This window comes from Pezoporus occidentalis, unplaced genomic scaffold (genome assembly GCF_034315485.1).
Source record: "Pezoporus occidentalis ecotype Australia unplaced genomic scaffold, CSIRO_AGI_Poc_V1 ctg112, whole genome shotgun sequence".
In the NCBI taxonomy this organism is placed as follows: domain Eukaryota; kingdom Metazoa; phylum Chordata; class Aves; order Psittaciformes; family Psittacidae; genus Pezoporus; species Pezoporus occidentalis.
Genome location: NW_026912907.1, coordinates 452,077 through 596,255, shown reverse-complemented (window position 1 = coordinate 596,255; position 144,179 = coordinate 452,077). Strand labels below are relative to the sequence as shown.

At 39.7% G+C, this 144,179-nt stretch overlaps 2 protein-coding genes and 1 long non-coding RNA gene across 6 annotated transcripts; 2 read left to right on the top strand and 1 right to left on the bottom strand.

Annotated features, from left to right (window-relative positions):
• Nucleotides 1-2,766: 2,766 nt before the first annotated feature.
• LOC134171398 (uncharacterized) lies at nucleotides 2,767-6,761 on the top strand. Its single transcript, XR_009967618.1, has 3 exons — nucleotides 2,767-2,986; nucleotides 4,444-4,558; nucleotides 6,608-6,761. It is a non-coding gene; the product is annotated as an uncharacterized LOC134171398 (long non-coding RNA).
• Nucleotides 6,762-28,468: 21,707 nt separating this feature from the next.
• PLEKHG7 (pleckstrin homology and RhoGEF domain containing G7) lies at nucleotides 28,469-59,041 on the top strand. Its single transcript, XM_062633883.1, is given in 17 exon segments — nucleotides 28,469-29,173; nucleotides 30,138-30,304; nucleotides 34,816-34,943; nucleotides 36,203-36,237; nucleotides 38,137-38,232; nucleotides 38,919-39,068; nucleotides 41,034-41,129; nucleotides 43,234-43,329; nucleotides 44,437-44,550; nucleotides 46,036-46,073; nucleotides 46,075-46,208; nucleotides 48,096-48,211; nucleotides 48,983-49,073; nucleotides 51,316-51,395; nucleotides 52,684-52,843; nucleotides 55,602-55,699; nucleotides 58,465-59,041. Coding segments are annotated over 17 exon segments (2,415 nt in total). The 3' UTR covers nucleotides 58,576-59,041.
• Nucleotides 59,042-66,840: 7,799 nt separating this feature from the next.
• EEA1 (early endosome antigen 1) lies at nucleotides 66,841-135,915 on the bottom strand. Of its 4 annotated transcripts, XM_062633500.1 has the most exons (30): nucleotides 135,742-135,915; nucleotides 127,352-127,444; nucleotides 124,351-124,473; nucleotides 115,671-115,798; nucleotides 110,991-111,045; nucleotides 110,797-110,862; nucleotides 109,930-109,969; nucleotides 108,990-109,097; nucleotides 108,782-108,903; nucleotides 107,031-107,186; nucleotides 101,757-101,873; nucleotides 96,639-96,977; nucleotides 92,585-92,734; nucleotides 91,466-91,585; nucleotides 91,032-91,235; nucleotides 90,214-90,414; nucleotides 88,683-88,796; nucleotides 86,862-87,017; nucleotides 84,711-84,850; nucleotides 83,773-84,103; nucleotides 82,219-82,320; nucleotides 81,655-81,849; nucleotides 80,060-80,242; nucleotides 73,971-74,156; nucleotides 73,404-73,535; nucleotides 71,348-71,533; nucleotides 70,805-71,043; nucleotides 69,332-69,452; nucleotides 68,891-68,989; nucleotides 66,841-67,754 (listed from the first exon to the last, which is right to left on the bottom strand). In XM_062633500.1, exons 1-30 carry the CDS (start codon nucleotides 135,763-135,765, stop codon nucleotides 67,632-67,634), a joined length of 4,353 nt encoding a protein of 1,450 aa, XP_062489484.1. In that variant the 5' UTR covers nucleotides 135,766-135,915; the 3' UTR covers nucleotides 66,841-67,631. The 4 variants fall into 4 exon arrangements, with proteins under 4 accessions (XP_062489484.1, XP_062489493.1, XP_062489506.1 ...); XM_062633509.1 differs by lacking the exon at nucleotides 124,351-124,473; XM_062633522.1 differs by lacking the exons at nucleotides 110,991-111,045; nucleotides 124,351-124,473; nucleotides 127,352-127,444; nucleotides 135,742-135,915 and having other exon boundaries at nucleotides 110,724-110,862; nucleotides 115,671-115,800.
• Between the last annotated feature and the right edge of the window lie 8,264 nt (nucleotides 135,916-144,179).

The window sequence follows — 144,179 nt, the reverse complement described above, 5'->3', positions numbered from 1 at the left end:
GTCACTGGAAAGTGAGTGAAGAAGCTGTCTGGCTAGGGTTTAAACCACAACAAGTGGGTGGAAGCTAAAGTTAGAAAATGGCTGTCACTCCTTCCCTCTACCAGAGCATCCCACAGGCATCAGTGTGTGGACTGTGTTTGCAGGAGTCCCCACTGTACCATACCCAGAATACCACAGGGTGGCTGAAAATGGGGCAGAGGAACGTCAACAGCATCTGGTTCATACAGAACCACGAATGGCCCCTAAAGCCTGGATGATCCCAGCTTTGGAGTGCCACTTGAGGACCCCATGCACATCCCCAAGGAGCCATGGCATGAATGTTCTCACACATTTTCATTCCATACTTGACAGAAATGGGCTAGTTCTTTACTTCACAATACATGATTGTTCCTGTCATCCTGATCCACTGGTCTTATAACTGCCATTCTCATCCCTCCGCTTGTCATTCCTCTGTAGTGTTTCCCTGATTCGTGACTCTGGGAAAGAGGCTGGTAGCATTTCACAGGAGATGGACAAGGAATCACAGTGGTAAAACACAAGTCTTCCCTCCACTGGTGAGAGGAAGACAGGATAAAAGAAGATTTGGGATTGTTTCCTTGTTTTTGTAAAGGGATTCTTATAGCATGGCAAGTCAGGGACACCTGTGATAGGTTGACTATCGGCTAGTGACTGTAGTGGCAAGAAAGGGAAGAAGATGAGGATTTAAGGAAGAGAAAAGTTATCTGAAAGACAGGGAAATTAGAAAGGAGAGCGATAAAAGAAGAGCTGTGAATTTCAAGAGGAAGAAGAGGCATGGTTGATGAAAGCTATAACACCTCCTGGAGGCACCTTCACAAGGTATGGTAGATGAAGGGAGACCAATGAGTATTTTCTACCTTATAGTTTAGTAACGCTTTCAACAGTGTCTCCCATAAGATCCTCCTAGAGAAGCTGATGTAGTACAGGCTGGATGAGCAGATGTTTAGGTGGATTAAAAACTGGCCGAATGGCCTGGCCCAGGGGATGGTTGTCAGTGGTAAGAAGTCTAGTTGAGACCGGAAACTAGCAGTATTCCTCAGAAGTCAGTACTGGATCAAGTCATCTCTTCGTTTCAAAGACACTTTTTACCTCAGCAACATAAATTCCTAATTCACTACAATACACCACAACACCAAGCTTTACTACTGATCACCTTGTTAATATGTAAGATGAATGGAATCGAAAAAATATTTTGTAAATTCTGCTAAAAGTCTCCCAAAGTTTCCCAAAGAAGGTAAGAAATTTGACAAGTTTTCATAAAAACAGGCATCAGTCTAGCTGATCTCTCTGTACCATATTCCATTAATAAAATGCATTAAAATGTGCTTTCCTACTCAGCTCAACAGTGTTATCATTGTGGTTTAATGCATTTATACAGCAGCAAGACAGAAATTTGCATTTTATTTCCATTTTAACATGAAAGCCTGAATCAAGGACTGTACTGCTCCCACCGTCTTGTTGCATATTGCTTTCTAGTCTTATCAGAAAACAAGAGACACTTGAGCAGGTATTATGAAGTGCCTCCTGTAAGAGGGAGCATTTTAAAAACTCTCATTCATGTGGTTCTCCCATGAAAAGAGCTTGAGCTGACCCTCAACATTCTTGTAGAAAGGAAAAGATGTTCTTGCTCTCAGAGGCTTTAAGATATCCCTGTATATGGGATCATCTTTGCTTCTTACATTTGTACATCATCTAGCATAACATCAGCACATTTTGAGACAAAGAACTTCAGTAGTGATATAACGTAATCATATTTTGGAGTTAGCAAGGTAGCACTGCCAGAGGGCATTTGGGCATTAGTTTTCCTGCCTTGAGTCTACAGGGAATTTGAGCTGTAAGGGTTTCTGCTGACTGGATCATAATTTATTTTCTTCTTAAAAGAAAAAAAGGAAGCATCCTATCAGTAGAATCTCTGCTTTGTAATTCCAGCCATAAGAGATTCCTTGTGCCTTATTCAGAGAAGTAACCTGGTTAACACAAAGTATGAGACTGCCCTTTTCCTCCCAGATCTTTTTTTAAGCTAGAGTTTGATACAGGAAATGTTTCTGTCACACTAACACTTCTCAGATAAGGAATTTGGGGTTTTTTTCCTTTCCTCTTTCAAGGGTTTGTATCAGCACAATGCTGTGCAGACACAGTGACCGTTACCCCAGCACCTGCAAGGGCCAGTATCCAACTTGACCAGTAACCAGGCCAGAAAAGCTGATGTGCTGGATTTGGCTTGGGTGGAGTTGATTTTCTTTACAGCATCTACTATGGGCTCTGTTTTGGACCTGTGCTGACAACAATGTTGATAATACAGAGGTGTCTTAGCTATTGCTCAGCGGTGCTCACACAGAGTCAAGGCCTTTTCTTCCTCTCACACCACCTCAGAGAGTAGGCTGGGAGGGCACAAGGAGTTGGGAAGGGACACAGGTGGAACAGCTGACTCCCAGCTGACCAAAGGGATATTCCAGGCCATATGGACTCATGCTCAGCATATAAAGCTGGTGGGAGAAGAAGGAAGTTGGGGGGTGATGTTTGAAATGATCCCAAGTTTGAAGTGATCCCAAGTAGCCATTGTGAATGATGGAGCCCTGCTTTCGGAGATGGCTGAACACCTCCCTGCCAGTAGGCAGTGGTGAGTGATGGCCTTGTTTCTCTTTGCTTGTGTGCACAGCTCTTGCTTTACCTATTAAACTGCCTTCATCTCAACCCACAAGTTTTCCCACCTTTACACTTCTGACTCTCCCCCCCCATCCCACTGTGGGGAATAGAGCAAGCACCTGTGTGGGGCTTAGCTGCTGACTGAAGTCAAACCACAACAGCTGACCAGGTTGTTTGACATCCATGGAGCTAAACAAAAACCCCTTTACCTATTCTGTCAATTCAGATGTACAACAAGATACTACAACAGTTATTTTCTAGAGAGTGGATCTCCACTGCAGATTTGGAACCCACAGTTTACTGTTCATGTCCTCAGTACAAGGTATGTAAAGTATTAGAAGTTAGAGATCCAGAAGATTCCCTTTCTGTGTAGGCTAGGTAACTGGAAATTATGTCCCTCTGAAATCACATCTATTACTTTGAAACTTGCACTTTAAATCTGGCATACATTTTCTCTGTTTGTTTTTAATGTATCAAATGTGATAAATCAGTATTTTTAACTCAATGCCTAGTAGTATCATTCGCCCAGGGAAGGCTTTTAACATTCTTTCCAGCCAAGAATAAGGTGAATTTTTGAACCAGGGTTTCAAACCATTCAGAGTACTGACAACAAAGCTGCACATTCTTATTGGTTGGTGAAGCCTACTACAGACAATTTTTGTTGCAGTGACCCACCTAGAGTAATCACAAGGATTTAGTGTTTCTGTGGTCTCTCTAGAGCCAATAATAACTGCAAAATTCTATGTGCTGCCACTACTGAAGTCTCAATAATATAAAAAAATCTTTGAAGTTTGGAAGCTTCTGCTTTGGCCAGCTTTAAATTATTTTGTGTTTTCTTCTTCATTTGTTTGTTTGGGGGTTTTTATTACAACAAACAAGCCATAATTAAAGGTAGAGTTCTGGGGCGCTGCTGCTAGGGGAGACAAGAACTCCATCCTGCTATGTTTGCTGGCATGGACATAACATCCATGTGTACCTGGAAAATTAACAGGTTGAGTGGATTGGATTTTATAGGAGGCCTTACTTCTGTCTCTGTTACTTTCAACTTGTGAGCATGGCCTTTATGTAAAGCCAACAAAAACTCTTTAACAATAGTGTAATGCAAAAGAGCAAAATTCATGACTTCTGCCTACTAAAAATGTACAACTGAAAAATTGTATAGAGTCATTGGCACACAGACAGGAAACAAATTAATGGCAGCCATTAATTCCTGGTGAAAGAACCAAACATGGAAAAATGCTTACCTGAACATGTAGTGAGCTGCTTAATGACCTACATCATAGACTGATTTGTTTTGTAGAAAAGAAATTTTAGCCCCAGATTTGGGCGTCTCATATAAAATACTGAGCTCCATAGAAAATATCGAGTGTGAACTCAGTCAAACCGAGAAATAATTTTCCTGCCCTGCCACAAATAAACTTTTCTCCTTATATACCTGATTCTCTATTAAATAGTTGAAGATAGAAAAAGCTACGAAAATATCATCTCTTTAGCTTAGTCCCAACCCAGATTTCTTCTGCCCTCTGTGTCATGCAAACTTGATCATTACATGAAATCAAATGCAAAGTTTCACTTACTTGGTCTCAGGCAAACATATCAAACTTTTTTTCCTCAGAGCTCATTAACACTTTCTTGCTTTTCAATGCGAAGATACTGACGGATGAAGTATACCTATGATCCAGACTAAAACCAGAATTTGCTTTGGCATCTGGGAAAACGCCCCAGCCATCTGTCTGGAATTTTTCACATTTTCTCTTCTCTCTCCTTTTCTGCTGTAAGAAATCTCACTTTTAGGAATCACATTATAGAGAAGCAACAGGTTTAGGTGTTCCAGCCCTACAGCAGCTTTGGAGCCTGGTTCTTCCCTCACAGAGACATCGCTCTGGCCTTGCAGGTAGGTATTTATATCTGTTAGTAAGACAAAGCATACCAGCACCTCTAACAACAGCATTTCTTACAGTTACTTTAAACCTTCTCATTTGCTGTCCTTCACATCTTACGCCTGTTCCAAACCCCTATTGGAAATACCTGAATCTCTACTTTTGTGTATGGCGATTACTGGCTTCTAAGCTAGAGGTGTCAGTGCCAGTCCAGGAGCCAAGCAAGGGACTGAAATAGTGGGAGTGTCACCATTGCATAAGCAAACTCTGAGAGCCTGTGGTTCTGAACTGGGTGTTTGCTAGACAGTGCTACCAACACATTTGCACAAGTTTATGTAGGTAGAAATAAAAACAAACATTTCATGGGATAAGACATATGATCTAACCCTAAAATAGTTTATTCTTAAAAACAAAGAGACAGTAAATTAATTCTCTTACTTTGTGGCCAGAGTCAGGATGTCTATCAATGAAAAAATAGAAATGGCATTCAGAGCCAATCTAACATTTTGCTGCTATGAAATCATAAAAAATATACTTCATGTACTTGGCTGCTCTCAAAATATATGGGATGAACACTACAGAGAAGATGAGGAGCCTTTCCTTCAAGGATGAGAAATGAGTTTGTGAATGACTGATGATCTAAGAGGAACACACAGTTCATAGTATGCTAACTTTTTACAATTTACTTGCATTTGCAAAGTCCTTTTTGTTATCATAGAAAGACAAATCCCAGGATCTTCATTGTTCCAAAGTCTGTCTTTTTCCAGTTGCTTGTGCTTTATTTGGCCTCATGACCTACTGTAAGGAGAGAAACTCATCACAATCTCTCCAACTTCCATGTAAGATGCAATCTTTAATGCTATTCTATGCATGAAGACATGGAGAACTTGTGAGTAAAGCTTGAATGTGTAACACCTAGGTCCTTTTTGTTTTCCAGAATTATAAAATAAAGTAATGACTATTTGCCAAAAATCTCAGCCATCCCACTATTAAGCTTCTTGCTGTCCATAATCCTGACTTCTGAGAAAGAAGTCCTGCCTCAGAACACAGGAGGTGAATGTCATGGTAAATGTAACAGGCATACTCTAGTCCAGACTTTGTGCCACACAGTAAGTTGCTTAATTGGATTCTCAAAAAAAAGAAAGGGGTTTACTTTTTATATGGTCCCAGAAATTACTAGTATTTCAGGCAGAAATCCTTTCAGACTGGCACAACTCTTAATGATAGATGTTTGAGTCTGAACTCAGCTGAAACCAGTGGTTAATGCTGTAACAGCATTACCAGGAGTGGGAAAAGAGTTAGAGATCGCGTGTTTGCATGAAAAATACACGACTGAATGTATTAATTAGAAGCAGAAACAAGAAAGAATTCAGAATGAACAGAATGGCCTTATTTATGGAGACAACTTAACTTGCTTTCAAATTCCTTGAAGTACCTTTAACCCTGCTTCTCAGCAGAGACCACTTTTTTTCTCATGTACATACAAAAGATGGTTCATGCCAGAAAACCGTCCACTGTGTGGTAAAGCTTAAAGAATGAAAACCTGTATGCTGTGTATGTGAACACAGCAAGCAACTTTATGAGCAGCATGGCAAGTCCGTTCAGAGAGAGCCTGTCCTGACATCTCATCTATGCTTTCTTGTAAAAAGCCTTCAAGAAAAGGAACAATTCCGAGTACTACCCACACCCACAAACAGATGTAGAAGTGGAAAGCTATTGCAGCAATTAGCTATGATAAACTCTCCAGAGATATTTTGTAACCCACAATTTGCCAGGATAATCCCAGCCACGTAGTTTGTCTCCCATGAAAACACTTTGACCTCAGATTTCTTTCTTGGAGTACACAGCAGATTTTTCCCAGGTCCCTCCCTTGGGCATTCAGCGGAACAAGGCTCTGTTTACTAGTGTTTCAGCCACTCCAAGTATAATATGAGAGTGCTAGAAATGTAATGTTATTTCAGGTTTACAAACTTAAATTAATGGTACAATTGCTGGCATGTGATTAAAATAATGTAAAAACTTCCAAGGAATGTTACCAGATACTGAAACTCAATTTCTTGGAGATTTTCAGGAAAGGTTCCTTCATAGAAAAGTCTCCATTTTAAGTTTACAATAGTCACATTTTGAACAGTCTCAGATTTGTTGGAGTTCCATCCAAGGCAACTCTCAGGTATATATCAGAGCAGAAGCCCTGATTCTCTGTAAATAAACATCATATAGTAGCATGCATTATAGCATGTTACCTTTAGTCCTATAAATAGAAGACATGGAACTTGCTAGTTCAGCAACTCATATTCTGATAATAACACTTCAACAGTTTTCTGATTTTATGATGCCTTCAAAATTATGAAATTGATGCAAAATACTTTTTGCTAAGAGTTCTTGGGCAATAGCTGAACCCTGAAAAGTTTCCCAGAAATCTCCTTCTGACCCTCGATTTATTGTTATCTCAAAACATAGTCTCATACATAGTCAATCAAGCTGATGAGTTTTACGCTACGTCATTTTCTTACTCCAAGCCCTGTGTTCATGAATGAATCACACATTAGCACAAATCTTGGTTTTAAGGACATGGAACTGTTGGAACAAGTCCGGAGGAGGGCCACGAGGATGATCAGGGGGCTGGAGCACCTTCTGTGTGAAGATAGGCTGAGAAAGTTGGGGCTGTTCAGCCTGGAGAAGAGAAGGAGACCTCATAGCAGCCTTCCAGTATCTGAAGGGGGCCTATAGGGATGCTGGGGAGGGACTCTTCATTAGGGACTGTAGTGATAGGACAAGGGGTAATGGGTTAAAACTTAAACAGGGGAAGTTTAGATTAGATGTAACAAAGAAGTTCTTTATTGTAAGGGTGGTGAGGCACTGGAATAGGTTGCCCAGGGAAGTTGTGAATGCTCCGTCCCTGGCAGTGTTCAAGGCCAGGATGGACAGAGCCTTAGGTGACATGGTTTAGTGTGAGGTGTCCCTGCCCATGGCAGGGAGGTTGGAACTAGAGGATCTTAAGGTCCTTTCCAACCCTAACTATTCTATGATTCTATAAAGGTGTTCTGTAGGGCCTATTCTACATGACGAAAGCCATTAGTATAAAATCAAGATCACAGAGTTGGGAATTTTCTTCCTGCAACTGTATTATTTTGCATAGTCCCAAAGCCCATAATTCATGCCAGGGCAAAACTATAAGGGGTGAGCAAAGGAAGAACTAGGTCTACATTATTGTCTTAACAGTATTTCAACACCATAAAACTACTATATTTTTGATAGATACTAAGTGATGCTTATTCCAAGTTGTGTATATGATTCACATGCACAGGAGTTCACAGTATCAACAGCAGTATTGGATTTTAGAAGTTATAAGTAAATCATTCTGATGGAAAACAAAATAACATGATGTCTGACAAACAAGTCCTGGAAAATAAACTACGTGTGTATAACTTGTGAAACAAGGAGGCAACAATCATCTTGTCTGAAACATCTATAATCTTTGTTTAGTGCTTTGTTTGTGTACAGAGGCTACAGACAAACCAAGCGGCCCCTGGGAGGTTAAGGTCATCCTGCTGAAACTCCCTTTCAGGTGAACAGCTAGCCAAAAATGTGATGCATAAGTTCTTCATAGTAATCATGGAAGCTGGGAGTAAGACGGACCTAAATCACCATAAATTGTCCCGCAAGGATAAATTTTAATCATACTGTCATGTTCAGTAACCCAGCCATGCTTTGAATCTGCTTTGGGCCTGATGGAATATGAATATGAATAATAGAACAACAGCAGCTACATTTGCAAGTTGCTGGTCTGCACACAGGATTGTTACCATATGATTTATATCTGCCCAAAGCAAAAAAAAACCAAACCTCTCAACATGGTCAGTGGAATACTCTGGCACATCTCTCTTCATTCCTTACTCCCACTGTATTTCGAAAGGAATTTATCACTGCAGCTACTATTCAATGCGGTGACACTGGAGTGTTTTCTGGACAACAAAGAACTGAAGTAGAAAGCTTTGCCCTTTCCAAAATTCAGAATCTCAGCTAATATTAGGTATATTGTTATATTAAAACTTGAAAACCTGGTAAATCTCCACCTTTGCACTGAGTAGCTTTTATTTAATGTGTAAATCCTAAGGAAACATAACAACACAAGATAAAACCAGAGAGAGATGGAGCATTTGTGATAACTGTCCACAGTGTTATACAGCATGGCTTACTATAATGTAAAAAATCATTTGGGATCTTATCTGGAGTATTTTCTTCATCTGTGCATCTTTCTAAACTGTTCTTCTTACAAACTCCTTTGCTTTCAAGGCTTATTCATCAGGAGAGCTTTTGTTATCTGAAGGCTAAGTAGACAGGAGGGAAAACAAGCCACCCAAGCTATTGTATGTCACCAGACAATGTCTTACTGCCACCTTGTGTTGAGCAAAAAATATGAAAAGCTCGTGTTTCACAGGCATTTAAACCAAATGAATAAAAAGCTGTTCAGAAAATAAACAAGGAAATCTTTTAGGAAGGTGTGTGTGAATACACGAATACATATATGAGATTACAATAATGGTTTAAGAGTTTATAAAAAGAGGAAAGTCTTTTATTTTCATTTCAAATTTGTCTTCACAAGCAAGTGGTAAATGTCCACTAACGGTTAACAGCCTTTTTGCTTTTAAAGCTGCAAAAAGGGCAATTTTTTTTTCTAGGGAAAATTAATGAATATTTATGATTTAATTCCTTGTGCAGGGTTGTTTTTTCTCTCCCCTTTTTTTTTTATATAGTTACATCATGAATAATGAGATTTCTTGAGAAGCTAGAGAGATTTTTTATCTTATTCTTGGGCTTTTTCTCAAACATTACAAACAACACTTTCTACACATACTTTGATACATCCAAATGATGAAAAATTCCTACAGTGTTTTTTCTTCTTAGCAGTTCAGAATAAATCCGCATGCTGCAGACAACTTTCCCACCTACCAAATAAATCATATTCAATGGCAGGATTGGTCCTTGCAGTATAACAACTTACAAAATCATTACTTAAAGAAAATCTGTCCTCCGGTAGTTCCATGGATTAGTTTTCCTTGTGAAGCAACCACTGCACAGCAACACATACACACACGCATGCACAAACTAAGCCAAGAGGAGGCAAACTCTTCTGCAGCATTTGACCTTGCAGACTGATGATTAAAAGAACACAATTAATCAAGTATGTATTAAAGGTGTTAGCATTACTACAGGTTTACTCTTTATATGGTTCCCTCTATGGTTTATTAAACACCATCCTTTATGCTCTAAATCTGTTGTTTTCAACTTGTAGTTTGCAAACCCTTCAAAGTCCTATGGACTATGTCTAATGTGTCTGCAAAACCAAACTTTTAAAGAAAACTCATTTTTAAAAGAGCACGGGTCTTTTCTAGCTAAGTATAAACACAAAGTTTTCTAAGGCTTTAGTTTTCCATTGGTCAAAACTTAAAAATCCACAAACTGAAAGATGTAGGAAAGCGCTGAATTAAAGCTCAGACTTGATCTCAAAACTTTTGGAGATATTCAGAATCACATTTTCTTTAGGACACCACATACTCCTATCTTCAAACCTGTGGAAACCAGTGAACTGTTACTATCAACTTAACTGCTTAGTAGGATTCCAAGCACCAGTTATAAACTTCTCGAGGCCTTTTAAGGTTGTCATGCTACCACGGCCATGGATTTCTTTAGTATGCTAGATAGCATCATTGGACAAGTCTACAGTAAATGAGGAAGTATCTCGGGGTAGTAATATTGATTAGTGAGAAGTGGTCCCACTAATTCCATCATCATCAAAGAGTCCATGTGAGCATTACGGACTGGTACTGGACTACAGGTATATAAGTTTCACCTTCAGACCCAGTATAAAAGAATAGAAGTTCTATGGCTTTGTGCAGCATGATAAATAGATGAAATAGTTACTTAATTTTGCATGGATGATAAAGACTCTTTTCAGATATGTATGACCCTCGCTAATCCCAAGTCATAAAATGAGCTTGGTTAATGCATTTTAAAGCACAATGCTGTGTCTTGAGGGTTCACTGACTTCAGTTACTGCAGTCTGTGCTCAGGGAATTATTTGCAGGGCTGGTGAAAGTACTTATACAGCAATAAAAGAATAATAAAAACCCACCAATAATTATTCAATATGTATAATATGAATTACCACTTAAGTTTTGATGTCTGTGACTAAAACAAGTCTTCCCACTCCCATATTAAACCCTTGCTCATTATAAGAGACCTTTATCTGCTGCTATCATTCCTAACTAGGAAAATCTATGCTTTAGGCAGTCACGGGAACATATTAACAAAGTTTAGTGAGTTGCAAAAGATGTTATGGCACAGGTTGAGAGGCCCAAAACAGGGGATTGCTTCATATCCAAGTAAACAACCCAAGTCACACTAACTGTGACTGCTGGAAAGACAAGATTAAAAAAAAAGGAAAAAGAAAGAAAAGATAGCTCAAAGACAGGAATAGAGATAAAAGCATCCGAAAAGGGGCAAAGCACATTGTTTGTGCCCTAAATCCTCTTTCATGTTAAGAACTTTTCTAAAAGAGTAATTTTCAAACCCTAGGACTCATAGTCTTGAGTGATCTCTTACAGTACCCATGTTGGGCTCCCACTAGCATCCACAGCAATGCTTCTGCTGCCCCAAAGCTTCCCTTCTTCCTAGCCATCTCCGTTTCCTCAAGAATCCTTCAAGCTTTGGCAAGAGAGTCGTATCATCCTGTCTCAGTTCTGCTGGTCGAACAGGTGTTAGAAGGCAGCCCTCCTCTTACTACTGCTGTATTTGTCCTTGCCTTATTCCATTCCATTACACTCCATTCCATTTCTTCCTTTTTTTCCTCTGCTTTTTACCTTCCCCTTTTGTTACAGAAAGAAGCAAGATATACCCCTTTTCCAGTCCCAGAAGTGCTCAAGGTCACTTAAGTCAGAGACCTCTTATGGCTATAAGCAAAAGAGATGCCAGTAAATGAGAGTTTCTCAGACTTTGCTACCCAAGACAGCTTTCATTCTGTCACTCATAGTCTTAGTTAATCATAGGGCTGCTAAATATGTAATATAGTAACATGCTTTTATGAGTCTCGCCCAGTCTACATAACCTACCTAAAGTATACCTTTAGAGAAGTGCCTCGTGGTCTTGTTCTAGATCCTGCAAAATCACACTTGTGGTTAGTATGTCTGCCTCTAACCACAAGGATCTTTGAGGCCAAACACCAGGAAGTAACTAGAGATTCATGCATTTAAATGTCTTCAGAGTAAAGGAGAAGTAATTGAGCCAGTCTCTTCTGTTGCGGTATTGTCAAATTACCAGGCTCAACCAGATGCCATGTATTCCTCTGGCAGGATGGGGGTGTAAGTAAAACTAAAAAATGGTTGCTTAAGCTTGGAGATGTCCATTTCTTCCATACTGCAGGGAGAAAAGTCACCCATATATACAGGTTAAATGCTCATAGGTATCAAAGCTGCACAGTATGGATTTGGATTATAAATCCACAGGAAATCTAGATGCTGGTGTTTAATCCCAGCAAACCCTTGACTGTGTCATAGCTTTGAAGCATTCAATTGGAAAAGCCTGTCTGGAAGCCCCAGTACAAGAACGATGTCTTTTATGGTCAGATTTGAATCAGATTTGCCTGATGGTAGCCATTGGTGACCTTTAGCAGACTAGTATTTTCTCCTACTTCTGTCTGTAGAACCAGAAGCTTAGAAGTCATTCATTTCATTATGAGAATGAAGCTCAAATGCTTTTTCTTACAAGAATTTGAAGGATTTCTGTGTTAAATTCTTAATTCCTTGCTCAGAGTTTGTGACTGAAATAGCTCTATATTGTTCTAACTTGCCTGTGATAAAGAAAATATGAGAGAAAACGTACACCCACGCAGCAGCTCATTGTGCTGTGTAGATTTACCCACACCACCATGGACAATGACTGCTCAGCTGCCAGTAATTAACAATAAACAAACATCAACAAATAAAAATATTTGACAAATTTAATTACCGTTGGGGAAGGGGGAGTTGTTTTTTGTCTCAACATAAGAACAAGCAAGAACTTCTTCAGGAAGGACAGTCAGTATTTCAAGCAGAGGAGCTATGCAAGTAAATCATTGATGGAAACAGAGCCCTGCATCTGGGACAGAGGATAAAAGGGAGCTAAGCAGCCAGCAGGATGCAAAATGACAGCTGTTTAAACCACATTTCTAACTGCTGTGTCCAATGGTTTGGTATCTCTGAGGAACAAGCAGGCAGCCACGGGGGAGGTGGGACACAGAAAAACAGAAAAGATCGGCATATTATTATTTCTATTGTGACCAGACTGTCTGTTCCTGTCCAACTTCTATAATAGCTAATTAACAACTGCCAGAGTTCACCCCATCCAAACATCTGGTTATCCAAGGCCTGCTTTCCCCTCTAAAGCTTTAATGAATTTTAGCATGTTTGACAGAGCATTTCCCTTTGGCTTACTGAGATAAAACAAGATATAAACAGACCCCTTGGGCCTGGTACATCCTCTGCTCAGTAGTGTTCTCAAAATGCTTATTCCCCTATCTTCTCAGGATTTATTTGTCTCTAGATCTCCTAGCTTTTGACTTGCTGAAAAAAAAGAAAGCCCTGTGTCTTGTGGGAAGGATCATTCCCCTGCTCCTAAAATATGCCAGGAGCAAGAACAAAGCTGCTGAAGAAGATACTTCTTACCACAAAATGCTGTGAAGAGGTTTTGCAGCGATAGAGCACCCCAGCTCTGGTATTTCCTGTGCAAGATGCCTCCATCCATGACAGAGCATACCTCTCCTCTGCAGCAGCCACTCTGTGAACACTTCTAGTCCTCAACTATATTCTTATACTGCTTGCATGAACCAGACCTCCGAAGTTGTCTCTAGTGAGAGTCTTACTAACCATGACCCACCCTCTCTAAAACACATGAATGCCAGCTAAGTATGTCTGTCCGGCAGAAGGAGGTTGGGAATCCAGCTGACAGCTCAAGAAAATGAGATCAAAACCAGTCTTGGGAAAATTCAGTCCTATATGGCAGTGTCAAAGGAATAAAGGAAGGGACGTGGGGAAACTGACCCAGCACTCCAGTAATTCCTGGAATTACCCCAAACATGTGTCACAGGTTTCTTATTGAACCAAACACCTGTATGCCTTCACATGTTACACGGCTTATCTTCTTACCCCAAGCACCCAGAAAATTTCACAGGCAGGCAAGATGTTTAATCCGATAACTTTGTACTGTCAGCAGCTGGAAGTTAGAAAGAATTGTGACAGTGAAAGTTTCCATCCAGATTTCAGTAGGGCACTTCTACACTGTTTTAAGAAGTTTTAGCTAGCTGTTCACTCACATTAGGTTACACTGAAACAAGTTACATGAATGAAAAGTCTGGCTGTGGTATCAGATAGAATGATGATAAACAATTTATTAAGTTTGACAAGGTGTCTGGTGTGAAGCTCCATCACAGCGTACCACACGAAGCTATCCAGTGCTTTTCTGTTTATAGAGAACTGCATCAGAGGAAGAGAAAGGTGACAGTATTTGTTTACACAGCCCTGCAAGCCTGCTGCTGTAGCCACTGAATGCTCTCACTGTCAAAGACACTGGCAATAAGGATATTCAGAAAAGAAAGGAGAACGAGTACATGGCCGAAGGATGGATTTTTCTGCACCCACTTACTTCAGAGCATGGATAATTACCACACCTGCTGCTCTTACTGATTCCTATTTCTCCTAGTTCTCAATCTATTGTTATTACCTCCCCTGACTTCTCACTACAGCTGCGCTACTAAATATCTCAGCTACATCCTTGTACCGCCTCCCATGTGCTGTTCCATATGCATTTCACCTGTCCCTGCTCCTCAAGCATGCTTCACTGCAGCCCCAGCTATAAGAATCAAGGCTGAGGAGACCATAAATCTTGTGGCTTATACCACTACTCATTAGGGGAACTCATGAGCCAACACTGTGCCCTTGTGGCCAAGAAGGCCAATGGCATCCTGGGGTGTATTAGAAAGGGGGTGGTTAGTAGGTCAAGAGAGGTCCTCCTCCCCCTCTACTCTGCCCTGGTGAGACCGCATCTGGAATATTGTGTCCAGTTCTGGGCCCCTCAGTTCAAGAAGGACAGGGACCTGCTGGAGAGAGTCCAGCGCAGGGCAACAAAGATGATTAAGGGAGTGGAGCATCTCCCTTATGAGGAAAGACTGAGGGAGCTGGGTCTCTATAGTTTGGAGAAGAGGAGACTGAGGGGTGACCTTATTAGTGTCTATAAATATATAAAGGGGGAGTGTCACGAGGATGGAGCCAGGCTCTACTCAGTGGCAAACAATGATAGGACAAGGGGTAATGGGTGCAAACTGGAACACAAGAGGTTCCACTTAAACTTGAGAAGAAACTTCTTCTCAGTGAGGGTGACGGAACACTGGAACAGGCTGCCCAGGGAGGTTGTGGAGTCTCCTTCCCTGGAGACATTCAAAACCCGCCTGGACACATTCCTGTGTAACATTATCTAGGTGTTCCTGCTCCGGCAGGGGGATTGGACTAGGTGATCTTTTGAGGTCCCTTCCAATCTCTGGCATACTGTGTAATTCCAGGGATCAGAACATCCTGTGAACTACCTATAAATCCCTGAAAATCCCTTCCACTTTGACCTGACCAGAATGAGATTAAAAAAAAACAACACAGATGGTGTTATGGGCAGTTTTTAGCCTGTATTGAGCCTGTATAGACAGAAAGCGTAACTAGAAACTACATCACATCCTAGGACACTGTAACTGTTGACTGAAACACAGTAACCATTTTGCTTTGTTCTTTAGTCAGGCAACAGTACAAGAAAGCAAGTAAAGCAGAATTTTGTGCTTGGGTCCCAAATGCATTTTCAAAATGAGGGCATATCTATCACTTTACCTGTAAAGTCATGGGAAGAAGAGATTTGTGCCTTTGGACTTGGGAAGTTAAGCAATTTCATTTTCCTTTCTCCCTTACACATCCCTGAGGTAATTCCCTGCTTTCCTAGGAGGGCTGCCCTTTTCTGGCATTTTCTCTTCTTTGGGGTTTTTTCCGTGCACATGCACATACACACTCAAAATGTTTCTGTTACACTTTGTTATCCGAGTCTTGTAGCTTTTGGCAGGGCTTATCAAAGGCAAAGGAAGATGAGAGATTCAGCTCAGTGGACCTTCTGCAACCTGCTAAAATCAAATGTGACAGCATCAGACCAGCACAGCAGGAGGTCTCAATGACAGCTGAAAGACTGGAGGCACAGACCTGTGTCACATGTGAACACTATCCAAACATCTCACACATAGCCTCAGTTAGAGGTCAGTTCTGAAACCTCAACTACTGATCTCTAGTTGAGGCAGGATCTCATGGTTGCATGTCATGTTCATCTCTGATCTCAATTTTCTATGAAAAGCAAGGGATTAACTTGCAGTGCCCAGAGATTTATTTTTTTTTTTTATGGTTCCTCACAGGAACATTCCAGTCATATTCCAGATTTCATCTGGAGATCCTCTTACAGGGGTCTTTGTAGCACTTGAGATGACAGAGCTTTGACTTTTATTTTACCAGAGTTTGAGTCCTCTTAGTTATCATTTGAATGCATTCCTATATCCACCTCACCCACACATTTGTCACTGCTTACTGACACATCAGTGAGGAACACCAAACACATGCACAGGTTTATAACTGGGGCCATTATACCTGACAGATTCTGTCTGAGGGACTTGAGGTATCTGTGTAGTCAGCCTGTGAGATAATGTAAGCAAAAAAGCAGCAGCACAATTACACAGCCAGACTGAGCTGTGGCATTTCCTGATTAGTGGTTAACTGTGTAAATGTATTCTTGAGTTATCATAACTTTTGTATTTGACTTCCCTTGGATTTGTTGTTTTTGTGATTTTCCTTTGCAGATAGCATTTCAAAAGGCTAATCCCTACTGCTTTGAACCTGTGCTGCTTAGACAATAATTACACAGCAACCATGCAAAGGCTGTTGGTGTTTGACTCAACACTAGTCCAATCTTCTCATTTTATTGTACTTCCCTGTAACCAAGCTGTCTTTAAAGTAATACGTAAGAGAATTGTGAGCACCATCTTTCACTAGTCCCTAGATTAGCTTTCCTTTTCTTTATGTCCTATCTAGTTTACAATTGTTTTGGAGTTCAGGGAGCTTGGATTATACTGGACAAGCACAGACTACAAAATAACTTCTTTTTTTTTCCTACTGACATGCTTTCCAAATGCTCATATTTTAATCAATTAAAAACCTATGTGCTTTGAGAAAATACAGTGCCTTGCAGTCCATGGACAGTTACTTCTATACCAATTCCAATATTTATCTTTTATTTTGCTTAAAAATAATGTACTTTTTCCATTATAAACATATGGGCTGTTTTTACTCCATCTCGTATCTCTATCTGAACTAATGTTTCTGAAAACTTTCAAAGGCAACTGCCTTCCGTAAAAAACTCCAGGGAGGGGGTTAGACAGTAAAATGGTTATCTCTGTGCTGGGGTCTCTAAAAAGCAAGGAGCAAGAAGGGTGTAGAAGCCTATAAAAGTATAACTCTTGTGCTGGTTTGTATTACTTTTTGTATTGTCTGGCAGATTAATACTGGGTTTTATCTTGTGCATACATAACTGCTTTAGGAATAAATGCACCAGTGATTCAAGGTAAAAGCATGACACTGGCTTTTTTTTACATATGTGTGATTACTTCACTGAAAGGGTTATCAGGCATTGGAGCAGCCTTCCTAGGGGAGTGGTTGAGTCACCATCCCCAGAGGTATTTAAGAGACAGTAGATGTGGCACTTAGCAACATGTCTTCTGATGGACTCGGCAGCATTGGGTTAACAGTTGGACTCGATCTTAAAGGTCTTTTCCAACCCAAATGATTCTATGATTTACAGCGTACTGAACATCGCTTCTGTCTACTATCAGAATTTAAGGATCAAGGCAAGTTGCCCTCATTTTCCTATGTGTTGGTTTCCTGCTCTGTAAAACTGTATTAAGTATGATGGTCAGATAAATGGGACTTAGGAACCTCTCCCAAGTGCATAGGAGCTGTATGGGGATGAGGAAAAACAGGACTCATTTTTCTATCCCAAGAAGATCTTTGTTATAGTACAGTCAATCAAGCACTGGAACAGTTTATCCAGAGTCTGTGCAGTCTCCATTCTTGGAGGTTTCATGACACAACAAGAGGAAGCCCTGAGCAACCTGATCTGATCTCAGGGCCAACCTGGCTTTGAGTAGTTTGGACTAGAGACCTCCTGAGGTCACCTGCAGTCTGAATTACTCTGTGACTCTGTGTCTCCCCTCATCCTTACAGCCACAATAACATAAACACTTTGTAAATGAGGATGTCTTATCAGATGAGTTCTAGTTGCCATTTTGATAATTGATTTTAAACTTAATTATTGTAAGTACTGTTGTCTTCCATACTGCCTGATACCTTCCATCGGGGAATATACACACCTGTGTCTGTATTGGTTTTCTGCTGATCTCTTTGGACATTTTCACCAACTAGTTTTTGCTCAGCATGAGCCCAGCTGGAAAACTCTAACCTTCCCTAAAGGGCTGTGGATTTTGTTTATTGTATTTAATTTTTGTAACTGCCACAACTTTAGAAGGAAATAAATAAATAAATAAATACCCAGAGTAACAGCAAACCTACTCAATGCACTTATGCTGTTGTTTTTCCATTTAGTAAATCACATTCTGAGCTCTGAATAATTACATTCTTTCTGCAAGTGAATTGTCAATTGTTGTAATTGTCATTGTACTAATCTTTAGGTTGTGACCATATTAATTCTTCTTTTAGATTAATATGTGTCTGAGAGGGTGGGTGCAGTTCTGGTCTAAGCAACACAGCTAAAATTCCAAGCCTTATTCCTAAGATGAATGTATAAATCACTTAGATGTGTTCATCATCAAAACAGCTGACACCAAGTCCATGGAGACTGCTTTTCATAGAAGTCTATAGCTGTAACTGTATGGTATCTTAGTGCTCTAGCAGAGGATCTAAAATACAGAAATGTGTATGAATACCCTGTTGAGGTGGTGAATCTGTGGATTTTTTCACTGTAGTGGAAAATTATTAACTTAAATAACACAGCACAGTACCAAAGAAAAACAAGAAAGCAAGCTGCCAGCTGCAGGGAAATTATTGCCTGTTTTTGTGATGCTCTTAGCTAGCCAGCAGCACCTCTGGTTTCATCCTCCAGGAGGTATGGACGCAGATCAGAGATTTTCAGAGGTGTTCACATAATAAACTGTTCATGTTATAAATGAAGTAGCTTTTTTAATTATTTAGTCAGAGTGCTCTGCTTTATGTTGAGGATGACAACAAAAAAGGAACAAAAGGGTGCCTTCTTTTGCTTGTCTTTATATTATGTTGTAAGCACTGGGGAACTAAGAGTATAATCACTGCCTACTGACTGTCAACAGCAGAACAACCTCTCAAGTTGTACTGCAATAACTTCCAAGGGTTTTTTAAGCTGATACAAAGAGAAAATTACCACATGGGAGAAAGACAAACTACCACAACTATTTTATGTTTACCTCTATTTTTCATTATAAGACATATCCTTATTTTCCTCTGTTACCTTTTCTTCTTAAGCTAATGCTAAAAGAAATAGATCATAGGAGTGGGTGTAGTCATGGTAATTCGTAGTAGATTAATTCCCTCATCAGTTCATGGTAGAGATAAACATTCTGTCACCCCAATGAACATCCATAACAAAAAGTGATTATCCTTCCTTCACTGAAAAAAATGTTGTCAATAAAAAATAGATTTATTTAAAAACTAATGCAATGTTTCCCAGTTTGGAGGAGGGTCAGTCACTTCATGTCTAGATAATACCAGATATAGTTTTTTGCCAGCTAATACTAACAGCAACACCTGCCAACATCTGGTAAGTAGATGCAGCAAAAAAAATTCCCTTTAACTTGCCCTTTTATTGTCCTATGTGTTCTTCAGTTGGAAAATTTATTAAAAACCTTCAGTGGTCCAATTTATTGAATTTAGGGAAAAAATTTGCATTAACCTGATGATACCAGATGAGAGTTTATAACTTTCCGAAATACTGGGGAGTTCTGTTCTAGGGAATCTTCTCTTATAGCACATGAGGTCCTAAAATACATGCACAGAATGGAAAAATGTTTGTAGATATTTCATATGGATCCTCTCATTTTCATTACTATGATTATCACGTGGGAAGTCACTGACGAGAACACAGAAACAGATGTCATTCTTTGCAACATGTCTTGGCAGGACTACTGTATCCACTAACTCCAGCTGTCCAGATAAACCAATGCCAAAGTATAACAGTGTGAGGGGGATTCAAAACCTTTTCTTACCAACATTGCATGTTTCCTGGGTGTACAACATACAGAGCTGGACAGGAAAAAATAAATATCCTTAGGCTAGAACACAGGCTAGTTAACAGAAAGTTACTGTAAAACTATGAGTTTTCATGTACAGCTTTATGTTGCAATTATTCCATAGCTGATCAATCAATCAGCCTCATATAGTGCTCACGCTGGTGTCAGGATACTGGGTTCTTCTGAGTCAGTGTTAAGACTTCTGCCTACAGCTTTTACATTGTGCTGTGAAAAAGATGGTTCTGAGGGTCACTGGGAGAAAAATCTCTGCAGCTTTTAATTTAACAACAGCTGTCCTAAGAACCACATTAAAGTAAAAGAATCAGTCTCACTTATCAACACTTAAGCACACAGATTCCAGCTCTGTATTCCCGATTGATGATTTGCCATTTGATTCCTTTCTCCATTTCTAAGTTGCTTTTCCTTCAGATGAAGGGCTACAATTCTTTCCTTCATTACACCACTATTCCTGCAATAATTACCTTGCAGAGACTAGAATATCACTGTCTGAAACCAAGTGCGGCTGCAGAGAAGATGTTGGTTTGGAGGTCTGGAATCCAGGTTGAAGACACAAAGTCTCATTGCTCATTTATTTATTCAGTTTTTCTCTCAGTTTGTCACTTATGAAATAAGGTAAAATATTTTACAAAACCCTTAAAATGCTCTGAGAAATAAAGGATATTCACATATCACCCAGATTATGTCAGAGCCATCAAGTGCATTAACAAGCTATAAAACCTCTTGCCCCCTCCTTGGGCAGGTTATTGATTGTGTGTACCGTGTTACAGTTGGTCTGTGTAGAGCAGCATATCCTTGCCCTGGCCAGTGCCACATTCAGCCACGGGAAGTCCTTCCAGGTCTTTTCCTTGCCAACTGCAGGTTTCCACCAGCAGCTCAGCCATACAGAGGCCAGGCACCATCAGTCACGCCCATGGATCGGAGTACAAACTCAAGGTAAGGCACAAGCTTACCACTCCTTACTGAACAGACAAGGTTTGACAACCTCTTTGCAAACTTCATGCAGCTGACAACACCATGCTGTAAGACCAGCAAACATGCTCATTAAACATAATCCATCACTGACAGGGTTCAAGGCCAGGCTGGATGGGGCTTTGAGGAACCTGATTCAGTGGAAGGTGTCCCTGTCCATGGCAAGAGGGTTAGAACTAGATGATCTTTAAAGCTCCTTCCAACCCAAACCATTCTATGATTAGTAACTGAGGGCCAGACAGCTTGAAGACCATGGGAGGGATTCATGTAAGATGGAGAGATAAATCTGGAATAGTCATACCTAAAGCCACTAAGGAGAAATAGTAAAATCTACTGGGGATCCTAAAATAGGTGCCTAATGTTGGTCAGGTGAATTATCCCCTGAAGAGCGCTGCGTGCATAAGAGGTTTTACCTCTGACTATATAGGGACTGGAAAATGGTTGCTTTAGGCGCATGCCTGTCTAAACATGGATGAGATTAATCCCTGTCCCAAAACACTTGAAGTGAAATTGGAGAAAGCAGACCAGCAGCTCTCAGATCTGCCAGGTGAGATTCAAACCTGATCCTAACTCTGCTTTGCAAGACACCACAGGTTTTTATGCTTTTTAGATTAGGTGCTGAGAGATGAAAACCAGGCACAGCATCTGAAAGGCAAGGCAATCACTCTAGATCACAAAAAGATACCAGTGTTGTGACCAAGATGCTAAAGTTTAAGCTGACACTCAAGGAATTTTTAAGGAAATTCCCAGAAGGGAAGAGGAATCATAAAGGGAGTGTAAATAAAGCTGAATAATGTTTTCTTAAAATAGGTAGATTTGTTGAATTTTGTGGTTTGGAAGTGACTCATGTAATAATACTCAACAAATGTTTTCTTCTAAATATATTTTTTGGAACTAACTCTTCAAATGGAAAGGTTTCAAATCTTGAAGTGACCTATTTTTAATGTTAAAAGCATTACCTACCCAAAACAATGCTTCTCTAGGCCCAGAACAAAGTTAGAGGGAAGTTTGCTAAGACAGTCATTTCTGTTTTACTTCAGCCCAAAACTAAGCTGCCTCTTCACTATTACATCTCATACCCTAATACGCATACCTGGAGATGATTCCAAACCAAAGCTGCATACAAAAATTGGTAAATGTCTGAGAAATAAAAAAATCTGTTCCTCCTTTGCCTTTTATTCCCTTTGGATATTAATTGCATAGTTGATGTCACTGATTTCTGAATGGAAAGAGGATTTTCTCCATATAGTTTGGGTTACATAGAAAAATGACCATTGACATAGAAGTTTCAAAGTTAGTTCTGGAAAAAGTCTCTGCTATTTATAGAATTATAGTAAGTTTTTCTATTGGGGGGGGTTGAGATATATTTGCTTTTGTTATTCTTCTATAAATCGTATTTTCCATTTGCTCCAATGGAAGTTAAAACTAAATGCTTTATACAGAAATCCTGTAGAAGAGGTAAGGCACTCTGCATCATTTGCTAACTTCTGTAAAAGTGTTGATGTCTACTGATTTAAAAAAACTAAACACATTCTTATTATTAAAGGCAGAACTGGCAGTGCATGTTAAAATCATCCAGTACTTACTCTCATTATTATTAAATTCCTATTTGCTTTGCCAGATTTTAACCATTTGGCAGATATCTCGTGCAATAAATATCTGCCATTAACTGAAGTTTTTGAAACTTCTCAGGCAAAATGCTCCAAATTTTTGAGGGCAAGTGCAGAGGACAAAAATGTATTGCTTGTGCCATAACAAAATGGCCATTTCTTCTTTTGTAAGTCTAGCTCTGGTTGAGTCACTTAAAATTTCACTGGCAAATAGAAAAATAAGTTTTGTTTAATTTAGGTTGGTCCCATGAAATTTTCTAACTTTGTTGAAGGTATAGTCTTGGAAAAATGGCAATGAGTACCTGTCTGATTCAATTTCAGAAGGTTTCTGTCCACACTTACTGAAAGGATCAGCTGAACTTGCATGCTTTATGAGTAAAGCTCAGAGACAAGCCAAGACTTTCCTCTAACTGAAAACAGGAATCTTCCTTTCTTTTTTCTTTAATTAGGGATTGGAGAAGGAGGTTGTAGGCTTATAGAAGACTGTAGTTTGGTTGCAAAGCTATGCACCCAGAAATGAGAAAGTACCAGAACATAAATCCGCTTTGGTACCTTTTTTGGTCTCTTTGGGAAAGAACTCAGTTCAGATACTGGAGCAATGGCTGCAAAACCTGCAGAGAACCGGCTGCAAAACCTGCAGAGCACCGTGCCCCATTTTATCCAGTTCTGACATTGTGCTGAGCCTTAAACATCTACTCATACTGTGTGTTGGATGAGACCGTTTCTCAGGGTACAGGATGTCCCAGCTCAGGGAATGAATCAGTACTGAGACACATAGGGGACTGCTATCTTTGGACCATTGCTCTTTATTCATTTAAAAGTTGAGAAACATGAGATGACTGAGGCTGGCATTCATAGGGAGAGAAACTGAAGTTCTCATGTGAATGTTTCCCCAGAAAAATAGATTTTATCTCTTCATCTACTACATAGTCTCTGTGGTGCTGTCCAAGCTATTTAAACTCTACCCTGTCTTGTGGAAGTATCCATGCTGAGACAGAAAATTTTCTCACCACAGAAATGCTCCTAGTGGAATCTTACTGATAGACCAATAGATAAAACTGCAAAGTGTGTTCTGAAGTTCTAAGCCTTCATAAGGGTGCCCACACGTACAGCATGTAGGCTAGGACCAACTCGTACCTGGATTGCCCTGCAGGTCTCAGCATTGTCTTGCATTCTAGCTGGAAACCCATAGCCTCACGTTGTGCCCCAGTTCTGGTAACCACTACACTTGTTTTTGTCAGAAACATAAGAAAGAATAAAGGCAACAAATGGTGCCTGAAAACCCAGGAAGAAAGTTGAGGAATTTTCCAGCCAGCTCTGATAACCCACATCTCTCTGAAGGACCTGCAGGGACATCATAGCTAGAGGTACATAAACATGGACCTCATAATTTTATTTCTGGACCTTCCACCCTAAAGAAGCTATCAGTAGCCAAAAGATCAGCTAGGTGTGTTACAGCTAGAGGGAGGTCTATGGTCTCCTGTCATGGAGCTGTGTGAAGTGCTTACAGACAGTGCTGCACTCATTTATTTCTCTGCCATGAGACTAAGTTTCCCTCGAGTTCTAAGGACCTATTTAGAAAGACAAGTCTGAAGGCTACACCTCAGCCCAAATTTTGGGTTAGATAAAGTAGAAAACTACAAACTCTGAGAATTGCTTAGTTTTAAAGGGCAATGCAGCAAAGCTGAGAACAGGTTTAATCCATCTGGCTACAGTTAGCCCTCTGGCAGATGAGGTTACCCTAGTGTTAAGGCTAGACCAAATGAGAGGATGAGATTATGTACAGACAGAATCGCAGTATCTCCTACATTAAGAAGCAACTTGCCAAGTGAAAAGGGAAAAGGAATGAAGGAAGAAGCCATCGTCTATATTGCTGAGGTGACACGAAGCATAAGGTTTCAGCATACAGAGGCTCAGTAGTAGCATGATTAATGTGCAAGTTCAAAAGGTGACTGCAGAGGCCAGAGAGGACACCTGGGTGGGTGTATTTCTGGAATAACCAGGGAATTAGGGCTGGAGAAAACATTTAGGATAGATGTGGTTATGTTCAAAGTTAGCAGAGATCATTGACCTAAAGTATCATCTTGATCCATAAGGGGACATAGGTCTAACTTGGAGATTAACCCCAGGGCGAATCATCTGGCAAACCCTTCAGCTGTTTAAAAGACTATGGCTGAGGCTGACGGCAGCATTACAGCCCAGGTCAGCAAAGGCCAACAAACCGAGGCACTGGCTGTGCTCAAAAGAGACTACCAGAAAAAGATGGATAAGAGACAACTGATTAACTTAACCTTCAGATTGGAGGTGTATTTTAGAGTAAAGTTAGTTGACAGAAAGCTGAGGTTTGAGCATGAGTATTAAGTTTTTGACCAGAAGAGGCCATTTATCTAATGTAATTATCTGTTTTAGAAAGCACATACAAGGTAACTGGAGCTTGGTCAGTCAAATGACACCTACATTTGCTTCTGAGGAAAATTATAGTTCATGGAATTAATGCTATGACAAAGGCTTGCCTAGGACTGAGTTTATAGTTGGAGCTAGGATGATACTTGGAAAGGTAGTAGCTTATGCAATATGAGAAGAGGTGGTGATAGGAGCCAGTTAAGTACACATACATAGTCCAAGCTGAGACAGGTACTTGCTTTGTTACAATTAGGTCTAAGAGGCAAGTTAGGCAGTGCAAATGAATTCTGGGCAAAATGAGGGCAATCGTGATTTCACTTACATCCAAAAAGCCTCTCAAGTTAAACCAAGGAAATGCTTAAAGCTTTAAGAATAAAGGAAGCTCAAGATGGTTTTCAATTTATAGCACCAGGAAATGGGACTGAAATAGAATAACCTTGTAGCAATTATGTTAATACAAGCGTGCTGATCACATTAAGGATGTCTCAGCTAGAATTAAAGAAAAAAAAACAAAAAACCAACCAAACGCCAAAACACCCACAAACCCTCACCAAACCCCACACCAACTGCAAAACACAGAAATACAAAACTCCAGTCACCCAACTGGCCTTAGACAGAACTTAAAAATATGACCTTAAAATAGGGTTACTGCCTAGCAACACCAAAAGACATCTAAAATAGTCCAAGCACTGCCAGAGAGTAATTCACGCCAGCCCTGATCTCAGGCTTGCATCCTTTTCAGATGCAATTAAGTGACATTTTCAGCAAGTGCTCGATTAACTGATACTAGTGTTAGCAGTAGTGTTATCTTTTTCTGAGAAGCCAAATTGGATGAAAACAAAACAAAAAGCAAACATATTACTGTCACAGTCTTTCAAATAAAGTCTTTCAATTTGGTTTTTTATTTCATTCTCTTGGAATAATCCTCCCTCAACCCACAGTCACATCCAAAGCTAAGCAAAATCAAAGGCACTTACACCTTTTTGGTTTGTGGATGTGTTTTCAAAAAGTCTTTACAGAAAATGAAAGCATTGTCCTGCAAAGGCTGTCTGCATTTGCAAATGTTCACTCAACCCTCTGAAAATGTGTGTTAATTGCACAATATTTTTTAACATTTTTGGAAGTTAGTGCTTCCTCACGAGTTATGTATGAAATAAGCTATCTTTTGCCTAAGCTTCGCTTTCAGTTCTGCCAACCAAATAATGCCTGAATCAGTTCTGATGGTTTCCAATCAGTTCTGCAACACACATACACAAACTGTCAATTATTGATGTTTGGATGAATTTGCAAATACTCCAATACTAAAATCAGTGTTAAGAATTACTCAGATAGTTAGTACATTTGTTAAAATTAAACTCTTGCTGTAAATAATGTGATATCACTACTACTCTTCCTTGAAGGATGAACAATGTATAGTTAGATCCAGCTAAATGAATAAAGACAAGCCGGGGGAGGAGGAGGGAAATGAATTGTTGGAAAGGGGTGGAGGAATTTCATCCTCTCTTGCAACTGATTATATACTTGACTGACATTTCTCTTGCCAAACTTTATCAATGTGACAAATACCCTCAAAATATTATGAAAGGAATGAAGTTTATTAAAACGTATGGATCATGTTACCTTTTGTAAATGGCATTCATCACGAAGCCATTTCCGTCTGACCTGACAAACAAATCTACAAGAAGAAAAACTAGTCCTCTATACCAGCAGTCAGTAAGGTGGCATTAGAAGGGAAAAATGCTACTGCTAAGCCTAGTAGCAGTTAATCAAGCACTTGTTGAAAGTGTCATTTAATAGCATGTGAAAAGGATGTGATATACTGGAAGTTGATAAATCTTCACTTGGCTACCTTGGTAAGTTTAATGATATACGCTAAATTTTCTCTGTGTGTGTGGCATATTTCTGCACTTTTTTTAACATGTATTTCCTTTACAAATATTTTGCAGCTTTATTCTACTTACTCATAAAAGCAACTCCTCAATACTCATAAAGAAAGTAGCAAGTTTTGGCTTTTTTTTTTTTTTTTTTTTTTACAAAAAAAGCACCTTATTAAACTGAAAAGCAAAAAAGATCCTATTTTTAATACAAGTTTTCCATGAAAAGATATCTTTCTTACTTCGGCAACGGAACAATATTAACATGAATATCTGGAAGCTCCATGTCAAATTGTAAAATTCTGCACAAAGAAGAGGCAGTTATTAAAAAGAAATAAAAAATAAAAAGCAAATGATGTCTGGCCAAACAATGATCAGTTTGATGCAACTGCACTTCACAAGTCTTGAAAGATTAACAGATCTCAGAGCAATGGTACGTATGCAATCATATCTTTGCTCAGAAGTAGAAAATAGTAATCATTTGTCATTATTATTATTCATGATATGTCTTGAATGGGATTTTTCATTCTAGTCCATTTTAAAAAGCATATGAGTTAATTACCACTTATCTATTAAAGAGGAATGAATAGATGCTAATATATGTGTGGCTATTCACCACAGTTGTGAAAGAAGTCATTTTCATCATAAAGATATGGTTTTTATTCCTGTAAGCATCTGAATGCCAGCCCTCTAACAGCTGAGGAGTTTGTAAAAAGCAATACTTTGAACTTTAATGAAAGAATTTATTTCTAGTGCCTTTATAAATCAATCTGATGGGACTACATAATTAGACAAAAGTCGTATTCAATATGTGATGTTCAATAGCTCACAAAAAAGTCAACATACGTTTGAATAAACTCATTCTAATAAATGAAAGTCCCCAAAAGAAGCCAGCAATCATGAGAAGATTTAAGATTCCTCTTAGCAAACAAACTGAATTAAATAATAGATTGAAGAGGCTGAAATAATAATCTTCAGCTATAACTTGAAATGTCAGCCCAGTTTTAGAGACTAGTCACCACAATACTTTAAAATACAGCTTCATGAATCACAGAACATAAGATTATTTACTGATCAATCGACAGATTACTTTGATTTGTTGCCTACATAATGTTTACTACAAAATACTTTTCCTGATGAAAAAAAAAAAGTGATTAGACTCACCTTACATAAAAGCCAAATTGCCTTTGCTTAAGCATTCAGCAAGTAATTAGTATTGTACATAAAGGATTTTGCAACAATTAGGAGTCCAGAGAGCTAGGGATTTCATTTTTATCCTACATACAGAACTGTCATAAACTCACTTATTGATGGGGGAGTGGCGACAAGAAATTAAGTGGCAGAGTTCCTAATTACAGGGTTACTCATTACCATCTAATTCATTCTACTGACTGATGCTGACACTGCTTGCACACTCAAAGTCAGCAGCCACTTAAACCATTGCTTGCTGAAATTGGGTCCTGAAATTGTTAAAACCTGCATTTAAGCAGGATTTGAAGTGTGGGCAATTGTTCCTGTGCTAGTGCACATATCTACATTATTCTGTTTAGATTTTCTTTTTCCATTTGCATGTTTTCCCATATGAAAATTCATGTGGCAAGTTACTAAGAGCTTTTTCTGATTGTGTTTCCTAGTAGCTATAAAACTTCATGCTGCAAATAAAGAATGCAACAACCAAGGTCTGATTATTCGCCAGACCTGGTCAAGGAAGCCTGCATTAGGGTGGAACTTCTAAACAGGGAAACTGATCTTCATAAGGAAAATGTTGCTTTGTCTGGAAGCAGCAGTCCAGAAGATGTCTTCAGCTGCTGTGAAACACAGGTATTATCAGTTTGTATGGACACCACCATGCCTCCAGACGACTACATTCAAAGGCGAGGCTATATAGAGCCTTCACTTCAGAAGCTTCCTGTAGAGGAGTCCATTGGGAGTCACCACACACCCTTCCAGTTTGACCGGCATGCTCTGGCCAGAATTTCCACTTCCCCAACTTTAAGACGTCTAAGGATGACCTCTGCTTCACAAGCACTGCCATTCCAGGACTGTTCTGACACAGCTCAGCTAGGGAATCGAAAGGAATACAACAGCTCTCTCCACCACATTTGCAAGAGTCCACCTCGGTGTACTACAACTTCCTCGTTGTCGTTGCCTTCTTGTGTTCATGCAAAATTACTGTCTTCCAAAGCCAAGTCTGAAACAACTATTGCAAACCCAACATCTGCTAGCCCCAGATCAAAACTGTCAAGCCACAAAGGTCCTCTCAGCAATGGCAGAACCAGTGAGAGACTCCAGAACTCTTGGAGAGCCAACTGTGCTACCCTGACTAGGAGAATCCCTAGTCCCAGCCCTACACCCCAGGAGGATGTCCAGGTAGGAGAAATAGAATGATGCTTGACTCTGTCCATACATTTCACTGAACTGAACTGGATGGTGTCAAATAGGTGAAAAGCTCTTTACTAACTGGGTACTTTTCTGCCACAGACCAAAAGCTATTTCCCCCCTTCCTTCAAATATAGAAAACATTCTGGATATCAAATGATTTCTCCTTTCTCCACAACAATAAAAATAACAAACCAACGCCTAAGTCTATGTAGTACATTTGTCTTAGTAAGTACCTTTTTTAAAATAAAATCAGACTGCTTGCTTGCTGTCTGACCAACTAACAAGAATATGTCACTTTCTTTCAGCAGTGTGGATTGCCTATACAAAGCTATGCATATAGTTGTTTTATCTCATCCTAAGCTTCACTTCTCTACATTTTTAATGAATCCACTTCACCCTAAGACAAAACTGAATAATGAGGTGTATGTGTAACTCAACTTCAATTCATAGATAGGTTTTGTGAAATGCCTATCACTAGCTTGTTAAACTAAACTTCTTAATGAGATTTTCTTTCAAAACTGGCCCTCTCCCCAACATGCTTAGCTATATTTCATGCAATATTTCAGCTGGACCATCATAGCTCTGCACTAAGAGCTAACTGGCAAAAGGTCTGGCTCTTTGGATTAGCAGTGTCAAGTTTCTGCTTGAAGAATGTTAAACATCCCATAATCTTGAGCAACATTCTTCAAAACTTTGTGGGAAAGAAAATGGGAGCAAAGAAGCTAACAGAACAGCTCAAAATTGTTCTCATACATGAGCAAAGCAGATCTAGGTCTGCTACTAGATGGGGAGATTGTTGATCCTACAAACTAAGAAGAATTCTTGAATTTGGCAATTCAAGTGCAAGAAATATAAGGTGCTGCATACCATAGAGCTGTGCAGTGATTTCCATCAAGCTCTTACAAGCAATTGTCAGACAGTAAAAGTTTGATTAGAAATTATTTTGATTCAGCCACGTTTGTTTCCTCCAGAAGTTCAAATGTCTACAGAAGGGAAACAAAGTTTATTTTTTTCCCCACGCAACAACAAAGTTGGAGCTAGTACCTCCCTTAATAGTCCTACCTCTCTCACTGATGGTGCAGTGCTCGCTAGATTGCATGATCCCCTTGAAGATTTCAGGTGCGTCATGCAGGTGAGTGTATTAAAAGCACAAGCACTGGTGAGCAAGTCTTGGCAAAGACAGAGGTAGCCCCACAACAAACAACAACACACTTCTGTGACTCTACCATCAAGTCTTTCATGTGTTAATGCAGTAAACATCATTATTTGAGCTGTATCTCCTCTTCTTCCCAATGTTTAGTCATTTTTCAGGTAAAAGCTCTGTTATAACCTGCAGTTTATAAACAGGTCTGTGTTTCAAGCACATTTATGTTTGGGACTGGGTGGGTAGGAGCAGGCTGATGCAGTCTATGAGCCATTACACAAGGCAGCTCCCTAGACAAAGCTTAACAGATGTGTACATGTATCTGAAATCACATTCCCTGCAGAACAGGCCTCCTAGATTTTCTGAATTGCTGCAATTTCAAATCCACTCTTTAGTATTTTTAATTAACAATGGAGATTGAGAGAGGAGGGGAGGGAGACATCTTTGCACCTTGGTATGAAAACAGGCGATCTGTACCTATTATGGGAAGAATCTGCTCTGACCAAACTCAAAACTGTGATATGTATCTCACTGACAAGGTGAAGATTTTTGTGATCTGTAGCAAACTTCAAGGACTTGAAGGATACCATCTGCAAATGGCTAAACAGGAGAACACTGAGCATTTAATGCCACTTGCCTGGCACCTTCAGAAGGAAGGCACTATATGCCAGCTATTATATTGGCTCTGGACTTCTATCCAGACATTTTAGAAATCAAGAAATCACACAAAGAACAACACAAGCTTTGTTCCATAGCCACCAACACAAAAGACTGATCAAAGGAGGTTTGGATGATGTATCAGAATTTCTATTTTTTTGTCTTGACTAATATTAGAATGTAGAAATATAAAACAAAAATAACCAACATATATAAAAATAACCGCTAATAACAAAATAAATTTCTGCTTTAAGCTTTTTTTTAATCAAATTGAATTTAGTCCAAGGTCTGGGCAAAGGCTATATTCAGCTCCTTCTTTATCCAAATCATTAGTCTAACTCCTTAACAGCTAATGCCCTCTTATCACAGCCAGAGAAAACCACTTGAAATGTCAGGTTATTCTCCCCATCTAGAATCACACTGAGACAGATGGCAACTGTCCTCCAAGACTGACTTATATAGCATCCCAGTTAAAAATCATACATCCATCCTTCAGTTTTAATGAATACCGCTTCTCCCCACTCCCAGGCTGTACTTTCAAAAGTCTTTCTTAAAGCAGCAATGCTCTTTTTAAACAGCGTTCCCACACACAGCCCTCAGTCAGGAATGCCAGTACATCTTTGTCGGCAGGACAACATGCTGAAACGGTGCTGATTAAATATAATCAGCCAAAATAAATAAGCAAAAAGGACAGAGAGGTGAGGCTGGGACAAGGCAAGATACTGAAGCCAACTCTGCTGTGGAAGGAAATGTTGATAAAATAAAACCTTTACTCTGAGCTCATTTTCTCCTTGCACCAATCAGCGTATCAGACTCACTGGAAAACTGGACTGCACTATTTCCTAAAGACAATTAACTAAAGAAAATTCCTCTCAGTAACTGACAAGGCAGCTCCTTTTCAGTTAATTGAGGGAGCTGGCCTCATCGATCTTGAAATGCTCCTCTTCCTCTTTTAATGTCTCATATGCCTGTGAAGTGTCATACTAACTCTTTGAATCAGGGAGTCCAAATACGCTCCCTGAATGGCTTGGATGATATCTAACATCTATCTCAATACTGTGACCACCCTACAACATTGACCTTCATAATCTCTTCAGTTGCTTTTATTGTTACGTAGTGGTTATTTCTATAACTAACAGACCTGTTATTTAAGTAAGATGATTTATACAGACGTCTGTTCCTTGGGACAGCTAGTTAGGCTAAGATTATGGATATATAGATACAAACCTCTAAAAGGCAATCAGCTGAAACTCTCTGTGCCCTACAAGCAACTATATACACAGGATATTTATTTTCCAGACCATGAGCTGTTTCAGTGTCTTTAATAACGTTCCATAACTTCATAATGCTAATCTATGACATTATCTTGTTTCACAAAACAAGTAGATTAAAGGAGGAACTGTTGCATTCCCCAGGTGCTTGAAGTCATCCCTAAAGTACAAGGGTTTTGAAAACTCAACACTTCAGTCTTCTGCCCCCTGTAGGAAAACAAAGCAAACTAAAGAAAAGAGCAAAGCTATAGGGTCTGTAGGCACGAACAGATTCTAAAACACTGCATATAGACTCAAAACCAGGCAAAGCTCATTACACAGCACTCCAGTAGTTTAATTTCTACAGAAAAAAACAAGAAAAAAGTCTAACATATCTAAGACATCTAGACATCAGGCCAGTTGATAACAGATACCTGTATCTTCATCTGTGAAGTATGAGTACATCATTTAGTCATGTAAGTCATTAACTGGCCCAGGCATGTAAGATTGCAGAGGCATATTGTAGATACACATGCAAGTGACCCTGGCATGCTTCCACATATCACAGGTGTGATTACCTATGTGAAGAGCTTGCTTAAACATATGTGGGTTTGAAGTTCAAGGTGTTTTTCATCTAGGAAGGTAATGCCATTTAATTCAGTCACAGTGAAACTATGTTTCCCATTACTTATCTTCATAAGCCACTAGCCTCCAACTTCAAAATATATTCTGAAATTGAAGTAGGCTAGATACTTTAAAAATCAATAATACATCGGCAACCTTTTTCTGTGATTCAAACCTGAAATAACTCTCCTGAATTTCCTAGTACAGGAGAGACAACTTTAAGAATTATCTTTGTATTCTAGTGCAGCATCTGGATTGTATAATAACTCAGCCGCCCAAGACATTACATTGCGGCATCACTGAAGGTTTCAGAAGCACCTTAATACAATATTTACCAACACTTAAAATTTCCACAGGGAAGCACTCAGCGCACCTCATAAGGAAGTGGTCTCCCTGAACTGGTATGGGCTTGCAGACAACCAAGAAACAGACCCCACCCATAAAAGCTCTAATGAACCATGTGTTAGTTTCAATTTCATGATGAACCTCAGTCTCCTTGTAAATCCCAGTTAAACAAACAGATCTAATGTTCCCCATTCAGCAGCACTACCAGAAAAGGAAAAGCTCAACCATTGCACGTTGGAAACTCCTCAGCATGCAGTTTCCAACCTGTAATATGTCCATATTTCAAGTGTTTAAAGTCCAAGACCTGCCCCCCCAGCTAGCCTACAACCCTCTCTGTTGTTAGGGCCAATCCTTCATCTATACAATTCAATTAGTTGAGCTAAAGCAACTGCAAGCAATGTCACTGTCAGTTCTTAACAAAAAGGATAACCTCCATGTCCTGCTCTACATAGCAAATCCCAGTTCTTTCCATCAGAGCTCACCTGCAACTTGATAAGTTGTCAAGTGACTATTCATGCACTTATGGGGAAAAACATACCTGCCAGGTTTCACATCAGGCCTTGGCAAGTGGCTAGATGCTCAGTAACGTATCTGCCTAGGCAAAACAAAAGCAGTAATTATATTTAACTGACCTAAAATACTGTACACAATAGGTGGCGACTGAAAAGAATGCATATATGTACATACACTTCGTGCTTCCTCCCTCAGCTACTTAGCTACCGACCCTTTGAACTCTAATGGAATCTTCATGCATCAGTCAGTTGAAGACAATAAAAAAGGCAGCTGTAGACACCAGTCACTTTGCAGCAGTACACTAACACAATTAATTAGGTATTGGTGTGAGTTACTAGCAAAATACAAAAAGATTTTGATGTGCACCAGTAGTCTCTGTATTTGAATGCAAGCAGCCTCTGGCACAAACATGCTATTGGATACAGAATGCCTGTGCCTCTTCACTGGATAGATCTATATCCTGGACAACACCCTCTATTAGTAACAACAGTAGTTAGCAAGAGCCATCTGGTTTTGATCAGCAGGGTCACTAAGTCATACTACATGCAAAACACATAATATTTGAATTAACAGAAAAATTTCAAAAAGACTTAAAAACAATAGCACGAACTGGCCAAAAGGTTAAATATTAAAAAATATATACCCAACATTTTAACTATTCCACTAGTATGCCTTTTTTTCTTGAAATCACCCAAGTTATATGAAGGCTAAAAGTAATGACAACCCACGTATCAACTAGGGACAAGGGATTTAACTACTGCTTTGCTCTTCAGTGCCAAAACACACATTCTGAAATTCCCACTCACTTTTTTGCCTAATCTCAGAAGAACCCAGGAATTTCCTGTGTTTAAGCTCCCTAAGTACCTAGTATCCGAGGCAAGCCATGGTCATAAGCACCTTGATCTCAGCAACAATGTGGAGTTAGAAGGATAATTAGATATCTCCTGTCGATCACTGAAATTTTGTACTCATTGTTCCTTCAGCACATCATTTCATAGCTGCTGTGATTTGGGGTTTTTAGCTCAAAGGAGTGCTTCAGAAACTTCCTCTGCAGCCATAAGCAAAGAGAGATGACATGTTGTTGTTTTATCTCACAGACCAGAAGGGCGCAGGCGCAGCTCTGTGGTAGTGAGTCTGCCTGGACTGCAAGTGCTCCCTGGAGACCTCCTGGTGTCAGACACTGCAATGGACTACATGCCCCACGCGGCCCTCTTGCTAAATGCAGGTCAGATATAGGGTGGGGTTTCTTCATCCAAAAATGCATGTGTGTGCATGGGATAGGGAGGGAGGACCAGTGCAATGATTACACACAAGGCGTTTGTGGGGGATGCTGTAACCCACAGCAAAGAGACTGCATTGTTAATTTAAAAATTCCCATCAGTTTGTTCTTTTTGCCTGAATGTTGTTGTTGAATACAAAATCTAATAGGTAGATGAGGTGGGGAGGACACAGATCACCTCCTTCTTCCATAGGCCAGGCACAACCGGAGCCCAAACCAGGATCTCCATCCACAAGCAGTTGAGTTACAAATCCCAACCTGTACAGCTTCAAGCAGAAGGAAGAGACTGGCCTGTGTGACCCTTTCAAGCAGTTTTCAATCACAAGGATAGCAGACCCAAGTTATGGCTAGAGATTGCCCGAAAGAACTTCCACCAGCAAAATGTGGACCTGCAATCAATGTCCACAAATACCTACTGTGGAACATAGAGAGATTGCCAGTGACCAGAGATCAAAGTTCCTTAAAAAAATAAGTCAGTCAAGGTCACAACCAGCAGCTTCATGAAAGCAAACAAGCCAGCCAGTGATGAAGGACTTCAAAAACCAAAAGGAGAAAGTTTTGACTGTGATTCCCAGTCACACACTTGCCTGAAGGTAGGTGCCACATACATATAGAAGAAATTTGTTCCAGATTTCTTGCTGAACAAACACAGGCATTCCTCACCTCTCACCCAGTGCATTCCTACATCTAGATCCTTAGCTTTCCCTGCGCCGCACTAAAGACCATGAGCTACCGCCTACAGCATTGTGCCAGTCCCATGACAGATCTGAGGCTCAGAGTTTGTAGGGTTGTTTATTCACAGGAGTTTTAAATACCTGCATAGCTCCAAGATATCACTAATGAGCAGACAAAGCCAAATTCTTGCTTCAAAACAATATACCTTAAGGTATGATGTGTTTTCCCATGTAAAGAGCTGGCAATCACACAGTGATCATCTGCAGCAAGTGGGAGTGTTTAGCGTCATCCAAGATCCCATTACAGACAGACAATTCTTGCTGGGAGGAACCCAACAGGCTTCATGGGTTTTAATTCTGGTGCACAAACTGTCTAAACACAAGTATTAAATCTGAGCCAAGTAGAGTATATAGGCTTCATCTTAAACCAAAAAAACAAAACAAAACAAACAAACATATAAATAACAGGGGGTTTTTTTAGTTATTTGTTTCTTTACTAATAACACGCTTGTTTTACCCCTTAGAGTCCAGAAAAACCAAGGTGGCCATTTGCCAAAAGAGGAGTTGTGAGTATTTAACTTCTTTGTTCCCCCTTGCACTGGCCTTGCCTTCTCCCACAACTAACTTGGGTAAAAAAAGAGTTTCTTTACTACCTCTGGAGAATAGCAGCCAGCAGGTGAGCTGAACTCGGAGGTCTCAGCCCACCCTGGGCTTGGGCATTAACCTGCAATGAAGGCGGGTAGCTCCAGCACAGCCACCAGCACCACTGCACTTGAAAACAGTCGGTGCTGCTGCTCTCCATCCCCATGGGTGGTGGAAGGAGAGGTGCCCTTAGCTGGGAAGACAGCACAAGAGCTCTCTCTCATTCAAGGTGTTCAGTGGTAGCAGCAGGTCCACTGCAGCTCTCCAGGGTAAGAGGGCACAAGGTGAGCAAGCCAGTCTCATCATTGCTTTGACCACAGTGTATCCTGTATTTTCTGCATGCCAACCTAGACCTTAGGCCCTTAGGGCTCTGGAATATTTGCCTAACTACCACTCATATGCGAGGGATCTAGGCTCTACCTATAAAAGTAGCTTCCGGGATGCTTTCTTAGGCCTTTCCTGTCTTCATGGGTGCCCCACACACACACTTGCCAATATAATCATAAACACCACCACAGTTCAGTTAACTTCCTTGTCTAACACATTTCTGTGTCTTTTCCAGTTGTGAAAATTTTCACCTACTATGGTATTTAAATTTCCCTTACGAGTGTTGTTCATCATTTCAAAAAATATCATTTACAAGTGTCTTGGTATCTTTGCACTCCTAAACATGGAATTGTGTGCAGTCCCTTCCTCATATTATTTGCATTTTATCTTCTAAACCTCAATTATCAAAGGAGAGTTTGTGCAAGTGAAACCAATGCAAATATTCAGATTACACATACAATAATCCCCACTTCATTTGACAGCATTCCTATACCATTTGAAGGAGCATGGTCTAAAACTGAGAATTTTTAAATTAAGAAAAATATTTGAAATCAGCAATAAAATGCATTTGATATTTAGCCAAAAGTGATTTCTGAAACTGTTGAATGCCATGAAATTTGAGGGTTCATTGGTTAAGTGGGTGTATGTAAAATTGCATTACTGTTTCTGCTTCATTTCAAGCTAACTTTCAAAATTAAGAGTTGAGCTTAAACTCTGAATTTCAAATATTATAATCAAACACATATTTCAAAATTGGCCTGTGTTCAGTGCCTAAAGTTCAGACAACAGAAATCCGTAAAGTAAGAGCATACTGTTCCAGAGAGCAGATAAAACTTAAGCAAACACCTTACATATAGACTTACCTTACAACTCTGTGCTCACAGCACTGATTTATAGTTCATAAATATTGGTTAAACTTTTTACACGCACTGTTGGCCTGAAAAATAAAGCCAAACCAAAAGCAATTGTATTTATTTCATGATCCCTCCCACAAACTCTTCCTGCTCTCCAAGCTTTCTGAAGCTCATTTTATAGACACTACTCTGCAACTGACCAAAGGAGTCTTTTTTCAACATGTAGCCCCAAAAAAATAAACAAGCCTGCAAACTTTGCATGCCTATGGCAGGAGGATGATTTCAACCATGAGGCTTTTGTTCCCTCCTTCTGACAGGGCTGAAGGAAACAAAGCCTTTTATTTGCACTGTCTTCTGAGATAGCCCATTATTTGTTATTACCATACTGATGAGTTGCCCTGGCAAAAATTTCTGTGTTACATAAATAATACCTTTCATACCTACACAACCCCACCCATAGCTACAACTAAACCTGCCATCAATGCTTCATGTCTGTGTAGGAGCGTCTTGGAGATAAAAGGTAATCATTCAGTTAAGGGCAAGCTCATTACAGATCAGAGCAAGGTGAACTGAACTGGGTAAACTTCTTAACAGTCTTTAAAATACTGTATGAATTAGGGATATTTTTTTGTTATTCAACAGGCTAAAGACAAACAGAAGCAAGTATCTGATCTGGAAAACTGTCTTTCAACTGTTCAGATCATAGACTTCAGCACGTATGAATTTTTCTGCTTTAAGGTATCAAAATACTAAGTGTACTGTACCAAGGATATTGAAAGAAGGGGATAAAAACTTTGTCTTATTTTCAAGTTACCATTTTTCATTACATTAATCTGAATACGAGACCTTTGTGTAAAATTAATGTATAAGCATAAGGTATATTTTTGAGGCCCTTATTGACATGGTTTAATGGTTGGCTTGGAAGTCCTGGGGTAGCAGTTGGACTTCATGATCTTAAATGTCTACTCCAGCCTAGTTGATTCTATGATTCTATGAAATGGAGGGGCAAGGGGATTAGCAAGGAACTGACTTTGGAGCAGGTCACTGAGGTGGTAGCAGCTGCCTTAGGACTAAACAAAATATCTAAGTACCTATGAAGACCCAGACCTTCTGTACTTCAATTATACCATCTGGAAAATAGGAAGCTCTCACACATCCCTGCTTTCCAGCAGCAGCACAACATATTAAATTCTTTAGCATTTGAAAGCTGCCCACTATTTTTTTCATACAGCATCCTTCAAACATAGGCTATCATACAGTGTTATTTTCAGATTCAGTACTTTTATGTTACCAATAGTTTGGAGGAAAACATCAGTTTTTAAAATCTCTTTTGAAGGCCTCTTTAAGCTTTCAGAAGAATTGCTAACAATGGCAGTCAGGCTCTTTGCAACAGTTAGTGGTTTTCTTTCTTCTTCAATCAATAGAGTAAATCTTGGTGTGAATTTGTACAGGCGCAACAGACAGAGCAGAAAGATGTCGACAGGCAGTTCGAAGTGAAAAAAGAAGCAGCAATGTGGGAACTTTTCACAAGTGAATGCACCTACTTTCTGGATCATTTGCTGGTTCTAAAAATGGTAAGTTCAGATTTCATTTCTCAAAAATAAGTATTTGCCCTGCTGCCAGCATGGCAGACATAAAGCTGCCTGTAACCCCTCATTGAGTGTCTGTGGGGGAATGACTTAAGTAGTTGTTTTTTCTCCCATCTTGCTGTTTCCCCAGTTCCCTTTGGTTTTTAACTTCTTTATAGCATCTCTTCTTCCAGATATCACTTTCTAGTGCTTTGCAAACACCATCTGATTGCAGATCCTGCCAGTAATTTCAGCTGATACTCTCCTATTCTTCTCACTAACGGTGAAACCACTCTCCAATTGACCATACTAGATGTTTCTCTACCAGTGGTCTGTAACACTATAATCTTAGTTTAACTTCATATAGAGCCATGGTTAGATTATCCTAAATAGAGCATAAAAATCTCAGAATTCAGCAGACCTGTAGTTCTAATATTACAAGAAAACAAGGAAACTAATAAACAACTCCTCTCCCAAAAACTCCAAATTGTCTCCATCCATCATGGTGAACTTTAAGAGCTTTGAAATATGGACAAGAATATTAGACACTGATACAGTAACTGCACAATTTACATTCAACACACATCAAAAGTTAGTGTACCCATTTAAAAGGACGGAAGCTTCCCTAAATATCTTCCTAATGCTTTTCTCTTATTCTGCAAAGAAAGTTTCTGTTCTCTCATTAGTCAGAGGAAAAGATTAGTGAAACATTTTCCATGTTGCTGCAAAGTTAGACCAGGCAGCACAAGAAATACTGCAAAGAAAAGGGAATAGAGAACTGGGCTGAACTCCTCCTTGGTGGGGCAGAACAGGAAGGGAAAGTGGTGGACCAGGACCAGCTGTTGGTCCAAGGCAAGATGGAAGCATCCTTCCTTCCATACACTTTGTTCAAGGATCTGAGAAGATTAAAAACAGGTGAATCCTTTGGAAGGATGACAACAGGAGACACACAGGCCCCTTGGTGAGTCTGATGTAGGAACCCACAGACAAACCTTAGCCAGGCTCCTGTGACCTGTGAATGATGAACTATTCAGCCCATGCTAGCTTCCCAAACTTTTCTGCCAAAGAAGGAATCCACTGAATTTGGATAGCCAATTTTAGAGATACCTGCTACTCTAAATACTTCCCAGTATAGGAATATTCCACCGATTTTAACAAATCTTCACAGGGAACTTTAAAACCACTGTAAATCCCCTTCAAGCTCTCAGGTCAACTGCTCGTGGCGACAATTACACAAGGCTAAGCAAACCCTCCCACTAACTCTTCAGTATTGGCACCTGGATGATAGTTTGGTGGGTTTTGGTTTTTTTTTCATTAGTGCTTTTCACACATATACAAGAACTCTACTCAGTAATCTACATTGTTTAAGCGTTTTTCAGATTTAGGTCAGATTCAGCACAGCTCCAAGATCACCATCAGAGCTCAAATACTATAAAATCTTAAACAGCCAATAAGTATCCATGCAGTTTTCACTCAATACAGGCTAATAAAACAATCCAAAGAGATGAAAAACCTTCATGAGCACTCCACTTACACTATTACAACCATTTCTTAACCCCCATACTAACTCTAAACAACTTCTATAGCAGCAGATACATGGGATATGGAGAAAAGCATTTAGAAAAGTCATCATTACAGAAATCTGTAACAATGACTCTGATGTTATTAATTCTTTCACACAGAAAGAATGCTAGAGGACCCAGCAGGGACATAGCTGCCTCTGTGGCAGCCACAGAACACCCCAGGGACATCACTCATACCCTCCTCCTCAGACAAAGCCCAATATTTAGCCCTCAGGCAGGTCTGGAAAAGTTTCACAGAGTGTCATCTTCTGCCCTCCCCAGATGAAATAATCATTTAGTAAGAATTACAGTGCAAACATGTTCTCTTCAGGAAAAAGGCAAAAAAAGAGTACAGATACATTGAATTGCCTCAAACAATAGGTAACATGGATTTGTTTTGTTTTTAAAGGTATTTATGAACACTCTAAAATGCCTCCAGACTAATGAACTTATCTTGGATGTGGATTTATGGAGACTTTTTGCAAACTTAGAGGAGTTAAACAAAGCGAGTAAAAAAAAAATAACAGTGTTATTGAGATCAGAGACCAGCCCAATAAAAGGAGATGAGAAACCACCCATAAAGCTGCTATTAAGATTCAGTGTTCACAACTGGGACTTAGTTCAAATAATTAATCTTTCCTTTCTCTCTATTTGGTATATCAGGGGTTCAGATTTCACTGGTGCAAATTATTCTCACGCACCTCCAGCAAAAGATAAACAGGCATTTGCCCAGCAAGGAGAGCTTGTTTGGCAGCTGTTTCTGAAGTAAACATGAGATTGAAACTAATTCTCATAAGCAGCATCCTTTTGGAGATAAACTCTGACTGCACAATCCTTACAGCAAAGCAGCAACAATGGCAAAATAACTTCAATAACAAGTTTCCTTCTGCAAACGGACACAAAAACTTTGCTATCTATAGTGCCACTCCAGCAGGGCAAGTTAAAACAAAAGACTAACCACTCCTCTCCTCTGAGGTTTCCCTCAGTGTGAGTGGATGTTTCCCACACAGACTGGATGCTCTGTGTTCATGTGCTACTTACCCTCCAGCTTCCAGGAGGAGGGAGACCACGTGGCTTGGCTGTGATGAGCTCCAGCTCTTTGCTGCTTGTGGCCAGCCGCTGGGAGACCATTTCCAGCTCTGAAAGTTAAAGGAAGCCATAAGTCCAAAGCAGCTTTTACGTAACCTCAGAAGCAAACCGAATCTTTTTCTTAGCTTGAGAGCTCTCTTTCAGGACACCTTGTCCTTAATAGCAAAGTGACTTTTTGGAAGGTACTCTCCAGCTACATAAATGGAAGGAAAGCTCTTCAAAGTAGGGGCAATTAGCCAGAGCTTAAACACATCAGCAAGTCACTCCTGCTCTGCTCAACCTCACACCAGGTGAGCTGCTGTGAGTGACCACCTGAGCAGGCCTGGCATTACAAGAAAAGGTGTTTAGCTGATGTGTTTCACCTTGCACTTGTTGTGTACTAAGACCATACACACAGCCAACTACCAGAGTTCAGCTTATGTGTGGTTGCTGATTCCTTTGTTCTTGTTCAAGGAAACACGTGGGTTATAATGCTGTGTGTCATTTAGCAATCACAAAAGCTTTGAGCTTGGCTGGAGCTGGGTTACGTCTAGAGAGAATTTTCTTTAATACATTTTCTGTTTTGTTTTCTAATTTTTTGTCCTTACTAATAAGGATGTTAAATGATCACGCTTTACTTATACTTGTATATAAACCAGTGATCAAATTCTGGAGAAAATACCTGTTTTCAATGCCTTTTATGTATTTTTTCATGCATTTACATCCATTTCTTCTTGACAGCAGGCTGAATCCATCAAAAAATGCATGTTCTAAAAGGCATAAAATACACCCTTGTCATAATGAAACAATAAGCATCATCTTATAAGCAACACTGTCCCCATAAATACACCAAACAAAGCCATGTGTGAACCTCCAACAGCAGTTCTTAACAGTATCACAGACGATGATGTTTCCTTCTGGCCTAAAATTTGGCCTAAAGCTGAGCCTGGTCATGAATTTGTGTGCAAATAGTGTGTTAAGAAAGCAAGTGTGGGTTTAGGAGCAGGCTCTCATCTGCATCTGACTGACAGTGTGGGCACCCTTCAATCCAGTGCAAAGACATAAAGTTAACTTTTGGGGAATATGTGACTTTTTACAGCATTTTATAGAGATTTCCCTCATCTCCAACAGCATGAAACAAACTCAAACTATGAAAAATGATATCTTCTTCAAAGGACCATGAAGATTCCTTTATCATCACAGCTAGGTCATATGCAGTGTTTTCCAATAGACAATTTTTCATGTCAATTCATGTCAGATACAGCTGCTGCCCTAAAATAAGTTTAAATGGAATAACTAATCTTGTTTCAAAGCTTTTGTCACATGGCATTACCATGACGTAAATGCATATTTGTATAGATTTGATTTAACTTCTAACTAAAGCATTCATGATGTAAGTCTGAAGATAATTCTGGCAATGCTGGGAAGATAAGTATAGGCACCCTATTGGGATGGGACCAGGGATGGGAAATAAAGTTGTTTTAAACTTAACTTCAGAAGATCATTGCTGCTAATTCCTCTTCTTTTTTCCAATTACTTAGATAAGTCTCACTTTTCTGCAAACTTTTTTTGAAGCCGTGAAGGAGCACATCAGAAAGTCAAACTCTCCAATGGATTTCAGCTCCACACTCAGAAAGGTAACATAATTACAAGTATTCTTATTTAATACCAGGAAAGCCTTGCAGCAGGCCATTTATCATAGCATTCAGGTGATTTAATGCAATCAAATCAGTCAAGGACACGCCATCTGTCACAGACAGTTTGGTCTCAGCCTGAAGCACCTTCTCTCAGTAGGATGTTTTCCTTTTTATTCATTGGCATGTTTGAGGTGGTCATGGAAAGGTGCTCTGTATGTGGAGCTAAGTCTGGAAATGTTTTCTCTTCCTTGAGATTAAGTAGCCCAGACCTTGAGGAGACTTTGCCACTGGCAGATGTGAGCTTCTCACTCTGTGGAAGATGTTCTCCCTGAGACCAGACTCCAGCCCCACCACTGGATGTCCTTGTCTCCTTTCACTCCACTGCATAGATCCTTCCTTTATTCCATGGACTAAACTCACAACTGTGTTAAAGTGCTTCATTAAGAGCTCACTGGGACTGAAATACTTCTTACTCTTTGGCCTTTGCCTGCTAAGCAAGAGAGAAGCACAGACACAGCTGTCCTGCCACTGCTAAGTACTGCAGAAAACTTCTGGAAAATACTAAAACAGACCCTATCTGAGGGTTAGGATTTTAAAAAGGGGGAGTGAGGCTAGAGCTTATCTTCTCAGCCCCATTACCTCTGTCTTCAGGCATTCTCACCAATAATGTGTCTGTGAGACAGGTGGAATCCCAGACAAAATTGAGTTTTATCATGGGTGGCACATAACATTTCTAAGAGCTATCTAACACACTCAATATAAAGTGACATGCTATACAAGGGCATGTAAAGCTGTTGCATAGATAGTAGGTTTATGTTCAGCTTCCACATGAATTTCACATGACACTTATTTCTAATGAGAATAAAGTCTAAGGATTCTTCACACCTCTGGAGAGCTGTTAGAACTGTGCTCCCACACATTGTTGAGGGTTTTTTACTACTTTACCACTTTTACTCCTTTTTAAATTGCCCTTTTCTTAACTCCCCTTTGTCTCTTCCCCCATTTTCCTAGGTAGGAGTAAATCTCAGGTAAAACACACATTACGAAACCAAAACTGTTGTTTCTCCTTTTGGCGTGTCTTGATAAATTTCAAAGTCTTTTCTGCAGCTTTTCCAGGGTGACCTCTGCCAGACACATCAGATATATTGTCTTAATTATACCTCCGCTGTCTTCTACTTGGAAAACCTGAGACAGAGAGAAGAGTTTGGCATCTACCTGAATGTAAGGTGATGGTGATGATGGTGGTGGTGATGGCTTCAGCCTTTCTGCCTCATGACATGATTTTAACAGCAGACTAGGGAAGTTCATTGGAAGCAAAACTGTGTAGGTAGCATTTTACACAGATTTTTTGAACTGCAGAAGGTATCACAGATATGAAATCACCCTCCTGAGTGTATGCTCCTCTGCACATGTGAAAGCCCATACTTGTAATTCAGAACAGACAAGAGGGGGAAGCAAAAAAGGAACAACTGGCTGCATTTCTGAAGGCAGAAAGTATGTACTGCCAGCCTCTATCATTCATGTGTTTTGCACATAATCCCTTGACATGGTGACCTCCACCTTAACAAAGTGAAATTGTTACAGAAAAAAAGGAAGCAAAAATCAATCAAGGCACATTGTAAAATCTTTCTCAAGTGTGTTACCTTGATACATGTCCTGCACATCAGCTTGGTTTAGGTGTTGGGTAGGAACACAGCATATAGGGTATTACACTCCTTAGCAGATGATAGGGCTCACATTCCCTGAGTACAAAACAGCCCCCAGCATCTACACTATGCCACAGTGACTGGAGAAGCTTATGACGGGTTTCTTCTGCATAAGGAAAGGGCTATATGATAAAAGCCAATGTAAGGGAAATAGAAATCCAGGTGCACATCAGTGCTTTCTTGGCACCTTTGGTGAAAGGGCAGGGTGGGTTTTGGCTGAGCCCTGGCAAGAAAACAGGGCTGCTTTCCTCACTTATGGGTATTGCTGCCCCATGTGCACTCAGGGAAGGAACATCCTGGATAGAACAAGCAGCAAACCTCTGCAAAGACAGGAATAAAATTAATTATCTTCCTAGTAGATTGTATAGTGCTGTGTTTCAGATTTAGGATGAGAATAATGATAACATGCTCATGTTTTAGTTGTTGCTAAGAAGGGTTTACACTAAGTCAAGGACTCTTCTGCCTCTCACATCACCTAACCAGCAAGTACGTCGAGGTGCACAAGAAGCTGGGAGGAGACACAGCTGAGACAGTTGACCCCAACTGACCAAGGGATATTCCAGACCACATGGCAACATGCTCAACATATAAACTTGGGGTAAAGATAGCTGGGTGCCACTGCTTGGGAATTGGTTGGGCATCAGTCAGTGGGTGGTGAACATACTGTGTTGTGCATCACTTCTTTTGTGTATTCTAATTCTTTTATCTTTATTTTTACTTTGCCTTCCATTTCCACCCAATTAAACTGCCTTTAGGTCAATCCAGGAGTTTCATTTTCCCCTTACCCCCCAGTTCTCTCCCCCGTTCTGCTGGGTGAGGGGAAAGTGAAAGAGCAGATGCACAGTGTTTAGCTACCTACCAGGTTAAACCACAAATGTTTTACACTGCCTTTGCTCTCACTGTGTGAGCAGTTCACCTTTAATTAGTCCCAGTCTCATTACAGTCAGCTGATGACGCAGAAAACAATGAGGCATAAAGCAGGTTTTTTTATCTTCAGCAGTGGTGTGAACAAAAGGAACAGTGAGAGAGACTGCATGTCAGAGCTGCTGGTCTCTCCTTTGCATCAACTGATGTGCTATCCCCTCCTCCTCAACAACATCTGGAAGAGGAGCACTGATGAAACATAGAAAGGCTTTATCCAGTCACTTAAAGAAAAGGTGGAAAAGTCCATATGTAAGTAGCTAAGGTTAAAAGTCAATTGTGCAATTAACTATTTGCTAGTTATGTGGCCGTTTGTGCATGAGTGTGAATTGGCCTGGTCTCCCTGGAGAGATGCAATGAGGATGTGCATGCCTTTCTACAGTCCTGAGCCTTTCTTCATTCTGTAGGAAATGATTGGTGCCACCCTTGGGCTGTCAAACCCTCTCAAGGGTTTGACAAGGTCACAGGACTCCCAGATCGTGAGTCACCTGTATTTGCTCAGAATCGTCTGCAGTAACATGCAAACAATTAACAGGAGTTCACAAATAAGAGCAAATCAGGAAAGTTCTCAAAGAAGGAATCCCTTGAGTTGGATTTATGTCTCAGAAAGCTGTGTTGTGGCTAATCCTTAATAGGATAAAATTGCACTCACAAGGGGAATATTGTGTCAGTGGCCTTTCAATAAATGGCAGGGTCCTACTATACAAAATAGCTGAAGTGCTATCCCAGCTACAGATTTTCTCTAGCTACTATGGAGAAAAAAAGGGATTGGACCAGGATTTTTTTTATTAATTCTACATAATTTATTAATTAGGTCTTGATCAGAAAGCTATAAATGCACCTCTAAGTGTCTTATAGTCACATAGTACATCAGTACATTTATTCCCCAAAGGCCTCATGCAGCCCCTACTAAATCAAAGACAAGACAGTACATCAGCAAGACACTGGAGAGGTGCCAGGCAGTGCCTCATCCTCACCAGCAGTACACTCAGCATGGTAGTAAGCTCTCTGCCATCATTCTTCTCCCCATCCTAGAGGCTGAAGGGTCAAGCATCTCCTTTGGAGATGAGGCAGAGAGTTAATGTCTTCTAGAGACAGATAAATCTGGGGCTCCTTCCTCTTAGGTGAATACTCCAATGACAGAATCACCACCTAAAAGAGAGGCCTGGGTTCTTTCCCTTCTTGCCAAATCCTATGAAGTATCTAGCCTAATGGCCACCCAAGGAGTACAGGTTTTGGCAAAGAACAGGTCCCATAGGAAAATATGATTGTTTTTCACTAGTCTAGAGAATTCTGCTGGGCAGACAGCAGATTTAGGTATGCCCCAAAAGACCATGGGATACCTGTGGAATATACCTGGCAAAACAAAAAAAAAAATAGGTCCTTCCAGAGTTTAGATATTTCTGGGCTAAGGAAAGGAACCATAGAGGGGTGACCCCTCTTTATCACAACACCTAACAAAGATGTGGCTTCAGTTTTTGATCAGAGAATCAGTGACATAAGGAACAGCTGCAGTCCCAGAATTCCCCTTCTGATGTTTGTGTGTGTGTGTGTGCCTGAAACCATTATCTGCAATATCACTCAACTCAAAAACCTGGAGTTCAAGTTGCGTGCTCATTAAGGTTTTCCCCATAACAGCCCTGAATCAGCAAAGACTTAGTCTCCACTTCTCACCTTCTGAAATACCAATCCCAGTCTTTGGTAGGTCCTGGCATCACTTCCCTCAAAATGAATTCTCACTGCTTTCAACAGTCTTTTTACCAGGTTGTATATGGTGAAAAACATTTTTCTCTCACTAGCCCAGACACTTTAAAAAAAAGCAGCATTTTTTAAGCAACTTTTAAAGATTCCAGTTCAATTGAGTTTTATACAATTCCCCCAGTTTCCCAACCAGATTAGCAAACACCACCTTTTCATTTTGCCCTGAATTTAAGCATGTTTGAATGCAAGATTAGAAATTCTGGTTCTACAGACCTAAGAAGAGCTTAAGCATTTTTTACAGTGAGGCCAAGATTTTATCTGGGACTTAACATGTGAGGAACTTTGGCTTCTATTGGAGAGAAAACAATATTCAGCATCATCTGGAAACAGGACTGGGTTTGCCAGCCTTGGCAGTAACCAATGTTCCACATATTTCAGGGGATCTGGAAGGTAAAGTCAAGTGGTTGGACAACTTTCAGAAGTTCAGACAGCTGCAAGAGGTCATAATTTGGCCTCAGGTCTGGGATCGTGACAAGAGATCCTTTGTCCCAGAGGTAAGCAGTTTTCTAAAGGGCATTTTTCCTCGAGGAATGTTTAGTTTCCTATCTATCTTTACAGTGTGGTCTCAAGTTGGCTGCTTGTCTATATTTTAGTTGTGGGAGATGGCTTTGCTCTAACAGGAGCAGCTGCAGCCTGAGCACTACAGATACTATAGCTGAACATACAGGCTGTGCACAGTGCCTTGGATGATAGCATGGGCTGCTCTTAGCTAGCATTCGAGAGAGTACGATCCTGTGATCCAGGAAGACCCTCCAGAAGTTGCTTTTAGGGGGCATAATGAAATGGGATAGATATAAGTATTACTACTTTTTTATAAGGTTATGAAGCAGAAATTATTTGCCTCTTTCACTCCTCAAGCTGAGCCAAAGAAATTTCTATTGACATTAAATACACAGTATACCTAGGAACATGTGTACCTTTGTGCTGTGGTTACCCCCTTAGCCTTACATACAGACTTCAAGCATTATGGTAATATCATCAAGTGGGTCTCACCTCAAGGATTGTGTCTGTTCACACACAGGGCTGCAAAAAACATTAAAACCACTCCGGAAAATCAAAACACAGCTTAACATTTCAAAAGCTTAAACACATTTAAGCAACAGCACTGTTGAAGAAACGTAGCCATGCTCAGTTATTAACTATGTGATGTATTTAACCTGAGATAAGAGAACACGTGTACTCAATTTAACTGCTGGCTGCCTTGCAGTTCTCCATCAGATGTGCAAGATTCCCTATTCACTCTCTCTCTCTTTTTTTGGGTCAAGTGTTTGAAGCAAAGCCTAAGGGAAAACGTCAGTGAAAACATTTTGTGTTCAACAAACAGACTTCTTCATGAAGGGAGGCTAACACTAGCAGGTAACGTCCCTAAATATCCCAGTATCAGGAGCTAGCTGAACGGAATCATATTTTGCTGTGGCAGATCCAGAATGAATCTCTGCAACTGTATTTGGGCAGGTGTGGGAAAGAAAAAGCAAACGTACAGCTTGTCACAGAGAGACTGAGGAACAGGAAAGCTGCCAAAAGGATGAGTAATCTGCATGGTTGTTTACTGTCACATCTGGATATTCAGTCTGCCAGGTGCTGAAGAAATCAGCTTGACTAGCCAATGCCTACACTCAAAGGGAGCATTTTACTGTCACATTCAAGAATGTGTCAGTAAGAAAACAGGAAGTTTAGACTGTCCTATACGAGGTACCTCATGTGCCTGGGGACCGATGTCAACACAACTCACCTCTCTGGCACCATATCAACCATGTGTTTCCTTGAAAATCACTGAAAAGTCCAGAGGTTTTTCCTGTTTTTATTTCATATTTCTTCTTTGCTAAGACTGCTGTTTTGATGGATGCCTTGGAACAAGAAGGTGTTATCCTGGCAAGTGGCTTCCCTTCTATGAACAGAGCACTCCTACAACATGACATTAACTCCACAGGTAGCACAGTGGTCCCACACGAGCATATTGATTTCTTCATCTCTGTTTGCAGCTGTCTATCATGCTGGCAGAGTGGAGACTCATATCTCCAGACAAACAGGCACCATTCTGTGGCAGGGTACAGGTTGCTTGCTGGCAAGCTGCTGCAGAATCTACATCTGGAGAGGAAAAGCAAATGTCCTCCTTGTATGAGCAGGAAGGAGAGCCTGGTCAGTTTGGAAAAGACCATCATGTGAAAGGATGCTGGAAGCTGCATGCTATGGTGGATGCAGGGCTATAAAAATTGACAGAAAGGAGCAGAGCCCATGTCTTATGTTTCCTTCACCACCTCCTCAGAAATAGAAGTGAAGAGAATAAACTTTCTGTCTCCCACCACCATTATTACTGTTATAAAAGGAGTAGCAAAAGAAACACGGTGTCTATTTTTCAGTGTTTCATGAGGAGCATTATAGTTGCACAGAAGGCAAGAGAAGTGGTTGCTGATGATGTTTAGGGGGTGGCAGGCATAGCTGAAAAAAAGCCACTGAATCCTCTCCTTTCCATGCTTCCCTCTGCACTCATTGATCTGTTGATGAGACATCAGCCCCCAGTGCAGGAGGTAAGGGTGGCCGTTGGTTGGCTACATTTCTTTCTGCAATATGTAATCAAAAAATGGAAGGAGGTATGAGCATAATTCTTACCACCAAGCCAGCTGCCTGCAATCTGTAATATAAAAGTGCCTGGCAATCGGCACTTGCCTGAATTAAATATCTTTCAAGACAAAAATGAAATCGCAAGTCAAATGAAATACCACACAACAGAAAGCTTGTCCTAAAGTCATCGCCCTGAACAGGCTCACATACATTTGGTGTTAAAGTGAATGTGATTGCTTGAATGAAACAGAGATCACTGAGACTACAGTTGCTTGGGGCTTTTGTAATCATGTAGCTGAGAATAGGAGCAGCTGAGAGAAGTGGATTTGTTCAGATGTAGGAACAGAAGGCTTAGGGAAGACCTTAGTGCTGTCTTCACTGCCTAATGGATGGTGTAAGGCAGATGAAGCTAAAGGCATCTTGGTGTTGCACAGAGAAAGGATGAGATATAACAATGCAAGTTGTAGCATGGGGTATTCCTACATTAGATACTTGTAAAAAAAATTAACAATTAGGGTGGTCAAATAATGGTACAGGGGACCAGAGAGGTTGCTTTTATGATGCTATCAATTAACATTTCATCACTACAAAAGCCTGTGAGGAGGGCAGCATACCAGTATTTAAAGGTACCAGGGAAAGGTGGCACTTCCCTCTTTATCTCTGCCATTTTCAGAGGGTTCACTGTTTACCAGGTAGGATTTGCTAATTTATAGCATGCCAATGGTTGCCTTTGTAGGTACTCCAGGGGATCCAGGTCACTTTTCCTGGCAGTCAAGTAGTTGTTATTCATGAGGTAGCTGCTACAAGGTACAAGTATTAGTAGCCAAAATCAACAAGAGACATTAAGTACCGCATTTGAGAGTGCAGACCAGGGGAGAAGTAGCTGTGTACTATGTTGGAAACCATGCTTCTTTGTTAAAAGCATTTTATCCAGTGCTTTTAACAGGCATGATTCACAGATGTGCTTCATTATAAAATAACAATTCCTTAAAATAGTCACACCATAAAACTGATTTTGTTTTGGTTTTCTCCTCAGAAAGCACAAGACTCCTTGACATCTACCTCTTCCTGTTCAACAGTTTCCTATTAATTACCAAAATTAAACATCACAGAAAGGTAATAATGGATAGAGATCTACATGGTTGTGGTTGTTACGGTTTTTAGCTTGGTAAATATTTTGAGTGCACTTTGGAAGACTGACCTAATGATAAATACAAGATGTCTCATCAGCATGAAGGACTGGTGATACCTCCTTAATAGAAAACCATAACACTGATTCAAAACACTGCTTCTAGGCTCAGTATGTCACAGACACACTATGACAGGCAGAATTTACATTACAAGACCTTAGTATTTGCCTGTGTGCCTGGTGGAGTTCCGACACGCTGGATTCCCGCGGCTCAGAAAAGTGCAAGGTTATGATAAGGTTTGTAATGCTCCCTCAAGACTCAGTTCAGCACCTGAGAAATTTTTATCCCAGAGGTATCAGAACTCTTGGAAAGAAGTAGAAAAAAGGAGGGGAGGCAGGAGAAAACAGGGAAATGGAAGGCTGGCTTTGTTCTCAGCGCTAACACAGTCTATTGGACATCTCCTCCCTTTGCCTTGATTTCTTGTTGTTGTTTAAAATGGAGGGAGTTCTATACATGATAAATATCTGTATTTAGCCACCAAAAAAGGGAGCGGATGACCTGATATTACTAAAGCTTCAGTGCAGGTGTGCATCTAGCTAATTAAGTTTATGAAGCTGATGTCAATTAAGGCTAAGTGAACCTATGCTGATCTCAAGACCTTTGTGTCTGATTTAAAAACTTGGGTTTTTCTTTAAAGAAGTAGGTGTTCTGCTTCTGTAGGAGATAGGGAATGCATGCAGTGAGAGATTCTAGATCAGCAGCACCATCCCTTAGCAACAGAGGTGGATGAAGGGAGCAGGGATTCAAGGGACCCACAGGCAAGTCTCAAAGGGTTGTCCAACATATATATTTTGGGGAACCTTCTGTAAAGGGCTGCAACCTATCTGGCAGTCCAGATAATCTGGTGCCCCTGGCACCGTCTGCATCTATGCGAGGGGAGGAGTTGAGGAAACACATCTCCAAGGGATGGAGAAAAAGTCCTGCTGTTAAATCGGAGGGGGGGGGGGAAGGCGGAGAAAAAAAAAAAAAAAGAGAGAGTTTTGAACACTTTTGTTTTCTGCCTGTGGACTCATACTGTGTTTCTAATGAGGCTTTTTAGTACAAGGTATGATGTAGAGCTCCAGGTACCAAAGATTTTTCTGAGGTTCCTCAAGCAAGTAAGCTGTCTGAGTAACTTTGGTAAGAGAAAGCACATAATTTAGGCCTGCTTAGTGCGTAAACTTCATGAGCAGATGGCAGACAACCAGCTAAGCAACTTCATCTTCTATTCCCAGAAATACAGGAGCTCAGACACCAGTTTAATGCCTGTCTGTCCTTCCCTCACTCCTGAGCTGCAGCCCTTCATCAGAGAGGGTAGATTTTGCACTGTCCTAGACCAGCCCATCCCACTAGACAGACTGATACTGAAAAACGTTGACCCCATACACGTTACAGGTATGTGCCTATGTGCACGTGAACATCTTCATAAATAACAACCTCAGTGCATTGTCTATGTGGCAGTATAAAGGGTAAGATGCTATTTGTCCACAAACCACCCTTAGATGCCTGGGGTGCCTTAGCACTCTGGCTTCACAGCTCTTCTCCTACCATGAAGCATGAACTGCTTACACAGATGTCACATCCCATGTCCCCCTGCCTCTAACAGTGACTTTTACATATGCACCAGATATTACCCGCTCACCCTAAAGGAGGTAGCTAGATTTCAGTGACTTCTTGCTCACAAATCAAGTATTTCCTTGACCTAACTGTCCTCACACTCTGTCAAACCTTGGGCATCCTTCCCAAGCACACTTTCAATCCCATACTAGTTATGCAGCATTTTCTGCAGTTGTCCCACTGCACTGCTCTCCTGGGTGTCCTCACATGTGCACAGCAGCAATTCTCAAGGAGGCTGGAGAGATCTACCTCCTGTTGCTGCTCCTACTCACCTCCCTACCAGCCCTTGAGAGGATGGAAATCACCTACTGTACATCAATGCCTCCTTGCTTAGAGACATCCAAATGCACTGCCAGGGGAAACCAGCCCCAGTAACGGCTGCTGTGCCCTTGGGTGAGGTAGGGAGGAGGACTGACCTCCACAGAGAGTGACCAAACTTACCCTGACAAAACAATGTCCCTGAAGTCACAAATCAGAGCTTGGGTGAGGGAGCAGGCATGAAACATCAGGTTTCCCTTTGGTCTGAGCCACTCATTCAGGCTCTCACACACCCCAGTCTAAAACTGCCCAGATCTCAGGAGCCTCCTATATCAAAAGGAAACAAGAGAAATACAAATCTCAAGGGCCTGTCAGCCATCCTAATCCTAAAGGCTGAGAGGAAAAGTTCAAGGAGCTAGAGTGCTCTGTAGAAAATCAACAGATATGGAAAGCAAACCTAGAGCCCATAAAATTCATTATAACTTTGAAATATATTCACCCAGATTACTTAGTATTCAGCATCAATACTGCTAGGAAATAAAGGTAGGCAATAAAAGGCAGATTACTAAAGATGAGATAAGGGGATGAACAGGGAATAATAACATCTTCCAGAAGGTGCTCCAAGCACTGTCTGTCTGTCTAACAAGTCTCCCTACCAGCCCAGCAGAGAAGTAACTGCAGCAGCCACCTCTCACCAAGGGGAGGGCAGCCCCATGATCCTGCCTAAGCCCAGACTAGATGCAAGGTTGACAGCTTCTGAGTGCTGCTGTGGGCAGTGCAGCCACCCTCTGTTTTGTCCATATGGCCATATACACCATAATGGAGATGGGAATAAGATTTTTGGATTTTTTTCCAAGTCAACATTCCTGCACTCAGAGATTTCTATTTCTAACCAAGGTCCACATGATCCAGCAGCAGAATAGGCAAAGTTACCTGCTGCATCCCAGCCCAAGCTCTGGCCACTGGCTACGGCCCTTCCCTGCACACAGGACCTCATTGCCTGACTTCTCTCCCACATATTCCTACCAGCTTTATTACAGTCTCTGTCTATAAGTCTGTCTCTTTATGGCAATCTCTGTTACTTACCTGTAAGTCTTGTAACACCTTGGAAGCTCCATCCTAATACAGAACTCCTTGGAGTGGAATACAATAAAAATAGTGAGAAAAATGACTACAGGGAGCTTGTAGTTCAGATTTCCACCATTTTGTGTAAAACAATAAGCAAAACTTTCACTGCCAATGGAAAATACCCCTTTGCAGGAAAAAAATAAAGTTTAAACATCCAGAATGTGTGACCTTGGGGAATGCTGCCAATTCATTTGCAGTCTCAAGGAGAATTTTGCTATTGGTGGCAGTAAAAGATTAGAACTGCTGTTGGTGGCAGTTCTCAGAAATGGCAACATCTGACTTGTAGTGATTGTAGTGAAGAAACCCTGATTTTTGATCTAACATGTACTTTTGCATTCACTCTTTGGCTGAGGGTTGATCTCACTTTGGGGAAAAAATGTACCTCAATACGTAGACTAGGAAAAACTATATATATTGCAATGTCATAGAACTACTCTTTTGGTAATGGGCAGAGGGATGACAATTATGCAAGATAATTCTAGCCCGAAGCTTGCTACATATCAGTGGAGGGATAAGAGCCATAATGGTGTCCTTATAATCCTGGGAAGCTACCCTAAAGCAGAACTACCTGCAAATGCCAAAACCTTTTACAAGAGATTTACACTTACATGTAAAGTGTAATAGTAGGAACCCATATCTGAAGCTCATAAGAGCAACATACTTTCTGATTAGGAAATCACTTTTCCTTTAATATTCGGCTGTGGATTTAAGATTTGGGGAGAACCCAAATCCACCATCATCAGTCCAAGTGCAGCCATTTCCCTACATGGGAGTCATAGTATGGACTTGTTTGAAATAAAATTAAAATGGGACCTTTCTCTTTAATTTCTGATATTTGTTTTTCTTTAATTTCAGTTAACATTTGGTCCACTTTGAGTGGAAACTTCTCTTCATGACCCTCAGCTAGACTCAAAAGCACCACAGCTGTACAATGGTAAAATCATTACAAGAAATGAAAGCAGTATTAGCTTTTGGAAATAACAACGCCTCCTGCACAAAAAGAACTAACCCTATCAGGGTGTATTGCCCTATTAAGAATCATAAAATACGATTCATGTATCATTTCTTCAATCATAATCAGACAATGGGATACAAAGTTGGACTGACAGCTGTACAAGGGAATTTCTATCACCTCTTCACATTTTTCCAGTCTTCAGCCTGTGAAATGCTTTCCTAATACAGCATGAAAATAGGTACCGGCAGTGCATAGCAGTCTTCTTGCTACAAGCTCAAACAGAGGCTGCTAAGGTAAGTAGCACACTATTTTTTTCTTCTCTAATTACACAACCACACTTTCCCTAGAAGAGGATTGCAGCCTGAAAGCAGCCATGCTGTGATAACAATCTACTACAGTTGTGACATTTGAACAGAACCAGACCAAAACAAAATAACAACCCAGTGCTCTGGCTCACACACTTCTTACAGGATTTTTGCTGTTGAACACGTACCAATTTGCTATCAGGGCTGGCAGCAGGTCATATTCTTGTTGAAAAACACTGTAATTTCTGATTGGTAAAAAAACAGGCATTTTTTTGTGTTGCAGAAATGAAGACAGTCAGCCCCTCCAGAGAAGTCAACGCCAAAACACAAACCCCCAGCTTATAAGCAGTAGTACTCAGATCAGAAAACTGTAGCATGCTCATCTATGCACAATACACATCTTGCAATTTCAGGTTGAACAGATGGTATGATTCATTCTACCATTACATATGTTTACCCCCATTTTCACACCACATCACATTCTAGTAATAGCGCTGCATGTAACATCTGAAAGTGTGGTAGACACTTCACAGAAGTATATTTTTTTCTCCTGTAAGTTGAATTTCATTCTCTAGTACCTAACGCACACAAATTTGACTAGCAACAATAGTAATTCTTAAGAGTAAGTAACAGTAGACAGACTTCTTCAGAGAAAAGCAATGAGTGAATTCTTCCCAAGTCTGTTGGTACTTGGAACAGGTATCTACTACAGATACACATACTATAGATACCTACTCAAGAAGTAGTTACCTTCTCCTATAATTGAAATATTACGTTTCCCTTCTAAAGCTGCTTTCACACTAGGTGGCTACCATCTTCTCAATGTCTCCCAAGTCCAGTTTATCAGAGAAGAGAGCCCTGCTGTGAAGGGTACTTTTCACTTGGATGTGCTGGCATTACCCATTTTGTTGACTCAGGGTGCTCTAAGCCCTGGAAAGGGTAGACTTTCCAGAACTGGTTGAATGAAGTAAATTACCTCATTTCAGCTCCCAGGAAGCCAAATCTCAGCATGATCAATAAATTTTTTAAGGAAGCTTTGCTAGCCAAGATGAGCTCATGGGTTTAGCTGATGTGATTCTGCAAGGCACAAAGGAAGGTGATCTGAGTAAGATTGATGGGTTGGTCTAGATGACCTTTAAAGGTCCCTCCCAACTCAAACTACTGTATGATTCTGATACTGCTGAGTAGTATACAGGGAGCTAAGTATACCTGAGGCAGATGAGTGCCTCAAGCTGGCTAAGCTATATCTAAAGGGAGACAGCAAACTGAAGCCATACATGTCATATTCCCATTGACTCATCCCAAGCAGAGGGCTGACTCTTAGATCTCCTGACTTTTGTGCAGTGTCTGCCTTGGCTCCCAGCTCCCTTGAGAGGCCCAGGCTCACCCTGTCCACCTGCCTCTTGCTGCAATACTGCACTCTACCAACCGTGTGGGGAGTTCACATGGGGCATTGAATGTTGATGCAGTGAATCCCATGCCCTACTCCCACCTCTTTCTCAGAGACCAAATATTCAGCAGACACATGAAAACACAGACCTGAAATACACTGCTGTTGCTCATCCCACCCATACCACTATCCTGCCTTCCGTTCTCTACCCCATCTCCCATCCTTCTCCCTGAGCCTTGAAAAGCTCAACAGCTTAAATCCTGATCCCTGTGAGCCGAATACTGCCTGGCAAAGCACTGTGCAACCACCATCACTCTGCACATCAGACCTCCTCTGCTCCAGAGGGGCCAGAGCAGCCACCCTGTACCAAAGGCAGGCTCTGTGCTCTGTCAGGCACATGCAGACTTTTCCATGTCCTCTGCTGGGACCCCTTAGAGACCTGTAGGTCATTCAATTTATCTCCAGCTTTCTATTTTTCTAAGGGATGTTTTTAACTCATTCAGGGTATAAACACACAAAAAAAACCAACCAGATGGGTCAATACAAAATGTATGAACCCCAGCATAGCCTGAAGCATGAGGCTGCCCCTTTTCTTGTGTTTCTACTCTTTGCATCAAAGCTCAGTGTCTCTGCATGCATTACAGCAGGAGAGCAGCTCCTGACTAAGCAAAATAAAAACCCTGGGATGGAAGAAGCACAGCTAGACCTTAAGCCTGTATTGCTGCCAACTAATTTGTAATGTCTAATCACAGCAATTCAGAGACAACTCAGCTTCTGTGACCCAGACCATCTGGGCTAGCACAGAGAGAAGGAAGTTATGTGCTTTAAATCCTATCTCTCCAGCCATCACCCCCTGCTCTCGTATCTTGATGACAGCAGATATAGAGCTGAATGCTGTCAGCATGATTCTAGAAACAAATTCATGTGGCAGCACACGACAGATCTCAGAGGGGAACAGAATTTGTGATGCTGATAGCACTGGGGTCATCTTAATCAGAGGAACAGGAAGCCCAAACTGCAGGGGCAGCATTAAGCTAATAAATATTACACAAAAAAAAAAGAGTGAAATAGCCTGCAGCAAGCTTCACTGTTACAAGCAAACAAAAAAAATTAAACCCCCACCTTCCAACCAAAAAGGAAACAAACCTTCACTGGAAATCCCTGGCCCTAGACACTGACTCCAGCAATGTGTAGTGACCTGAGCAACTGGGAGCCTTGGTTCTGAGAGAATTCATGTTCAGCTCAGGAATCATGAGCATGCACCTTGAAGAAAGGCTAAATAAAACTCTGGTGGTTTATCTGTTTCAATTACTAGGACTTTTTTCTATTATCTTGGTTAACAACTTATTTTTTCCTGCTACAGAAAACATGGATGTCACAGATAGAAACAGCAATCTCCAATTACTCCGTGCAACATGAAATCAAGAAAAGCACCACTTTCTGCCTCCCAGCTGAATCCTCTGGAATTCAATAACTTCAGCACAGCACCGACAGAGGCAGTGGAAGACTACTGAAGTGATAACACAGTTATATCTTCCAGGATGCCTTAAGTTTCTGAAGCTAACAGATTTCTGACTTGACTAGGCAGGTGTAAGGAGTTTTGCTCACAGAATGTAGGGATAAATTGAAGGGGGGAAATGTGCCTTGCAGTAAGTGTATCACTCTTAGAGGCTCCTTTGCTTCAACTAGGGTAAGGCTCTTGCTATCCAGCGGAGCTTTGATACAGCTTGTTGTTTCCTAGAAAGCAGGACAGTGGAAACACCTCTGTTCGTGATAATACCTTCACGAGAAAAGTCTAGAAAGGTTATTTTGAGAGCATTCACACTGTATTAACAAATTTCATTAAATTAATATTGTGTAGCCATAGCTGCTGATAGTTATGCCTCTCTACCAACTGAATTATAATATCACAAGATGTTTTTGCATTAACTTGAGCATGAGATCAGCGAAAGCATATGTTGTGTTGACTTACTAATTTTTAAAATGAGATTATTGAAGTCTCTTTGGGAAAAGTCATAATTACATATAACACTCAGTTAAACCAGAGATGCTACTGGATATATAAAAAGAAAGAAGTGCAATGATGCCCTGCTTTATTTGCATTTTTTTTACCTGAGGTTTTTCACCACTTTATTAGCAGCAGATCTGTCATGATGCATTTTTTTACACCCATTGCAGCCTTTTAGGTCTGCTTCAGAAACTCGAGTGTTGCTTTTGCATTAAGCCGTTCAATACTTCTCTGCTATTTCAGATCTGTGGTCCATGTAGCAGAAGTGTGCCCATTATTAGTCACTTCATTTTTCCCTCTTTTGAGGTACTAGAAGACACCCACAGAACAGCCCGAAACTACTTGCCACAACATTTGTGCAGGTTACTACCATGGAGGAAGGGTGCTCTAACCAGGTTAGCCTTGGCTAATCTCCTGGTATTAGCCATAAAGGGAGACTTCCCTAAAGCCAGTCCCAGTGACTGTCACTTTTCCCTCTTTCTGTCCCAAACCAACTAGTCTCCTCAGCAGGAAAGTATCCATTAGAATATCCCCTCAGAATCAGAAATTACTTCAGGGGGAATGGAATAGAGAAGCCTCGCAGATGAGGGCTATGCTGAACAACAGTGCAATTCCAGTTGTTTACAATATTCACACCACAACTGAATTAGTGATTAGTTTGAGTGCTGCCCCTAATCCCACTCCTCCCCAGCAATACCCAAGTGGATGTGGTTGTACATTTTACCCACTGGTTCACCAGTACATACAAGCTACTGTCTGGAGGCTGTATATATGTACGTACTCACCTGGCTGAGCACCTTCCAGATGCAGCCTAAGGCCACTGCAATACACATCCCTGTGCTTTTCCCTGTACCTGAGGTAGGCAAGCTCTTGTCACAGCTTCCTGGGAAAGGAACAGCCACTCAGGCTCAGTGCCAAGTGGTGAATGTGTAAGGCAGGAGAGCAAAACAGTGGAGACAACAGATCTGCTGCAGGGCTCCACACAATCTGCAAACACTTAGCCACAACTTGGCTTACACAGCTGTGCTCAATCTTCCTGATCCCAAGCCAAGCTTCACACTGCATCACACCCTCCCCCTTCCACTACTAGTGCCTCATCAGAACCTCACAGTACCTTGAAACTCAGGCTGTCTCCAGGGAGATGCAAGTTAAACAGGCTGTTCTGTGGTCTGAAGACAAAGATGTCTCAGGCAGAAATTAACTTCCCAACTCAAAGTTGGGAAGGAGACCTCTTTTCTGTATCTTTTCCCACTGTCTACACAGTGGTGCAAGAAAGACCTGCTTCAATAGTTAAACACAGGTTTTTGTGAATGCCCCACAATTCAATAGTGGCTTTGTTATGGAACTGGTCTCACACACATCAATCACCTGGCTTCTATGCAATACAGTTCCACCCTGAAAGACATTTCCATCTCACAAACAAGCCCTTCATTAGCCTAAAAAAATAAAACAAGAGCTACTTCTGAGTCTTCCAGTTATGCCAATTGTTCAACTGCATTGAATGCAATGGCTGAACACAGACAGTGACTTGAATGCAGGATACTCAGCAGCCTTTTGCAGTTATTGGGAATGGAAAAACTACTCTGAATTTAACCTCTGAGAAAACAGATTTGAAACACAGCCATTATCACTGCCTCCTCAGGAATGTGAAAACTTTTCTTGCATCTCCCCACAAGTCTAAGAAACTGAGCATTTAGCTTGTTCTTAGATGTACAGCTTCCCAACAGGTCATTTGTAAAATGATATATCCTCCATTTCAAAGCAGCTTTGCTATCTTGAAATGGGGCAAGGTAGTCCTGAATGACAAAACTGGTCAATCAGAAAGGTCTAATTTTTCTTTTTTTTTTTTTTATTGTCATTAATCATTCCTTTAACAGGTTAGAAAACAAAAAACCCAAAACATTTCAGTAACATTTCATCATAGTTTATACAGAACCAGTTGATGCATGGTGTCATCTCCTCATCCAAATCCACAGCCGCTTTCTGTATCGCTGAGTTCAGGAATTACAGTGCACACTGGACTATATTCTTTCACAATGTAAGGCACAACTACATGATCGCAAGTAGTAAACACACACACTGAAAGTAGAACTTAAGAGAATGGAACTTCAAATAAAAAACAAAACAAAACAAAACAAAACCAAAACACACTCATGCAAAAAATCTACATACACCTACCAAGATGGTATGATCCAGTTTAAAAGAAGTGCAGTACTCTCTAGGTAAAACTGCAACATAAGGCTATTATAACACATTACGTCTAAATACTGGGTAAGAACTTAAAACTTTTCCCATTTATATTTTATGCAATCATACAGAAATCAAGCTGTATGAGCAATATTCACATCTGCAATAATAAACTGATCATTAAAATTGAGAAAAGAGGCAAACAAGACAATGTAATTTGTGGCACACATCCATTACAGTACTGAAGAAAAACCAAGACTAAACTAATGGTACATTTGGTGAATGACAAAACTGCATACAAAATTGCTTACACCCAGCAGACCATAATTATGACAGCTTGTGGTTATGATTTATTTCCTGTCCAGCAGCTGAAGTTTGCAAGATTGGAACTACAGAAGTTAAAAGAACACAGAGTTTACAGTAACTTGAAACAATGGAATACTTTCAAACACATTAAATGAAGAGACTTCTTTCCTTTTTGGTGATAAAGCTTTGCAATTTTGGCATCCACTATAACTTGTACATAATGACAGTGAGCAAACCTTATTAAACTTACCTAATGTTTGAATTTCACACTGAGAGGTAGTTTAAATGAAATCTGATGTAATGGCATCAAATGGTGGGGCTTTATGATTTATTTTTTTTGTGTGTGTGACTTTTTCCTCTTTTTCTTACAAAAGTGACAAATCCTATACAAGCAGCATTTTGGACACATTACTATAAAAAGTTCTGGTATTTGCTAACCCAGTGAGATGTTCTTTCAAACATCCCTTTGATGCCCAGAATGAAGCTATAGTGTGATACAGAGTACTTTGCCATAAAGCCACCAGCAGGAGCGTGGACTTGCCAGCACTGACCTGTTGACATATAACGATGAACACTCTTTCCCAGCCCTCTTTACCCAAGAATGGCAGGAAATACAGACGAATGTGGTTTAATTTAGGTCACAGGGGGAGGAAAAATTGGAAAACACGCTTACCAGGATTCTGCTTTCATAGTAACATTGATCTAAAAGGGTTAGCAGGGCTTCAGTAATCTTCAAATGAGCAGATGCTCCTGTATCTGTTGCACAGTGAGTGCAGTGTGTGGTGAGCTACAGACAAAAGGCATAGTTTATTACTTTAACTAGTACCTATCTTCTTCATTACTGTGATCTTAAGTGGCATCTAATGCTCTTTCTAAAGATGCAAACCTCTTTATTCAGTGCCCTTAGAAAAAATGAAAAAAAAAAACAATCCAAAACTGAGTTTCTGTGGCAAGGACTTCACTATCCAGTTATTGCTGGGTCTGAAAAGTACACAATTTAGTGCTTTTGGAAAGCCCGTGGTTGGACAACAATTCTAAACTTACCCTAGAAGGGATGCTGAGGTCAAGACTTCGAAAATTACAAAGTATACAACTGGCAAGACCCTTGAAAATACACAAGATTCACGTTTTCTCATTTAATAATCTTAAAACGAAGCTCTACAAAGACAATGTGTATGTGATTACATGGGTTTTGTTGTTACATGTGCTCTCAGACAATGATCATGATTTTGGTACAAAGAAATCACAAGTGCAATTCTCCTTACATAGCAAGGGGCCAAACGTAATACAGTGAGAAGTTCAGCTGAAGACAAACTTTCTGCTCATTGATTACAGCTAACACATGCATTGTAAAGTATGCCATTCCACTTACTGTAGATTATATTCAGTTAGACAGCAAAAAGTGCATAGTGCAAATGACAGTGTTGTTTCCTAGTCCTCCAAGAATATGAGAGTGGGAGGGGTGGTACTTGGAGGAGTAATTTATCAGTTTCAACATACCCAAACCATTATACCATTCTTCTTGTCATAGCTTATATTCTATTTGAACTTAAGCTCCAGCAGTTTAATATCTGCCACTACATCTGGTCATAATAAGTTATAAAGTTTTCCAACAAGCATTTGTTTCCATTTGATGTTTATCTGACATTAAACAATCCAGAAAAGTACCCGAGTTTTCCAGGTCCCTTCTTTAGGAATGTCACTTCTCTTAACATCTAGCATGAAAGAATCAGTTATTCTTGCTCACGTAATACAAACACAGCAAGGTTACTTCATGTTTCTGCTCCCAAAACCCTTCTTGCTTCACTAAGAAAGCTTTTCCAGTGTGGATTCACAAATAATCTTAATCGTCCCAAAACCAACAAAAATAGTTATTCATTATTCTTGTGTACCTAGTGCTCCACACTTTGGCAACTTGGTTACTTGATGCCTTCCAAATAAAGAGGGATAAACCTGCACTGTACCCTGAGCCTTGGACTCTTGTGCCAGAGAGTAAAAACAGCTGAAAAATGAGATCCTGCTAAACCTCTTTCTTGCCTCTGCTGGAAACTCCAGATGAAAATTCCTTTTGTCTCTTCATCTGCAGAGAAGAATTTTTCCTACTGTGACTCATTAATTTTATCCTTTCTGTTCAACCTCTGCAGAAAGGGGAAGATTACTGTAGGGAATACATGAGGAGAAGAAATAAATAACAGTGAAGCACATCCAGCTAAGATCAAAAGCCTGACACTGACCTCTGCAAAGCTACCTGCCTGCAGAGGGGTTGCAGGACATAAGTATGAACTGCTGACCTGAGGTGCGAGTAGAACTGTATGACTGGCATTCTGGAGGCAAAAACGCAAGGGACTGTGGCTCTTTGACGAGGAAGAGAGATGAAGTCTCCAGGAAGTTCAAGAGCTTTTCCTACCCTTAACAAGAGCCTTTACACTTTTTGGATTGCCTCCGTAGCTTGCCTCTGCCCATGTGGCAGCTGGTCTCTCATATTCTGCTTCCCCAGCACTTCTGAATGTGGATGGAGTGTCTTGCAGAGGGGAGAGTTTCAGGGACAAATCCCACACTTCACTGTCCCATTCCTGATGCCATGGTAGTGCCTAGCAATCAAAAGCAGCTTGATGATACCACACACCTACTGGTTTGAGCACTGGTTTTACTGTTATTTCCACCTCTTGCTCTATAATGGTCTCTCCTCAGTGAATGAGAGCAATCTGGTTCTTTCTAGAGGCTGTTGAAACACACCACTATGTGTCCTCCAGTTCCAAGATTAATCTCTTCTGACATTTTATTAGTTTTTCCCTCTGTTCCTGGGTCTGTGGTCTAAAAAAACCCAGTACATTAAACTATTTTGTCTGGAATCCTTTAAAGCAGCATGGTAAAAATTACCAGGCTTTTTACTAGGTTTTCCTATTATTAATATTTCAAGCAGTGCAACAAAACACCTACGTTCCTACTGATACATGCCCATCAAATCAGTCAGACTCTGCAAGCAGATTTATAAATACAAAGCTTTTCACCTTCTAGTTTCCCTTATTTAGTATCTCATAGTCATTTTACAGAGCTTGAACACAATTTCCAACCTGACATTGAGGCCAAGGGTCTAGTATACCATCAACTTGGCAACAGATACAGACCAGCACTAAGAATCCTGAGCACAAAAGAAGGAGCATAACATTCAGCAATGGAATCATAAATTCACTCCATTTAAAAACTGTAGCAATCCTGACTTATTGCTGCAGGCTCAAAGCTCAAACATGAAAGCTCCTACCCCTGTTCTAGGTAGTAGTTACCACTGTTTCTACCACTGTTCCTTCAGGTTTTAACAATCCCTCTTTCTACAAATGTGTATTTGGAAAGCATTTCAATTCCCTCAAAAAGTTGGTCAGATAAACTGATCAGCAAAAAGGAATCTGCAGAAATCTAGCTGGCTTTGCCCCTGAAGCTGAGGAGCTCCAGATCAAGGTCTGATTTGCAGTCAGCCAACCACACTGCTTCAGCAGCCAATTGAGTGAGGTGACTCTGCTTGTCTTTACATAAAGGCATCTCAAAAGCTGAATTAAGAACAAGCCTACTAGAGCTTCTACCACTTCCTTTGTACTGCAGAGCTCTCTCTTAATCTTTCACATGTTCTCATTCAAAAGCAAAATTCCTGAATATAAGTGAGCCTTTTAGCCGTTTTCCTAGCTCCCCACAAAAGATTTCCATCTTCCTGTCTCATGTGTTTTGTCCCTGTGAAGTCACAAGAAGCTTCTCTCTTCCCTCTTTAAATCCCTTCTGCTCCACGTGGTCATCCTTCACCCTGAAAGCAGCACAAGGCTCTCTGTGTTACCCAACAGGGCAGAGCACATCTACACTGGAGCACGACTGTTGCTTATTTTCCTGTGTTTCTGAAGTCATGTGTCAGACAAAGAAAGGCTTGAAGGCAAACTCTTCAGATTCTCCCAGTAAATAAATATATATAAAAAACAATTCCCAGAGGCAGAGAATCTGTTCATATTTTCTATTCAAAAGATTCTTATGACAAACTGTTACACTAATGAGGAGAAACAGCAAGTCCAGGGGCTGTTCATATGGAATCGTTGCAGCAATTTTTTCTTTTTAGCAAGCAACTCTCAAGTTTGAACCAGAAAAGCAGATCAGTATTTCAAATAAACCACACAGTATCCCAAACTCTTCTGCAGTGAGGAGAACCAGTTATGCAATCCAGCTGGCTTTTGGGAAATAAGAATTTAATATTAAGAAAACTTCTTGAGGAAGGCTCCTTTAGGCTGCAAATGTAGAACTAGACAGGTAAACTAAGAAGAGACATGAAACACGTAGATCACTACTTCTGGAGAAGAGGGATTAAGAAGTTTTTTCACTGAAGAGTTTATCAGGACTAGGCTTTTTTTCATCAGAGAGACTCTTCATCCACATACAGAGCTGTCAATAGATAAAAGCAAATGAACCTGCCTAACAATGGCTGAGCTTCCATCATCGTGACAGAATTTGTTTCCTTACCTTGGGCAATAGGTAGAGGAATCAGGAAACAGGCTTTTTCTCTAAACACCTGGATACATTTTGTAGGAAGGCTGAGGTGTGGGGAACTAAACATTGTAAGGCATAACCCCTGCTCAGAAGAAATGACTTTAGTGATCTTAAAATACCCGACACAAAGGGAAGAAAGTCAGAGACAGGCAGGCAAGAATGAACAGGTGTAAATAAAATCACAACAAAAAAGAAGTTTGGAGCCTTCATGAACTCTACAAGGAACCTGTGTTGCAATTACAGTAAAGAAAGTATGAATAAATATCTAAAGACACATATATTGCCCTCTTATTTAGAGCTGATCGTCTATAACTAAGCTAGTAACGGGAGATTCACACCACCGTTCTGAGCAGACTGTCATATAACTAACATAACATTTAAAACCCACTGGTAATGGGATGAGATGTAGCATAAAACTGAGGTTTGTTAGGTGTAGCAGGAGTTCACTGTCTTCCACTAAAAGCTGAGGAAGGGACAGAAGAAAAGGTCAGACATTTGGCAGCAGTCTCAAAGACTTTTTCTTAGTAGGATACCTAGCATGGAAGGTCTGGATGTCCCTTAGAACCTCAAGGACCTCCAAGGGCTTCCACAGCACAGGGAGATATGTGCTACAGGCAATTGCCAGCATTGTTTGTTTGCTTTTTAAAGTCCATGTATAAGGGTTTATGGAATATTAAAATCCATCAAACAAATATGTAAAAGTGAAATCAATCAATACAGAATGGAATATTGTAATTTATCATTTAATATTCCTGCAATGCCCACTAAACTCTATCTCACCATTGGTTCACATGTACTCTCTCTCACACACACACACACAGACTATGCAATACAGTATGTGTAAAGATGTTCCAGTAACCAAGCACTGTAGTTGGATAAGGACTCAGGTACTGATACTACGACAAGTTCTAAGTGAGCAAATAAAACCAGGTTGGAGTAGAGTCCAGCCATTACCCTCACTGTGCAGTTCAAACTTTAGAGAGAAAAGTCTAAGAACCAAAGAGATAGAAAGAAAACAAAATCACAAGGGGTTATAAAGAACATCAGATATGCAATTAAATGCAACAATTAGTTATGCTTTTTTACAGCAACATTTGATACATAAAATCCTCACAAGTTTTTGCATCTTCCTTTTTTCTTTGAAGGAAACAGGAATAAACTACAATATCACATAAAAGCTGTTTCTCTTGAACAAAAAAATAAAAGATAAAAAAATACATTGTTACTCCTCTGTTTAAACTTTATTTACAAATAACTGGATATTTCTAATCTAGACATAGAAGCTCTTTTCAGGATAAATGGCAATAAGCTATGGATGATCTGAGCCCATGTCTCACGAAAAATACAATAGTTTTACTTGGTATCAATAAACATTTTAAAATATACTAAATTTTGCCAAGTGTTACAATCATTGTCCCAACTGAATAGTAGTCTGAGTGCTGAACGAAGTGCATTGACAGAAACTGTAATTTTTAGTGTAACATTTCTTTGTCACTCACGATAGCCAGTCATCCTTGCAAGTCATTAAAGCAAGTATCACAGACTCGGACAGGCTTTTTAGAAGAAGGAGTTAAGGCATTCTTTGCTGAGCACTCGGCACAAAAGATATTTCCACACTGTCTACAGTGATGCTGCGAAAGAAAAAACATACATGCCGAACATCAATGCATCAATCACCAATAGAGATCATTATCATGTCAGGTAAAGTCTCATGTTTTAGAAGTTAGTTTGACTATTTAAATAGTAGTTACATGGCACACAGAAGGGCACAAGAGTAAATTCTTTCTAAATGGTATTGGAGTAAAACATTCAGAAGCACTTCACTAAGTTGGGAGACTATACCAGTTTTGGAAATAAACTGGTTCAGGTTCATCCTCCTCTTAAATTTCTCCTCTTGGACTTGTTCTGGTCACATAAAACATGTTCTTACCTGTAACTACCTGCTTTCACATTGAAAAGTATCCTTGATTCAAAGGATCCAGCAGCCTTTGTTCAAAGACTACCCAAAGAATATCACTCAAATAATGCAGGACAGGCAGAGCCACCTAAGACCAAGCCAGGAAGCACCGCAAAAATGAACCTCACAGGTGTACCTCATCTAGTTCATGGAGCACACCCTGACAGCAGCAAAATGCTGTCAAAGAAGGTCTGACCTAAAACATACCCAGTTCTTTCTTCTGTTCCATGTCTAGTTAGTGTTTAGAAATATATAGTCACAAAGCACCAACACATGTTGATGCCTCCTATTTTCACATATAAATGCTCTGTCCCTGGCGGTGTTCAAGGCCAGGTTGGACAGAGCCTTGGGTGACATGGTTTAGTGTGAGGTGTCCCTGCCCATGGCAGGGTGGTTGGAACTGGATGATCTTAAAGTCCTTTCCAACCCTAACTATCCTATGATTCTGTATCTAATTTCAACAAATACACACTCCTTTTATATTTGTAAATCCAGTTCAGACTGGTTATAAATAAGTTCACTGTAAACACCCTGACAACAGCGTAATTTTGCTTGTTCGCTTAGGGGATTGAACTACTTTAACACTGTTTATAAACTGATACTGTTAAAATGGCAAAAGAATTATGAATAAAGCAAGTTCCACACACTTTATTTTTAATATTGAAAGCACTGCAAGCAATAACTGTATTCTGAGATGTCCTGAATTCCACAGCACTATTAAGGTAATTTCCTGAAGTTTGTATCCTATGTAAGAGTTTGAAAACAATAGAAAAAGAAAATCCCCACAGACACACAGTTAAACACACCTACCCTTCTCACTGTCACTGAAAAGCCTTTTCCACAGGCCATACAGTTCTGTACCTCATTGTCTTCTGCCCACTTCCTGTTGAGAGCTTGGGTGTGTTTGATCTATATAGAAGATACACAAAAAGGTTTGTTTTTTAAAATGCTTACCTAATTCCTACTAATTTCCTCTGTTTTCACTGCACACACTACCCAGTGTGGTATGAAAGCACCATCTCTGCCATGATATTGAGAGCTTATATTTGTTCAGAGAGAAAACCTTCCGACTTTCAGAACTATAAGCAGATTTAATAACCCACAGACAGCAATATGGCCCTCATATACACCAAGCATAATATCTTAATCACTCTGGAAAGTAACCCACCACCAATCTGACACAAACTTGAAATTCTCGTAAGTTCCCACACAGAGAGTCAACAGGTTTAATTGCTTCAAATCAAATTATACCTGTAATGACTGGTTTTCTCGGCCAAGTTCCTGCATTGCAGCAGTAGTGTTGTCCAGCTTTTTCTTCATTTCCACAAGTTTGGCTTGAAGCTTTTCAATTTCTCCCTCACTTTTTATACACCTGAGGAAAAAAATAGTAAATAGTCAGCTCAAAGCATATACAGCAATACACACTGCCTCCTTTGGGCAGGTTGTCATGTCTGAGAAGCTTCTCTCATAACTCTCAGCCAAAAATATTCTTGCTGTGAAAAGTTCTTGGATGTCTTGACTGGAAAAATATTCTGTTCTAACAGTCAGTTTAAGATTATCCGGCACTGTTCCCAAGGATCTGTGTCTTATTAATATCTGGAATTACTCCTAAACCCAGGGACATTACTGAAGGAAGTCCATCAACAACAAGGCCTAATATGTACCCCTTTGCAACAGTTTCCTGCCAAGCTGCAAACAGCTACTGTATGAACAGTAGTCAGAACAGTATGGCAAGGGATTGCCAAAGAAAGAGGATCTCTTTTGCATTGATGCCATCCTCTCCCAAGGTCTACTGCTCAAAAAACAAGTCAGCAAGCTTGACAGTATTCAAAAATGTTTTCCATTCTGCCTTCACCAAACATGTCAGGAAATAAGGACAAATAAAATTTCCTGTCTCACAGGTGTTTCTTTTACCTTTGTAATCACTGCTTTCAGGTAACTTCTGCTGCCTTGCCAGGCTCCTACTGCCTGAAGGAAAGGCACTCTTCTTACCTAACATTTAAATCTATTGTAGTGACAATAGCAGAACTGGAGAAAAGAGGACTGTCGGTTTTCAGGCGGGATAAAATGCCTCCTGTCTGACCCTTAGCCTACCTAATCCAATTAGATATTTAATCTCCTAACATTGAGCAGTGGGCATACCTATAAGTGCCTAAACAAGTTCTTGTTACTGGAGGCACTTAGAAGTCTCTTCCAGGCTTCTGGATGAATAGTACACCTAATCTGATTAAGTCAAGGCAGGGGAGCCTTGGAGTGATGGAGAAGGATAGCTAATTCAGATACGAGAAGCTCCCTCTGCAAGGCCTTTTAAGGTTCATACAGCAGATCAGATGAGAAGCCACAACCTACACACTTCAAAGTTCAGAGGAGCCCGACAGATTTAGATGGCTTTTATGGATGGGTGTAGATCTTTGAGCACAAGCACGTAAGTGTGACTTTGGTGATAAATAAGGTCCTGATATGCCTGCCTGATTTTCTATAAAATAGCCACCTTGTCAAAGCCCACAGAGAGCACAGTTTAGTCCCAACACCCCTTGCTGTATTTTGGCAGGGACAATAGAATGTTGCACTCTGGAAACTGCACCCACAGCCCAAACACTAGGAACAAAAGCAGATTAAAATAAAGCACGCATAGGGAATCCTGAATCAACTGAAACAAGTTTGTAGTGTGAGACTTTCCATTTCCCAAACTATACTTCCACATGTGCCATGACCATAGCTTACCTCTCCAGCAACGCCCTTCTCTCATCCTGGTTATTCTGCACCGTTGCTTCCAAGACAGCAATATCCCCACGTAAATCATCTGTCTGTTTCTCCAGCTCGCTCACTCGCCTCTGACTGCTTTGCCACTCTTTCTTCATGGTAGCCAGGTTTTCATTCAGGGCTGTGACCTGCGTGGTGAGTTTGGTCTCCTTTTCCTCATGTTTCCTATTTTCTTCTTCTTTCTCTTTTTGCTCTGCATGCTAAGAAAACAATGGAACAATGAAAAACAACCTTCCAAGTATTCTTTCCCTATTCCCTACATTTAATTAAAGCAAGGAAACTTACTGCACTAGAATCACTGCTTTTAATCAACAAACTCTATTAGACAAGGTTGTCATCCTATTAAATTCTCCCACATCCTTAAATGCCTCAAAGATTTCTGACTTTGTAATTTAAAAATTAATATAATGTGAAACTAAAGTCAACTCTTTGCTTGTTCTCTGTCCCTGGAAGAAACCAAAAGCATGTGCACAAACCAAGTCTTATACTCTCTAACATACTAACCAGTTTAGCTTCAATTTCCACACATTCTTTCTTCAGCTCCTCTTCTCTCTTTTTCAGCTGATCTTTGACAGCTTGATGGGTTTTTTTCTCCTGTTCCAGAGCTGAATTAGTATTATCTATTTTGCCCTGCAGCTCTAATTTCTGTTGAATCAATAGCTGGTTTGCATCCTTGAGATTTGCCACCTCCTGTTAGGATATAGAGCTCAAAGTTAAAGTAGCAACTTTGAAAGTGTAAATGATTTTAAATTCAAAACTACTGTAAATTCTTTCCAAGGAGAAGCCAGAAATAATTTTAGTTTTATCACTGGAAGAAATGATAATTTTATAGCACAAAATTTTATATATTTTTTTTTAATTTTATACTTTTAAAGTATTCATGATTTTCATGATCAAAGATTTTAAACTTTTACCTATATTATGAACTACATGCATTTATAAAATAAATTTACTGTATATTTCTACTAAAGCAGTTGAAGTTCTGTTGGATTATTTTATGCAATTCTTTGAAATGAGACATCCATGGTCATTTTCCAGAGTCTGTTTTAAAATTTACTTCCCATCGTTCTCTAGCTGCAATAATGAGGTTAAAGGCATTGTAATGACAACTTATAAACCTAACATTGATGGTAGCTACTATTAGTCTTAAATGTATCAATAAATACCCTCTGTTTTAAGTAAGCGGGATGATACATTTGCTTTTAAGTATTAGTTTTACATGTTCTTCTGTAATAAAATATAACAAAATCCTGAAGTAAAATAGTCAATTTACAGGAATCATTTATCTTAAAATTACATAGCCAAGCATAAAGGTACAAAGAGACTCATAGGGGCTGTTAGCTTTCCATAAATCAAAATTAAAACAAAACCAAAGACAGGGAGAGAACATATCCTGAGAATAGGAGGATGCCCTATAGACGCACATCTATTTACTCCTTGGTAGATGTGAAACAGAATATAGGCCTTTAGGAGACTTTTTCTGGTTAGTCTAATTGCTTGTATGTAGATCAAGAGATGAATATTAAGCTGCCATTGGTGTGCATGCATTTTATATATATTTTTATAAATTTTCTTCTTTAGAATAAATATTTTAGGAGTGATGAGAATTATAGTAACCTTTCCCCCAAATCCAAGAATGTACTGGACATAGATTACTTGACATAAAGTACAGACTTCTAGCTAAAAATAAAGAGACCAGTTTCTAAATACTGGAGAACAAAATAACATCTGAAACCCATAAGGTATCATGTTACTTTCTTTTTATTAGTGTATAGGGACTGTACCTTCATTTATACTTATAAAGCAACTTAAACCCCATGTACTTAACAGATGTAAGTATAACTCTAATACTGTAACATGGAAAACAAACTGAAGTCTTTTAGGAGCATTTGTTTCTGCAGAGACTAAAAAATACGTACTGTGTGGTGAGAAATGGTTTGTTTTACAGCAGACTGAACGTTATTTAATTAAAGTCTCCAAACTTTTACCCTTCAGAGAGCTCATTTGATTGTTATGATTTTGGTAGAGTGAGTCTTTTATGAGGCTCCTGACATTGTTTCTTCCCTGACTGTGACTTTTACAGACATTTTAAGAAACCACAGCACATCAAGGCAGTTTCAACTCTACCACGCATCCTTGATAAGTACCAGATGTGCCTGGAATATCTGGGAAACTTCACATTCATGACACTTTTGGACATCTTTTCTGCTCTTCCGAATAGTCGAGTAAGGGTATGCACAGTGAATCTACAGTGGTGCAGAAGAAAAGCCAGGACATACAACCCATCCTAAAGCTAAAACAAGCTGTGTGGTTCACCTGGCCAAGGACACTGGGCACCAGTGCCCCAGGATTATCACTAATCAAGTCATCATTGCTCAGGAACCGCAATGAAATTTAGGCTTTGGTTCCTTTACCTGTAATACTGACACTGACAGCAACCATCTTTGCAAAGCCATTACAAATAACAACTACCAAGTAGGCACATTTTTCTTATAAGATAACCAACCACATTAAGACTCATTAAGTCTTAACCAAACACATTAAGTTTGTCTGAATATACCTTCTCAAATTCGTGCTTGGAGGCTCTAAGCTCTTCACCCAGCTTGGCACTTTCTTTTTCAAGTCTACTCCTTATTTCTTGGAGCTCTGTTGTTTTACATTTCTCATTAGCCAAGTCTTTTTCTTTCAAAATCTTGAAGAGAAATAGAAAGTGTTAGAAAAGTTACTTCTTCCAAGTTCACAAAATAAATAAATGAACAAACAAAAAAAATCCAGGGCCCAAAACCTACTTGGAGGCTTTGTAATTAGTAGGAAACAACTGCCACATATCTCTATCCACAGTTCATAGTGCAAACATTTAGCAGCATGTTTGTAGTTCTAAATTTAAAACTAATAAGATTTTTTCACCTGTCTAGCCACTTAGAACAAATTAACAGCCTATTTTGAACCAAATTCGCTTCAACTGCTGTTAGAAGTCTTGGCACCAAAGGTTCAGTAAAACTGCCATTAGTGCACACAATAGTGCTATGTCTCCCATATACCCTTTGTTTAGAGATGCAACAGAATTTAATAAAGGGTGCCAGTGTGGGGTGTATGTGCCTGTGTGAAGATGTCAAAAGACATTTACCCTGTCATTCTGAAGATCCTGTAACATTTTGGTCTTCTCGCCCAGCTGCTGCTCCTTCTTTGACGCATCCTGCTCCAGCGTAGACTTTGCTTTCTTCAGTTCCTGAATCTGCTGATTATTGCTAGCAATTCGATTTCTGCTGGAAACCAATTCTTCTTGAGCTAGAGCAAGTTTTTCTTCTGTGGACTAATCACAAAGAGAGTTCTGCAAGTTACCTATCAGCACAAGAACTTCAGCCACCCAAGTATCTGAAGTTTTTCCATGTGGAAAAACTGTTACCTAGTGTGCAACATTTAGCTTCAAATGTTGACAGAAACTTCTAGGTTACAAGGTTACCCTAAATAAAAGAAACTACCCCAGTACCACTTCCACCGGCAATACCTTACTGTACATATTCCACCTTGCATCTTTCCACAGAGAAAAGGTGAAAACATACAGAAAGGCAGAGAATGAAAGGTAACTGATGAAAAGCAGACAAATTTGAACTCGCTCACACAAACTTATTTTGTTCTCTGGGCAAATCAACTGATCTATAACTCTTGACAGTTGTTACTTAAGCCGCAGTGAAGCTAACTTGCATACAAGGCTCATTCTATTTGCTCACAACAAAGTCAAATTTTGGGGTTCTGCTTGAGTTAATATTCTGGAGGTTATACCTTTTTAAGCCTTAGGCTTAGGGAAGGACTAGCTCTGCTTAGAAGCATGTTCTTTCATAAGGAACCAATGAGAAAGAAAAATACCAAACTCATCCTCCACTCCTCCAAAATATTGGTATTTTATGGAAATCTTTGATGCTACGATCATGCAGACTGTGAGGATATTTATTATTAGTAATAAGTTTATTACCTCCAGTGCACCAATAAGGATTTAATTCTTTCAAGATATACTAAATTCTTTTTTAAGCTCTTACTTAAATCCTAATCAAACCTCTTGTTGAAGGTCAGTGTTTTTAAAAGGAATAAGAACAACTTCGGCTTCACTTAATTATGCATATACTTTAGCCTCTCCTGTGTTGATTTAAAACCAAATTGATTTCTGATGCCTCCTAATCCTCCCTTGAAATGTCTGAAGTATTTTTCCTGTAGAGTCAGATGTAGTTTGAAACATCAGTGATGGAACACTGCTGACTCAACGGCATTTTCAACAATCCCAGTGGCACTTAAAAAGTTCGCACTGGCTTTGAAAATGAATTTGCAGACAAATTACTTTATTTGTTTTCTGAGCTATTAGAGTTCACTACTTAGCAAGGTGTTAACTCAGATTTTTTTTTAAGCAAAATGGGAAGTGCTTCTGCAATTTCCAGCTTTCAGCACAGGGTGGGTCTTTCAGAAAGCAAAATTAGCTCTCTCCCCTCCACTGTGGGCAGTGGAGTACCATATTTGCCTAACAGTGAGAAAGGATGGGAAGTGTACCATCATCATGTAGCATCTTCACAGGCAAACCCAACAGTAACTGCGGTTTTAGAAAGAAACATAATGAAACCACAGCTTTCATTCAAATTTGTTTCCAGGAGTGAACATGGTTTAAGCATCCAATTTGTTAGCACAGGATGATAAAATTTAATGAAGTGAATAGTGACACACAAATTAAAAGCCTCACATAGGGAATACTTCTCTCTCACCTCCCCTCTCTCCCCCAAATGTCTATGCTGTACAGGCTATCTCACTGTGCCTGTACCTACACTAAGACAATGTAAATCTTATTATAAGTGGAACTAGTATTCAGCCTATTCTGCTCTGTATTATGCACAAACATTTCTGTAAGCCAGTAGTTTTTAATATGAGTCTTGAAACTTTTCATACAATTCAGCATGCTATAGCTTACATGTGTAAGTGCCTCAATTGTGCTGTAATTAATAACAATACTACTGAGAAACCCTTCAATGCAATTTTAACAGTAAATCAACCTTCTACCTATCCATGCCTTTCTTTCCTCTTTGCTCAAAAGTCCTTCACAGCATCCTTTGGAAATGAATAGAAATCCTCTGGCACATGGTTAAACATTCCAGTTATTATCCTTGTTCCTCGCCCAGTCTTCACTATGGCAGCAATTCAGCCCAGTTTTTTTGACTGCTGAGGAGACTGCATCTTTAACATAAACCTACCTCTCAGAAAACCTGATGCCATTTACCTTATTTAATTACCATTCACTTTTGCCATTGCTCCCAGAATATGACAGGTATTCTAGCAAGATACCCTTAGTCATGAGACTGCTCTTCAGGATGACAGACAAAACTGAATTCAAGGAAAAGATACAGAACAGAAGATGCTAATCTGTACTTATTTTTGCAAATAAAACCGGATGCTAGGATGACTGGTACAGAGTTTAAATAAATAAATAAATAAAAGGATAAGAAGATAGCAAAGCCTGATTCACTACAACTTGGTCTGTTGCAGTGTAAATTATAAACAGCAGAACTAGTCCAGGCTGGGCAGCAGGTCCTAAATGGTTAGGCACCTAAGTGAGGTACACAAAAATGAGCATTTTAGTCCATGTGCTTCCTGATCCCAGTCCACAAGGAGACACATGGATGCTAACCTGATCTCTCTTCACCTCCTAAGAAGAAGGGTTAGACTGACAACAGGCAACTTAAGTTCCTGACTTACAGGCCTACGGTTTGGCAGCATGAATACTGTCCCAGAACATCCACTGAAGATATGCTGACAGAGATGCCAATACTGGAAGCAAAGAAACATTCTTTAGAGAACACAGAGGAAACCAGGACTGACTACAAAGAGCACAAATGCCAAGACTGAAAGATACTTGGCAGATCTCAGGAGAGAAGGATTCAACAAAGTATGTTTGCATGAACTCAAAATCAAGGCAAAAATAGCAGTTCTGAATTTTTATTAACCCTTCTATACAAAAAACACCTTTTCCACAAAAAAGAAGCTTACGTGTGTGCATGTAAAAATATGTATATCTTATATATATACACATGTATACATATGTGTATATCTATATACACAAATGATCTGTGGTGTTATTCGTTTTTTATTGTATGTATCAAAAGCTATAGCATTTACAAGCACTCAAATCCTACCCGATTTGTTTTTTCAGTCACAAAAATGCATGAGTGTAGTTACTGCTATAGGCGGTAACTTACACCAAAGTAAAATTGCAACAAATAGTATCCATAAAATTATAACTACATTCTCACTTCCAATTTTGTTACAACACTCACTTTTCCTCTGCAAGATTTACAGCTTCAAACTTGCATCTTACTACAGCTCCACATCAAGGATCTTCTGTTACTGAACCAGAAACTAGGACCCAGCTGTGCTGGTGCACTCCCGGGAGCAGCTGCCCACTCTGCATCTGCCTCTCATGCAATGCTGTATCTTCAACTGCAGAACTTCACTGGAACATTTGCTCACTTCTCAGCCTCCCAGCCCGAGACGAGCCAGCAATTTCAGCAATGATATTGCGAGCAGATGCCAGAAGATGGTGCTCTGTGTACGGCCCAACTCCTTTCATCCCGTCAGGATCTAGCCCTATCACCCTATTCGTGCCATCCAGTCCTTGTACAGCCTTTTATGATCTATCCCCACATCGAAACCTTGCCCTCACCAATAGCACGGTGCTACACCACGTAAGAATGTTTAAATTTTCCCTTGTAGTATTTTTAACTAAAGAAAACCTACCATTGCTACAATCTCATAGTACAGCCTGGTTGTGTCAGTCCTTGACATTGCTGGGCTTCAGACCCTGCTGACTCAGCACAGCTATGCAGGAGGATCGTATTTCAACTAAAAATCACAGAAAGGCTTGGGCTGGAAGGGACCTCAAGGCTCATGCAGTTCCAACCCCCCTGCCACAGGCAGGGACACCTTCCCCCAGACCAGGTTGCTCAAAACCCCATTCAAAAAAATCCTGCACTGAAGGACACCCAAGCTCACCTTACATAGAAGGTTTAAAAACTTCTACTATTGCCTACTAATAAGATTCAGATCAATCTGAACCCCAGCTCACCCATCAGCTTTGGTTCCAAACTTTAACCAAAATCCATAGCTCTGGCTCAGATTATATAAGTAACTCATTCAAGGCAAGACATTATCCAGACAAACGACTTTGAACTGGACTGTGAAACTCCACCATAAAGTTCTTCTGACTTCAGTAGCATTTTGATGTTCAAATCTCAAGACTAACATTATCACGCTGAGGCTTTCCCAATGTGCTTTTTCCTTTGAGGCCTCCTAAGAAAAGTTATCTCTAGTTCTTTAGGTTAAGATTGCAATGAGGCAGCACATCCACAATTAAGGGTCAGTTCCCCACCTTTTCTCTCTTCTGCATTTTACGTTAAAAAGGGGTGGCAAGCAGACCTCACTAGACATAATTAACATGTCTTAAAATTTCTATTTTTTTTTTAATCCAGCAAACAGCCTCCAAGTTGGTACATCACCTCACTACTGAGGACCTCAATCTTCCTCAGGCCCTTTAGGCTCAACAGACACTTACATAATAAATCAAGTTACCTGACTGCTCATCTTGAAAGTCTTGTTTTCCCATTGCCCTCACCTTATTTTACCTTTCTGCAAGGATATTCTAGCTTTCTTTTTTGCTACCATCCACATTCAAGTTTAAAAGCATGTGGGATGCCTACTGTCCCATTTTATACTTGTCAGAACTAGAGATCATTGAGCTGGTTCAATAATACTTGTAACAAAGCTATTTTTTGCAACAAGTGATACTTACATGAAAACTATACCAAAAAGAAAGCCAGTTAAATGAGCACATCCAATGCTTTTACAGGTCATTGCATTACCAAATATTGATCTAAGTGCCTTGCAGGAAATTAATACACAGAGATATGTATGCTATAGAAACTAACTACAAGAAAGAGGTTGTTTAAACCACTGTTGCTTGTTAATCATGCTGAAGTTCTTCACAATTTAACACAGCAATTCAACCAAGCTACACTGAAAGTAAAGCCTCTGTAACCTGCAGGGAAATGTGGCAGGTAATCTAATGTTACAGAGGAGGGGGAAGATTAATAAAACTCCAATGACCTATATTTAAAGGAGTTATTTCTCTTTTTCTTAAAACTACCCCGAACCTGGAGTTTGGCTAGGGCTCCACAGCTCACATGGGCCTATCTATCTGAAATGGCCAGGAGACCTTTAACAATTCAGTGGTGGAACTGAAAGGCCACTGGGACAGGTGAAAGGAAGTGATGAAATCTAAGCCATCAATGACTTATACATAATGAAGCCATCAGAAGCTGACATCTAAAACAGATCAGATGATCCAATCTCCCGATGTGCCTAGTTCTCTCCATAAACTTCAGAAAAGCCTAGAACAACAGTGTCACACACAGACAAAGCTGCAGTGTGATTCATCTGAAATGAAAAGTGACGAAGTCACAGATCTTGCCAGTAGACAGCCAGTCTCTGCAGCGCAGTATGTGCTGGGACTAACTGGAGCATTGGCTTAGCACTGACATGAAGAAAGAAGGCAGAAAAAAAAGACATAAAAAACCACCTTTGCTGACTGACTCAGCTGCCAGCAGTACCTCTTTGAAGGCACTACACCCTAATATCGAATCAGGTAAATTCAGTTTTGGAATATCAAAAACTTCAAAGACTAAGTTCAGACACTTGTATTCCAGTCAGGTCCCTAAAACTACCATTTCTATTAGCTTGACATCTCTGAACATCTACAGTCGACCAAGAAGGAAGGGGCAAGGGCATGGGAAAAGACTGACAACTAAAATTCTAGTTAAATCACCTAGAAGCTAGCAGTTACTTACATGCTGACAGACCTTGCCCTAATTAGCTATGCTGTTTAAATTAGCTGAAAGCTGCAATATATAACAAGAAAGAGAAACTCAAAAAATCAACTTGTTAAAAGAATACAAAAATAAATCATCTTTCAGTTTGCTGCTGCATAAATGCAAGGGTATTTCAGGTAAACTGGCAAATATCCTTGGAAGGGTTTAAACAGCACTAAATTCTATATATAGCATACGTATAGAATATGAAGAAGAAGCATTTTTCTGCCTATACAGTTCTTGAAGTTTCTTGGATTTCAAAATGTATACGAAAAGATCTACTAAAAGTCACGTATGACATTAACATGACTGTAAGTACCTTAAGGTCTTGCCTTATTGCTAGCACCTCAGACTCTTTCCCATAAAGATCCAACTGCAGCTTCTCCATGCTTTCCTTATTTTTTTCATGGCTCTTCTGTAAGTCTGCTAACTTGACTTTCTCCGCTTTAAGCTCCTGTGCTGACAAAATAGACTGCTGTTGCAGTTTATTCTCCAGTTCTGCCTGAAACGTAAGCATAGGAAGTTTCAATTACAGTTACAGTCAGTAAAGCTTAATCATTTTAATAAATTGCATTTCTACTGCAAGGCAAGATTTTTTCCCACTTATGAAATAGCACTTCAGTAATCTGGTATTTGTGATTTTACAGTAATATTTTGTAAGCAATCTGACAGCAAAATTTAATTCACAACAAAAAACAGTGAAACACATTAAGACCAAACATTAAAAATCTTAAGAATATTTTCAAGTGTTTCAAGTTTCTGGCTGTGATAGAGATAATTTTCTTCACAGTATCTAGTATGTTTTGGATTTGTACTGAAAACAGTGTTAATAATACAAATATGCTTTAGCTATTGTTGAGCAGCGCTCACACAGAGTCAAGGCCTTTTCTGCCTCTCATACCACCCACCAGCGAGTGGGCTGAGGATGCACAAGGAGTTGAGAGGGGACACAGCTGACCCCAGCTGATCAAAGGGATATTCCAGACCACATGGAGTCATGCTCAGCAGATAAAGCTGGGGAAGAGTAAGGGGGTGATGTTCAAAGTTACAATGTTTGTCTTCCCACGTAACATTTATACGTAATGGAGCCCAGCTGTCCTGGAGATGGCTGAACACCTGCCTGATGAGGTGCAGTGGTAAATTAATTCCTTGTCTTGTTTTGCTTGTGCATGTGGCTTCTATTTTACCTATTAAACTGTCTACATTCCAAACCATGATTTTTTGCATTTTTATCCCTTCCATTCCTCTCCCCCATCCCAACAGAGGGGAGTGAGCAAGCAGCTGTATGGTACTTAGTCATTGGCTGGGGTTAAACCACTACACCAAGTCCTAAATCCTAAAGTTTCCACAGACTGACTAAATACGATCATGTAGCATAGGGCAACCAAAACTGGAGCAACATTTAACAGTGGATGGCACAGAATGTAACATTTCCTAATGCTGTGAGACATTTGAACTCTTTCCATTATAGTTTATGAGTTTCATACTGTCACTCAGATAAATTCTTCTGGTATAAGAGAAGACTTGATTTAAAATTGTCACAGAAGTTCCAAAACACTGTAGAGTATGTCTAAACCACTCTCACAAAATTCTACTGCTTTACGGAAAATGTCAACTTTTGCTTCATAGCATGATCATGAAGCAAAATAAACACATTCAATCCAGTCATTTTTATTACTTTACTGAAACTCAATTCCTACCAAATTCATATATCAACACTGGTTTGTTTTACTTTATTATTGTTGTTAATGTTGTTTGTATCTCCAACAGCTCTGAAGACCTTGTTTCTACATCCTGACCTTATCTACTACAACAAACAGCTGTTTATCATACAGACACCGAAATAAAAGCTGCAGCATTTATCTGAGAAATTTATATTAATTTTCTTACAGGAGTATGAGAGGCCAGTCTTACCTTTTCTAAAAGGGCAGTTTTTAATTCAGCTTGCAGTGTTTCACTATGTTTTTTCTTCTGCTCAAAAGATTCCTTTAACTCTCTCAGCCTTCCCTGGAGATGCTGCTCACTTTTTTCTTTCTCCTTCAGAAGACCCTGAATTTCCAGTATTTGTGTTCTTGCTGCATCAAGTTCTATCGACAACTGCTTAGAAATCTATATTCAGAAATATTAAATAACTGCATATAATTTTAATCAATTTTTTTATGAAAGGATTAAAAAAAGTAGGACATGGTAATACCAAGTAACTGTTTCACTAATGAAAAAACCTGAAGGGTTGTAAAATCCCCACAGCTAAGATTTGTGCGACACAGAAAGGTAGGACTAAAACCTGTATGTTAAAGCTTCATGTTATCACCTAGGAAATTTTAGCACCACCTTATTTCAGTGCCCCAGTTAGGTTACAATTTGAGAACTGCAACCTCTTTATCCCTCATCAGTCCCAGCATGTGATACTGAAAATTAATCTTTTAAATACTTATTATTACTGATTTCTGGATTTTCGAAACCAAACAGACAGCTTACCCCCTCCTTTTTTTCCAGTGAGTTTTTCAATTCATTCCTCTCTTTAGCTACAGACTCTGTTTGGACCTGGAGCTGCTGTTTTAACTCTTGGCAAGATTTTTCCTAAGAAAGATAAGAAAATATTCATGTGAGCTTCTAAGATGGGGTACCAGATATTTCTGCAGGATCTACAAAGCCTTGAAAAATCATGCTTTCCTTTCCAGTGAAAGAGCTTTCCTTCTCAGCTGCAGACATATTTTCAGCTCAAAACTCTTTAAAACTTTCACAGTGGTAACTCTAAGCTGAACACAGCTGATACCCTGTACTAACAAATGCAGCCATGTGCCGAAGAGTTTTTCCAATTACGGATAGTCTCCCTCTTTGAAGCTGCTGTTGGCAGCCCTTCTCCTTCTTGTGGAAAGCAGTAGGCTCATCACTCTCCTCAGGATTCAGAATTTCTTGATGTTCGAAAACTCATGAGCAAAGTACATTTGCGGGAGTTGTATTCAAATACAACTACATTTTAAGCCCAAATACCATGGACTTAAAAGACAGTGGCAAGCCTCCAAATGACTACGGAATTAGAAGCAGAATCTGGACTCCTATCTTTAAGTCTAAACTGGGGAGCAAATCCTTCAAGTTTTTAGGAGAAACAAATATTTAAACAGCAGTAACTAAGTAAAGCAAATAAAAAGGCTTATCTGAAAAAAGTGAAGAGTAAAGGAAAAAGTTATTTTTAACTAGGAGCAAGATTTTTTTTTAGATCAGAATAAAAGCAGCTCTGAACGAGTTCTGGGAAATGGTGACATGTAAGATGAGAAGGAAATGGGAAAGACACCCCTACCATGTCTGAGGCAGGGGTGTCAGAACAACTGCATAAGAAAATCTATAAAATATGTACTCATACAGTGCCCACTCATAGTGCCAACAAAGCAAGAGAGAGAAAGAAAGCATATTTTAAGGCTAGTGAGAGTTCACTTCTTTACCATAGTAGGTTGTTCAGGTGATCAAGCACTTGTTATACCACCACTTGAGAGACCTTTCCAAAACTTAAATAGTTCTAGCACTCCGATAACACCTTAAGGCCTCTCCACAAACAACAGATGATATTACTCTGCCAGCATGTCAAGTGCACAGGAAGGCTGTATATACAAAGACTCCAGAAACAAAGCTCATATGGCCTTAGCAAAATAAATTATTCTTCAATATGGTGACAGCTTAGCAAAGGGCTTATAACTTTGTGTTGTTATAATAAGGCTGATGTACTTTTTAGAAAAGGGACATTTCCCATCAATTTGTTTCACTGCTTGTCTCCATTTAGTTTCTTCACCACATTAAAGGCATGCAGCAAGAAAAAGGGATCACAGTGTGTGATGTTGACTACTGTGAAGATCCAGACAAAAATTTAAGGTAGGACACATATACAAACTAACAAAAATCACAATTTGTTTTCCTTAAGGCAATTAATTTTCATGCATTGTAATTGTATGTACACTCTTTTCAGACAGAAAGCAAAATCATTTTATCAGACTATAAATTCACCAAAGTTAGCATATAATGAAAGAAACTACTAACCATTTCTGCCATGGCTGCTTTTGCTTTTTGTGCTTCTTTTTCTAACTCTTCCTTTCTTTTTTTGAAGGATTCAGAACTTTTGGAGAGCTTATCTTTGGTAGCTGTAAGATCCTTTATTAGAGCATCCTTCTCTGATTTCACTTGTTGCAGCTCTGATAATGCTGTTTGCATTTTACAATCTAATTCTTTGAGTTGCTTACTAGTATCTTGGTTTGATTTTTCCAGGTTTTGTTTGAGGCTGGCCTTCTCCTCCTCCTGCTTTGAAATTTGCTTTTTTGCTTGTTCAAGGGCTTCAGACTTCTTCTGCAAATCCAATTTAGTATTAGACATCCTACAAATACAAAGGGAAAAATAGTATTATTTGGTTTTAAATTCTTCTCCACAGCTCCTTTGTACCATTAATGTCTCTATTATTTAATATATTAACTGTAGAAGTACTTCAAAGCATACCACCTTCATCCAGAGCATAAGCATTCTGTCCCCCTGAGGAAGACATACCAACAACTTTAAAAACTATTTTGAGATAGACTTTTCCTCCTCAACTATAATGAGCAGAAACTACCCCTTTACTGTTTATGCATAAAGTGCAAACTAGTCTCTGCAAAAAGTTGCAAGGCTATGGATACTTAAAGATGAACCTCAGTGTTTAGATACCTAATGTTTAGATAGCTGACATTAAGCACAGTGAATGCTCTGAAGATGCAAACTGAATCAAAGCAGTCAGTGATTCACATGAGACAACATGGCAGATGGAGTCTGCACGGCATAGAGTGAAAGAAAACGTGGGATAAAATTCAGTTCTTGTAGCAAAGGGGACATACCACTTATCTATGATTTTCAGAAATCACAGCAGAGAAAACCAAAATTCCAACACTAGTCCAAACTACTCTAGTTCTATGTCTGACTTTGAAAAGCATAATAACACAGGAAATGCGTACGCTTCTCTTGCTGCTTCAAGTTGTTTACTCAGTTCTGTTGTTCGGAGGTCTAATTCTGTGGATCGCTGTCGCTGCTGCTGTAACTCCTGAAGAGCTTGTTCTTTGCTTGCTTTAGCATCAAGAATGTCAGCTTCAAGTTTCTGACATATAAAAATAAAAAATTAGAGCTATCAGAACACAAACAACAAAATCAAAATAGCAGTAAAAAAGAAAAAGTCATCTAGTCTGAGAGTAGCATTTATTGTAGCTAGTCTTCACTGCAGAAAGCAGTCACAGTGCTTGCACATTGTCTACCTATTTCATTAGTTTCTATTTGTCTTTCATTATTTAGTTCCTGCAAACCTCTTGCTCCTCCAGAACTGAACTATTTTGGTAAAATATTTAAAATCATCTTTAAATTAAAAGCCAAGCAGTCATTTTACTGCAAAGAAATAGATAAAAAGCACGTATCTTTAAAGAGCTTATTGAAAACACCTATATAAAGAAAGGCCATACACAGTGCTCAACTTTGGGGCCATGTTCCTATCCACCACTGAGTAGTTTCAGCAGTTTCAAATGACTGCGCATTTACATATCCCAAGAACTCTGCTATTCTTTATAACAAAAGCAAAGACACAAACTATACTGGTGAAAAAATCCTATGCTCATCTGGAAGAGGTTTTTATTGGTTTGTTTGGGGTTTTGTTTTGGGCTCTAGCTGTTTGGGGGGAGAGCAGGAGGGTGGTTTTGTTGGGTTGTTTGGTGGTGGTTTTTTTTCTGAAGGTGGTTCTTCATTTACTTGAAGTATAAAAGAACACAGGAGTCTTCAGTAAATGTGCACTGCTTAGACTCTTCAACGCACTGGCAGTTTTACAGGCACTTCTGCTTTCACACAGTGGCCATAAAATAAAACGGACAAGTTTTTCCAAGAAAATTCCTGAGGGCTCTTTGTTTTCCATTTTTTTTAAAATACCATGCATTCAACTGGAATGATCCCAAAGAATGGCAATGACGCTAAGGTTTTACACAGAATTGCATTCCTGTTGACAGCATCAACAACCCTGCACTGTTTCACACTTCAGCTGCCAGGAACCTCATAAAATCTTGTGCAAGCAAGCACTGTATTCCTCCCAAACATTTGTGTCTGTCGGTTACTTGTGACATTTTTGTAACAGGATGAGAAATAAAAACACAAATCAAAGGGAGTGGGAAAAAAAACCCAGTGTGCAAAAGAAGAGAGCAACGGAAACACAAAATAACTATGCTGGTATACATTGTATGACAGGTTTTTTTTAATAGCATTGGATTAAAATTTCTTATGAGGAGAACAATCTTATTTATTTTCTATAGAGCACATGAGAGTCAAAAAACTCTATGCTCAGTCTTGAGCACAGAGATTGCTAATCTCCCTCAAAACAGACAGGTAACACTGCAAAGGCAATTTTGCATTGCTCCCAAAGCCCTGTACCATATGCTTTTATGTATTGTGAATTTTGACTGCCAAACTTTGTAACAAATATTGAACAAAGGTTAAATCTCAAATTTAAAAGCTCTCAAGCACGAGGACTAATTCACATCCTTAACTGAACATACCAGTATCTCCAAACACCAAAAGGTTCTGCAAACCTCCTGCCAGGATTATTTAAAAGAAAAACTGATTCCAAAACTAGAATGCAAAATTCAAGATCAAGTTAGAAGAAAAACACAATAAATAAATCTTGATTAAAAGCCTCTGTAGAAGCTCACTGAAATGCTTTGGAAATGAACAAACCAAAGAAGCAAAACTTGGGCTAACCAATGTTAGCACATATTCCCTACTACCATTTTCAAAGTGTTAAAACTGGGAACTTGAAGACTCTAATTTTGGGATATATTCATATTCCCTCTCATAACACTTCCCAGGTATCACAGAGGTTGGTAGAAGCACATGTACAGGAAAACGACAGTACAGTGGCAATATCCTAATCCTATCTTCTTACTGTGATAAACTAGAACAGAAGAAGAGGAGAATAGGATTAAATGGTGGATCAGGAAACACAAGTGAAAAAGAAAACCTACAAAAGTGGTATTGATATAATCCTTCCCCCCTAATTTGAGCACAGCTTTAAACACATGCTACCAAACAGTGGAGAATATCAGTTTTTGTACTTAGATACTGTGTTCAGTACAAACCTTAAGCTGTCCCTCTAGGTCTTCAGTTTTCTGTTCTAAATAAAGACTTTTCTCTTTGTACTCTTTGAGACTGGCTTCCAGTTGAGCACAGTACTCCTGCTTGTCATTCAGCTTAGCTGTAACTTGATCCAGCTGAACGCTGACCTTATTTAACTCCTGAGGTAAAATAAAAGTATGACAGTTGTTAGTTTTTAAATAACTTCAAAAATTACTAATGTCATATATGATTTAAATGATGTAATGTGTTCCAATTAAAAAGGGAAATAATGTTTTTTTTTTATTCTGACGGGCAGGAAATTGAGAGGAGAAACACAATCGTGCACAAATTCTCTCTGTTAAACTGACAAAGTTTCTTTTAAAGGCTCGATATTCCTCTCAAACTTTACAGGCTGTGGGCTAAATCTTAACAAAGGTGTTTGAAGTTACAAATGGAAGAGAAATTGTAGGTAATAAATGCCACTGGATCTTGCACTTAATGGACCAGTAACTAGAAAGTAACATTATGAAGCCCTAGAGAAATTTTTTGCTGTCTTCATGAAATCGAGCACCACTGAAGAGGAAAGCCAATACCATGTGGAGTCAATTCTCCAAATACCAGAGATGATTTCAAACCATTTGGTTCAACACAAACAACACGAGCACATTCACCTTGTAACCACTATTATGACAGCTACATCAAAACTCGCTGCTTTCCAACCAAGCTGATTTATTTATTAATTAATTATTTAGTAGTTGGGGAAGAAAAGAAAGTCTTCTGCTTACAGCAATTAATTGCATTCCCACACTAAAAAAATGGTGCTATGTTAGCATCTGCTGGATGTTTCCATGAAGACCCCAGCAGCACTGATTCTAACAATGCAAATATTAGATTCAGCATCCGGTGGAATGCATCACTAGGATTAACACACATTAAAACATGCAATTTTAGCAACAGCCTTTGTACAGAATTACACCCAATAGGCCAGCTTTGATTCTGAACCATATTCCACAGCAAAGAGTGGATTATTTATACTACAAAATACAAGTAAATTATTTATACTATAAAACATACCTGGTTCAGATGACAGCAAAGAGAACTAAATACTTATCACATGGTTAAAATATCCTAAATTATTATTTCCAAATCGTAGAATCATAGAATGGTTAGGGTTGGAAAGGACCTTAAAATCATCTAGTTCCAACCCCCTTGCCATGGGCAGCAACATCTCACACTAGACCACACCACCCATGGTTCTGTCCAACCTGGCCTTGAACACCACCAGATATGGAGCGTTTACCACTTCTTTGGGCAAACCATTCCAGTGCCTCACCACCCTCACAGTAAAGAACTTCTGCCTTTCTGATCTTCCCCTATTTAAGTTTAAATCCATTACCCCTTGTCCTATCACTACAGTCCCTGATGAAGAGTTCCTCTCTGGCATCCATGTAGGTGCCCTTCAGATACTGGAAAGCTGCTATGAGGTCTCCACGCAGCCTTCTCTTCTCCAGGCTGAACAGCCCCAACTTCCTCAGCCTGTAATTGTACAGGATGTGCTCCAGCCCCTTGATCACCATCCTTTGTGTAGAGGCATACAAACCAAGCTCCGAATAAATCCAGGTCATTGGCTGGAGCAGATGGGGTAGCTCTGCATTGCTCCGAGCATTCACTACAGGTGCTGGCAACTGACTGGTACCACTGGGATGGATCGGTGCCCTCCTCCCCCATCAAATCTATATGCAACAAGTGCATGTTCACATGTTTATTCAGTTTGCAAACAGACTATTCTGAGGTTTTTAAGTAGTTTTTTCAGTAACAGAGAAACTTTATATGTTGATTATAACCTGTTGCTTATCTTGCAGTGCATGCTGGGCAGTGTCCAGGTGATTCTGAAGATCTGCTCTTTGAGCAGCTTTCGATGCTTCTGCTGAAAGTAGCAATTCAGTCTTTGCTTTTACCTGAAAGACAAGTTGTATTTCAGTACAACATCTATTTTACCATGGCTCATTTTAATTTTCTTTATACTTGTCAGTAAGTTTAATAGTAAAATCAGTAGGTTTTATGTGCTAGCATAAAAAAAAAAAAAGGAAAGAAACTCTTCTCAAGGTTTAGACCAATATTAGGATTTTAAGCCACAGAGTTCTTCTCTTTACCTGCTAACAAAAATAATGGGATATCCTTATTGCATTCACACCTATGCATACCATGATAGCCTCAGACTACATGCACACTACAGGGCCTTCAAACCTTCAAAATTCTTAAAAGCAAAAAGAATAAGAAACAAAAAAAAAAAATGCTTCCACACGTATGCTACCTCTGCTTCTACCTGCCTGTTTGCGAGCAACCTCCCTTCCTTCCAAAACACACAGCAAACCAAATTTTGAAGGTGGGTATGACTGGTGTTGGAGCAAAGTGGCAATATTCAGGGTCACCTGCTCTTGTGGCTTACTATTTTTCTTCCTACTAGAAATGCAACTTCTCTGAAGGCTGTAAGGAAGCTCACATTGTCTTAAAAAGCAGCTGTAACAGCTCATAGATCATAGGAAAAACAGCCCAGACAGAGCAGTGAAGCCTAGTAAAAATGGCACAAAACTACACTGGAAGAAATTCCTAGACCTGTTTGGAAACTGTATAACACTAATAACAAAAAACATCAGAGTGCATTAATCCAACAACAACAGTACTAGCTGCTCCAAGTGTACCAAGGCAAGAACTTCTGGCTAAATGCTGTTTGTTCTTTGAGATAGCTGAACACAATTAGCAGCTTTTTAGCTTAAGCAGAACTTAACAGTAGGAGAGCCCCCATTGAGTCCATGCTAGGAAATTTCCTTGTTTAATAAATTAAACTGACAACAAGGTGTCCTGCACTTTTTTTTGTTTTATTTTTGACAAAGACACCAGCATAGGAAACGTCGAAGCAACAACAACATCTTAGTGACACAACAGACTTTCACTCTGGTGCACAGAATCCAGGACTGATAATAGCTGGGTTTTGGATCCTGCTCTTTTTATTTAATCATAACAAATATAAGAAGAGATGCTAGAAGACAGATTTTTCCCAGCTCAAGTACTAACAATTTTTTTTTAATTTACAAAACCAACCGAACAAACAACAAAACCAATATAGAGACCCAAAAAAAACCACCAAAACCAAACAAACAAAAAGAAAAAAAACAAACAAACACTTGCCACACTTGCCATCTATTCTGTTCGGAATCCACTTACATTTTCCTCAATTTTATCTGCCTTATTCTACTTCATTTATCTGTTAGTAGAAACATGAATTTTTCCCAAATGACTTTGTACATTCTCTGGAAAGAACACAGCAATTGCATGCAGAATTTATCATCACCAGGCACTCCACAGTTCCATTACCTGTACATCAAGTTGTGATACTTTCTCTTTACTTTCATTTAGCTGGCTGGTTAGTTCAGTGATGTTTGCTTCTAGGGAAAGCACACGGTCTTGAGCAGCTCTTAGATGTGCCTTTTGCTCCTGTACTTGCTCATGCAAATTCTCTTGGGCTTGTTTATGACTTTCTGATTGATTCTTCAGCTTCTCTGTCAGCTGAGTTACCTGCAGTGAAAAAAAAAGTAAGTAGAAGAGAAAGCTGGAACAGCAAGTCCAAGGAAGTCATAAATCTTCTGAATTTTAGCATGTCTTGTCATGGCTCTGGAGACTCGACGCTATCACATTTCTTTTTCTGAACTGTTACAGTAAAGTTATATTGCAGACTATACCAGAGGTTAAACAGGTTACCAGCTGAAAATAAAAGCAAAAGGGTGTCATCAGTTTGGCCTTACGGTAACAAAACCAAAACACCAAGGAGACAACAGATCCAGGCTAAACTGAGTTTTGGCTTTGGCGTTGAAAGCTGGAATTAAACATCTTTTTAAAATAAGAGAAACAAACATGTACATGTATCAAAAAAAAATATTTGCAAGCACATATTACTAGAGTATGCACATAGGAAACATCTAGGAATTCCTTCCCCTATGCTGATAGCAAGGAAGTCACCAAAACACAAGTCCTGTGAAACGTACATTAAGATCTTTAAAGGAAGTGTCACAGAAGCAGCAAAATACAGGAAAGTTTAGCATTATACCTGATGAACTAGGAAAAAAAATGAAAACAGAATTCAGTAATGAGAATGAAACCAGTCTTCAAAAAGAAACAAGTCTTTGAGTTCGTACCTGTATTTGCAATGCATGGTTCTTCTCTTGTAGCTGGTTAAGAACTGCTGTTTCTCCTTCACCAGCTTGAATTTTTGCATATAAGTCCTCTCTTTCCTTTTCTAGCAGAGAGATGTTTTCCTTGCTTTTCTGAAGCAAAGCCTCAAGATTTTGAATTTTTTGGTCCTTATCTCCAATTTGTCGCAGTACTTGCTCCAAATCATTCTAGAAAATCGCATAATAGCTTCCTTAGTTATAACGATTTTAGAGGTTATACCTAATGCATAAGATGTTGGACAAATTTATTAAACACTTTCTGTATATTCTCTTCTAGATCTGAAAGTTAATTTACTGAAACTAATATAAGTCATGGAAGTCACTATTACAGAGAAAACATCTTTAAAATAATGAAATCCTGAAATACACTTTGACATGATGATACATAATCATGCTACCTGGGCTTCTCGTAGTTTTGCTGTAGTATTTTGCTGAAGCGTCTGCTGTTCCTGGTGCTGCTGTTTTGCCTTATCTAATTGATGTTGCAATTCCGTGGAATTTGCTGCTTTTTCCTTCAGCTGAAAAAAAAAAAACAACCCAAAAAACAGACAAATCAGACTGATGAGTGAACAAGCACCATGCAGTAAGCCAGTAGTTCTCCATGTTCCTTCTAACGCTAAAAGATTTTAGTCTAAACATGAATCTTTGAAACATGGTATAAAAATAGAACTGTGTAATGCTAGTTAAAGAATCAAAATCTAACCAAAGCATTTATTACTATTAATAAATGAGATCCTGTATCACACATATGTATTTTAGCTCTCAAAAATCTAAAACGTAAGAGATATTTAGTATGTTTTTTTTCCAATATTTGTCAAGCTGTAAAAAGACTGATAATATCGGTATCTGTAAAATGACATTATTATTACTATCATTAGCAGTTTTAGTAGAAACTTCAGTTTAGCAGTCTCCCCACTTCTATACTGGTCAAGGCTTTGCAAATTAGCTACAGATAAGCTTTAAATCTTTGACAACGTACCACTCAGGTATTTGGCCAATCCCCATACAGGCAGCAGAAAATCAGCAATATACATAAGACACTCATTAAAACAAATAAAAATTAATTAACCAAGTGCTTTGTGCCCATCCCTCCTACACAGATTATTACCTACCAACGACCTGCTGCACCATGTTCACTTTTTCTTTATGTACAGCTTTATCTCACAAGAATATTTACATACAAAACTTTACCCATACGGGCTTAGGCGCACCAAAGTTTTTTCCTTGTAAGACTCTTAGACAAAGTTCATAAGTGTAAAATGAATATCTTTTGTTCATCTGTAAAGTGCCATGAACATACATGCACCTGATAAGCATTTAGCCTTACAAAAGTCCGTAATGCAATTGGCATTTCAGCAGATTTTGACAATTCTACCATCTACCATTTGACTAATGCCTTAACAGCATTAGTCAAATGAAATCCCAATGAGGGCAAACTTTCTAAGCTGTAACTTCACCACAAGTGTACATACAGGCTACTGTCAGAAAAGAAGTAGAGTCTGCATAAAAGAACCTACCTGCTCTTCAGCTCGAGAAAGTTTCAATTGCAGATCAGCCACATGCTGCTCTTTGTCCATCAGCTTCTCACTAGACAGCTGCCTCTGTTCTTTGAGCCGCCCATGCACTTCCCCTAGCTGCCGCTCTGTTTCTAGAAGTTTACTGTGCAACTGCAAAAATAAAAGTCATCAATTTTGTAGTCATTACTTACCCAACAACACTGTATTTTAGACTCCCTTTGTACAATGTTAGCCCTAAGTTTTCACAACCCAGAGTAAAACAACCACATGAGCTCCCAAAGCCATGATGTACATCATAAAGCTCAGAAACACAAATCATGTTAAAGAACAGCATCAGCTGCACAAGTTTGAACAAATATTCAAAAAAGTAGGTTGGCAGGACCTAGAAGCATCATTTATCTACAGAAGACCTTCAATATGATTTACAGAGATTTAAGAATCCTGACAGAGAGAGCAATCCTTCAAAGATATAAGGACTATCATATAAAGTAATGATCCTTAGAGCAATTAAGGCTCATACAGCACACACCTTTGATCCTATAGATCCAGTGGCTGAAGCAGCATAACTTTACCTGCTTCTCTGGCTCCCACACATATTGTTTCTGCACCGCTAGAATAGTAAGAGTGTAATTTTTAGCGTGACCTGGCTACATCAATGGCATTCATTCTCTGCAGAAAAGAGATACTGAACCTTCAGTGTAGAGCACACAGTAACTTTAGTAATTTTCAGTCCAGCCCTTTCCAGCAACAGAGAGTAAGTAAGGGGCTGTGCTCTTCCAGCTGGACATAAGCCTGCCTCATGACTTTTTCAGCCATCAAAAGCAGTGCTGCACCATCTTCAAAGTGCAAGGATGGTCTTTTACAATTCATTGTTCTAAAGAGCTCTCTCCATAAAGTCAGCTTTTTCTTCTACTTGAAGCTCTCACAATAGGTCCTGGGTTACCACCCGCCTATTTCTACATGACCATATTCACAGATACACAAACAAACTTTCAACTCAATGCAAAAACAGAGAATGAATCAGACCTTGCAGCACAACAAGAACTTTCCCCAGGTATCAGGATAAGTAAAGCTTGCTTCCCTATGAATTTATGTCCAAGACCCTCGAATCATTCACTTTTTAACTCCAGGTCCTCCCTTCAACAACACTAAACCCTTCTCGCACTTTCCTCAAATCCCTGCTAGTATCTAGGCAAAAGCCTGCACAATCTTACTGCTCACTGCAAGCCACCACTTGTTGACCAGCTGGCTGCCTAGCAGTACAGAAAAAGGAACAGTGGTTTTGATAACATTAAAACTTCCCCTCAGGCACTGAGGGGGTGAGGCATTAACATGTCTTTCTCCTTTACTCAGCTACCTGTTTCCATAAGAATTTAACAGTGAAGAACCTAACTAGGAAGAACTTTGGGCCATCTGTCAAAATCTGGCTGAAGTTAGCAAACAATGCAAAAGTTACAGGGGACGGGGACAGGGAAACAAACATATCTATGCCTTATTTTCTTAGGAAACCAAGGTAAATAATTTGTTTATATGTCCACAACCACAAAAACTGTGAAGGAAAAGCTGTTTAGCATGTGGCCAAGATGCTGCCTGCTAGCTGACTGCACAGTTAAGAGGGAAGTAGGAGAAGAGGGGGGACGGAGTGTGGAAAAAGACCATAATCTCTCCTCAAGTGATCCAGAATGTTTGTCTTTTTCCACAATAATCACTACATTATTAATACTTCTTCCTCACTAAAAATATGAACAAGAGCTGGAGGAAAAAATCTAATGAAGAAAGAGTGCAGCAAGATAACTACTATATTCATGGCTACATTGATACTGGGAGAGAGTATCTGGAAAGGGGGAAATCAGCAAACAACATTGTACAAAAGTCCCTTTTATTATAGACACAGTTAAGTATTTCTGAAGGACTTTAAGACTGACCTTAGTAAACAGAATCATAAAATCCAGCATTAACCTATGTTGCAGTATAATAAAATAAATACTTAAAGTGTTCACGCGAATTTTGAGAAGATGGCAAGGATTCTTTGAAAATGCATTTTGACTAAACGGCTACCCTTTGTAAGCAGCATTCATTGAGTCAACATAAGCTATTGGACTACATGCATAAAACAGAAAATTCCATTAAAGTATGAAGTGAGCAAATATGAGAAATTTAGTCTTTTCATGACAATAGTAACTGAACACTTCACTTGTGTGAAGGGAGGAGAAGGTTTCGCTTGGCTTTTATTCTATTTTATTATTTTATTTTATATCATGTATGATAAGGGTTTTTTCCTCCACTATTCTTTCACAATTCTAAAGCACACCCTGAGATCCAGCAGCTTGTTCAGGTTTTCCTGCTTAGATTGTCTTCTTTCACAATGGTATCATCAGAGAATGTGTGATGCCTCCATTTCCTCTCATAGGAAAGCATTCAGCAATGCTTTATCCATCTTCCTTCTCTTTCGTTTTCTCACCCCAAATATCCTTCCTAAAAATGCCCTCTCAGGCTGAAGCCAGATTTCAGCTCAACCTCTTGGCTATGCTTCTGAAGCTTGCACACATATTGCCTATGCAGACTAAGGCAGTTTTACCAAGTGAGGATTCCTAAGCAGGTAACTAATATAATTATTTCCCCTCTCCCTGACAGAAGACTGACAGGAGGAGGAGAGTCATTCTGGGGATGTAATACCTACATAAATGAAGTCTTGCCAAGCCACAGCTCTTCCAGGATAACCTATAAGCTCACAGCTTACAACTTAATCTATTTCAGACTTTACAAAGGCTTGCAAATTGAGAAACACTTGCTTTAAAATTATAAAGCTTTCATGAGAGATCAAAATGAAGTTATACTAACGAAAAAAAAGTTGTTTTTTTTAACATCTTAGGATTAGACATGATTCCCAATGCACAAATATTTTTCCAGACTAACACATTACTCCCCAAGACATTAGATAAAACAGAGTTCAACCAGCCACAAATTTCAGCATGGTCAATGTTATATGAAAGTCCTGCTTCCATAACTCATTGGACTTAGCAGAACAACAAATAAATGGTGAGGGGATGTATACTCTGCATGTTCTCATAGCTATCAGCAACGTAAAGAGAAGGTGTTTGCACAGAGAGACGAAGCAATATTAAGATTTCAAATTTTCCCTGCTTTTCACACTAAGTATTCTCTACTGTATTCACTATTCAATTTTAAAGCACATAAAGCATTTTTCAGTTCTAATGTAAAATGAAGACTCACTTTTCTCAAACCTCCTATAGAGCAGTAAAATTACTACTAAAAGTGAAACTACTTCTAATAATCTACCTGAATTTTTTTTTCATAAGCTGAATTCATTATAGCTTCAGCTACCTTACTGAACCAGGATAAATAATCTTGCCGGTATCTTACGATTTGTCTATTACATTATTTATCATGCAAACTCAGTATTCTGGGTCGCCTTCTCATTTGACAATACTGCCCTTATTTCAGGCAATGCATCAACAAAAGAAGGGGAGGGGAAAAGTTGTAGGATGAAAGAAGAGTTCATTTAACACTTTAAGAGAAAAAGAGTAGAGGAAAAAAAATAGATCAGCTAAAGCTTTTTTTTTTTTCACATACAAAAATAGTAAAATAAGAACATGAGAAATAAGCCACAAAGTTTATGTTCATTCAACCTTAATATTCAAAACTGAAATTTCAAAGATAGTTTTAAGAAGAGATCCGGAGTTTGGACCTACTAAAAAGATCCAGACATAATGATAAACAAATACCAAAGAATTTCTGCACTCTTATCACAGCCTCTCCTTTTTTTTTTTTTTTTGCCAGTTCTTTTTTTTACTTATCCAAGGAAAAGAGGTGATTGCATTTCATTCTCTGCAGTGTTAGGAAGAATACATTATTCAAATACCAGCTAGCTTTACCTTTATTCAAATGCAGATACTGATTAGTTACTCCCCTTCAATAAGGAAACGCAAATGCATGAGCACAAAAAATATGCTTGCACAGTTTAAAAACCCCCAATGGGATGGTTTAAGGCACCATCCCAATAGGACAGTCTAGGAGGCTTAAGGAACCTTACCTGACTGAGCTCACTTTGGAGCTGCAGGCCATGCTGCTCTTTTTCTTCCCTCTGCTGCTGGAGCTGTTTACATTCTGCCTTAAGATGTTGGTACTTTGTCTCTACTTCAGACAACTCCTCTTTAAGTTTCTGGCTTGCTTCCCCCTTCTCACCTAGCTCTGTCTGTAATCTCTGTATTGAAGCTTCAGCTGCAGACAGCTTTGCCTGAAGCTGTTGGCAGTCCAGGTCCTTCTGGTGAAAGCTTGCCTGCACATTCTTCTTACTCACAGTTACTTCATTGTGTTTTTCTTCTAGCTGGGTGTAGTCCTGTTCTTTCTTCAGCAGTTTCTCAGTCAGACTCTATAAAGAGAGTTACACAGCTATTCAAATACAGTTCTGCTCACAGCCATTCAATGCATTATTCAAATTTCTTCTCAAGTGTTGATGCTGAACAGCAAAGAGCTTGCTTAAAAACATTATTAAAGTAAATATTGACCTCTATTTTGTTAATTCTGGAGCCCATACACACACAGTTTCAACTGGAAATACTGTTCTTCATAATCTCACCTAAATCCACTTCTTACTGAGAACACCACAAAAACTCTATTTCTGTATCCTGAAGACCAATTTGCTTTCCCTGAACATTTAAATTCTAGGGTATTACAACTGCATGTGTTTGGACAGAAGTTGAAACAGTAATTTGAGCTACTAGTATACACAAAAAAAAATAATCAAGTTATTACTGTCCTTCACACAATTCCTTAAGCAATAACACTTGTGGCTTAATTCCTGTCTAATCCTGTGCAGTCATCATGCTGATAATTGTAAGAAGTATCCTAATTTTGCCCTGTCACTATACTTACAAGAATGATCTGCTATCCGAAGCACGGAAGAGAACCTGTGAAAACTAATGAAATTTGTGATGTTGATAAATCTCTGAATGAAAGACTGATGATTTAATATTCATTTCAGAAGATTATATTTTAATTTATACTATTTAGTTTCCTTGCACACAAACCAACTCAAAGAGGATGGTTGCTTTGATTTTGAAAACACTAAAAATTGGTATTCCTAAAGGAAAACCATGAACATTGCTGAGTGTCAGATTTTCATTGTCATATTAACAACAGCAAATATTGCAGGGTCTAAACTCATACTATCAAATTTACATGCTGAAAAAATACTAGGAAAAAAATATTAACAGATCACTTTCAGCTATTACTTAATGATTTTTATCAAATTTCAGGAAATAACCAAAACTATATTCAGATAGAAATTAAATATCTTAATGGACAAAATATCATTCCAGAAAGTTTGGGTTTTCCCCCAAGGTTAGCTGAGCCACTAACTAGAATTCGAGAACAAAGAAGTCATGAGAACCATTTTAATTTTCCAGTGGCACGTTTTAAAGCACAGAAACAGTTGCAGGGAGGCCCTGGTCATCACCCAACCACTAGCAACTCATTCCATCTTCTTGAAATGTACCAGGAGGTTCCATTTATTGCAGCATCTTACTGACATCTACCTCAGCGGAGCATTACTATGCAGATCATTTAAATCCTTGTGTTCTTCTGGCAGTTGTAGTGAATACTATATTCTCTGTTCTCTTTCAATTAAAATACAGAAAAATAAAGAACATTTATAGCACATCAGCCTGAAAAAATGCCAACACCGAAGTCAGTCTTATGTGTCAAAACTTCAGACAGCTCTGCGACTTTGGAATAGCAGTTACAAAGACAGTGCTGCAATTCCAGCTATGCTGGCCATCTTACAAGTGCACTGCTGTGCAGTATCCAGGGATGAAACCTGTTTTGCCAGAAGAAAACAGCTGTAAAATCATTCAAATAAACTGAACAGCTGAATAGTTTTGTTCTATGGATTTTAGCAAATTATGACTACATTGGTTGTTATAAACCATATACAGACACTTCTATTTTACAATCATGATAAAATAAACAGAAGAATCCAGAAAGAAAAGAGAGGTTAGAAAACAAGCAATCTTGCAAATAACTCCAACAGTCCAGCAACCCATGTGAGAACAAATATAATTATATAATTAATGCCTATGTGTCCTTTTACAAAAATGTGTATTTTCTAAAGTATACAACTAAGTCAGAAATTCTGTCTTAACATTAAACTTTGGCTATTGAATTCTAGACCTGAAGGAGTATATTTTGAAATGTTTCTTGAAAAATAAAACAACTTGGTGCTGCTAAAGTTATGCAAAAGGTATGCATAAATTTATTTTTGCACACAGGAAATGCAGGAATGGACCACATAAAGAACATAACTGAGGTCAGGTGCCATCTTTACCCTCTTAAAGTCAGTGACAAGGCTCCCACTGTTTTTAGAATATATTTCACCTTCAAAATAGAAAATAATGTTGCAATTTCCTTTCCATTAAAGAGAAATTACCAGGCAGGAACATTAATACTTGCACTGAAGAGTGTTCCTGAAATACCAAAACACCACAGACTCCTTTTCACCTATAGCTGGGCAAATCAGAGCTAAAGTATTAAGCTTACTACTACTTTATAACTGGAGCTACACGTCACAATTAGAACTGCTATGAACTACTTCATGAAGAGTCAGTGCAGGGCAAAAACTTAAGTTGGGGGCAGGGAGGTGTAAAAGAAACAATTACTGTTGTCTTGAAGCAGACTGAGACTTGAGGCCACAGAGCTGACAACCTATGGTCATTCAGGTTACATCAGTGGACCCAGCAGTGTTTCTTATGTGGATGCATGTCCCAGCTGCATCCCAGATATATATGCATCCCAGATATATAAAGAGATATGGATACACGCAAGCCACCTCTCCTCTCCAAGCCTTCATTTCCACAGAAAAGGAAGAGGAAACGACAGTATGTTACAACAGTCAACAGAAAGCCCATAGCCTTTGAAGGCCACAAAATGCAATGGAGAACACCACATCAATCCCCTCTTTTAAAACTGCTCCTTGGAAAAAGTAAATATAATACATGCTAGTCGTGACAGTGGCTAGGCATTAAATAACAAACTCTGTGGGCACTGATTGAATTTCAGAATAGTTACATCAGTAGAGGGTTAGAAACTAAGCTTTTTTCCCTGTAGGTAATGCATCACAATTTTCTTATTAAAAAAAAACAAACAAAAAAAAAAAAAAAAAAAAAAAAAAAAAAAAATACAAATGCAATGAGTTTAGAAGTCTTGTACTTCAGGGAGTATGCTGGTTTTACACATTAGGTCTCTTCTGGGCTACCGGCCATTACTGGCCTCTGCAAGGCAAGCCAAGACCCAAACTTACAGTGCTCTATAAATGAAGGAAAGTTCCACTGGTCTCTGAGAACTGATCTTATCTACTTGTCATTCACTCTTCTCGGTATAGATTGCTTGCTTGAGGTTGTACATGAGCTTGAAAAAATCTGCAACAATGCACAGAAATACCTTCCTGCATTGCAATGGAAATATGAATGGATGTACAAATAAAAACACAACACATTCTATCCTGTATTAATGGCTCCTCCCTCCTCCCTGACAGCTTCTTCTAGGATAGCAAACTGTTTGAAATGTGAGCAATTTCTGTTATTTGGGAAGCTAGTGTTACCTGTTCCAATTCTACGTCCAATTCCTCCAGGGCCAAGGTTCTTTGGCTAGCATACCATCCTTATGGCTATCACCTTTCAAAAAGCTGCATAAAGAAATGGCTGTAAACTGGTTTAAGTCATTGAAACTGAAAGAGGAAATGTAGCTTGCTGCCACTTCTTCCTATTCCTCAAGTGGTATTTGGCATTAGCCTGACATAGCAGAGGACTGTTAAATTATGGTTATCTTATGCATCAATCTGTTTCACTTCACATTGTTAATGGAATAGCAATATATTCAGGCAAGGCCTCTTATCTTGTACAGCAATACTTCTGTCAAAAGTTTGATGCAGTGTTGCTGGTCTGTGGAAAAGTACAGCTCAACAATTCTCACCATTTCAGTTCTGTACCTGATTTAATGAGCCAAACCAAGAGTCACCCTAATTCACCAAATTTTAATTGCACCTTATTATCTTCTTTGCAAAGGCTGTTTTAATATTAATTACATTAAATACACACTGTTTGGTCTCTGTCTTTTCCTATTTTTCAAGATCAACAAGGTTGCTGGTGAATACATATACATAATGTGTATAGTTCATACACAGTGTTAGATAAACATGTAACAATCAGCAGCATGCATAGAATCATAGAATCAGCTAGAGGTTGGAAAAGACCTCCAAGATCATAAAGTCCAACCGCTACCCCATGACTACCAAATCCACCACTAAAGGCCTCATCTACATGGTTTTTGAACACTTCTAGGGATAATGATTCCACCATGTCGTGGGGAAGCCTGTTCTAATCCCTGATCACCCTTCTGGTGAAGAAATTTTTCCTAATATCAAGTCTAAACCTCTCCTGGTGCAGCTTGAGGCTGTTTCTTCTTGACCTATCACTTGTTACTTGGGAGAGGAGACTGCCCACCTCCTCTCTGCATCCTCCTTTCAGACAGTTGTAGACAGCATCTTTCTCCCTGTCTCCTTTCCTCCTTTACTTACATTTCTTTCACCACAACACATACTTTTTTTAATGCAAATACAAAAAATGCAGAAAGCTGAAAGGGCTTCAATAAAAGCTCTCAAGGAATACTTACAAGCTGAGAAGCTTCTGGAGTTTATTTCCATTTTCTACCATTCATGACTTTAATAAATGGCCATAAAATATGACAGGACTACAATCTAAAAGCTAAGAAACTGCAAAACCAATGAAAAGAGCTAAAAATGCTTTCTGAATTATGATTTTTAGTGAAACACTGTAACATTTCAAAGGGTACTGATTTTTCTTTGCATGTGTGAGATGGCAATACTGCTTAATGACTGGTAAGCATAAACTACAGCAATTAGAAATCTGCAATCGTAACAACCCTGAGGATTTCAGTTGTAACATACTGATGATCATTAAAATATAGTGTTTGCTTGTACAATACCCTTCACATTAAGCAAAATGGCAAAGGAATTTTCAACTTCTGCAACCCCAAGAAGTGTTTTGCTACAGTCTTCAATGCTTCCCAAAGCAGAATGTGATGTGTTTCCATTTTAATATGAGCTGACAAGCATAGAAAATAACGGCATTCTCACCTGGTTTTTTTGTTGCAACTCTTTGACTGAACTTTGAAGTTTTTGCAGCTCCTGAACATACACAGCTACCTCCTGAGGTCCTTTGGCAAGTTCAGCTCTCAACTGGTTAATGGTAGCCTGATCAGACAAATAGAAAAATCCACATTTAAAACAATGCTCTGCATGCATATCCCAACAAAAGCAAGATGTCTGGTAGCAAAACAAAAAAGTACCTTGTAATAAAAAACAGCCTAATAAAAAATCACCTGCAAATTAATCTCAGAGCACCATTAGCTACAGAAGCACTACTTGAGCATAATTTCCCAGCTGAGATTCATTCATGTCCTACTTCCAGAGACAAAAATTGGTTCCAGTCCAATAGGAAATGCCAGGTTGAGCCCACAACCAATAAAAAGCACAACAGATTATCTATTAATCATTACCATAGTTCTAGCTCAAGGTGAAACCCTCCCAAGTCATAGCAGTTACATGGCCAAAAGCTTTGCCTCCCTCGTAAGGAAAATTTACTGGAAAAGGCACTAGAAGTGAGTCTGGCATCTGATGCAAACTCAGTTTGCGACTTTTGGACACACCAACCCTGCAGGTCAGCATAATCAGGGAACAAAACTACTCCATTAAAAGGATTGGCACAAAACAGAATATATCAATGACTGCAAAGTATTTGAGTACCATAATGGAAGCAAAAAAGAAAAGCACTTTAGATGGGTAACAATTGCTGCCCTAAAAGCATGCTGTGTATGAATGCACTCACTATGAATACACTATATAATGACCTTTTAAAAGAAATTTTCCTTCTTATTGTTCTCTTAACTACAGATTTCAGCATAAATGTATAAATACCAAATTTAAGTATAAACTAAAGCAGAAGTAGTAGACAATAAAACATACTAGCTACAACCTTCGTACAGAAAACGCATATAAAAGAGAACATATGAACATATTATACAACTACATACAGTTATTAACTGACTTTCTGTACTGCTGTGCTTTACAAAGACTGTTTTGTTACGGAGCTGTTAGGTAAAACACATCCTGGGATCTGCCTCTGGCAGGCAAACATTCCAGGATGTTCTCAGGAAACACAGCATGGGTTTTTCACTACTGAGAGAATATAATGCAGAAAACATGCAAAAGATTGCTAAAGATACCAATGCAGGCTTTCAGACTAGAATCATAACTTATATCCATAAAGACACATTTCCCTCACAATTCAAGAAGCCCATCCTACATTTCATTCTTAACATGGAAATACATCATGAATGAATACTCATTCCTGATACTGACTGCCTGATGTGTCTGTATGATTAACTAATCAATAAGCAAAAGAGAATGTATCTGTTTAATAACCTCTTGAAATTATCTTGATACAACAGAAATCTACTATAAGCATAAAAAGGTTTCAAAAAATTTACCTCAAATTTAAGGGTCTCCATTAGAAAACATAACAAATAAAATGGATGGATGAAAGATGGAAATGAGCAGTCACAAAAGGTATAAGTAAACACATTTCCTCAAATTTGTTTTCAAATATTCTGGTGGTTTTAATGCCTTTGCTTAGTGGAAGAAAAAAAAAAAAAAAACAGTCTTCGCTTTATTAAATTTACCTATAATTTAACCCACTAATTTTGTTTAATTCTGTGAACACTAGTTAACAATAAACTCTAGGCCCTGTATTCTATGAAGATTTATCAGATACTGAAAAAAACCCCAATCTGCAGAGGTTCATAGAAATGCTTAGTTCACAGCAATGCATATGTTTTCATTCTGTGTTTACTATGGAGGAGCCAATATAGTGAAAAACTAAACATGGAAATAATAGCTCAGAATGAACATTCATCTGAGATACACACACACCTGAAATAAGGCAAACACCCAACCATAATGCACACATTTAGGCGACAACTGTAGAGCTGCACAGTTCTTCACATTCCCCTCCTGCAGCATCTAAAAATGCTCACACAGGGTTAAGATTATCTTGGTTATTTTCTTCACCCATGCCATAAATTTAACTTATTTTTAAAACATCTTCACTTTGGAAACCAGAATTATCCTCAGCCAGCTTGGCAAAATAGTCAAGGATGGCATAAGAATCACTTTCAGTCCTTGAGGAGCTCTTAAAGAGCAAAGCTCTTAAACAGCAAAACATGAAACATGGCCAAACTTTTATGGCCAGAACTGTACCCATTCTGCCAATGAAGGACTTCCACTTCTTGTTTTCTTATGGCTAACACTTTCCATAACTGTGGTTTTTTTAAGAAAAGTAGAAAAGTTTTCACCACTATGACTTTGAGTAATTTTGATTTTTTAAAAACTTCTGATCAGTCACTTTACACTGACAGGAAAGCTTTTAGTGTGAACACATCTCGGGTTATTGTTGCCGTATGTTGGAATTAAGCAGAGAAGACAGTAGCACTTCTCAGAAGAACCAGATTACCACTGCTTACCACGTTCTGCCACACAGCAACTCGATCTTCTCTCATTCAGCCTACATACTGATGATACTACACAGACATCTGATATAATTGTTGCAATGTAGCTTATAATCCTTCTTAGAATGTAAGAATTGTTATGTGAACACATAATAACAGCTAAGGGCATCGTGCAGCCTTCTCCCCAATCTGCTCTTACTTCCAGAAGGGCTGAAAAAACCTTCTTCACTAGTCTTTTTTCCTGTTAAAAGCTACACTTTAAAGCTACATTTTAAAATGGCTAGTTATGTCAAAACTTAAACATACCTAATTTGAGGGAACAAGAACAGTTCGCACTCCTATGAGAATGTTTTAAGATGAAAGATTTTTGTTACACCCCTACTGCTATGTCATTTTATCTTCACATGAAAACTAAATACCCCAAACCACAAAAGAGTACAGAGACAGTATTTTGAAATGAAATTTAAATTCCACAGCATAGTTGTGGGATCTCACAGTTAAAACCAAACTGCGATTATGCAGCAACTTACATGGCCACATAACCACATTATATTCATAATACCAACTGTGATATTCCTTTTTTCTGATCTGATTAAGCTCTTGGCACACATAATTTTAACTTGAAAACAATGGTAGGTTCATGTTTAGTACAAAACTGTACCCTTGAACAATTCCTGGAGCTCAACATATCTGCTGGGAGGGGAGGTAGAAGGGAAAGCCTGAAGAAATTCATAATAATTCCAGGCAGGCAGCACTTCTCTAAAGCAAGTGCAAATGAACAAAGTCAAAACTGCAGTTCTGAAATCTAGGGCACATGAAACCCTAGAATAAAAATATACCAGAAATACTTCATATCCACAAATCTCAACAGGACAGAGGATACTAGGAGTCCTACAGAAATCGTAGGCACTCCCTCATGTAAACAGGGGAGTGCTGCAATGACCCCACTTCACTGTGGACCACAGCTCTGCGTTGACAAGTTTTGCTGATATTGCTGTACTGGTGTGGGACAATAGAAAAGGGGGAGGACAAAATTAAAAGGTCTTAAACACAGCTGACAGTCTTCAGTGAAGACTTACCCTGTCAAGTCATCCATTTGTAAAACTACACCAACCAACCTGCCAGACAGGTGCAACAGCACCCAGCAAAGAGAATTCTTTGGGAGGTATGGATTTACCAACTCATCAGTAAATAAATCATACATCAGACAAAAGCCCTTTTAGTGATACTGTAATTTTATCAAGATTTCTTGCCATTGTCTCTGTCAGAGAGCTCCCTCACTGTCACGGTAAACAACATCAAACAGGCCAGGAGTGATACAGAATCACAGAATCAGAATGGTTTGGGTTGGAAAGGACCTTAAAGATCATATAGATCCAACCCCCCTGCCCATGGCAGGGATACCTTCCACTAGACCAAGTTGCTCAAAGCTCTATCCAGTCTGGCCTTGAACACTGCCAGAGATGGGGCATTCACAGCTTCCTTGGGCAACCTGTTCTAGTGCCTCACCACCCTCACAGTAAAGAATTTCTTTCTTCTATCTGATCTAAATTTCCCCTGTTTAAGTTTGAGAAAGTTTGACGAGTAAGATTCACTCTTACAGACCAAAGTCAGAGATGTTGCATTTTATGGAAGCAGAAGTGTTCACTGGTGGAAAAGCAGAGAAACCAAAACCAAGAACACTGAATATTTGCTATGGGAGAAGCAGTTAGCTTTGCTTCCTTTAACACAGAGTTATCATCAATTCTGTATGTAAGAACAATGAAATTGGACAAGTGCTTTCAAATCTCCCATCAGCAATTTAAAACTTCTTCCACTGACAGCCAAAGCAGAACAAGCCTTCACAAAGTACTTCTGAAGAAATCAGCATATTCTGCAGCTCAAGTAGACAGTTAAGATACTTCATAAATGTGATAAATTTAAAAGTTCAAAACCAGCATAATAAGGAGAAAAAAATATTAAAAGAATAAACCTAACATGAGAACAACAGATTTTATTTTATACTTTAGACCTTTGGTCTGCAGCAACAAAGATAGAAAAGGTGGTATCACCTGGAAACAGATTACAGGTGACATCCTGACATCTTGATCTTGAGACATGGTGAAGCCGGGCTGTCACTCACTTTCTGCTCTACTTGGTAACAGGCAACACTTGAAGCCAATTATGCAGTGGACTGAGGGAGGGCAAGTGTGCAGCACAGATTTGTACCTTACACACAAAATATTCCTATAATAAATAATAGGTGCAAAAAAGCCTCCCATTTGACATTAAAACTAGGAAAAAAAAAAAAAGAAAACCAGTTTATCTCAGTTCCACTGACATTTTTAAATCTTGTGTAAGTTCAAGAATTATGTATGTCTTACGAGAATACTGCAATTATTTTTACCTTGTCTTAATAATTTCTCTTTTATGTATTTTAACACTAGCATCCATTTTCAGGCACATCAACTCAAATATTAACCAAAAACATCATTTTCAGTAACAACTGGTTTTGTCTGGATGTCACTTAGCAAGAGAAACAAGTCTTCAAATCACACAGGTATTGCTTTACTTTTCCCTCCCAGTACAAACAGCACAGCTCTGCTAGAAGGTTTCTTCCTCTGCTATTGGGTTCTTATAATAACTTTTTGTGCCAAGAAAAAGTTTTACAATGAAAAACGTGGAGGCTTTTGTAGAAAAGACAATTTTTTGACATAATTATGCAATTTACTACAATGAAGAAACATCACTATTAGATAAGTTAGAAGATTTGGTTAAGAGGCTTTTTTATGATGAATTAATATTTTCTATTTTTTATGAAAATTGTCGTAAAGCTAGCACGCACATCTTTAGGTATGATTATTACCTCTGAATTAGCCTGCTCTGCCTGCAAGTGCTTGCACTCGTCTTTCAGCTTTTCAGATTCTCTCTCACATTCCAGTGTCATTTTGTCCATCAACGTCTGAACTTGGACCAGCTCCTTTTTCAGGACGGCCACATCTTCCACACCAGGTCTCTGTAGCTGAAAAGTAGCAGAGTAGCAGTGAGCAACATGCTGTTGGCAGACATGCTTCCAGTGTCAATATCATCTCTAAATATCTTTTAAATCACTAATCTATACACAAGATGACATATACTGTATTATAGCAGAGAAAAAAAGAACAAACTCCACACAAAAACAGAACCATGGAAAAGTACTCAGCATTTCCAAAGGAAAAAGGATTTAATGGCTGGTTGCCAGTTTTCACCTGCTAAACTTAGAACTTGTTGATTGGTTTCAATGAAATCTGACAAATGAGAAAAGGTCTCAAGGATTATATTTCAGTAATTTTTATGTAGGTAGATGCCTAGGTACAGGAGGGAGACATTCCCTGGAAAAAACACTGAAATGCCAGGGAATCCATGCAACAAATTTATCTGAAGTCACAATTCACTGATAAGTAGGAATACTGTATATACTTCGCTGTTGTAATACAAGCCCATCTCAGGACTGAGACACAACATAATCCAGTGCTACACAGACTTTTATAATGATGCTGCCTCTGTCTTCAAGAACTGTTTAAAAAAAAATCCACAAGAACAGACAAAAAAAAAGGAAATGTCTTGAAAGTACGTAGACATGCCTTATACCAGATCCATAGTTAAAATCTGTTGGTAATTATATCTAAAACACCCCAATGACCCTCAAAATGAAGCTATGGAGGGAAAGGAGAGGGAAGCCAACAGTGGGCACCGAAGAAAGCAGAGGAGTGTTGGCATCTAGAACAGCAAAGTTACAGGAAAAGGGTAAGAATGCAGAAGGAGAAAGGAAGATGAGAAACAACTAAACAGAGGGGAATGGGTAGGTCCAGTGGCTGGGCAGGGCCAAGAGTAACTCATGAGCCCTTCAGGGCAACTAACTACAGACAAAACGAGGGATAAATGAGTCCTACTTTCCTCCAATGATGTCTAAGCAGTGGTTGAGTGGGGGAAACTAGGAAGTCCCCTTCACTCCTGCTTTAGAAGTGGTACAACTGCTGAGTCACTGGGATTGCTCTCTGGAGTCACGACTGTATATAAAAGTCACCAGGAGACAAAACCCTGGAATACACCCACACTGGTATTATCAGCCAAGTGCAAGAGGGACAACATTAACATAGGCATGGTGATGACAGCTGCCAGCCTTTCAGCCATCATGTCACAAAACACCTTGCTTCTTACAAATGCAGCTGTCCAGGGACAGTCAGAGCATAACACCTCATGGAAAAAGGGTGATCTAAAGCTGTGGAAGTCAGCCACGGCATGATCCAAATACAGGCCTGCACAGAACATCTATATGTGCAATACCCTGCAAAACTGCTGAAGGGTAGAGCATCAAATAAGCAGACTACAATATAAAGTAGGGTAAATTTTAATACATGAGTCAGAAACAACATGTATTTCCTTAATGGAAAAACACTGAAAATGTAGGTCAGAAAAACAGATGAGAAACAATGGTGTTCTGAACTATTTCAGCCCACAAGCAGACATCTCCAAGTTCAACAGAGTTCAACTGCTTTAAAACTGCATTTGCAAGCATTTTAAGTATATCCCTCCCTGGACTTGAAAATAACAAAAACATTAGTGTGATGTGAATACCAGCTCTGTCTTTAAATCTTCAACTGTACTTCTCTCCTTCTGCAGTTCTTGTGTCAGGTTTGTCACTTTCTGTTCTGCTCCCTCCCGAAGGCTGATTTCTTCATCATACTTTGATTTAAGTTCTAATAAGAAGGAAGTTAAATAAATAATCACTTGCCCAAGTTGCCCAAGTAGAAAACAGAATCAGACCTCATGTTAATATACTTACCCACAATTTCAGTGGCTAGTTGTGCTGCTTTTTGCTCAAATAAGTCTTTCATTTGCTTAATGTTAAAATTTTCTACTTGGATCTCTTCTAGTTGCCGTTCTAATGATTCTATTTCCACAAAAAGAACAGTATTATTTTCAGAAGAGGTAAGACAATACAATTATGACCATAACGAACCACAGCAGGTAAATGAGTAATCCAAATTCACTTAACATCCAATTAACTTAGCAAAGTGAAAAACTTTACTGAAGTTAAATATCTGCAAGCATGATGCTGGAACCTGTCACTAGTTGAGCACTCTGCAGGATTAAGTACATATTGGTCACAAATAGCAACGGGCTGCTGAATTGTGAGCCCCAAACTGTGATTAAAAGCTTTAATCATGATCAGTCAGACACTTTACACTCACATAAAGAAAATTTTATTCCATGAGTGCCTCGTGGAGAAAAATACAGAGCAAAAAGTATTGGTCTGCTAAACAAAAAGTAAAAAAAAAAAAAATAAAAATCATTGTTTACTTTGCTAGCAATGAGTACAGAAAAACACTAAATAAAACCAGCCCTCACAAGTGCTATAGTTTAAACATAAACAGTCACAGTCTTTCTCAGCAAGAGACTTGTACTGAATGCTTGAATATATGAAATTATGAAAAACATGCCCAAAACTATTTGTGAGCACTGCTTTCAGAGTCAGAACTTCTGTCTCACTTCTAGAAATTACAAATCCCAAGCCTCTAGAACTATTTCCCCAGACTATGCCTATCAAAATCTACCTATCTCAAGCACTTACAATGAACTTGTTTTCCAGTAATTTCACCATTCCAGCTTTCTAGCTCTTCAATTTACCAAAAGTGCTTTTTCACAAACCTAAAAGCTACACTGAATAAAAAAAACAGAAATTCCAGACAGTGCAGAAATTAATATAAGAAAATGGTAGCCACCTGTAGATGTAGCCGTTGTCAATCCATCAGACTTAGAATCCTTAAGAAAACAGAATAAATGCATCATTAGACAGAAGGAATAAAAATTACTACTACCACCAAAGTTCATCCCATTTTTGGAAAAGACAGAGATAAATAAAGACTTTCATGCCAAATACTGCAAAGCAGATTAAAATACCCAATTTAAACAGTTACATCTCAAAGACTGAAAAAGGCTAAGATAATTTTCCATTTCATATATCACTACACTATCAGGCTTCCAGACTTGCAAGACAACCAGTAACAGTCCCTTCCCCCTCCCTCTCCTCAGTATTAAAATGTGCCCTAAAAACAGAGGTTACAGATATCACTAAGTACATTCTGAGAAGGCATTCTATCAGAAAGCAATTTCTGAGGTTTGTTACAATCCAGTGTGTAAGTAGCTCACAGTAACAAAAGAAGCAAGAGCTTCCTTAGGGCACAATGTACCAGCATTGCCCTTGCCTTGTTTGTTCAGTTCATCTGCATATCAGTGACATCAAACTATCGTTCTCCAAAAGTTCTTACAATAAAGACCTGATTGCCTTCCTCATAACAGAGAAATGCCACATTTGGTTTATCTGCTTTAATAAACTGAGTTCTGAATAAGCCCAACAGAAGGAAAAGTCTGAACTGGACTTGCAGTGAGTAGTATGGAAGAATCATTATCTATTCTGACTTTGTTCTTCAGATTTATAAATACCTCTCCACAATGCTCTGTTTTCAAGAACATGTCAATATTCAAATTACAGAACTAACTAAATCAGGCCACGTGCCTTACAAAAAAGGTATTAATCTTCAATGTCAATGCTGATGATAAACCTGCTTCAAGTATTTTAAAGCAATTACTTGCTGCCGCTGCCCCTGTAATTTCTCTAGTTCTTTCTTCAGCTCTTCTGAATACCACCTCTCCTCCTAGGGGGAAAACATACAAAGAAAAAAAGGAGATGGGGAGAGAGAACGGTAAATTTGGTTGCTTTAGAGAGTGGAACATTTTGCAATTTGAAACAAAGAACCAAGTGCAATTAAAATACATTTCCAACCTTCAGTGAAGCTTGCAAGTCTTGGACTTCTTGTCGGAGCAGTGATACTTCATCTCTGAATAAATACATCCACAGAGTGGAAAAAATGAATATGAGTAGTTATATTTTGTCAATTACATACAGGTTATAATGTGTATTAAATAACTGGAGTGATAGCCATGTACTACATAAACAAAACATAAAAATAAACATAACATAAATACTTCTTTGATTTTTTTGAAACTTGGAATAAACCAGATTAATAGATACTTATTAATTCACTTTGCACATCACTTGAAAAATGCAAAACACATTAATTGGAAAAATAAAGAAATAGATATGCAAACAGTCTCATTAAAACACAGTGTAAATCTAACTGAGTGCATCAGCTCAACCACATGAGTTCATAATGGCAAAGCTATGCACTGGGACATTTAACTGTTTTGCCTGCCTCTTTATGAAAATGACAGGTTTATTCTCCTTCACTCCCTGTATGACAGAAAGGAACACTGCTAAGAGACACTCATAATTTTTCATGTACACAGCAACTCTGTATGCCCCACAGACACATTCACTTAATGGTCTGAAATTTTAAAGCCTTGGGATTTTAAATTCCCAAATTTCATCCTCAAGCCTCCAACCACGCAAGAACACAAGATCCAAGGCTACAACTGTTACTAATTGATTTAGTCTCCTTACAGAATTGCACAACTATACATGCAAGGATGATGTTGCATTACCGAGATACAGCTACTCCAAGTCTAGAATACACAGGTCATTAAAATAACTCAAACATATCCTTTCTTACTGTTTGTACAGTGGCAAGACTGAGGAGTACACAGAACTCCTCAGAGTATATGTATGTGGGCGCCAATGCCAAAATAGTCTCTCAGTTTTACATATACCATACAATTTTATCGCTGCTGTGCCGCATTATCCCCTCCTCCACAGTAGTTATCTTAAATTATTTCATACTTAGGAGGAAAAAAACAAACACAAAACAACAAAGCAAGCTATTCCTTAGCTGAACGGGGAAGAAATACATCCAAGTCTACATTAGCATGTTAACGTCAGGTCAGGGCCATCAAGAAGCAAGTGAAACACACACACTTGAACCAGTGAAACAAGAACTCAAAGGTGGATCAATTTCAATGGCAAAACAAAGAGAATATTGGGAGGCTAATTTTATTCAGAAGAAGATTTTCTGCTATTTGCACATTGTTGTGCCTGAGACATTCACTGCAGGTTTGCAAATACAATTTTACTGAGGCAGGTATAGCTGCAATCCAAATCCCGTACATGGCTGTGGGAGGCAAAGAGGGAGCAGCTTTCTCACCAGTATGAGTAAGCAAATCAGCTAATATGCTCACTTAAGATTATAAATGAAATCTCAGGCAGGTGAAACAGTTAACTGTATTGAAGCTGGGCTGAACATATACCAGATCTGCAATACTAAAGCATTTAAGATGCTCTGGTCTTTGTAGCAGATAAAAGGCTTTGAGCTACATAAAAATAGTTTGTAGTAGATGGGAAGGAAGAGGGGAGGAAAAAGGGAAAAGTGCAGTTGGCTCCATACTCCCAACACAGTTTTGCTTGATGATTTTAAGATGAAACCTAAATTCAGTGTAATCAACCAGTGGAAAATGGGGGGACGGGGGCGGGGAGGAAGTGTAAGGGATCACTGTAGACACTGTAACTTTGTTTTTCTTACTGTCACACAAACCCTCACCAAATCTGTTTTTCCGCTAGGCCTGTTACAATCCCTTCCTCCTCTCAGCACATCTGAGCCTCACCATCTGGCAAAACCTTACTACTTTTCCTTAAGCTCCACTCCATTCATTACCTGCAATGCCAGTGCCTCCATCCTAGCATGGAGTAGCAATGGCCTTGCTGAATTGGCTGGGGTAGAGTTAGATGATTCACCCTTGGCACATAATCATGGCAGTTTACTGGCAGGTGGGAGGAAGAGGATGCAATGTAACTCACAGTACCTAACTTTTTCTATTGACTAAATAGGGAATTTTACCTCCCAGTCTTGGTACTATGAATTACATGCAAGCTTCACTCGTAGTTGGCTGACAAAGTGGCTCCCTGATGTAGCCTGCAATATTTCTTTAATACAGTATTCCAAGTCTTGGAAAAACATATTTATGTTGAATGAGAGTTTTCTCAAGCAAGCATGCAACAGAGAAGCATTAAAGAATACCACACTAATAGGAAGAAACAGTCATATTACACAACAGCTCCCACCAGACTCCCTTCACTCCATCCAAACTCCCTGACCTTGTCTGCTTTTTTTTCAATTATATTAGAGAAAACAAAACCTCTTGTCCTTAAATTGCCAAGAGCCACGAAAAATATAAATAAATTTCACCAGCCAACATCTGGTTGACATTGGAAACTTGAAGGCATAAAAATAAACATTTCATAAACTATACAATGTAGTTATTACCGATAATTCCTTTATGTGAAAGTTATTATTCTACTAAAAGAATCATTTCAGGTCTAAGTTATATCACTCCAAAAAGCCTTAAGTTAGAGAAGAAATGCTCATTCTTGAATAAATGTGTACATAGGAAACCCAGTATAACTCCACTAGTACCCTACCACTTTCTCCTTAATTTTTAGAACTTTCTCACGTTAATTTTTAGGACTAATTTTGATTTCTTTTTTTGCAGCAGCAGCTGGGAGAGAAGGCAGCTATCCACAGGCAAGGGCCCATCCATGCATGAAGACCAGACCTCTGCTAACGGTGGCTCTAACTGGCTTGCCAGCTCTGCACAATACTGGGAAGATAGGGATCTTCACTAGGATAACAACAGAAATAGGTCACCCTCCACACTTTTTTCTCAGCAAAGAACCACCCTCTCTTGAGTTAGTGGCATAAATATCTGTATTTCTTTCAATGCAATTATTATTTTGGGTCACATTTCTACTAGTGACAAAACATTTGAACCATTTACTTCTCAGCGTCAACAGAAGCCAGCTCCATTTAGCAGGTGACCACCTGTGTGGTCATGCAGTGTGTACCTCTGCTGCTGAATGATGCCACAGGTAGCTGCTCACTTGGACACTGCCGTGTACAAACCCAGAGAGTCTGGGAAGCTGAAACAATACAGGAGCATGGACTATCATTTACAGTAGTCCAAAATAATCACTGAACAGAAAAAGAACTAGCAAGAAGCAAAAGGAAACCTATGTAAATTTTACCCCTAAGAAAAAGCTTCCCAGACCAACACAGGCCAACTGCTCAGTTAAACTTTTCTGGAGAATGTTTCGCATTATCTGTTCCTGCTATCTGATGTGTTTCCTAGGAATATACTTAACAACACAGTTCTGACCAAACAGTTAAATAAAATAAATAAGAGAAGATTTCTGAAGATCAGCATGGAGTTTCTGGAAGACAGAAGGAGAATTAGTGAGAAAAACAGAAACTTCTCAGATTTACAAATAACTAGACAACACAAAAACCTATTTAGGCAAATACTGATGCTGTAATCATCCAATAAGAAAGCTAAATACCCAGGGACAAAAATCATCCTTCTTCTCTATTTTCAGGGTTATTCTCCCCACCCTCAAGAGATGAAATTCCAGCTCTATGCTAGAAATTAGGAGGAATCTCTATTTTTTTCTGCCATATTCCTAAAAATCACTCCAGTCTGTAACATCACATTACTATCTGCATGAGAAAGAGGTGACTTAATTAACAATATAAACATCTGCCTGGTTTTCATAGAATCATAGAATGGTTAGGGTCAAAAAGGACTTTAAGATTATCTAACTCCAACCCACTTGCCAAGGGCAAGGATGACACACTAGGTCATGTCACCCATGGCTCTGTCCAACCTGGCCTTGAACACTGCCAGGGATGGAGCATTCACAACCTCCCTGGGCAACCCATTCCAGTGCCTCACCACCCTCACAGAAAAGAACTTCTTCCTTATATCTAACCTGAACTTCCCCTATTTAAGTTTTAATCCATTACCCCTTGTCCTGTCACTACAGTCCCTAATGAAGAGTCCCTCACCAGCATCCTTGTAGGCCCCCTTCAGATACTGGAAGGTTGCTATGAGGTCTCCACGCAGCCTTCTCTTCTCCAGGCTGAACAGCCCCAACTTTCTCAGCCTGTCTTCATACGGGAGGTGCTCCAGTCCCCTGATCAGACTCATGGCCCTCCTCTGGACTTGTTCCAACAGTTCCATGTCCTTTTTATGTTGAGGACACCAGAACTGCACACAATACTCCAGGTGAGGTCTCACAAGAGCAGAGGAGAGTGGCAGGATCACCTCCTTCGACCTGCTGGTCACGCTCCTTTTGATGCAGCCCAGGATATGGTTGGCTTTCTGGGCTGCAAGCATACTGCTGGCTCATGTTGATTTTCTCATCGACCAACACCCCCAAGTCCTTCTCCACAGGGCTGCTCTAAATCACTTCTCTGCCCAATTTGTAGCTGTGCCTGGGATTGCCCCGACTCAGGTGTAGGAGCTTGCTCTTGTCTTTGTTGAACTTAATTTATTTTCATTTATTGTCAGATTGATGTCATGCAATGTAATTTCAAGCTAGTTTTTAACTGTAGCTGGAAATGGGGCATGAATATTTAAATACTGGAGTACATAATTACAAATTAATACAGCATTCAGTGTAACCAGAAGCAGCTCAACACTGACACAAAAACACATGCACAAATGAGTACTGCTTCACCTTTCTGGTGACAGATGACCTTCCCCTCCATGAGTTGAATCAATGCCAGAATTATGAACTGCTTCATAGTGCTTGAACAGCTCTTCAGCTGATCCATGAGATTTCATACAGAGAGGACAAATAAAGCCCTATTATAAAAAGGAAAACAAAAACAAACAAAGAGAGGTGAGAAGTAAACTTTTATTTTTTCCATCTTATTTTTACATAGAATTGTAAATTTCATTTGTGTACCTAAAACATACCAGATACAATCATTAAATTCATACCACTTATTTCATGCTCCAATAACAATTTTGGCAATTAAAATCCTAGAAAATGCCTACAAAATTCATATTCCATTATTCAGTAGGGTTTTCCCCCAACAGCATTACATACTAGCAACAGAACCTTTATTTAGAAAAATTAAAAGTGATTTCAAAAAGTCTGCACTACAATTTCTTCCTCCCCCCAAGAAAAGAATTTTCAATACAATCTGATTCTTCCTTCAAAAAGGAGGTAGGGTTTGGAGTTTGGTCTTAAAAAACAAGATACAAAAGTCCACTCTAAGAATTCAACAACCAAACACTTAACTCATATACATGTGCATGTGCCAAAATGGCTACAGAAAATGTGTTAAACTACCGGGTTTCCAGTAATGTCTATCTGATACGATTAGCATATGATGGCAGCAACAGTCATTCTGATCACAAGAACCAGAGGGAGATCCCTGGCAAACAGCAACAGAAATGAAGAATAGGAGGGGCCAAAAAGCAAGTGATTTATTTTTCCTAGCAGAAAGCAGTCAAATTCATACAATGACAGCACAACAGCATCCTTTTAGGATGAATCGCTATTAAGCAGTTCTCACTGGTATATTTAGTTTCCCAGTGATGGGAAGGTCTCCTGTTCACAGAGAAAAACAAGTGCTCCTCATAGCATGAGTAAGTGCATGTAGAAAGAACAAGTGTAGAAAATTGCACTGGCCGCTCCTTCCTTCTGCTCTTTATTTCTTTCCATTTAAAGGGCAAAATCTGTTTCTTTCGCTGGGTTTGTTTACTCTGGTTTGGGTTGTTTTGGTTGGTTGGTTGGTTTTTTTTGTGGTGGGGTGGAAAGAGGAGCTCTGGAGAAGAGGAAAGAATAGATTATATGTGCAATTAGCCCAAAGCAACAGCAATCATTCATCTCAGCTACTGGACAAAGCCAGCCCAAGATTTCCTAGGCAGGTGGATCTGAAGACAGTTGCTTGAAGGATGAGGGGCCAGAGGCAGAGCAGAGCTGCCAAGCCAAGGGAACGTGCTGCAGCTGAGAGGCCACAGAGTTGACTGGAGCTCTGGGGGACAGACCTGCTGTCAGCAGCAGAGGGGGGAAACATGGACAAAACCTTCTCTTTATGGTAGAAACCCTTTTCCTCTCACTCAGGCTGGGATTAAAAGTGCATCACTCACCAGCCCAAGCTACTCTGCTGGCACTATCATGATCATGGCTGGCCTCACTTTTGCGAGATGTGGCACTGTTGAAGTCAGCACTGGGTTATGGCTCTCACAGACACTCTTACTCTAGCTGAGCTTTTCCTAGAGGTCTGATGCACAAGGTTTAAGAGAGTAAGATGTCATCCTGCTGCAATGGGGCATCATCACCATGGAAAATGTCACCCTTCCTGTGCAGAGCTGCGGTGGGCAGAAACACTGGGTCCTACAGCTTCAGGCACCACCACTTGCACATCAGAGCATTACATTGCACAGACACAGTACCCTACTGCATCTCACAGCCTGTTAGTATTCAGATGTTAACTCTGATGTCAGCAGCACTAACTCAGTCCTCTTCAGAGGAAAAAAACTAGAATCATCAGGATCTTCCTGGGCACCAGAAAGCAACAGACACAAGTGTACAGGCTTCCTGGGCCTGCAACTATTAGCCCTAAGTGACAATTCAGGAACTTGGGTTGATGGGTCTCTTGCTTTATCTCTTAAAAAAATAAATAAATAAATAAACACAGACATAAAAATATCTCTCTCAGCATCATCTTGAGATGAATTTTGAAAAGATATGCAAAAAGTGTATTTTACTACTCTAAAGACAAATGTGTGAGAAGAAGGATGAGGGGAAGAAATGTGATAGCTCAAGATGCTTAAATCTTGTAAGCATTTCTGTTGGTTTGCAGGAATTTGTATCAAGTGCAAGCTACTCCTATATCAAGACCATGCCTGCCCTGGACAAAGAATAGACTGCACAGTTACATCCATGAATGTAACACTGGTCACTGTAACTTGAGGGAGCTGAGATGTCCTTTCCAGTAAGCCTATACTTGGCTCCCTTAACTAACAGACTCCTTTACAGAAGAAGCAATGACAGTAGCATTCTCATATTTGAAGAAGGAAGTTAACACATAAAACATGCACAGTTATACTTTTCAAAAGGCTGAGTTTGCCAAGAGACACTCCGTAGGTTTCCTTTTACAGTGCATTTAGGAATTACTTTGCATAAAGCACAGCCACAGAGAAGTGAAAGACATTTCATATTCTCCATTTAATAAAAGTAAAGACATCACTTATAGCCCCCTGCAGTGCTGCACTGTAAGTCATAGTTTCCTAACTAATGTTCTACTTTGGCTTTATCTTTTGCTTTACACAGGTAGAAAAGAGCCTAAAAAAAAAAAAAAAAAAATAGTGATGATTAGCTAGGTTTTGCTTTTACAAATAGGAAGCTTTTCACCAGGAAATGACAATTTATAGAACCCAAAGCTTTTTGCACATGCCTGTCAGTTAATGGAAAACAAAAATAAAACCACAACCACCACAGGCAGAAGTTTTTAGCACGAAAGGGTTCTTAAGATCACCACAGAATTTCTGAAACAAGACAGAGCTAGAACAGTAAAACAGGAGTCCAAACCAAAACCCCACACACATGCACAGACAAGCCACTAGGAGTCAGCACACAATTTGCAGCTCAAAATAACCCCTGGTGGTCAAGGCATGCAAACGAGAACGAGAGGCACACTAAACTTCAAATCCCAATGTTCTGACCCCAAAGGAAGCGGTTCTCTTTCAGATGGATGCCTGTGAAACATGCCTTTTACCAAGCACCTCCACAGCACCATGCTGCCCATGGCGGGACAGGCCTTCCTCGGTGCAAAGACTCCAAAACATACCAGTTCTGCAAGCATCTTGCCTCAGTTTGGAGTTGTAATGACAAATCTCACCAAAGCTCTTGGACTCCGTAAAAGCACTTGCCTTTCTCAAGACAGACTTATGAACAAGCCTCTAGAAGATATTTGTAACTACTTTTTCTGTCTAATAGCTAAGATTTACTTTCAGGCCTGATAAAGACAAGCTTCTCTCTCTTAAAGGCACACAAGGTAAATGATTCCTTTCAAGTAACATTAATATTTGTACAAATCATTAATACAGTACTCTTTGGGAAGTATGCCAGGATGCTAAAAGCAACGTTGGAAGGAAAGCCTTGCCAAAAGAACTACCATATTTATTTTTATTGTACCAATATAATTTACAGGGCTATTAACTGCTGGGAGAACTTTGGCCTCCCACATCAAAAAACTGCCCAGGGAGACCATGGGCACAGACCCACAGGCACGAAGAACACAACCAGACCAACTGCAGGCTACCATAGAGCCATTCTAATCCTCAACTATTTATAAATGATTCAGAATTAGTTTACATAACAGAAAAATTGCTGTGTAGAACTGAATGGATTCTGTTTCTCTTGCTTCTTCTTGTATTACTCTGTAGAATTGAGGAGTGTTGGGCAGGGTGCAAAAATGTATTTCTAAAAATTTCAGCCTTCTCAGAATATTGTCTTATTTGCAATGTTTTTTCCCTCACTGTTCTAATCTAATGAATTTGTGTAGTGTGATGACACTTTGAAAAGCAGCATTTTCCTTACTCACTAGCAAAGACTGAAGGTTTTCAAAGATATTCCCTCAACAGGCCAAAGGCTCTTGCCTGAGGTTTAAAAAAATAACCATTTACACAAAGGTTTCCACTCCCCAGTCACTGCCAATGCAGAGCTACTTAACACAGTTAACAGAGCAAGAAGCTAACCAGCTGACCAAACAATTGTGTGTAATATATACACATATGTCACCATAGCAGCTCCCTGGGCTCCATCATCAATAACTGGAGCTTGAGACACCTATGAATACATGCTTTAAATTTGTCTTTATCTGCCAAATGCTCTTTTTCCCCCCAGCTTTAATTAAATGGTCTTTGTAAAGTTACTATGAAGTCTAAGCAATTATGACTGAAAGCACAGCTTACTTTAGCTGAAGCTCCCTCTTCACAAATTCAAACTTGAGTTATCTGGCAGAAAGACGACAACACTTCTTGTAGGGCAGTCCCATGGGCAAAACAGGATGGAATTCAGATTTACTCATGTAGTTGGAGTCCAAGAAAACAGGCATGCTATTTAAGTTTCAAAGTAACAGCCATAGCTACCCAGCTTCCTTAGCATTTTCTTGAAATATCTGACAACTATGTAGCTTATTCTCCAATTCCATTTTAATACTGCATAGAACTGAATAAGTGGTTCCATTTAGACTGCTACAATTGCTGCTGATCTACAGCTGTATGTGGTAGAAAGACATATAGCACGGGTAGCACACACAGAGCTAGATTTGCTAATACAAACAGAGCTTCTGCAACATCTTGAATTTTTATGCCAGCAATTATGTCATGAGTCAAGCCTAAGGAACCAAAGAACTTTGTTGTTTTCCACTGTGAAGTCAATTTTATTCCACAAATACTCTTATTGGAAAAATATTTAAGTACTGTGGTGAATAAAAAAAATTTAAAAAGCCCACAAAAAAACCAAACAACCAAACCGCACAGAATTTTACTATAAATGATACTTCTACCATATGGAAAAAAAAAATCACTATTCTACCATACAGATGTGATAGGACAACTTAGCTCAATCCCGTATGCACTTTACTATGCCTGACATTCACATGAACATGCTTTAAGTTTAAATAAATTAGAGTTTCTGGGATTCATCTTTGACCTTTCAGAAATCCTGGACCGGCACTCAAGCCTACAGCCTGCCCCCAGTGAGCCGCATGAACAAAATGCAAGCCTAGATTCAAGTAAAGGGCTGTAACACCTTCCAGCCATGACCCATACTTGCCACACTTACATTAACAACTCTTTAACAGCTATATTGGTACAATAAGCTACATGCTGTGAATAAGCTTTATGCTGTGAATAAAGTCCAGTGTGCTTAAAAACTGAAAGTAAGTTCAAGAGCTGTATGACATGTTCACATGATCAGAGGCATACACACTCTTCTGGAGTTAATTTTGGGGTTTGCGTGTCATGAATATTTTGAAAAATTCTAAATTTACCATTCATGTTTTTCCACTGCAGGTGAACCTTCGCAACCTTCCCTGACACAAGACAGAATCATAGAATGGCTTGGGTTGGATGGGACCTTAAAGATCATCTTTGAACACCAAGTCTAAACTAAAACTCAGACACCCTCCAGTTACACACTGATTTAAAGGCTGAAATATTTTACACAACAGAAGATTAGGAACTGTATCTACTTAGGGTCAGAGGACAGAAACATAATAATGTTTCAGAGCCAAAAGATGTATCAAGTAGCTTCTAAGTTTCCTTTCTCAAATATACACCAAACCAATTAACTGAATCCTCAGGAAGTCCTCAGAGGCAAATTAAACTGCTTAGAGAGCAAGTGCAAGACCACATTTCATCATTCATTTCAGAAGTCTTATACCAATTAAAAAAAAAAAAAAATCACAATGTATTTTAAGCTAAAGAATAACTAAATTAGGTCAGCCCCTTTATATATTGTTAAAAGGAAAACGAAGTTGACATTTTTTTCCATGCCTTCCACCAGAAAAAAAACCTTTCCTCTGTGTTTACATTAACAGTAAGATAGCAGCTTCCTCTGACATTACCTCTATATTTAATCATTACAAAAGTAGTAATTTAATCATTAGAAGAGTAATCATTAGAAAAAAAGGTCATGTTTTCTATAATTAAGACCTGCAGTACATTTCAATTTTACAAGTATTTAACTTTCTAGACAAAAAGATAAAAAAGGTGTTTTGCTACAGTTTATTTTACACCAGACTGCAGACTCAACATCTTCCCAGAAAAGAACCTGGATTCTTCCCGAGAAGAATAGAACCAACATAATTTCTAGTTCAGTTCTCTCCTGGTTTTATTGCTATTGATGAGTAAGACTGTAATTCTGTCACAACCTACATGACTACAACCTTGTCATGAATTAGGAATTCTAATCCAGTGGACTCTCTATTTCTTAAAGGAAAGTCACAACATATGACCAAGTCAAATCAAACCAGCATCTCTAATTACTGCATTCTCTTTGTATCATTCAGATGTTGTAGCAAATTAATGTACTAATGTAGCTCAAACAGTGACTTTTGCTCCTCTGCAAAGCAGGAAAGCACCACTGAGGTGAAAACAGCCAACAACATCTAATTTGAGAAGCAACTGAAAAAGAATAAAATATCAGCATTAAAGCACTGACATGATGTTCTGTGCAAAACCAGTCAATCACATTTCAAGGGAATCCATAAAAACAGAAGATGCAATATGCCAACTGACATCTAGGCAATCTGGCTATAAAAAGCCTATTCAGAAAACATCAGGGTCTTATCTTGCTTGTATTAGCTAAGAAATACGTATTTACTAAACATCTGGAAAAATATGAAGACTACCCAAAAGAACTGTGCAAAAAAATTGCCTTACATTTAACCTTGCTATAGATAAGACAATAGATATTAACAGCTACTATATTCTAAACACTGCAGGAGTACCATACAGTGGGGTTTTTTTGGATGCCTCAGGAGAAACCAGAAAGGGAAAACTGAAACTAAGACTAACTGACTCATTGTTTAGATGTCCTGAGTGTCCAGAGACAGTCAGGAAAAGCTGGACACAGTTTAGAAAAGTGCGATTCCTTTAGGAAATGAAAACAAAACAGAAGACGACACACAATTTATGCTAGCAACACTACTGTATACATGAAAGCTGGGGAACAATGTCGCTATTTGGGAATGTGGTGATGTGTGTAACTTCTATACAACATTTGTTTGAACAAGTTGGCTATATATGCACAGAGACACTTGCCAATGCTTTGGTGGCTGTTCCTGCAGCGGAATAAGCCTTTGTTTAAAGTTTCATCAGTGCTAGGTGTAAGCCCTAGTTTAAAAATGAGGGCTGCACAGAGAGATGTTTAAGAGAAAGTCTACAAATAAGGCTGTAGACAGTGGTTTGGATCCTTTCCCACAATAGGGCATCAGGCACCTTCAGAAACTGCCGGTGTGGACGTCCATAACTGAAGAACAAGACCAACTTTCACTGTACAGAGGACAGACAGGAGGGAAGAGCAAGGAGAACAGAGGGGTGAATGACCTGACTTACTAAAATTTTCATCAGTAGGGAGGAGTGGAAGACAGGTTAGTGAAGAAAATTACTATCAAAATTAACAGCAAGGTACTAATGCTTTGACACAAAGTAACAGTTTTTCAGGTCTCACAAAGTGTGAGCAAACACTGGCCTTGCAACATATTCTATCTCCATGTCTGAGGAGAATGCAATGGCAAAAAAACCTGAATTCAGGAGTGTCTTGAGCATTGTTTCCAAGAAAATGTATTTGAACTTTTCTCAGTAGTATCCACAAGCAATAGAAAGCAAAACACCAATTTATGCAAGACAAACTCAGCAATGTTTCATATGTCTGCTACCGAAGATGACACTAATAACATTATACGGCTGTTATAACGCTGTCCCAGAAATGCCAGAGATGGAATGAAGGGTGATGACCTGCCTGTGTTGCTGTTTCAACAGTGAGCTTACTGCAAATACATACTATCCTTTTCTATCAACAAATACAAACCATCAGCTTCTCAGTAGTAAAGTATTTCCAACTTTACATACTAGCACTGATGATATAGATTAACAGACTTCCCCACTTTGTTAGTGTTTCTAACATGCTGATACAATAAAAGACCAAAGTCTTTGTTTCTCACCTCTTCCAGATACTTACCGAATCACTGTACCAAGAAACACAACTTAAGCAACAGGAAACAGCAACAGCTAGTAACAACTGAATTTGCGTTTTATATCCACAAGTTTTACCAAGTTAAAATTGCAATCAGCTATTTACAAGTAAAAAGAACTGACAAGTAACTGATTATGGAAAAACAAAACCTCAAAATGGGCAAGAACCCACAGACTTAATGAAACTATGTTAAACACAACCCAGCTTAAATACAAGAGTACGTTCTTCAGGTAACCAAACCACCTCTGATGGCTCATATCCCAAAATCTACCTTTATCATCTCATCAGGAATGCCACAGTCTGTCAGGGGTAAGTCACAGCTTATTCAAGTAAGGTGTTTGCATTGTGACCAGATAATAAAGAATACATGTTCAAAAGGAATACACTAGTGACTGCAAGTATTCCAATACCACAAATGCTTCATGTGATAGACAACTGCAAATCAGAAAGCTAGATATAGATTAATTCTTCTGCTAAATGTATACTTTGGAATCATGCATAAGAGGTCAAATTATGTTTCAGCAAAGAATCAAAAGAAACAATTTTAAAAGCTGACACCCAAGCGAGGAGAAAAGATGTATGTTCATTTAAAGCAGCCCATTACCAAAGCTATTGAAACAAAACAAACAAGACCCACAGTAATAGCTCGGAGGTCACGAGGCTCCTGTCTTCCTTCTGTTCCAGTGTGCTCATTCTGGTAATGTTCAGACAGATCAGTAGGAGTTACATACACTTTCATACATAGTGGACAGATGAAGCCCTGTGAAATGTATATTTGTTTTTAAGAAACTAATAAAGACAAAAAAGCAGATTTGGAATCAAACACTGTTCAAATTCTTACACTGAAGTTCTCTACAATCGCCAAAGTAAGGTCTGTTTCCCTTTTGAAAAGGTAGTTTTTTCAAAACACATCTGAAAATCATGGAGAAGGCAAGAAGAAACAGTTATTAAGAACATGAAAATAAACAAATCTAAATCACACTGTAAAAGCTAGCACCGTGCTGCATACTATGTGTTTTCCAGGCACTCCTGGTACCCCTTTCATGTGACAGAGGAATAAACTGCATAATGAGGTGTGAATGGACCGCTACCATGCATCAGGTCAGATCCCCCAGAGTTTTCCATAAGGGTGTTCAGATTTTTCACAGGGAGAGGCAAGGGTTGTGTGGTGAGATTGAAGAAATACTCCTGTAAATTAATAAGCAAGGTTGCAGCAGCAGGATAGGTCCAAGTACCAGCACACCTGTATGCCTGCCTGGCTGTCATGCTCATATAGGGAAAATTATGCACCTTCCTTGGTAGGATTTAAAAAAAAAAACAACAAACTCTGCATACTCACCCAAGATTTACCAAAACTACAATTTAAATTGGCAGACACATGCTACATGCTTAAACACCTAGAGAAAGTAGGCAGGAGAGTAAAGTGCTCTGATGCCTGCACCTCCATGGCAGAGCACTAGAGAGGAAGTTAGAACAGACTTAACACAACCCTCCATGGATGCATGGTGAAGCTAAGGCCCCTTACAAAAAAGGATGTCTGTGGCAAACCTGTCCAGCTCATGCAGCCACATTACACTAATGAAAGTGTAAGCATGCTTGTGAGCTCACTTTTAGCATGGAATATTTAGCAACCCTGTAATGCAGAGAGTGTTGCACTGGGACCTAAGCTACAAAAGGTAGGATAGGCTCAAACATTTCCTCCTTGGGCAGACTGCAGTGAATAAATTATGTTTCTAGACTTGATTACAGGTCTATGTGTGATCTGAAACTGACATGGCCACAGGCTGGACTAAAATAGATTTTTACCTCTCCTTGAGCAAGGAACAGTTTGAATTCAGAATTCCCCACTCATACTATAATTCTCAAAAATCAGGAACCAGGCTTGAGGAAGTAGAAAACATAAGAATCTGCACAGATTTAATAATTATTCTCCATTTGAATCTTGCAGCAATGCAAATTAGGAAATCTAGCCAAGAAACCAGAGTGCAAACAACTTAGCTGGATTTCTGTCTACATAATACTGAAGAACCAGGTGGCAACACAACAGTAAAACAGAGAGCAAACATTCTGCAGAGTCCCACTGTGGTGCTCCTGGAGAGAAGCTCTCAGAGGCCACATCTCAGGCCAGCTGCACAGGAAAAGGAAGACCAACAGAAAGGCTTGAGTTGCACGCTGCAACCCATGAACCTTAGGAGAGTAAAAACCCATCACCAGCTTCAGAGCTCAGCTTGAAACAGATTTTGAAATCATATGCTAAGCAGAACACCCCACTTGTAACTAATGTAACAGATGGTAGAATTATTGACAACTAACAGATAGTCTTTCACATTATACAGTATCAACCAAAAGTGACACAACAGCCTTTGGTCTCACCAAGTTTCGACTCAGTAGCAAGGAAAGCCAATGGTGCAACAGTGCAGGAACACCACTGCTGTGAAAACTCATCCTATACTAAGAAAATACTACTACATTAGTATTGAGGTACCTTGTGACACCCACTAGCTGCACAGTCAGTGATACTGCACTCATACTAACAGAACTGTGCCATTTTAGCCAAACTGTGGAAAGAAGCAATTACCTCATTGCACGTTTTTATGCCTTAATTAACTACAGAAGTAATGAAATTTTAGTCTACAATTCAAGAATATTTGTTTGCTTCAGGGACAGTGTAAACACGAATGTGAGACAGAGCTGGACTCACAAATGCATGACTTGTGCAACATGCAACAAAATATTAAGGGATGTCTGATTATACTGACTGCAATAATGCTTCAAGAAATAAGCAGATATGCAGATGGAAGGCAATTATGATTTTAAAACAGCACAGTGAAAGTTTCTATTTCTTATCATAGAAGACATTGGAGTATTTATATCACCATATACTTTATTCCATGCCAGAAAAGGCACTTTGCTCCCTTTAATGCTGTAATAGGAGTAATGAACCTTGCACTGCATTTGTATGCTAAGCTTGAAACATTTTCAAGCTAGGTAATCAGGCTACATTAGCACAAACTAGCTTTAACAGCCAGTGAAGTCAGTTTGCATTTTTCAGAGTTAATATTTGACAACACTGTAAATCCAAAGACATTGTAATATGGGATTGAAGCAAGGACAACAACTTATTCTGCTGGTTAAGTATGGCAATCAGCACATAAAAATGGATAGGGTAGCTTTATACACCAACACCAAACAAAACCCTACACATTTGATGTTTCACAAGGAGGAGGAGATTTCCTGTATACATTATAGTGCAGCAGAAGCAAGGTGAAAAAAGAGTACAGGTGTGATAAAATGTTAAAGCTTGGTTTTTTTGGAACTCTCATATTTACTAACGAGGAGTCTTAAACTTATGTCTCATTTCTTTGAATTTTAATAATTCATCTCTAGGATTACAGGAATTATTGCTTGCGACCATTTAGATAGGTAAGCCTAATTGACATTTACACATAAATATGGTCTAGCCTTCCTTTTTCTTTTACTTAAATAACAACCAATTCTTATAAGGTAACACTTCTAAGTATTTATTTAGTACAGCTGTTATTTAGGTAGGGCATCAAAAGTTACTCCCAACAGCTTCATGGATCAGAGAAACAGCACCCCAGGTTTAAGACTCCAGTCTCACGTACGGTGCACAGTACCTCAGAGGAGCCTTCACTGTTCACGTCCACGGCATTTCCTGGTGTGGCAGATGAATCTGAATCAGAGCTCTGAGATCCACCCCTACCTGGAGTCTGAAACAGAGGGAGGAGAAAAAAAAAATAAAATGAGGGTCTACAGAGTACTTAATAAAGCATGATATGCATGCAAAGGCCTCTCTTCTACTTGCTGGAATACAGAAGTATTTTCCCTCCACAACAGCAATGACGTGAACAAGCTGACAGACAATGATATAATTTTCAGTGCAACACTTCAACAAAAGCTTTTATCCAAGGTTCTTCACACATCAAAATACAAGCAGATACCACAAGCAAAGGCCAGGATTTTAAACTACTTCCCCCTCATGAACGCTCAACACAAAACAAAGAAGTAAAATTCTTCCCTTGTATTACTGACTAATGTTAAATTACGTTTCTGTATTCTAACAGAAAAACACTAGAAATTACAATCTAAACAGTTTCACAAGTAGTAAACTAGTATCATACTACTTACTTGACAACTTATTTACAATCTGAACACACCTTTAAGTATTTGAAAGACGGAAAACTGAAGAGTGAGGACTGTGCTAATACAATACGCATGCAAGAAGGTACACTGCCTTGATTTGGAAATATAAAAATACATATTCTGTTAAACAGAAAACCAACCTCTAAAAAAACCTCCTCTGAATATGCTGAAAATGAAACAGTATTTGAAACTACAGAGAAAATAAGCAAATAATTTGAAATACTACATAATTCAAAGTCTGGATAGATGCATCGCAGCTTATAATGCTTATTTAACTATAACTTTGATTTAAACTTGATTTAACTTCTCTTACTCATCTCCAGAACACTACTGATTGACCAATGGCAGAAAACCTAGTAGTCTCAAAGGAAACACAAATAAAGAAATTAACTTAATACTGATATGCAATCCTAGTTTCAACAAAAGTTTATTATCCAATTCCATGATGACAACTGCAAATGGGATGAAGTAATGCTACTACTGTAGCTTAGCACATCTGGAAACACTTGCAATGTTATAAAGAATTTTCTAACTTAATATAGGGGTATCAAAGATACAGAATTTTAACTATATAGGTTAAAATCTACAGAGAAGGACAGAAGTAGATAGTTTTCATTTCTAGATCCTGGTGTCTCCAAAATAGTATTTGGTTTTGAATTTTCATGCTCAAATATATCCTTTTTTTCCCCTACACAAATCAACTATATAACCTTTTATAAGATATCTGTAGCATGCGAGCTTTTCCATTCTTTGAAGATTAAGTACATTTTCCTGCTTTGTTTTGTAAAGAAAGTTCTATTTCCAACTTTCATAAAGATAACTTTTTATGACTAATTAAATAAAAATATGTAATAAAAGGGCCAAGTTTACTGATTAAGGGACTTAATTCCCATAGAGATACAGTTCAATTTTAGAAATGCTCCAAAGACTGGCCAAAGGGAAGTGAGGAGGAGTGAAGCAGCAAGCTATTGGAGCTGACAACAGTGAGAGGACTATCTCTCCTCATTCCAGCCTTCTCTGAGGTTATCAGCTAAGTGATGAACATATGCTGGTTCTCCTACTCCCATGCCTTTTTTTATTGTAGCTGGTTTATGTTTCTAAAGAAAGTAAGAACGCCATAGTTCCCTTCTAGTACAGCATATCAAAGCAGTAGGCAAGGTGATGCAAGGTTACCAAGTTAATAATAGGAGAGGCAAAAAAGGTGTAAGCAAAGAATACAATGCACATGCAAAGCACATAAAAATGAGGGTATCAATCAGTATTTCTCCTCCAGATCACTGATACAGACAGTAAACAAGGCACATCCTAGCATGGACCATGGGTGTATGCTCATCAAGTTTTCATGACATCAAACTGGGAGGACCAGTTGACACATTCAGGGAGAGGGCTGTCATTCAGTGGATCCAGACAGACTGCGGGAATGGGCCAACAGGAACCTCATGCTATTGAAAAGGGACAAACAAAGAGTCCTGTGCCTGGGAGGCAAACCCCTGGCTGAAACACAAGCCTCTGCCAAAAAACACCCAGGGCTCATATCAGTTAGCAAGCAGAGTGCTGAGGCAGCAGAGAGGACCACCAGCACCCTGGGTTGTAGTAACAGGAGCCCAGCCAAATGATCAAGCGAAGCGATCACTCCACCACTGGACAGCACCCATGGGGCAACATCAAGATACTGCATCCAGTCTTGGCTCTCCCAGTCCAGGGCTGATATTGACAAAACAGAGTAAATTCAGCAGAAGGCAATAAAGGGAGCTGGAGCACCTGCCCTGTGGGAGAGGCTGAGGGAACAGGGCTGGCTCAGTCTCAGCTCTGGGAGGGCTCAACAGCAGCCCCACCACCACCTGTGAGGAGGTCATCAAAGGGAGAAAACCAGGCTGCTCCCAGCAACACACAGTGGGAGGACACTACACAAAAACTGAAACAAGACTGGTTCCCACTGGATGTAAGGAAAAGCTATTCCAGAATGAAGCCAGGCCTGAGCAGTCTGCTCCTGACCTCTTGAGCTGGTCCAGCTCACAGCAGGAGCTCAAGCTAGAGAGTTCCTGAGTTCCCTTTCTGCCCAGATTGTTCTGTGATCTCTGAAGTGCTGCCCTGAGGAAACACACATCCCACAAGAGAGCTCTGAAGCACAAGTTTAGTAACTCCATAAATGAAGTTATGGATTGTGTGCATTGACAGTTGGAAGAATAATACCTAAAGCGATTGGTAAGGTATAGCCAAGTTTCTCAGTAAGACAAGGAAGTTTAACTATTGCATCTAATGTTATAAACTGTTTTCTTCAGTTTATATAGTTCAGAAGTTCCTTTCCATGCAACCCATAAACCACAGTCATGCAACCCAGATCTAAGTCTCACTTGTGAATCCATTTTGTGCAAAAACAAAGAATCCAAAGAAGATGTACTATCTATATGAGGGAAGATGGCCAGATGTCAAAGCTTTCTTCCATAAAGGAGTTGAACTTTACAATATAAGAATCAATTTCTCATTGAGATGAATTTTTTAAAAGGCTTTAGAAAACTGAACATAATAAAAAGGCTTTTGTATGGAAGTTAGCTATGGTAGCTGTTTTATTCTAGAAAGCCTGAGAACTTGGACCCCTCTCTGTCCCAGCATCTATACCTGCAAGTAGAAATGTCATATTATAAATGGAGGAAGTGTCAGCACTAATGGATATGAACTTCCTTATGTAGCCTTGGACAGAAAGGTACAAAAGCAGAGGGAGAACCTTAACAAAACTCAATAGCCTGGACAATGGCAGTAAGAGACAGTCCAACCATCTCTTTAGACGGGCAGCATATACCTCCACTTTTGCAATACTCGAGCGTATACATAACTAATGAATCAATTCATCCCAAACCTAAGAATCTTCTGCAACAGTTAACACAATATTTTCTTCACCTTATAACTTCTTATACTCTACTATGCATTGTTAATCACCCATCACATTCCACCCCAGAGCTGACTGTATTTCGCAATGAGATTTGCATATTAAGTCCTGCTAGTTCCAGCACCATAAATTGGAGATTATTACAACCTCCAGGATGAAAGCTTTTATATTAGAAGCACAGTATTATTAGTATGTAGTTGATTAAACTATTTGCATTATGAAACACTTCAGACATGCTATAATCATGCTAAAAGGCAACGCACAGCATATCCTACAACACAGATATATATATTAACAGAAATTATTATACAGTACCTGCTAAAACCCTTTTAACTTTAAAAAAAGCAATGCACTCTCTTTAAAAGAAAAATGCTGGTGGCATTTCCTGGTGAGTGGCATGCACAGGGAAGAAGGGTGGGAAGGAAAGGGGTCATTAAGTCACTTTCAGGATCAGGAGAATCACCCCATAGCATCCATTTGCAAAGTAATACAGACTAGCAAGAAAAATTTATTATAAATTTGAAAGAATGCTATGGAAACCAAGACCATAAATGCAATTAACTTATCTTTCAGAGCTGTAACATAGTTTAAACTTACTCCAACAGCCAAATGATTGGGGGATTGGTAATATTCTCAATTGATCATTCAAATAGGTTCACAAACATGTTGAAGCTTGGCTCCCAGACCACTGTTATATCACATTCCATTTAAAAAGAAAATAATTTTAAAAATCACACCACATTAAACAACTCAGACTTCATGAACTAAGGAAAGGCTCAGAATGCTGCTCTGTTTTCAGCTGGACTATACAGGGGAGCAAAAGAATGAGTTATGAATCCCATAGGCAAAGTAAATTTTCACACAGGTTTCTGTATATGTATCTTTACAAAATTAACATTTAACCTTTAAAGGCATAGCTGGAGTTTAAAGACTGATGCAAAATTAGTCTTTCACTCAGTGTATTTCTTTTCTAGTTGTCAGTTCTATTTGCTTACTCTGCAGAGAGGCATGTTATCTACTCCTAGCACTACAGCTGTAGAAGTAATATGCTAAACTTCATGATGTTCTGTGTTTTCTCAAATCTGCAAGCTAATAAAAGGAAACATCATTAACAACTAAAAGGATGACAATGATTGCAGCTTATTTTCTGAAAATTATATAATGAATGAGTTGAGCTAATGCATTAAAATGAGTATAAATATGGATCGCTACCATGTCATTTTGCATCATCATTTACCTGTCTATTGCTATGCCCCATTCAGTTATGATACTCTATTCAGCAGTTTTAAATTCAGAATAATTTAAACCTTTGAAAAATATGTTAAGCCTTGAGAAAGTCTAAACAAATAGAGATTTATACAGTTTTCCTAACACAGATTTAAATACTACAGGAGGGTCCACACATATTAAGGTCTTGAAGCTACAGACAAGAATGGGAAGATAAGAAGGCCAAAGCTCTTGTTATCAAACAACTCTCAGTGATAGAAACAGAGTACAGTGAATCAGTACTATCACTTAATTCTAAAGAAGTGCAACACTGTTTCATGACTCTGCAAAATGAAATGACTCCTGACTTCATAAGGCATGAAACCTTTCTTTCCCAACGCACCATCAGTTATAGGGAAGCAGGCCTTGTATCTAGGAAGAAGTACACATGCTCCCATCAACCCCACAGGAAGGTCATGAGCACAGCTGCACTTCAGCATCCACCTAAGCAAATAAGCTCTCTATCAAGTCCTGCAGTTATAAACATAAAATTATAGGTAAGGCATGAGATGCAATGCATCCTGGGCAAGTAAATATCTCCACTGCCGAGTCTGGAGTCAGAGAAAAGGTGACTGTACTACCCAAGCTACAGAGTTGCCTCCAAAGCCCTATTCTCCACCTAGAACCCAAGATCTCACGACCAAGCACTCAAGCACTGCTAGAAACAGAGCAATGGGACCTTACCACCCAAACATAGGAGTCACTAACAGGCGCAGACAGCCAGTTTAACACACTGAAGACAAAAACTAGTGTAAACAGCAGTCAAACTGGCCCAACAGTTGAATCCTTCACTACAAAACACCAGCCATGGGAAGAAGGCTCAGAAGGTCAAGTATCCTTCTTCCACCAGCTGAAAATAAATGCCTCCTTATTACAAAAAGTGGGATTTTTTTCTTTTTTTTTTTTTAAGTTTTTTTATCTTGCAAATGTAAGAAGTGAACTCTCCTTTAACAGATCAGAGGCAACAGCCACTGCCCTGCCAGCAGATGAACAAAGGAGAGGTGACACAATGGCCACAAAGGGCCTTCAGAGTTGAACACAATAAAGAATAGGCAGCTCTCTAAAAAATACCCTGACAAATATCATAATATCTTGGCAGTAACGTTTTTGTCTCAGACATTCCACAAAGGTGTCTTTTGGGAAAGACAACCTTTTTCTAGATCAGCATGACGAACCATGCACAGAACTGAGAAGTGGCAAGAATGAATGAACAGGGGTTTTACAGTGCAAACGTACAGAACAGATGGATCCCCAGGATGTCACATAGAAAACACACATAACATTTAGAAACAGCTTGCAGGGAAAGGACCTAAACTGAAGACCTAGCTGAAGACAGCATGGAGATACTAAATTCAAATACTAAATGAGCAATGTTCAGTAGTGACAAGTATATAACACTTTCTATTTTGAAAATATGCCATTCAAAGTGACCGTGAAGGTGCTTTTAAAAACACAAATCAACACAAGGATGAAATAAAAAGGTGATCAAGGCACAGAAGCAGTATAAAAAAGAAATATCTGATGTTTTAAAAATTCAGGATTCAGAATTTCAAATAAGAGACAAGAACTATAAACATTATCTTTGTAGCTTGATGGCCAGCTGAGTTATAAATAAAAAAAGAACAATTGGTGGGTTTTAACCATACTTCCATAACTCAAGTTATATCACCAATAATGACTAGCCATCCACCTAGAAAGGACAGCACTACCTATAATCAAATAATATACCCAATACGTATACAAGAAACTATGTTTCAGTGACTGGAAGGTGGGTTTCTTTTGCCACTTACGTTAATGATGCCCTGCCCAAGAAAAGGATCAAGAGGTGGTTCCTCGGCCTTCAAGCTATTGCCGCAGAGATGTGAAAGATTTTAATACATAATTTTTAATTTGCTCTTTATGAACAAATTTGACAGCAATCTAAGGCTCACTGTTAACACCAAATACATCAGAAGTCTTTTTCATACTTTGCCAACCACAGACTGTAAGTCAGAAAGGTATGTATGAGGTTGTACATTTCTAAAAGCCCTTTTAGCAAGAGGTATTTCCTTAAAAGCATAGTTATTTACACCAATTAAAAGACTGACACCTTTAAAAATCTCGGCATTTCTCTGTTTTGGGGCAGGAAGAAGTCTGTTTTGCCTTTCTTGGCTATTAGTTCTGCTGTAACCCTGTAATTTTTGGGAGCGACTAGGGAACAGTTTTTTCTTTAAACTTTTCAGAGAAGATGCCCATTTCTAACACATGAAAACTTTCACACTGACTTTAATTTTTTATAGGAAGTGTTTAGCTGAAATTATATTTAGAGGCAAATTTCCTCTGGCACTGTATCGAGCTTCCTCCTCTATCAAAGAAGCTTTCTTTGATGGCCTGTTACTCCTCAGAATCAATAAACACCCAGTTAAAAGCTGCCAATATTTAATTAGGTCCACACTAAGTTTCCCAGCTTGTTAGCAGGGCTTCCCATCAAACTTCAGGAAGGAAGTTCTTCCTGTAAACACAAAGCTCCAAACAGACCAAAAGCGCTCTTCACCTGCTTAGGGTCTATGACCAAAAAACATCGTGAGACACACTTTACACTGAGAAAGTTGGCGGTATGCATACTGATGTACTTTCTTCCCCTCTTGTTAACTTTCATTCTTGTAGCAATGCTTCCTTGCATGGCAGGTGAAGAAAGCATGCCACGGTTTCCGATAAAACACCCTTCCACAGACCTGCTACACGGACAGCATGCTTTGAAAGAAACACTTGAAAGACACGTCAGATAAAACACGCTGGTTTCCCCTTCCCGTGAGCGTCTTCTGCATGGCACGGTGCGGAATTCGAAGCGCTGCCTTCCCACCGCCGCCGTGACTCAACCCTTTTGGGTGCATCCTTCAGCCGAGAGCCAGAGACGGACTCCCCGAGCCATGATGACTGACACCGGCCCTTCCCTTTACCAGCACCTCTCCGACGTCTTCCACCGGAGCCACCAGCGAACTTCAAGGCGACTAGTACCGCCGCAGCGATACGCGAGGATTTGGGATAGAAGGGCTTCATAAACGAGTGTCACAAGTTGGCTTTACACAGCAGGCAGAGCTGCCAGAAAAGCCGGTTCCTAACATAAGGGACACCGCTGGCCGGTGGCTGCCGGAATGGCTTTCGGCGTTGGAAGCTCGTTTGCCTGCTGGTCATGGGGCAATCACCCCAGGTCACCGCGGCGGATCTCCCCAGGCGGGGCTTCACTGAACATGCCCGAAGCGCGGCCAGCCCGGAGCCGCCGCGACGAGCGAAGGTGGCGGGAGAGGCGCCGCCGCACTGCAAGAAAGAGCCACGCCGGGGCAGGGCCGCCCCCCGCCCCACCGGTAGGCCCCTCGCCCGACCCCGGGGACCCACCCGCTGCCGGCACCCCCGCCTAGCCCGGGGGACGCGCACAGCGGGCCCGGCCCACACCGTCGGGGCTCGGGCCGTCCCCCGCGTCGCGGCGAGGAGGAGGCGGCGGAGAAGCCCACGGCCCTGCAGCCGTCACGGGCCTATCCCCTCCGCAGCGCCGTAGGACGGGAGAGGACGAACCGGGCCGAGCCGGTGACTCCGGCCCCGCCGCGGGGAGCCCAGCCCCGAGCGCTGCCGGCACCAGGAAGTGGCACCTCCCCGCCACGCCACGCCGCGACAGGGCAGGGCAGGGCACGCCGCCCTTACCGCCGCCAACCGGGGAAGGTCTCGCTGCCTTACCCGCTGCAGAATTCGCCTTAACATGGTGGCAGAGCCTGGATGTCGCCGGGCGGCCGCGGCCAGGCCGAGGGGGAAGCTGCGGGCCCCCGCACAGCACCGCCCTCGGCCCGCAGGATCCCGGCACGGCCCGCTCGCCCCGTGACAGCCGCCGCGGAGGCGGGGCAGCCTCCTCACCGCCCCGCCCCGGGGAGGGACGGGCCCGGGGGACCGGGGTTGTCACCGCCCACCCGCGGGGAGCGGAACGGGACTAGGGAAAACGGGTGAAAAAGGGCCGGAGGGGCCGGGCGGAGGATTCCAGGCCGGCGGGGCTGATCATAGGGATGGGGTGGCTGTAGCGGCCCAGCGTCTGCGCCTCCATCTGTTCCGCGGGTCCCGGGCCAGACTCCTTCCATGAGTGGCGGGCCCATCACCGCGGCTGTCGGTGCGCCTCCTGTTTTCCGCCGGTGTCTGTGCCCCCCGGGACGCGGCCCGGTTGCCAAAGGAGAAGCGGAGAGGGCGGTGTCACCCCCCCTGCCCTCGCCCGCTGCCCGCTCGGCCTGCAGAGCCCGCGCAGGCCGCCGGTGGGGGAGCAGCCGCGTTCACGGTCCGCGGCAGCACAGCCTCGCCCTCAGAGGCTGCCGCGGCAGCTGCAGAGCCCCTCGCAGCAGTGATTGCTCCGGAATCGGGTCCTGGGCAGGGGAAGGAAACGAGCTGTAGATTAAACTTGCAGGTGAGGCCTCCCGCATGAGGCAGAGCGCAAACGCAGCTCCGCGTTACTTTGCTGGTCGTGAGGTATTGAAAGCGCTCAGGAATGCACGTTAGAGTACGGCTGAAACATACTGATTTGCATAGTGAACTGGAAATTTAATTCTGAAGGAGCAAGCTGCTTCCTGCGAGCCCTGAGCTGAAAAGGCGACCTTGTGGCATAGAATCATAGAATAGTTAGGGTTGGAAAGGACCTTAAGATCATCAAGTTCCAGCCCCCCTGCCATGGGCAGGGACACCTCACACTAAACCATGTCACCCATGGCTCTGTCCAGCCTGGTCTTTAACACTGCCAGGGATGGAGCATTCACAACTTCCCTCGGCAACCCATTCCAGTGCCTCAACACCCTAACAGGAAAGAATTTCCTCCTTATATCCAATCTAAACTTCCCCTGTTTAAGTGTTAACCCGTTACCCCTTGTCCTGTCACTACAGTCCCTAATGAAGAGTCCCTCCCTAGCATCCCTGTACGCCCCCTTCAGATACTGGAAGGCTGCTATGAGGTCTCCAAGAAGCCTTCTCTTCTCCAGGCTGAACAGCCCCAACTTGCTCAGCCTCTCTTCATACAGGAGGTGCTCCAGTCCCCTGATCATCCTCGTGGCCCTTCTCTGGACTTGTTCCAACAGTTCCATGTCCTTTTTATGTTGAGGACACCAGAACTGCACACAATACTCCAGGTGAGGTCTCACAAGAGCAGAGTATAGGGGCAGGATCACCTCCTTCGACCTGCTGGTCACGCTCCTTTTGATGCAGCCCAGGATACGGTTGGCTTTCTTGGCTGCAAGCGCACACTGAAGCCAGCTCATGTTCAGTTTCTCATTGACCAGCAATCCCTAGTCCTCTGCAGGGCTGTTCTGAATCTCTTCTCCGCCCAACCTGTAGCTGTTACCTGTAGCATGACTCATTAGGTGTTCTTTAAATGTCAGAGAAAAACATTTGCTCACAAAAACACACACCTACCTTCAAAAAAAAAAACCAACACCACACCCCCCCCAAAAAAAAAAAAAAAGTACAGCTCAAAAACATCAGTTAATCCAAGAAAAAAATCTGTCTGGTGAAGCCCCACAAGATGTACAGCATTCAGCTCTGGACCCGCAACACAAGAGGGATGTGGACCTGTTGGAGTGAGTCCAGAGGAAGCCACAAAGATGATCTGAGGCCTGGAGCACCTCTCCTATGGAGACAGGCTGGGAGAGTTGGGCTTGTTCAGCCTGGAGAAGAGAAGGCTCTGGGGAGACCTTATAACAGTCTTCCAGTACCTAAAAGGGACCTAGAAGAAATCTTTGAGAGTGACTTTTTACAAGGGCATGCAGTGGCAGGGCAAGGGGGAAGGACTTTAAACTGAAAGAGGGTAAATTTAGATTAGACATTAGGAAGAAATTCTTCACTATAGGGTGGTGAGACACTGGTACAGTTTGCCCAGAGAAGCTGTGGCTGCCCCATCCCTGGCAGTGTTCAAGGCCAGGTTGGACGGGGCTTTGAGCAATCTGGTCTAGCGGAAGGTGTCCCTGCCTGTGGTAGGGGTGTTGGAACTAGATGACGTTTAAGGTCTCTTCCAGCCCAAACTGTTCTATGGTTCTATGATCTGTAGGTCCTGAGGCAAAAACCCACATGAGATGTGGCAAGAGAGTTGTTAGAATACCAGTAGCTTCTGGAATACATAATTCAGTACACTCCAGTTCTCTGTTCTATTCTAAAGCTGTAACTTTTACATATTGGTTGCAAGACAAAGTGTTATGAGTAAATAATAAACCTGTTCAATGACTAATTGTGCTGAGTAGAACAAATATCATAGGAGAGCACCGGCTGTGCTGTAAAGATGGAAGATGTTTTTCTGTTCAAAGGCTGACATTTCTAAGTACTCTGAAATCCTCAGATTTAGCATGAGTTACAAGCACATGACAAGAAGGATTCGGCTGCAGCAGCTTAAGGCTTGAGGCGCAGCAGCATTATGTGATTGAACTTGGTTTGCTCCAGCTACAGGCTCCAGTGTGCTTCATGCCATGTCATTTAGTCAACAACTGGGGTGGGTCAGGAGTCCACACGCAGTTGGTGATTGCTTCAGCTGATGAGCACTGATGTCTTTGGCCACATCCATTAAACCATTTTCATTTATGTATATGTCCAGAGTACAAAATGGTGTTGAAATTTGGCAGTTAGGTTTGTTTCAGAATTTTGCACATGTAATTAATAATAAGAATTGGTTGGGTCTGTATGGCTGTGCAGTTAACTATCCAGGAAGGCTGTACATTTACTCTATAGACATTTACTCTAAATCTAATCAAACTGACCACAGATTTTAATATCTCACTCTCTTTACTAGATAGTTCAACAATAGTGAGTGGCAGGCCAGATGATGAATTGCTGGAGTGTTCAACTTGCCATACCCATGTAACTTAAGCAGCCCATCCTTGCAACATATTTTTTATTCTCCTAGGTTATCCATTCCCAAATGCCCAGAGGAAAATAGGATCTGAGGATACTAGTTAAAAGTTTTACATCAGTTGAGGATTTTCTTAGACAAGTCTTGCAAGGAAATCCATGATCCTTTGTTTGTGTGGATTTTTGTGTGAACATATGCATCTGTCTCCCTGTCCACCCATCATTCCCTTGGTAACTTATGAATCCATCAGCCAATTTCAATCAAGTACAACAGAGACAGATAAAGCTTAAAGATATCAAGTTCCTACAAATTTAAACAGGCAGGCAGAGAGAGGAGAGAGACCCTATTGATTCCTGTCTGTAAAGGAAAGACTGCAGAGTGACTGCCTTTACTCAATTCCAGAGAATGCACATAAAAATTCACCCTGGGGAAGAAATCTAGGGTGAAGGGGGAGTTTAAATCAGTCCCATTTGCAGTGGAAGTCCTTGGTTTTAATTATTGTTTGTATGGTAATGCCTATGAATTCATAACGTGCTACTCTAATACTGAAATCTCAGGCTGATAGAGTATTAGGCTATATCCTCAGGCATGGAAGTTATAAATTTTCATTGCATCCAACTTTATAAACTCTGTGGGAGGTTTCATGACAGGGAGATTAAAAGGTGCCTTTCTGTGGAGTCCACTGGTAGCCATAAGTTTCAGACTACAGTCTTGATAGAGACTTTCCCAAATCCAGCTGGAAGCAGGCACTTCATCCTCTGAACAGAAGCCAAAGGCTGAAAGTCTGAACTACATCAACTTCTTGCATACCTGCAGAACTCAGTGTGCCTTTATTTCAGTAGAGAACTGAAATCAATCTTTTCACTGTACCAGCAGTATTGAGGATGGCCCAGCACCTCTCAGACCTTCTAACAGATAACTGCTTTTGTTTTCTCTTAAAAAAAAAAAAAAGGTTATGCATATAGCCAAATAAAAGCAATGATTCCTGGACCATGGCTCACAGGATTCAGTGCCCTTGCAATCTTATGCCATAAGTGAGGGCCGCAAGGAACCCCCATCACTTGGTACAAAATGTTAGGGAAAATAACATGTGGTATGTCCACAGCACATACGCTCACTTAGACTTGTGGCCTATACACTTGGTAAAGATTCTTGGCTACATGGTCCTACATGTTTCCAGTGTTTATATGGATGGTTATTTTCAGTCATGTTAAGTTCCTAACCCCAAATCTCTTGGTCATAAGCTCCTTGGGTTCATGATGTGCTGCACTGGAAAAGTATCCCATTTTTTCAAGTTGTTGCTTTTAAGAATCCTATTTATAAGAGGCATGAGCCTCTTCTTGGTTTTGATTTTTGTTTGATTTGGTTTTGTTTTTTTCCTAGCTCTTTAACTGTACATTTTTGACTGTCACCATATACTGCTCATATACTTTCAGCAAGTAGCTTTCAAATTTACCCATGTCTTTTCCCAAGGCTCTCTCCTGTCAAGTTAAACTCTATGAAAAACAGTTGAATACAGTTTGTTTAAACTATTTGAATGTTAAAAACCATAATAACTAGCAGGTAAAAGTAATATCATGTTAAAAATCCACATCACAAACCATGGAACAGACAAAGAGAAATAATGAAGTTAAAAAGCATTAAGAAGGTGCCAACCACCTGTCTTCAAAGATTAAATAAGCTCCCTTTATCTCCTCAGCCAAGCTCTTCCAACAAACCTGTGTTTGAGGTGTTGGAGCAAACTGGCTTCTTACACACAGTTTAATTATGAACACACACACACACACACCCTGCCCCAAACCCCAAGAAATGATACATATGGAAATTACTGATAAAAAGAAGTATTTTATCTTAAAACACTTCACACAAGCACAGGAAATTTGTTACCTCTTGGAAATAGTTTATAATATTTGTACAACAACTACTGTGCATATTTATGAAATGGCAGCCAAGGAGTCACCACAGAGATTAAGATATGGCCGTCATCCACTGTTCTGTCCTCAATGATTTAGAAAACCTGCCTCCTGGAGCCTGGATTCTAAAATGATGGTAAAGTAGATGACATTTCATGAACAGTTAGTAAATTTATGACTAGAAAAAAAGAACAAAGCTATTATAAGAGAAAATTCTTAAGTTGTACAGCCTAAATTATAACATAGCTGAAAACATACATGTGGGATTTTTAAATTCCTCTAAGTAAGTGCCTTATTAGCATGTATTTCATGGAATATCATGGATTTGGTATTCCTAAATCAAAGCAGCATTTCATCAACTGCCTACTTGGAATTATCATTTAAGAAGAACATGGCTGGACAAATTAAAGTCTGTGAAGGAAAAACTACCTTGAAGAAGAATGTTTCATCTATTGATGCTCTTGTTCCTCAAAAATGTTTCAAACAAAACAAGCAGAGTGCAGTTCAGATTCATGGAGAGTTTTTTTCTCAGTCATTTTGCTGAGAAACTACAATTGAAACTCATCATTCTCGCAGGCAGCAACAAAAAGCATGATGAGACCAACAGCTGAAAACACTTGATAAAAGGGAAGTTCTTGGTGAAAGTAGCGATACGGAGAAGTAAGTGTTTGATGGTTGGGATGAGACATCAGTGAGACTCACAGTACGTCAAGAAAAAATCATTTAAAAAGTGACACATAAATGTTAATAGTCCAAAAGGTAGAAAAGATTGGAAACAAACATTTTGTTTAAATCTTTGTAGACTTATGAAGACACAAAGTAACAGAAGCATATGACAAAATTTGGAAGCTTTACAAAGTATAGATTTGGGAACAACTGCATCTTCAAATGAAGGCAGGGCTGCTTAGCAGCACATAGTGGGGGTACATGGACCTTGCCAGACACTGCTGAGGCAGGCAGCTGCCAGTCCCTCACTGCCTGCCACCTGCATATATATAGGGTACATCTGCTCCACAACAGCCAAAGGAGAACTAAGATAGCCAATGAATAACAGCTAAAAGGCTTTTCAGAGTTCTCAAAATATGAAAATCTGTTACTGATTTTTCTATTTATGTAGGAATATACTTTAAAATTCGTGATGACTAAGTATTGAAATGACAGCACCTATCTTGCCTTCAAAAGAGTTTGATAGTTCAGATTGAACTCTTGGTATTTCATTACTTACAGTTTGGCTCCCCCTCAGCTTTATCAAGGGAAACAAATGTGTTTAGCCTTGCAAATATTTAGGGTGGTTTTAAACTAGTGTTAGCAAATCAAGATTATCCAGTAGCTTGGGCACTAGTCTAAGGCTTGAGAGACTGCATATAATTTTGCACACCACCCGAAACATCCTCTGAGTAACACACCACCTATAAAAAAAGGAAATACTGGTACCTCTTGATTGTAAAAAGAAATTGGGATCTTGTGATGAAAAGCATTAAAACGAGTCAAATAGTACTACTAATGTAAATTTATTGGCAATCATTTAGGTTGTAATAACCACATGATTTATAAGCAGTGAAAGAAATGTAGTTTCCCACAAAGAACATATCCTACGGCTTCACCTTTATAGAAACTCCATCTTCTGCCTCTTCAAGGCCAGTCAGGGCCTCCATCATGCAGGAAACAGGATGTGGTGTGCTCAGTCCAGAGCTGCACAGGAGCTCCTGTACATCAGCTTGGTTCACTGATCTTTTCAGTAGCATAAATGTGGATCTTTTACCTCTACCCAGTCACCAGTTTTGTCAGAAACCCAAGAAATAGAACTACCTCTGAGACATCTATGCCTCTTTCATTTCAGACTTAAACTGCCTCATGGGTTTGAAAGACACAAGAGGTCACCTGCTTCCCTCAGAAGCTAGGCAAAACCCATGGGTGATTTTAGTCTATGTTTGAACTAGTTATCAATTGTTCCTGACCCATTCCCTTCTCACTACAGAGAGAAATAGCAGCTTTTCAGTTCCTCACTCAAGGCACTAAAGAGGTTGGCTAGAACATCAGTACTTCACCCTGTGTGTGTTAGGGTGTGTTTGCTCAGCTACTTTAGAACCAGGCTGACTCTGTGATGACGTCTGTAACAAAGAGCTAACAATGGGAGGCCAGCTCCTGGGCTACGGAAAGCCTCTTTCAAGTCAGTGCACTTACTCGCATGAGTAACAAGTGTGTGTACTAATAAAGGTTGCATGGCTAGCATTAATACCAAGTACAAGAGCTCCAAGTCATGGCTTCTATCTAGTGTTACAGAACCTGAATGTTGTAAGATTTGCACAGCTTCACCCAGATAACCCTGATTAAAGACAGAAATAATAGAATTATCTCTATTAGCAACAAAGAATTCCTCCAGTGACTGAATTACTGTGTAGAGTAAGTATGCTGTGTAGGTTTGCTGCTGGAGTAGCTGTAGAGACAGGGGCTGGAATTAGAGAAAGCCCAGCAACATGCAAGAGAACGTAAGTCATAAATATGTATGAGTTTGTGTAAAAAATAAACCTGGCATTAATATAACCAGACTCTGAGATGAAGATCTGCCACTGAGTCATGCAGAGTACTCTTTGCCAAATGTCTCAGCTAAGAAATTATTCTGCATAAAGTTGAAAGCCTGCTACAAAACAAACACTTTCCAATTCCACCCTAAAAAGCTGTGGTGATATCATGGCCATTCTGATCCCGTTACTTCAGAGACGTTAGCTCTTGCCGGCAAGTTTTGTAGGCACTTCCCAGTAAATGGCACAGAAAATGGGTAAAAAGGAACAAGAAAAAAGGGGATTGGTGGAATTCCACTGGCGGGTAAAATTCAAATATTTCCAAGAACAATTTCTTTGAGGTTACTTATGTGCTCACATTGATATGTGCTAATATACATACGTAACTTCTTTTTCTCTGGATCTTAGACACGAGCTTATTCATCTCCATCAGTCTAGGCACTTTTGGGACTACTTTAAAGGTTTTTCAGCAAAATACTTACAATGCCAAACGAAGTAAGCAGGGGAACCCTTAGTTACGCAAGCTGTAGGGGATGTCAGTAGTACTGATTATTTAAATTAATCTTATTAGGAATCTCTTTGTTACAGCAGAAATGTAAGATAGATTTTTCTGTGTCATGTATGAAGATTTAGTGATAATAGAGTTATGTCTTAATCACCCTTATTGCATAATTAAAAAAAAGCTGAAGGCCTGTGAGTTTTTTTCTCCAACACAAATCTAACCAAATAAAATAACAAGCTTTTTAACAAATGAAGGTCCATACAGCACCGATTCAAACACTGCCCTCTCTCTCTGAGAATTAATGTGCTGTTTGCTCATGGCTTCATATAAAAGCAGATGTAAAAAATGTTGACTTTGTTGGGAGTCGCTGTGCA

Coding starts and splice junctions, on each gene's coding strand:
- EEA1 (XM_062633500.1), bottom strand. CDS start 135,765: ATGTTAAGGCGAATTCTGCAGCGG. Junction 115,799..124,350: donor GTGACCTCCGAGCTATTACT/GTGGGTCTTGTT, acceptor TTTTTATAATAG/GGCTTTATTTGTCCTCTCTG. Junction 91,586..92,584: donor TTTCTCGAGCTGAAGAGCAG/GTAGGTTCTTTT, acceptor TTTTTTTTTCAG/CTGAAGGAAAAAGCAGCAAA.